The sequence below is a fragment of the Balaenoptera musculus genome, chromosome 16 (genome assembly GCF_009873245.2).
Source record: "Balaenoptera musculus isolate JJ_BM4_2016_0621 chromosome 16, mBalMus1.pri.v3, whole genome shotgun sequence".
Lineage (NCBI taxonomy): Eukaryota > Metazoa > Chordata > Mammalia > Artiodactyla > Balaenopteridae > Balaenoptera > Balaenoptera musculus.
Window position 1 is genome coordinate 25212648 of NC_045800.1, and position 144179 is coordinate 25356826.

The 144179-nt window shown below is 41.9% G+C and overlaps 2 protein-coding genes across 5 annotated transcripts; one reads left to right on the forward strand and one right to left on the reverse strand.

Moving 5' to 3' along the window:
- The first annotated feature begins 5719 nt into the window (after positions 1-5719).
- COL17A1 (collagen type XVII alpha 1 chain) lies at positions 5720-52580 on the forward strand. Its single transcript, XM_036829076.1, is given in 58 exon segments — positions 5720-5741; positions 9373-9435; positions 11335-11379; positions 12404-12508; positions 13474-13608; positions 15568-15615; positions 16535-16570; positions 17640-17687; positions 19064-19207; positions 20437-20595; positions 21205-21276; positions 22612-22683; positions 23513-23581; positions 24665-24826; positions 25201-25281; positions 26424-26468; positions 27499-27705; positions 28289-28510; positions 28866-28895; positions 29274-29300; positions 30655-30681; positions 30784-30846; positions 31588-31692; positions 32123-32185; positions 32846-32881; positions 33519-33572; positions 33942-33977; positions 34508-34543; positions 35192-35254; positions 36456-36491; positions 36761-36771; positions 36773-36830; positions 37634-37660; positions 38626-38661; positions 40481-40516; positions 40752-40832; positions 41960-41995; positions 42727-42804; positions 43720-43773; positions 43893-43934; positions 44097-44150; positions 44606-44665; positions 44998-45024; positions 45360-45392; positions 45471-45545; positions 45857-45907; positions 46380-46505; positions 47042-47179; positions 47518-47586; positions 47895-48035; positions 48554-48643; positions 48745-48855; positions 49342-49488; positions 49772-50086; positions 50574-50711; positions 50955-51017; positions 51171-51251; positions 51608-52580. Coding segments are annotated over 57 exon segments (4509 nt in total). The 5' UTR covers positions 5720-5741; positions 9373-9383; the 3' UTR covers positions 51661-52580.
- Positions 52078-108982, reverse strand: SLK (STE20 like kinase). 4 transcript variants are annotated; one of them, XR_005016851.1, is made up of 20 exons: positions 108178-108982; positions 91911-92075; positions 89882-89930; positions 89401-89550; positions 82845-82917; positions 82488-82682; positions 81877-81958; positions 79773-79901; positions 78038-79408; positions 75912-76042; positions 75562-75685; positions 73878-74057; positions 71351-71443; positions 64051-64180; positions 63302-63426; positions 62223-62411; positions 61541-61666; positions 60457-60570; positions 54847-57258; positions 52078-52599 (listed from the first exon to the last, which is right to left on the reverse strand). XR_005016851.1 is itself a non-coding variant. In XM_036829078.1 (20 exons), exons 1-19 carry the CDS (start codon positions 108325-108327, stop codon positions 57112-57114), a joined length of 3723 nt encoding a protein of 1240 aa, XP_036684973.1. In that variant the 5' UTR covers positions 108328-108982; the 3' UTR covers positions 53579-55033; positions 57074-57111. The 4 variants fall into 4 exon arrangements, 3 of the variants coding, with proteins under 3 accessions (XP_036684973.1, XP_036684972.1, XP_036684974.1); XM_036829078.1 differs by lacking the exon at positions 52078-52599 and having other exon boundaries at positions 53579-55033; positions 57074-57258; XM_036829077.1 differs by lacking the exon at positions 52078-52599 and having other exon boundaries at positions 53579-57258.
- Between the last annotated feature and the right edge of the window lie 35197 nt (positions 108983-144179).

Genomic DNA, 144179 nt, shown 5'->3' on the forward strand with positions numbered 1-144179 from the left:
GCAAGGATGTTAATAGCAAAAGACAAGAAAGAATTGTTTCAGGCCAGGTCATCATTTTGTGGGGGAAGGGAACAGCAGGGGTCTTATTATGCAGATCACCTCACTAAGTGCTGATCAGGAAATTTCGGATTGTCTACTTAAAGGTTCCATTCCTGGGAGAGGTTGGAATTGCAATTAAGTCTTGCTTTGCTCTTGTGGGGGCAAATGACTCCATTTGGACTTGTTATTTCTGGCTTTTAACAAAACCAGTAGTATTTTGTTACAGCAGCCCTAGCAGACTAATACATTTAAGGCCTATCTTCCTCCACTAGACTCTGAACTCCATAAGGACTGAGAATATGTCTATATTTCACCACCAAATTCTCAGTTCAATGTCTGGCTCCAAGCAGGAGGCAATAAGCCAATATATCTTTGTTTAATTCATGAGTTAATGAATAAGTGAATAAATGAGGCAGGGTTATGTTCATTTCAGGCTGAAAGCTCTCCCTCTTCCAGATTCTTCAATGCTCTGTGAGATTAACAGCAGACATGTTGAGTAAATATTTATTTAGGGAAGGCAGGAACATCCCAGAAAACAAGAACCCCATAAGTGTCACATTCTAGACCATTGAAAGAGTCTGAAATGAGTGACTTCAATGCAGAAATATTGGGAGCTTAGGAGTGAGAATCCCACAAGGGGTGCTTAGTGGTCTGCTACCCTCCCATGCAGTGTGAGTACCCACAATGGCACAGTGTAGACATGCATGGGCACTATGCTACAGGAATCCCTCAGCTCCCCTCCAGGATCTTGGAATAATGCCTCAGAACAGGGAATCCAAACCTGGCATTGGGTCCCAAGAAGATGCTATGGTTCCAAAGAACCACCTGCGTGCGTTCTAGGGTCAGACTTCCCATATTCCCAACACCAGGAGTCTCAAATTAGTCTTTTTTTGGGGGGAGCTGTGGAGGGATGTGGACCATATTTAAAGTCTTTATTGAATTTGTTACAATATTGTTTCTGTTTTATGTTTTGTTCTTTTGGCCCAGAGGCATGTGGAATCTTAGCTCCCCAACCAGGGATCGAACCTGCACCCCCTGCATTGGAAGGTGAAGTCTTAACCACTGGACTGCCAGGGAAGTCCCTCAAGTTAGTGTTCAGGGGTCCCAGAAAGCCAGATGCTATCCAGGTGCTCATGAGAACTTTCTAGATTGGTGCAAATTGGCCCTCTTAGAAAAGTCTAATGGCCCCATGAAATGTACCTGGAGTTACAGGGCCTCTGGGAGTCCACACATGTCTTTGCCTGCGTAGAGACTATGTGGGTGCTGAATTGAGGGGCGAGAACTTCCTTAACCCTCCCCAACGGTATCTCTCTCCATTACTAGGTGGCTAAATGCCTAAAATCCTGTCACTCACATCACTCCTTAGACGCAGCATTACTATACCTGGTTACTTTAAAAAAATGAACCCTATGCCACCAATTGCTCTATATTTTCAATCATTAACGTCTTACTCTGAATTAGTTCACCCACTGTTTCCTCCAGGTGAAATTGACCTGGGTTGGGTCAGAATGGGGGAAAGAGGGAAAAGGTATATATATATAGGGGAAACAGGTCTTGAATATAAATCCTGTCAACTTCACAGTTTTTCTAGGGCTCAGGCTCAGACCTTGACCACAGGCCCCTACATGCCTGGCTACACCATGAGTCATGCACATGGTGATTTTGACTATTCCCATGGCAGCGAGCGAGGGGAATACCAGGTTGTGGCAGCTCTCTGGCTGTAGAAGGTAAGGAGGAGCAATAAAATGTCGATGTCGTTTCCTTTATTCTGAACAGTTGCTCCCTTTTCCCCATGGCCCATAAATGATTGATCCACCTAAACTGGAGAAGGTTTCTGCCTCCTGTAAAGTTTGATCCTGGAGGAGGATATTTTTTAATCCGGCAAGTGTCAGATAATTGGAAGGGTGGAGTCACACTGTAAACCCTGACACACCTTTGTCAGGACTTGTTTGGAAGCAAAGAACTGAAAGAAACAAGGGCAAGAGAAGTGAACATTTTTGAAAGATCACTCAGCTCTAACACACCTTGGCTGGGTCTGGATAAAAAAAAGTGGGAACAGCAAACGTCTAGAAGAAAACGTCAGGGGAAGAAGGAGAGAGGGGGCATTTACTCAAAGTTGTTTCTGATTCCTTCAACACCTCAAACTAGGTAAGTAATAGGAATTTGACTGTTTTCTCTTCTTGTGAGATTTTACTTTGAGGTTTGCCACTGAGAACTTCAATGTTTGTCAGAGAATCTGAGATGACATTATTTAGTTTCCAGTGTTATGGTTGAAGTGATTAATTGATCATAAATGATTACTTTGGCTTATGTGTTCTATTTTTAGGGTAGGTCTTTTAAAGGAACAACAAGAAAGTTTTGTCAGTGAAGAAAAAGGCCAGTTAAGATAAAGTGAGCTCCAGCGGCCAGGTTTCTTTGGTATTGTTTTCAGCATTGTAAAAAGACTTGTGTTAAATTGTTTTATTTAGAATATGATGAGTTTATAACTCCTTCTCTCTCAATCAGTTTCTCTCTCCCCACCCTCCTCTACTTCCCCTCTCTCCCCTTGACAGCAGAGAGCAGCTCAGAGGTGAAGTTAAAGTGTAGGTGAGTTGGGGCTTCTAGAAGCAGCCCCTGAGAACTAAGAACCAAAGTGCTGCCCGGGTGTCTGTGCTGGCAGGTTCTGATAAAGCTCAAGGGGCTGGGTGGACACTGCTGTATATCACGCTTGACAATTACTGCCCCGAATCTAAAGTAAAGTGGATTATCTGAAATGATATAATTAATCCAGGAACTTCCTGGAGGCAAACTTGGAACAAGAAAAAAAAAAAAAATCTGTCTTACTTTTACTGGCCAATTTGGGCCAAAAGAAATTCATTTTGGGGTGAGAATTACCAGTTTAGGTATCTCACTGGACCACATTAACTGGTAACTGACAAATTACCACTTTACTTTTTGAAGTGTAGGCAAAGCCTCTGGCACCTCACTTCTTTTGAGAAGCAGTCAATTAGTAGCCTTAAGAGTTGGATTTGTTCTGTTCATAAAATGTAGTGCGTGAGATTTTTTAAAGAAATGTATTTGGAAAGGAGAATTGTTTCTTCTTACACCCACATGCTTTCTCTTAGAGCTAAGGCACAGATCAAAGTCGGAACTAAACTAAAGCACATGTCCAGCCCCCCATGGAGCCCTTCCGAGAATCAGAGGGGGCTTGCTTTACTCTCAGCCCCTTCAAAACGCTCACACAAATCTGATCAGAGTTTACATGGGGGCAGTTAAAGCAAGGAGTCCTGCTTCAAGCTTGGATAGAAACCCAGATTGGTGAAACCCATTTGACCTAAGGACTAACCACATTCTTAAATTATGCCTGACCAAAAGAAGTTTGCATCTGTCTGGTTTGGCTTATTTGCCATTGTTAGCGGAGGCAGGATTTAACCAAACATGGCTCGAAACAAGCAGCATGATCACAAAGCCAGGGCCCAAGCCCGCTCACCCCTGGGTTATGAAAACGGAGGATGCCAAATGCAGCAAGCTGGAGACCCGTTGCTGGGGAGGCATGGGGGTGGGGTGGCGTGGAGACAGAAGCCTCTGAAACAGTTAACTCTAGGGCATGGGTATTCATACCCCCTGCAAACTGCTTGCCCCTCCTCTGTTAACAGAGCAATAGCTAGTGGGTGGTTTTCCCACACTTTGGTTATTTCGTTGTTGTTTTGCTTTACAATGTAAAGTATGCAGAGATTGGAAAGTAGAAAAACACTTAGCTTCTCTATTCCCTTCTTTGTGTCAAAGACCAAGTGTTTCATGAGTTGTTATAATAAGAAGGTCAGTGAGATGGTTTTCTGTTGTTATCAGCGGTTTGTGCCTAGGTTACACCCCATCCTCAATGGAATAGTTTTAGGTGGATGTGACATCATTTAAATGAAGGGGAAAGGAAAAAACCTCATAAAAGTAGAAAAATGATTTTGAATTGTGTTTTCTTACATAAGAAAATGACACAGGATCATTTTTACATCTTCAAAAGAACATTAAGTATGAAATAGCCACAAAGCAGCCCCTTAGAACTACGGATGGAAATTAACATAATTTTGGAATTAAGAACTTGAATGACCTGCTTATCCTCGGTTCTAGTTAAGTGGCTCAAACATCCAAGAAGTTTAAAATTATGCTACTTGACTGTGCTTCCATTAAGTAGTGCTTTTGGAGGAAGGTGTACGGATGAGCACCGCTGGAAGAGGCAGGCTCAGACACGTGCCTGGGCATGTAACTTTCCTTTCCCTTAAGTTACACTTTTTAAAACTATCGGCACTTAAAATATTTGAAAAGGAAGTCCTGTGGGAAAACTATAGGCCCCATGGGATGATCCCTGTCCAGATTTGTGCCTCAACCCATCATTTTCCTTTGATAACTCACAGAAAGCTTCCTCCTACCTTTGGTTTAAAGGAATCCACCTCCCAAAACATCTCTGCCATTTCAGACTATCAATCTGGGAAAGAGCTTTGGCCAAGTCAGCAGAGCTCCGTCCTGTGTATTTCAGGCCCAAGAAATCATTGTGTTAAGGCCATGGGATGCAGCCATTTAGGGGCTGCAGGCTGAGAGAGAGGCAAGAACCAATCTACCTGCACCCACCTAGGGGGCCTTCTATCCCAGAGCACCAGTCAGTGAAGAGCCCCCAGGCCCTGGAGGGGGGCATCTGATTTCTTAGCAGGCTGTCTCCTCACGCCTTCTGGAAGTTAGGGAACTCTTGGCTTTTTGCTGCAGATCTTAAGGCTTCATCATTGGGACCTAAGAAAAAGATGGGGGATACCTAGAAATGTCTGTTATATCTCTGGGTACAGAAAGAGCAAGAAAACACTTGCCAGTTTTGCTGCCTAGACGCTGAGACTCTTAAATGGAGTGGAGCTGTCTGCCTTGATGGCTACAAGTGGAAACAACCCAGCCAAACCCAAATTTATAGTTGCCGGCAGCAACTTTCATTAAAGGATCATAGTAAGCAATAACTTGTGGGAAGTTAAAGTTTCCACGGATTGTTATAAACAGTTCCTTTCAGGATAAGATTGCATATCAATTCAGGTGCCATCCTAGGTGGCTCCCCACCAGCAGCCAGGGGCATTTGAACGTTTGATCTCCAAAATACCTCCTGCTTCACAGCTAATGACCAATGGGGGGGGGGGGAAGGAGAGGGATTTCAGAGGTACCAAAGGCAATTAATGCTTAAACAAAGGATTTCAGAGAGCATGTCAGGTTGTAGGTAGGTTGGTGTGACATAAGTCATACAGGTAATAGCTGGAATGCAGACAGTCACAGGCTAGGTTTGGCCCTCTAATGAGGCTGGACTCCATTGTTAAATTGCTTATGGAGCCCCTGCTCTTTGGCTCTGGGAAACATACCTGCAAAGAACTGTGTCTTCTCAGATGCAGCCAGGAGTTTTTCCACGATGCCTCATTCCTTGCTGCATTTAAAAAACTCTGATGAGCAAAAAGTTGGCACATTCAATCAGGCCCTGATGCTAAGTGAGTGGATCTTGGTGAATTTCCCTGGGTAGTTGACCAGTTGGTCTTGTGCGGTCTTGATTTTCAGTGGGAAAGTCACCCAGGGCTGCAGTAGGACTTCTGTCGGCCCTAGATAATTTTGCCTTTGTGGATGTCCTGCCTCCAGGAAAAAAACAAGCAATGACAACAACAACAAAAAAAAAACAGAAAAACCTGCATTGAAAGAATATAATCCAGGTTGGATTGTGTTCATTTTTCCTTTCAATTATAAAAAGAAGTTCAAACATTTTTATGGGTCCCTGAAAGTGTGACGGGGCTAGGCATTGTGCCCATTGCACCTAACGGATAAGTAGACCCTAAGGTCACCAGGCAGGAGAAAAAGACTAAAAGCGTTCAAGAAAGGGTTGTCCTGGGCAGAAGTAGCTTGCTCCAGAATTCTAGAATCCAATTTGAACTGCATCCAAAAAATAAACTAGGAGGAAGGGAAGGTTGGGGGGCTGGGAGGAAACCACAGGGAAAGCCAGATTTCAAGTCCCTGCAGAGCCTGAGACTGGGAACTACAGCCAAACGCACCCAGTTGGTCAGGGATCCTTGCCATGGTCTCCTGTGTGTTCAAGCCTGAATCACGCTCCTCCCCCACCCCCCAGCCCGGCCCCACCCCTTAAGTCAGCCTTGCCTCATCTCATCCAGGCTTCAGGACACAGCAGACAAGATCTCAATGATTTTTCTACCCAGAACACAGAGTAAGAGTGAAGGGAGAACATAGATGACATGTACAAATATTTTCCTATGTATTTCAATAGATTTTACACTGATTTTCTTCATGTTTTCACTACTTGCATCTGTAAATAAGCATAGTAGGGCTGGTGTGTTACAAAGAGAAAGTTTCATGTTGTAAGAAGTGTAAAGTTCCACACAAGTATGACCATTATGATTTTTATCCTGATTTGAATCCATCAAACATCATTCTCACATCTGCACTCTAAGTAATGAAGCATGAATGTCTTGTATTCATAAAGCTCCATATAGAACACTGAACATTATGGGATACATCAAAATGAATTAGTTGAAAGCACCATGTGCTTTGACAGATTTCCTTCAGCTATGTGTTACTTGGGCAAAAAGCGGAAGTTTTATAGTCAGGGCACCAGATCTTCTATGTAAGACCTTTAACATTCAGCAGGGGGCAGCCTGCTCAATTAGACCTTAAAAAAAAACAGATCCCAATACAAAGGAATAGAATCCAAGGTGGAACTATTAAATTACTCTCTCACTGATACAAGAAATGGGAATTACTCGTTAAAAAATATACACACGAAAGAATTATGCTTCGAATTCTAGGAATCAAGTTTTGAATTCAAGTTTGAATTCTAGGAATCAAATCACTATTATTCAACATAGTTTTGGAAGTCCTAGCCACGGCAATCAGAGAAGAAAAAGAAATAAAAGGAATCCAAATCGGAAAAGAAGAAGTAAAGCTGTCACTGTTTGCAGATGACATGATACTATACATAGAGAATCCTAAAGATGCCACCAGAAAACTACTAGAGCTAACCAATGAATTTGGTAAAGTTGCAGGGTACAAAATTAATGCACAGAAATCTCTTACATTCCTATACACTAATGATGAAAAATCTGAAAGAAATTAAGGAAACACTCCCATTTACCACTGCAACAACAACAAAAAAATACCTAGGAATAAACCTACCTAGGGAGACAAAAGACCTGTATGCAGAAAACTATAAGACACTGATGAAAGAAATTAAAGATGATACAAACAGATGGAGAGATATACCATGTTCTTGGATTGGAAGAATCAATATTGTGAAAATGACTATACTACCCAAAGCAATCTACAGATTCAGTGCAATCCTTATCAAATTACCAATGGCATTTTTTACGGAACTAGAACAAAAAAATCTTAAAATTTGTATGGAGACACAAAAGACCCTGAATAGCCAAAGCAGTCTTGAGGGGAGAAAACGGAGTTGGAGGAATCAGACTCCCTGACTTCAGACTATACTACAAAGCTACAATAATCAAGACAATATGGTACTGGCACAAAAACAGAAAAATAGATCAATGGAACAAGATAGAAAGCCCAGAGAAAAACCCACGCACCTATGGTCAACTAATCTATGATAAAGGAGGCAAGGATATACAATGGAGAAAAGACAGTCTCTTCAATAAGTGGTGCTGGGAAAACTGGACAGCTACATGTAAAAGAATGAAATTAGAACACTCCCTAACACCATACACAAAAATAAACTCAAAATGGATTAGAGACCTACATGTAAGACTGGGCACTATAGAACTCTTAGAGGAAAACATAGGAAGAACACTCTTTGACATAAATCACAGCAAGATATTTTTTGATCCATCTCCTACAGTAATGGAAATAAAAACAAAAATAAACAAATGGGACCTAATGAAACTTAAAAGCTTTTGCACAGCAAAGGAAACTACAAAGAAGATGAAAAGACAGCCCTCAGAATGGGAGAAAATATTTGCAAACGAATCAACGGACAAAGGATTAATCTCCAAAATATATAAACAGCTCATGCAGCTCAATATTAAAAAAACAAACAGCCCAATCCAAAAATGGGCAGAAGACCTAAATAGACATTTCTCCAAAGAAGATATACAGATGGCCAAGAAGCACATGAAAAGCTGCTCAACATCACTAATTATTAGAGAAATGCAAATCAAAACTACAATGAGGTATCACCTCACACCAGTTAGAATGGGCATCATCAGAAAATCTACAAACAACAAATGCTGGAGAGGGTGTGGAGAAAAGGGAACTCTCTTGCACTGTTGGTGGGAATGTAAATTGAGACAGCTACTATGGAGAACAGTATGGATGTTCCTTAAAAAACTAAAAATAGAATTACCATATGACCCAGCAATCCCACTACTGGGCATATACCCAGAGAAAACCATAATTCAAAAAGACATATGCACCCCAATGTTCATTGCAGCAGTATTTACAATAGCCAGGTCATGGAAGGAACCTAAATGCCCATCGACAGGTGAATGGATAAAGAAGATGTGGTACATATATACAATGGAATATTACTCAGCCAAAAGTAATAAAAAGGAATGAAATTGGGTCATTTGTAGAGAGGTGGATGGATCTAGAGACTGTCATACAGAGTGAAGTAAGACAAAAAGAGAAAAACAAATATCGTATATTAATGCGTATATGTGGAACCTAGAAAGTGGTACAGATGAACCAGTTTGCAGAGCGGAAATTGAGACATAGAAGTAGAGAAAAAATGTATGGACACCAAGGGGGGAAAGTGGCAGGGGTGGGGGGTGGTGGTGGGATGAATTGGGCGATTGGGATTGACATGTATACACTGATGTGTATAAAATGGATGACTAATAAGAACCTGCTGTATAAATAAATTATTGAACCTGCTGTATAAATAAATTATTTAAATTAAAAAAAAGAGGTTATGAATTTTTTATTGTTGTGGCTGGATTATGGGAACAGGGATATTCATTGTCTTATTCTCCCTGTTTGTATATATTTTCCATTATAAAAAGTTAAATAAAGTGGAAAGCAACTTAAATCGTTATCAGTGGGGAATGAGATAAATTATGGTGTCTCCATTCAATTAAAAAAAAAAAAAAAAAAAGATCCCAGTACAAAGGAGTAGAATCCAAGGTGGAACTATTAAATTACTCTCTCACTGATACAGGAAGTGGGAATGACTCTTGTTAAAAAATATACACACGAAAGAATTATGCTTTGAATTCTAGGAATCAAGTTTTGGTTCTCAGCTTGAATAGTAGGGACCTATACTTATGAAAAGTGATGGTCATAGACATTGTTATTCATGGTTTCTGGCTTTTTCCGTAGGTGGCGATGGTATGGATGTAACCAAGAAGAACAAACGAGATGGCACTGGAGTCACTGAAAGAAGTAAGAGCATGATACGTGTCATTATAAAAGTAAAAAAATTTTTGGAAAGAGTAAATAATTTATTCCTAATTCTACCACAACTACTGTATCTTTTTTTCTATTTCTTATGTTTTTGTTTTTAGTTTTTTTCTTAGCTTTTTCTTTTTGCTTTTTTTCCCCACTGTATCATTTTAAATGTTTTCCTAAATAGACTATTTCTTCCTATAAGAAGTCTTTTGTTGATTTTTTTAACACACTTGTAATCAAAATGTGTTCTGCTTTTTCTTCAAAGATGAAAACCACCATTTCTATGTTACCGTTTTTATGACCAGCATTTTTAATGGTTTCATAATATCCTGTTGAATGAATTTGCAACAGCTTATTTAACCGTGTTCTTTTTTAGGGATACAGGGCAACAGAAATCCAAAAGAATAATATCCCCATTATTGCAGGGACAAAGTTGGAATCACACTGGTGTCACAGTTGCAGTCTACACTGAAAACTGAAAACAGACACATTTCTTTTGTGAAACTGCCCAACTAATAAACTCAGAGACATTTAAAATATCCCCTTAGCAGCTCTAACTCTTTCATTTATCCTGTGACTTTCATATATTGCCAATAAAAAATTCTGGCTCCACAGACTTGGAACTTTAGCTTAAGAAAGAATTTATTTTTATGTGTGATAGAATCCCAAAGGTCCACACAATGAGAGGTTTAGTGAAAGCTCAAGGACTATTATTCAAATCAAGCTGCCATTTTAGTCTGAAAAACCATTTCCTTTTATGCATGGAATGCTGCTTCCGCTCCATTCATAACCCCATGTTGCTGCTAAGACAACCAAACTAATAGGAACACGCAGGGTGAAGAAGGAAAGGGTGAGGGGTGGGCTCAGTAAGACCGGTGTGGGATGCAGCAGTTGCCAGCAGCACAAAGTGATGCCCCACCATCTTCTTCATCCTTTTCTCCTTTCACCAACCATTCGTGCATACACAACACGCGTATGAATATGCTTGGGCGTGTGCACAAGAAGGGTGCTTTTAGAAACCAGCGACCTTAGCTAGATAGGTGCTCCTTGATGTCCAACCCAGAGGGAGGTAGTGGTTGGTGATGGTCACAGTTAGAGCACAGAATTGGCCCAGTTATGGTTTCGGGAATCTACTCACCTCCCCATGCTGCTGTAGAGGAGAGAGTGATTCAGGAAGGCAAGAGGTCTTTCTTCTAATTGGTGTTTTTAAAAAACACCAGAAGCTTTTGTGACCTCTGTAGACTCACCATCACTTGGAGTCTTCTCAATTTCGGGAGGCAAAGGGACTGGTTCTTCAGGTCTGTCTTGGATGTTCATTTGTCCAAGCACCAAATGTGACTTACCGACCCCCTTCCTTCCTATACCTCCTCACACTCAGGGGTGGCCCTGAAGATTTTAGAATGAATTATGATGTCCTAGAGACACCCACAAATTCATAAAGAGGTTCAAGGTAATTATTCGCATCACAGTGTTATCAGCCAGGATGACATGCTGGCCTCAGCTGGACTGGGTGACCGTTTAGAAGGGACAGTGCAGAGAAAGAGAGTGACTTGAGGGCCTGACCCTCCTTCAAAGGCAAATCCAGGCCTGGACTAGATATAATTGTTATATGAGAGACATTAATGCAAGACAACTCATTGTTCAAATCAGTGGGTAACTACTTTTGGTACCAAAGGGATATAAACCTATTTTCCAGGTACATTAAGCCCTATTGTTATTGCACCTATTTGCTTTTACAGTGGATCAGATCAAATACCTTAAAGCACAAGTGTATAAAAGTCTATATTGAACCTAATTTAATGTGCCGAACCTATGAATGATGTGAGACCTTGCCAAAGTACAGAGATTTCAGTACATTACTTAAGATCTCATCTTTTCTTTGTCTTTTTCTAGTTATCACGGAAATGATAACTACAAGACTTACGTCCTTACCACCAAGTAAGTGACCATCTTGAGAGCTTTCTTTTCAGTAAGGCCTGTGTGAAGGGCTCCACATGTAACCTTTTCCATGGGTACTCACTCTCCCGTTGAGCAAGTCCAAAATATCTGAAATCTTTGTTTTTAAACAGCTGTATTGAAATTACCTTATATCCCACAAAATCCACCAGTTCAAAGTGTATAATTCAATGGTTGTTAGTATATGTACAGAGTCATGCAGCCCCTTTGCAACAGTCTAATTTTAGAACATTTCCATCACTCAGAAAAAACCTCCACGGCCATTAGCAGTCACTCCCATTCCCATTCCCTTCTCCCCAGCCCCTGAAAACCACAAATCTACTTTCTGTCTCTATACGTTTGCCTGATCTAGACACTAAAATTTCAGAAATCTTATCCAGCCTGGACCTGGGGTGGGAGGAGGGAACCACAGCCAGGCTTCTGTCTGAATCCACTTTTTTCTCGGAAGGTTGTTAGGGTTAGTGGATTCTATAATGGAGATCTGAGCCCTCAAACTAGCCTTGTACCTCTCGGGAAGCCTGGCTCAGTGTGGGGAGTGGGGAGGTCCTTCCATCCACACACGAGGTTGGAGCATGATGGGCTGCCAGGTGAAACACCAGCAACCCAGAGCTCTCACTCATCCCTCCAACACTTCCAGTGGCTGCCATGTCCAGGGTACCGACCAGGCATTCCAAAAAAGCAAGCCCAACCCAGGCCTTGGCCTCAAGGAGTCTTCATCACTTGCTGACTTTTCAAATATTTAAATTTTCCTAATCAGCAACCTGCTATGCTCCACCCAGGGAACTTTCTTTGTAAATTGGGTAGAATATTTGCTCTTGACATTTGTATCAAAAACAAACAAACCGAGAGCATGGCAGCATGTATCGTGCAGTGCAGGTGGGAAAGGGGCCCCAAACCAAGAGCCTCGTGGGTGAGAAGCCAGGGAAGGCTTCCGAGGGGCAGGGAACGAGGAAACCCTCTGTCCTGACTCCACTTGTAAATTGTCACCTGCTCCTCCTTTCCGCAGAAGGAGGCACCAGCAACGGCTATGCTAAAACAGGCTCTCTTGGTGGAGGGAGCCGGCAGGAGAAACAGAGCCTGATGCATGGCAGCAGCGGCTACATAAACTCAAGTAAGTGCCTGCTGGTGTGAGGGCTGGGGGAAGGGCAGATGGACAGGGAGAGAGGGAGTCCTGCATGGAGGGAGACCATTACCACTGTTTGTCACCCATTCCAAATACCCCAAAGAGCTGTGTAAAGGACACACATCCCCCCAAAGGTGAGACTTTCGAATTACCACATTTGAAGCCTGCTTAAAATGAAATCAGTTATCATTCTGTCCCCCAGTATAAATAACAATAATTAATTAAGAAGTCTTCCTGGGGAGTTGACTCCTTTCCCACTGAATTACTCTCTTTAAGCCATCTCTTTTAGAAAAGGGTGTGCATGTCTGAGGGTTTACAATTTGAATTAACAACAACAAAAGAAACTTAATGATTGAGTTACTGTGCTAAGGAAATCTGGTGACGTATGAACCCATACTTTGTGCGTTTCCACTGGGCAAGCATCCAACACAGGCCCAGTTGTTCCCAAAGAAACATTCTTTCATGGTAGCTTTCAAACTGAAACAAAACAAAGCAGGGAAAACACACACACACACGCTACCTCTGAAGCCATTTTTAAAATCTTGGAATGACACTAAAGAAAAGACCCAAGACAGGCAAACAGCTGGGCTGACCAAGTGCAGCACCTGCCCTTACCTCTCGAGGAATACTTCCACGTGGGGTTGTATTCTGGTCTACCCAGCAGTGCGCTACGATTGCAGGCCAGGTCCCCAAGAAACATCCCGCTTCTCCATTTCCGTGCACTTTGGCCACAGACATAAAGGACCTCCCTACCTTCCAGTAGCGATAATTCCATCTCCCATTTCTGAGCAGCCGCGGGAATGCTGAGGTGGATCCTTTCGACGTGCTCTCCTGAAGTCCTCTAGCCCCTCCATAGGGCCCTCCTTTATTAGGAGCAGTCTGCGTGCACTTAGTGTAACCGTATGTCAATCTGTGTAGTGCTCTGAGGGTCTGTGCTTTTTCCCCTCTTGTAGGTGGGAGCACACGAGGCAATGCCTCTACCTCCAGTTACAGGAGGGCCCCTGGTGAGTTGGCCTCCACTCTGCCCAACTCACCAGGCTCGACCTTTGAGAGAAAAACTCACGTCACCCGCCATGGAACATACGAAGGTACCGGTCCCACAGACTTTGAGAGAGAACTACTCTCTTCCCTCAGTAACTTCTCTCATCCTTTGAAGACTGAAGCCTCGGCCACCTGTCTTCACCTGGGCCTTCCCACCTTTCTTTCCACTCTTGTTTCGGTTCTTTTATGGACTCAGGTTAGCTGGGGATTTTGTTGATTTATCCACCCCTCATTTATTCATTTATCCATTTCACTTTTTCAACTGGTATTTTATCAGTTATCTACCAGGCGTTTAATGCCGTGCAGAATGCCTTGATGGATGCTTAAATGAATCAGACCTGGATCTTGTCTTCAAAGGGCCTAGAATCTAGTAGACAAGTTAAGATGACAGATAAAAAAAGCTATAATGTAAAGTAGAAGGGGATTATCATTTCCAGATGGGTCTTCAGGGGAGATGCTATGTGGGAGGTGGCATGTGAGCTGGGCCTTCATGATGTGTAAGACTTTTACCCGATGGAGAGCTTTTACCCGAGCAGCAGCACGGCGAAGACAGGAGCCCAGGGCTCAGGTAGCAAGCAGCAGTGGTACTTGTGTGAAGAGAGAGGGAAAGACTCCGATTCGGTGCTAGGCCAAGATGTTTGGGCTTTATTCTGCACACAATGAGGAGCCACAGAGATTTCTGAGCAAAAGCGTCCATCATATCTGTGGTCCCGGACTGGAACTCTGGTTGCCATGCTCAGGACGAATAGGGCGGGAAGAGGCTGAACACGGTGACAAGTTAGGAGGTGATCAGTAATCTGGGGAGGGGAACCTTGGCCGGGACTGCGGTGGTAGCAATGGGAGCGGACAGGAGGACCTGGAGTGAAAGGTGTTGCAGAGCTGGAATTGACAGGTTTGTCAATTATTCAATTTTGGAGGGAAGGGAGAAAAAGGAGTCAGTGATTCCACTGAGATTTCAGACACAGGTGGTTGGGTTCATTGTGGTGCCAACGACTGAAGCAGGGAAGACAGGTGGAGGCCTCCCAGTGGATGAGTTCAGTTATATTGTCCTAAAGTAGAGCTGCTGGCACAGCTTTCTGGTGGGGGTACCAAGCAGGCAGTGGGACACATAGGACTTGAACTAAGGGAAGAAGTCAAGGCAAGACACCCGGTTTGGGGTTATTCACAAAGAGTTGTTAGTAGAGGTTGGAAAACTGAAGGAGTTGGCCAAGGAAAGAGTTTAAAAGCAGAAGGGAGCATAGAAAGATAAAGTTGGGGGAAGATGGAGAAAGAAGAGCCCGATCACAGAAAGGAGGAGGAGTCAATGGCGATGCCATTGAAGTCACAGAGAGAGAGAGAGAGAGGAAGCTCATGATCAAGAAGGAGAAGGCGAGAGGAAGACATCTGGGTCCTGCTCCTAAGGTTACTGGAGTTCCTGGTGATCTGCAGAAGCAGTTTTAGTGGAAAATAGACAAGCCAGGCGGCAAATGGGTCTAAGAGTGAATGGATATGGGTACCAATGATGGAGAAGCAAGATTAAGGATGGGTAACCCAGTAAATGATTTTGACCCACGGCTGCCAGGGGTAGGGAGAGCCCCAAATCTAGGCCAGGTGGATGGGGTCACCACAGTGCTTCCTGCTGCTCTGCCGGCACGTGGGCTTGTCTCTTCATTTAACAAGGCCCACATCTGGAACGAGCTGCACGGAGTCAGAGAACCCCTGGTGCTGACAGCACGTTCATTTGATCAGAGCCGGGTCGCTGGCGTCAGCACTGCATAGGGCAAATGCAGTCGAGGACGTGAAAACAAAAAGGAAACGAAAACTTCCTGCTCTCCTTTGCTCAAACCTTGCCCCACCAAAGTAGATCAGTGACCAGAAGGAAGTGCCACAAGCACATCCACGGGGCGAATCATGTTTAAATCTGGCGCTGAACATCCAGGCTGCAGAGGTTCAGAAAGGACCCACTCTCTCGGAAGCTGTTTGGGCTTAAGGGGCCATTTGTACTAAGTGTTTCGTCCTCTCTCCAGGGAGCTCCAGCGGCAACTCTTCCCCTGAGTACCCGCGGAAGGAATTCGGTATGTCCTACCCTTCTTTTCTGAAGAAATGGTCAAACATGCCTGGCAGGGATGGAGGGGGAACATCATGAGTTAACATGATGAGTTAAGTGGATTCTTCTAGAGGAGTTTGACCTCTGCTGACCTCTTTTCCCTGCTCTTTATCCTGAAGCATCTCAAGGGGACTGTCAGCCACACTAGTTTGCTGTCATAAGTCTTTGCTCGTGAAATGGCAAGTTATTCATACAAGGCTCAGGCTTGGACAGATAAGCCCTCAGGCCAGGCAACAGTCATAGGATTTTTCCTTCCACAGGACCCACTGAGACCTCCCTGCACAGGGGAAGCAGGGCTTAGAATGCGCAAATGTCAAAATCCCAGCACCTCCTCCGAAGCAGTCTCAAAGGGACACATTTTAACCAAATGAAACCCTAGGCTGTATCTTCACATGACCTTAAATCTTTAGTCCACATTCTTGGGTTCTCACTGTGCATATGAATTTATGATATGATCATTGATTTTACAGTGATTATAATTTCATTTATTTATTTGCATACAGTGGGAAAACGAAGGCAGCCTCTAACAAAAGACCTGGAAAGGGAAAGACCTGGCAGTCTTTTGATACATTTGATCAGTGTGGTCATCCAGTCCAAATGGATCATGCTCCCAAACAATTTCCTTAGTTAACACTAAGTGTGAGCCAACTTCACATTCATTTGCCAACTGAACACCCTAAATGCACTGAGGCTTACAAAACTTTCTCTGCCCTTTTGCTATGTGGGCGTCGTTTATTAAGCATCCACCATACATTAAGGCTTCTATCTGGATATAAATGCGCTATGAAAACTTCCTCCTCCCACCCAGATAGGTCTTCCTCCACGTCACAGATATTCAGCATGCCACCTCTTATATATGCCTAATATTACTTTCTTTTGTTTCTCAGCGTCTTCTTCAACCAGAGGACGGAGCCAAACACGAGGTGAGCTCTGTTGCTGGATTCAGTTCAGTTCATTCAACCAGTATTTTCTGAGCTGCTAACGTGTGTCCAGCTGTGAGCCAGGAAATGTGAGGTGTAAAGAATGAATAAGCCATGGCTTCTACCCTCAAGGAGCCTGCAGCATCTGGGCACCTTCCGCTGGCTCCAAGAGGGTGGGAAGGGTAGATTTTGACAGCGACCTAGCAAGTACATGGAGTGGTTTGCGTTGCTGTGGATTATCTGAAGGTGCTGGCGTCACATCTGGTTTCGCACCTAGTCTCCTGGGTGACTTTAACAAGATGTGCTGTAATTGCCTTTATGCAGCAAAAAATGAGCACAAGCCCTTCTTTCTCATTGTTCCAGGGGACAAAGGGCTCCCTGAGAGTTTTGCACTCTCCACAACTGCCTGTAGATAAGGCCCTAGGAGGGAATGTGTCCTGGAGAAAGCTGCCCTTGATATATCCGGTGAGGGTGGCAAGGAGCGTGTGAGGGCTGTATTGAAGGCAGAATTCTTCACAGGCCCTGGGAGTTCTCAGTGACCAGTCTAAACTTCCCAGGGGCCTGGTTGTATTGGTAACTGGAAAGTTAGGCACATACCGACCACCTACAACTTTAGGCTGATAGTCCGATAGATGCCCATACTCCACCTGAAGCTAATAATGTTAAATCACCCACTTTCTGCCCTAAAGAGGCCAGAATGGCTAAGGAAACACTACAGGCTTTAGAATTGTCTTGCTATTGCTTGAGAAACCCTGGAGGCAGGAGAGCGGCTTGGTTCTGGCAATGCGGAGTGGGCCCTGTGAAAGGGGCTGGTCATTGCCGATTGTGATGGAGTCTCGGGGCTCAGCCTGGCGTTTCTGCTCCAGGCGCCTGGGAGGTTAGCTGTGGGCAGGCTGGGGGGTGGGGAGAAGACACCTCTTTCTAAGCACTCTTTCTGGACACACCTAGCTTTTCTGTTCCCAGGACACAGATTGCAGAGCAGCCCAAAGATAATCTGCCGCTCAGAGCTCAGTGTCAGGCACTGTGAGCCAAGCTCCTTCATTCACAGCTTCTCCATCTCTCCCCTGTACAGAGAGCGAGATCCGAGTTCGACTGCAGAGTGCATCCCCATCTACCCGATGTAAGTGCTCAGGTCTTGGGAAGGATCCCAGGAATCCAGAGCTACTGCTGTGTGTGTGCGCACGTGCGCGTGTGTGTGTGCAGTCACTCCATCATAAGTGACAGGTCTAAGGCCTTCTGTGACGGGGACTCCAGGCTGGGTGCAGGGGGTGAGGAGCTGAGTCAGTCATGGTCCCTGATGCTTCACAGTTCACAGCCTAACGGGAGACAGTAAACCTACCAACCGTGACAGCTCAGGGAGCTGAGGGAGTGGGGGCCAGAGGAGTCTTCCCGGGTTAGTCAGTCACTCGAAGGGAGACTGAAGGGTGGGTCAGGTAGACTCAGCGAGATGGAAGGGCAGAGACATGGAGGAAGGTTCGGTGCGACTGAAGGAAAAGGAGCAGGAGGGGACGCAGTGGGGCTGGTGAAGCTTAGAGAAGGCTCAGAAGTAGAGTGTGAGAGTTTGAACTTGATCTCGAATGTCAAGGATTTCCCAGTCTCTGTCTGTTGACTGTGTTGGACTCCTGTTGTTTGCCATTTTGAAATGAGCCCAAATGGGCAAGAGCCAAGTACGAAGACTAGGAGGAGAAAGATCTGGGTCGAGTGGCTCAGCAATCAGAGACTGGGACTTGCCCAAAGAGCTCAGGGCCTGGGCTTGACTCCAGGCCTGACGCTGTCTCACCTGAGTCCTTCCAGGCTCGGGGTGCTGAGCACAAAGGATGGAGCTCTCGGGAGAGGGGCTGCCTGGGCAGTCCTCCAGCCATGTTGTCTGAAGATGTCCTGTGCGTTGCCCTGGCACGACGCCTCCCTCCTCTCTGTTTGTCACCTCAGGAGGCACGGGGTGCTCACTCCGCTGAATCACCTCGCTACAGATTATATCAGCCAGAGGGTCTTGAAATTAACCCACAGGAAAGCAGTGTAATATTTAAGAGTTATGGGCCACAAATTCCTTTTGACACGACAGAGCATACAAGGTCGGGGCCCAACACCTGAGGCATCCTGTACCTGGGATGAGACCGCTGTTGAAGCATTTGTTTCAAGGGGTCTGGTGCTCCAGCTGTCCTGGGCGTAAATGTTCCAGGATGACAGTGTCTTCCAGCCACGGAATCTTCCCTGTGGTGTCTGATGAGGTCTAATTAGGAAATATGTACTGAGAACTTTGACCTCCTTGTAGAGGCACTGTATTTATGCGGCCACTAATATTACAAAATGCCAGGTTAATCAGTGCTATGAATTGACAAAAGGCAAAAATTATAAGGCTAACCAAAAATGTCCCGGCGGGTGAAGTGGATGCTTCGTCCTCCCTAGTATTCAGAGTGCCGCGAATGTTCCTCCCACTGCAGTTGGACTCAGGAAGGAATCCTGGGCCTGATGAAAAAGTGGAGGATTCCTTTACAGGGACGGAATTGGATGACGTCAAGCGTTTGCTCAAGGGAAGCCGATCAGCAAGCGTGAGCCCCACCCGGAATTCCTCTAACACGCTCCCCATCCCCAAGAAAGGCACCGTGGAGACCAAAGTGGTGACAGCAAGCTCCCAGTCAGGTAAGCCCCACAGCCCCGAGCTGCTGTGGAAGGAAGGAAACAAGGTGGCAGATGTGTCCAGGCAGGCCTTTCAGACTGTGGCAGAGACTTCACAAAACCCTGAGCATTGCTCTTCCTGCAGCGTGAAAATGTGGGCTGCACCCTTCTCACCCCCGTCTGGTCAACCATTCTATGTGCTGGCTGTAGTCCGGCTCTAGATCCTAGAGACTCTCTCCCAGGAGATTCTTGACATGTCCTGGGAATATGTTGGCCAGGTTCCCTGAATGAAGACTATTGGGGAAAGTTGTAGTGTTTTCTATCATTCACTCATTCATCCAATGAACATTTATTATATGCCAAGCACCGGGCACTGAGGAAAGACAATGAGTAAGATAGACACGGCCATTGCCCTCATGTATGTGAGGGCCTCTGGGGGAAGTCAAGCAGGATGAGTGTAGTTCAGCATTCATATATCACGTGCCTACCAAGGGCAAGGTCTCTGGGGGGAGATGAGGAAAGAAGCCAGTTCTGCTATGAGGTGAAGCTTTCCTCTCATTCACTACTGAAGAAAAACCATCTTGAGATAGTGATCTTGTGTTTTTCAATATAAAACCAAAACCTCAGGGTACTTTGTGACCTGAGTGGCTAACTCCCTCTCAGATAAGAAATAGGCAGAATTGACTTCAGACTTGAAGAAGCACCCATAGCCCCTCTTGGGGGCAGAGTGCCCCTTGGGTCTGGTTGGCACATGGGAATGTTTAAGGAGAGTTCAACCGGAGAAGGCTGCCACCCGTGCAGCGTGGCCTTGGGACCGAGGGCTTCCCTACCTGTGCTGCTGTCTGCCTGGAATTCTACTGTAAGGGAGTCACGGGTCCATGGCATCTTTGAAGGTGGAGTCAGCAACAGAGGGAGAGAGAGACCGTTGGTGGGGACAATGCACCAGGAGGTGGCGAAGGGGGCTTAGCAGGAGAAATGGGTGGACCGCAGAGCAAAATTTACCTACCTCAGATTTCACCAAGAGCCAACAAGAATTTCCAACCCAAGAGATCAGGTTTTCACCAGCTCTGAGATTTCAAACAGAAGTGAGATGACCAACTGCCCCAGTTCACCCCAGACTGAGGGGGTTGCCAGGGCATGGGATCTTCAGGGCTAAAACCAGGAAAGTCCTGGCAAACCAAGCCCACTGGTTCCCCCCAGTACAGAGGGGGTCTGTCTCTCATTGGGGTGTGGTCGGGCATGTCTGTTTCCAGTGTCCGGCACCTATGACACAACCATCCTGGACGCCAACCTTCCCTCCCACATGTGGTCCTCCACACTGCCGGCAGGGTCCTCCATGGGCACCTATCACAACAACGTCACAGCCCAGAGCTCATCCCTCCTCAACACCAACGCCTATTCTGCAGGATCAGGTACGTGGCTTGCAGTGCTCATGCCCTCCCAGTCCTAAACCCTCCACACCTTACGATGGAGCTGAATGACCCCTCCAGCATTTGCCATCCCCAAGGCTTCTTAGAGGGGCTTTCTGTGGCCAAGCATCCCAAGATTTTTCCACTGGAACTTCAATTCAATTCAACTTCTGTGGCATTTCCTCCGGTGGGTCCCCTCTGGAAAGGACTACATGGTACAGTGTATCCAAAAAAAAAAAAAATGTAATGGGAAAGAACATGAAAACAAATGTTAGGAACCTAGTTTCACTCCATGTGGATTAACTGTGTGACCTTAAGAGGTCATTTAACTTCTCTGGGCTTAAAGTGTCTTCTCTGTAAAATGGTCACTAACAAGAGGGTCTTGGCTGGAATTGATGTCCACTCAAACCCCACCAACCTGTGACCGCCCATTGGCTGTTATGACCCAAGGCACACCACAGGCTAATGGTTGGTTCCGTGCTGCAAAGCAAGAGCCCAGGTTTTTCCTAAAAACAGAAATGTAACACAGTGCAATGCTGGCATTTCTTCCGGTGCTTCTTCGCCCCTGTTCTGTGTGGACGTCCTCTCACCAGCCTTCCTCTTCCCCCGCAGTCTTTGGAGTTCCAAATAACATGGCCTCCTGCTCCCCAACTCTGCAGCCTGGAACCAGCACCAGCTCCTCAGGTCAGTGCTTGCCAGCTTGAAAAAAATAGGGATGCTCTTGCCTAGTGAGGAAAATGGAGTGGTTTGTAGGGAGGATGTTCTTCCTGACCAAGAGCTCGAGGAATTCCTCCACGCCCATGGCAACGTGGAATCAGCAGCCAAGGAGCTGCGTCAGAAGGCACAGAGCCTGCCCTCCATAGGAGACACGGCTCAGTCCCCGAGAGGGAGAGGGCTAAGGGGGAGGGCGCCGGAGACCACACTTACATGCTTATTCTGCTCTGGTCCCCTTACTTAATGGGAGAGGTGGAGAGATGGAAATAAAGGGGCCAAGTGAGGCAGAGCTCAGGACATTTTCAGGTGGAAAGCATTGTTAATTCAGAAAGAGCTTAACTTCACATCTTTTTATAAATATCGCAGTTCCTTGGGGGCTCAATAATGTTACTGCTTAACGTCCAAGGCAAACATATGATCATTTTAAGGAAGTATGTATTCACTCTAGTTCCACATACATCGTGATAGCCTATATGTAAGTAAGTTATCCGCCCACATCTTTTGTTAAAGCAATCTGCCTCCTCTCTGTGATATCATGACTAATGAATACGGTGATGTGGGCCTTCCTTATTTCCTTGGCTGGTATTCTTGGCTTCTGATTTTAACACCGCCAATTGACTAGAGTCCCACAAGCCCAGAAGACACCAGGTTCATGCTTTGTTCCTCCTGCCTTTGCTATTCAATCAATACTTTGCAAAGTCCTGACTGAGGAGGGCAGGCTGATGTTGGATCCATGATCTTGTGCCCCAAACTCTAGACAGGATGGAATAAGAGAAGCTGTTACCTGGGGAGGAATGAGCTTCTGCACATTGTTAAAAACAAATAACCAGCCTTTGAAATCATAATGGGGATGAGGGGAGTTTTGTGTGTTTGAGCCAAGAAAAGAAAGGAGGAAAACTAGGGTCCTGCTTAGTCAGTGCTTCTTAGCCTCCATTGTTTCTGTATCCACAGTTCCCACACTGTGCACCAAGGCACCCAAGGGTCCTGCAGGGAAGGGAACCCCTGGGATATTTTAAAATTTTGAGGCATACAACAACAGACCCTATGCGAACTACCGCTATTAAGTTTTGTGGCCCTAACTACTCAATAAATGGAGCTTAGTAACTTTTGCCTGGGGTAGGGAGGTGGGGTATTAAAAAATTGCCATGTCAGTGAGAGTGTGGGAACTGAGAATGTCTGGGATCTCTGTCATATGCAAAGGCATTACTTGTGAAAGTGGTTTGGGGGGCTCCTGGGGCTGGCTGCCTTAACCTGGGGGGCCTCATCTATGTACCTGCACTCACCTGTCCTCAATTCCTCTCACAGTGTTTGGCATGCAGAACAATCTGGCCCCCAGTTCACCCGCCCTGTCCCATGGCATGGCCACCACCTCCACAGGTCCGTAACTGGGGTTTGGAGCCTAGGGACTGGGAAATAACGCCTCTTTGCAGCTATAACTCACAATAGCCCTTTTCAACAACAGAATTAGAGGGGCCAAAATGTCCCTAAAAATCAACCGACCTTTCCCACCAAAGAAACAACCCTCCACACCTCGACCCAGAGATGCCAACCTCAATCATGTGCTGGCTGAGACATGAGTGGGAGCCTGTGCTGGGGCTGTCTCCTATATATCCCCATGTCTCACTGCTGTCCTTGACAGCCCACTGTCACTGCAAATCAATCATCTGGCTGACTTTATAGTGCACCCGGGCCGGGGTGGGGGGACAGAAAAGGTGCGAGTCTCAGCCTTTGAACTCAACTTGCTTACTGTTAAGTTGGAGTAGAAAGTCTAATACACATGAAACATCTGGGGGATCCTGTTAGAGAGCATGAATCAAGCTGTCCAGAGCAGGTGTTAGCTGAAGGAATTCAGAAGGGAAGGAGATGTGGGAGGGTCTGGGAGGACTTCACGGGGGAGGTGGCCTTTGGAATGGTCCTCCAAGGATGGGGATTATATCATAGAAGTTTTCATCTAAACTCACTGCTGCCCCCAAGGCGGGAGAGAGTTGATTCCATTATTCATTATTATTCTGTTCATTATTATCGGGTTGGCCAAAAGTTTGCCCGGGATGTTACCGAAAACCTGAACGAACTTTTTGGCCAACCCAATGTCTTACTCTCACCCGGGGAGGCTACCTGTCTGCCAGGGTGGGTCAGGCTGCTTCCACCTAGCGTGGAGCTGCCCTTCTATGCTGGCTCTGCTCATTCATAGGTTCTTCTCTTGCAGGGTATGGTGTGAAGAAAAACATGCCCCAGAGCCCTGCCGTTGTGAGCACTGGGGTGTCCACCTCCACGGGTGAGTGCTGTCCCCAGCTGCTGGGGGCAGGCTGGCACACAGGAAGAGTTGTTCCTGAGTGACACATGGCAGGAGGGGACATAACCCATTGGTGGTCTGAGGTCTGTAAATGGGACTCATCCCAAGGGCCTCTTGGTTGTTTCCAGGAGTGGGCAGGTGGGTATGCCCCTTACCTTACCTCGGCCTTCCTGTCCCAGGGGGCCAGGAAGCTCCACACCTGCCCAGGGTCAGGCACTCACACCCCAGCCCCCACCCTTGTTGGAAGCCCCTGGCCTGGTTACTGGTTACCCATCACAAGGGCCAGGGTGCCCCCCAGAAGCTGCTGCACCCTCCCTAGTTCCCGTGGAATCTATCAACTTAGGCTGCCACGAGTCATGTGTCCATCTCTTCCGTTGCTCTGATCCTGGTGCGTTTCCCTCCATTCAACAATTCATTCATTCAAAAACTGTTTACTGAGCACCTGCTTTGTGTGAGACTGTGTTCTGAGTTCCCGGATTACACACATAGAGAAGGAGGCTAGATTCCTGCCCTCACCAGGCTGACAGTTCCAGTGGAGGAGGCAGATAACAAGCAAGTGGAAAAAATATACAAGATAATTACAGGAAATGACACATAACTGAAGGGCCGACATAATGAGGTGGTAGAGACAGGCATGTGTGTATGCTGGACGGAGTGGTCAGGAAAAGTGCCCCCAGGCTGCAAACACTTGAGACCTGCAGTTAGAAATGAACCCACCCAGTTAATTAAAGAAAGGCCTGCCTGACACAGCACCTTTTGACCATTCACTGAAGACCCTGTAATGTTCAGGTGGGGGGCAGCCCCTCAGGCCAGCCCCCAGCACTTCTGACATTGACCCGACCTCCTGATGGCCAGGCCCAGCTGGGCAGGGGAGGGTGTCTCTGGTCCCCAAGACGCTTCTTAGTAACCACGGCGAGCAAGAGCAGGAGACCCTCCGACACACCCACTAACCCTTTCTTTTCCTCCACCCTCCTTCTCTTCCTCTTCTCCTTCTTCTGGTCATTTCTTCCCTCTTCCTCTCCCTCCACATTTTCCATCCCCCTCACCCACTTCTTTCCTCTCCAGCCAGCACCACAAGTGTCCAGAACGATGACCTCTTGCACAAGGACTGTAAATTCCTGATCCTGGAGAAAGACAACACACCTGCCAAGAAGGAGATGGAGCTGCTGATCATGACCAAGGACAGCGGGAAGGTCTTCACCGCCTCCCCCGCCAGTGTCACTGCAAGTACGTGGGAGCCCACGAGACTTGGGTTTTGGAAGAAAGACAAACAGCGTAGACAAATGTCCTAGCAAGATGGTTTGAGACATTTGGATGATGAAACCACAGTCATCCCATTCAAATGGAAAATGTCTGCCAAATAGGGTGTTCCAGGGTCTGCCTTGAATGCAGACAAGTCAGGGAAGTTCCAGCAAAGAGCTCCCAGAGGGTCTTTGGGCAATAATAAGTCTCCTAACCACAGGCCCAGACTGGGGGGATTAACCCCGGGAAAGCAGGCCCTCTTCCTATCAGGCTAACTTCTACCTCCACAAGCGGGAAAGGATGTGGGGTGGCAGGAGCGGGGAGAGAATATCCGGGATCATCATGCGTTGTGTGCACAGCTTCTTTTTCAGAGGACACACTAAAAAAGGAAAAGCAAGCTGCATACACCACTGACACCTACCTAATGTCAGAAGCTAATGGTAAGAGCAAATCTGATTGCTGTCCACGTTGACTTCGGCCAGTCCATCTGCCATTGATTTGTCTTCCAAGACCTCAGTACTCTGAGTGTGGTCCTGGACCAGCAGCATCTGTGAGACCTGGGAGCGCATTAGAAATGCAGAGTCCTGGGCCCTAGCCCAGACCTGCTGTGTCGGAGGCTGCATTTTAACAAGCTCCCCTGTTGATTCACGTGTGCTGATTATAGAAGCAAAGTCTTCCCATGGTACATCTAAAGTCCACAGTGGTATTGTTTTGTCACCTTACTTGTCCTCCATAATTTTCAGAACTAATAGAAAAAGCCTTTTCAAAGCACTTGCTGGCTTTATTTTTTTTCTTCCCAAATACCTGGATTCTGTCTTGGATACCCACATTTCTTCACTGTTCTGGTTCCTATGAATCTCTCCAAATCACTGATTTTAAGGAGGTCAGTAAAGGAAGAGAAAAGTTAAGTCACAGAACATTTTTTAAAAAATGCAAATGACATCAGTTACAATCCTCTCAAGGTCGGAAACCACGTCTTCTAAGTTAGCAGTTCCTTACATTTTAGGGGTAGAGGTGGGGTTTGGAGCCAAAAGATCCTTTTCAGAATCTGGTGAAAGCTATAAACAGTTTTCCCAGAAAATTCCACACATGCCCACAAACTCAATGGTCCAATAGCATCCAGGACTCATGATCAGCCCTCCTCCAAGCCCATCTTTGCCTTTCTGTTCCCTCCACCCCAGGTTAGGAACCTGTGTGCAGTCTTGTAACCAAGAAATCAAGAGTCATTTCTCACAGGCACATTTATTATTTGAATGCCATGGTCATTCCTAACACGGTCCTCCAAAATATGTCTCGGGCTTTAGAGGTTGAAGGTCACAAGAAGGTTATGACGCTGTGCTTTTTCCCACTGTGACTTGTTTGCCAAGCCATGTCTTTAACAAGGTGATTATTGCAAATATGAGATCTGTGAGGACTTAGGTAATGGATGTTCCTGCACCTGCCTGTGGCTGTTCCACAAGGTCCCTGGGGGCACATCTACGTCAAGCCCTGTCCCAAGTCCACGCACAGGCTGGACTGGACTGTGGGCTCCTGCAGTTGAAAGGCTCAGTCAAAACATGTGTTCTCGGTGTTTGTATTTCAGGAGACGTGAAGACCGTGTCCGCAAAGGGCAAGGCCGCCTCTGCAGGTGAGTAAGACCTGGGTCCTGCAGTGACTGGAGCGGAAAGGGCTGTTTATGGTGAATGGAATAGATAACGGCCCCCTAGCCTGGAGCCAGGGCATGCATGAGCCACCCAACTCTACAGATCTTCCCCAAAAGCCTTCAATGGGAGCGGGGTGGAGGGCGGGAGAGGGGCTGGCTGGGGGCTGGAGCAGGGTTGCAGAAGGAGCTTAGCTCAGGAGATGTGCTCATGGGCCACACTGCCCCTGCAGGGTGCCCATGGTCTGCCCTTAGCTGCAGAGTCTGCCAACATGGCAGGAGCAGCACAGCAGGGCTACTGTTGTGTCTTACAAACCACTCCCCTCCCCCTGCCCACACGGGCTGCAAGGTGACCCTAAGACCACACACTTCTGCAGTCCTTTACACTTTCCTCACTTGCTCCCATAATCTTGTGAGAGAAGCCGATCAAGGGGTATCAGCCCATTTTAGATACTAAAAACTAAAAACACTGTCACTGAAAATAAAAATTAATAAATAAAAATAAAAAGCTTCCTGACCACCCCTTACGAGCCGAGTGTAGTTCTAGGCACTGTGGGGATTACAAAGAAAGAGCCGCATGAACTGAGACATGAAGATGGGAATTATTCAGCTTTGTGCATAATAAAATGCAGGAGGTTGTAGCAGATCCACATTCATAACCAAGAATTTTAAGCCTGGTCGTATCTGCTACATCCTCTGCTAATTACTCTATGTGCCTTATCTCATTTCATTCAACATCCATCTCATGAAGAAAGGTCAGCTTTGAACTCTATTTTATAAAAAGTGAAACAGAGAGGTTAAGTGACTTTCTCTGGGTCACACAGCTCAAGGCCAGGATCGTCAGACCTCCGCTCTTCGCCAGCCACAGCCCTGTGTTTTTTCCAGGAACCACACAGGAACCTGAAAGCCCCACTCACATTCACTCAGGCCCACAGGAAGGCACCAAGAGTTTGAGAATTTGGAGGGAAGAGGGCAAGAGCTGCCTGCATTCACCTTACCCTTGCCCTCTCTTCCACAGACTTCTACGGCTACAACCGCCACCGTGGGGGCGGCAGCGGCAGGGGCGCTGGCAGCGGGGTCTCCGGTGGAGGCGGCAAGGGCTCGTGGGGGGTGGCGCCAGCCTGGTGCCCCTGCGGCTCCTGCTGCAGCTGGTGGAAGTGGCTGCTGGGGCTGCTCCTCACCTGGCTGCTGCTCCTCGGGCTGCTCTTTGGCCTCATCGCTCTGGGTATGTGGTGACGGCAGCCCCGCTGCCTCTTCCGAAGGGCAAGAATCGGCGAGTGTCCCGAGTGTCAGGGGCCAAGGGTCCCGAGATCATGGGTGCAGACCCCATGTTACTGCAGATGAGAAAACTGGGCCTCCAGGAGGCATCTGGCCAAGGTCCCAGGGCTGCTCCGTGGCTGAGCTGGGACTCTAAGGCAGCTCCTCGGTCCTGGCCCCAGGCCCCAACCCCGTGGCATCCTGCTCTAAGCATCTGGCTGCCCTTACTAATCAGGCCAGACCTTTCATAGCCTCTTTACTTTCCACGTTCTGTTGGCTCTCACACCGGCTCCCTGGGAGAGAGAGGGCCAGCTCTGTGACCGTCTCAGATGATGGCCAGGCGTCTTCAAGGCTCGGTTCCGAATTTGAGTAGCTCATCCTGCTGGTAGCCACGACAGACTGTCTCCCCCAAAATATTCCAGCAAAATGTCCCCGTGGCATGAAGAAGCTGCCACGGACTCCAGAGCCCCCTTTTCAGGCTCCCCTGGAAGCTTGGAAGGCACTGGCTCGGGGGCCCCTGTGCTGACACTGCCTCCACGTGTCCATTTCAGCCGAGGAGGTGAGGAACCTGAAAGCACGTGTGGATGAGCTGGAGAAGGTCAGGAGCAGCGTGCTGCTTTACAACGAGAAGATGGAGAGGAGCAGCCAGGACTCTGTGCCGGGTGTTGCATCGAGGCTGGGGGAAGGTGTCGGGAAATCTGGGCTTGATGGCTACAGTCAAGAAGACCTCTGGCAATTCATGAGGGGCAAGCTGATGGCAGAACAGGAAAACGGTGAGCACATCGCAAGGCAAAGGGCCAGTGGCTCCCAGTCCCGGCTCCTGTGTGTGGAGTGGTACCCATTTAGGGCACTCTCAAGCTCCCCTCATTCAGCCCTCTTGACAGCCCTGGGAGCGGGGGAGGACCCGTATTGCTATCCTGTTTTACAGCTAGTAAAACTCAGACCTGGGGAGAATTGCCCATGATCAAGATCACACAACCTGCATGCTTTAGAATCAGATTGCTAGTCCTAGCCTCTGTTTCTTCCTGCTGTACCACGGTGATCCCCTTCAAATGTGTGTGCGCGTGTGTGTATGTGTGTGTGACTCAGAAGATGTGCAGCTAACTCAGGCTTTGCTGTCTCTTGTAGGAAATCTCCGAGGAAGCCCTGGCCCTAAAGGTATCACAGTGGATGGGGCCCTTTCCCTGCTCTCATTTCCTGCACTTGGAGCTGGGTTTTCTGGGAGGACTGGAAAACTTCTCTTTTTTCCAAATTGAAGGATGAGCAGTGGAAAGATCTTACAGAATCTGTTGGGAGGGTTAAGAATCGGCTCTACAGTCAGAATATCTTAGAATGAGAAGGGAACTAAGGCATCATCTAAGAGAGGCCAAGTGAAGTGCCCAAGAGACACAGACGGAGACCGCGAGGAAGCTACACCACACGCCAGCTCACCTTGAAATGCCATTTACATGCTGTCAGCGGGCCTTAAGATACTAGGAGAGAATGGCCCTTGGGTTCTCACCCCATCTCACAGTTTTCATGTCTTTCTGATTTTAGGTGACATGGGAAGTCAAGGCGCTAAAGGTAAACAAAACCTGGAAAACTTTACCTTAAATATTAGTGAGGGTTGACAGTTTGAAGCAATCAGCAAGTGTCAGAAAATGCACCTCCCACTCCCCTGGCCATCTCCCCTTGTGGTAGGACCGTGAATTGCAGAGCAGCCTTCACACCCTCGGGCTTTTGGGACCCGGGGGCTTGATGACAGAGCAAGGCCACATCTCTGGGGCAGCACTGTCGCTGGCCCCTTCTCAGGGATTCCCACGCCAGGGACCCTGAGGAGACCTGCATTCAGGGCCTGCATCTCCCCCAGCTGCAAAGGGCAGCCTGAGGGCCTGCTACTGTGCAACCCCCGGGGAGATTTCGAGAAATACAGATTCCTGGGCCCTGCCAGGAATCAGATGCTCTGGGGAGGGACCCCCTCCCCCCAGGTTAATTTTGATGAACCAGGTCAGGAATCACCGATCCAGGTGAGCAGCCGGCTCTCAGGGGTTTTAGCCCAGGGAGGCTGGGGATAAAAGCCACCAGTCAGGAATGGAGTTCCTGGGGGGGGAATTCAGTAGGAGCACCACCACTTGCCTTCAGGGGAAGAGGGGCGTCTGGCAGGGAGACAGGACATAGTCACAGGAAAAGGTACCCCTCAGTGTTGGTTAGCTGGGGGACAGTCACCTGCTAACTTGGGTGGCACAGTGTCGCTGTAGGAAACTGATATATGTCCTCAGAAAAGTGGTCTGACAATCACTGGGACAGGCCTAGGGGTGGGAGGAAGAGCTTTCCAATCCCAGTGACCACAGAAGTGCCCCTCGATCTAGCTGAGTGGGATTCTCAAGATTCGGGGTATGTGGGAATTGCTGGAAGATTCTGGGCCCTACTGCCAGGGCCTCTGGTGAGCAGGTGTGAGTGGGGCCGTGAGCCTGTGGCCTGGATCAGCCTGGGTGGTTCTGAGGCCAGGGGTGCACAGACCATTCTGAGAATCACTATTGGGGATGACAGGGTCGCCCCTCTCTCCTTCCCAGGAGATCCCGGTGCAGGAATTGGGGTTCCTCCACTTGGTGGCCCTCAACTTCAGGATTCCCTGCCCTGACACGCACACCCTGGGTCACCACCTCAGCCCCCCTTCCTCAAGGCTCCAGCTTGCAGGTCCCACACCCCTCCTGACCGTAATATAGGATGCCCAGTCAAATGTGAATTACATATAAACACTAAATCTCTTGTCACTGTAACTAAAAGTTTATTCAATGTTTATCTGCAATTCAAACTTAACTGAGAGTACCATATTTTTACTTGCTAAATTTGGCGATCCTACCTGAATTCCACTGGTGGCTCCTTTAGGTGATGGGCCTGAGTTCTCTGGCTGACTTTTTTCTCTCTGTTCCCACAGGAGATCGAGGGTTCCCTGGGACTCCAGGTGCGTAGCCTCTGATGATTCTGCTGGGGTTGCAGGCTGCCGGGTCCTTGCTCCTGGGGTTTGGGAGGAAGGCAGGGCTGAGCTATTCTTGTGTGTCCACAGGTATCCCTGGGCCCTTGGGCCACCAAGGTCCAGAGGGACCAAAGGGACAAAAAGGCAGCGTGGGTAAGAACCGCTTTTCTGTTCACTTATTCCCTCATTCCCTCATTCATTCATTCATTCAGTGAATGTTCGTTAAGTGCCTGCTGTGTGCCAGACCCTGTTTTAGGTGCTGGGGAGATGTGGTGAACAAAACAAAACCCCTGCCTACTTTTGGGTGGAGATAAACAACAGACATGATAAATAAGTGAAGTACATAGAGGGAGGAAGTGGCTCGTGAAATGGGAACACAGAGCCCAGTGGAGCCTTGGGAGGGCTGAGGGGTAATTGAAAATAGGGCCGGCAGGGAAGGCCTTGCTGAAAAGGTGCCATTTGAGCAAAGATGTGAAGGCGGGGAGAGAGCCAGGCCTGAGGAGATCTGGGGGAACCTTCTAGGCAGAGGGAGCAGCTACACGCCCCGGGGCAAGCGTGTGCCCATGGGTCCAGGAGCTTGCGGAGGAGCAGGAGGAATGGGGGCGGGTGCTGGAGCCCACTAAGAGGCAGAGAGTCGAGAGGGAGGGGCCCTGGAGGCCTTGTGAGGGTTCAGCTTTTACTCCCAGTGAGTAGAGAAGCCACTTGCAGGTTGGGGCAGAAATGGGACATGATCCACTTGCATTTTCAAACTCTCTGGCTTCTGCTTTGAGTCTGGGCTACAGGGGAGAGAGAGAGGTAGGCAGTTGGGTGTGGACACTCCAGGCAGGTGTCCCGCCAGCGAGGTGCTGCCTGTGGCGTCCTTCGCGGCCCTGAGATGGACATTCCTGTCTTTAGGAGAGCCTGGCATGGAGGGACCCATGGGCCAGAGAGGGCGAGAAGGCCCCATGGGACCTCGCGGTGAACCAGGGCCTCCTGGGTTTGGAGAGAAAGGAGACAGAGGTAAGAGGTGACTCCTTCACCAGGAGGGTTAGCTGCGTCCACACTTCCTTCTTACATCGTTCTCCCTCCCTCTGTCTTTTACTAGCATTAGCTGAGCACCTGCCTTGAGCCAGGGGCTGTGCTGGGCCCTGCGGAGACTGTGGTCTAATGAGGGGGCGTGGGCTGGGCTGTGCGTTCAAGCCTGGGGCTAAGGCCCCTGCAGTCTGAGTCCACAGAACGTGGTCACAGGGAGAAATGATCTTCCCGAGAGGGGGTGGGGACGAGTCAGGGCTGAGGTGGAGAGCTCAGGGCAGGGCCTGACGGAAGGGCCCAGTGGATCAGAGACCACCGGCAGGGTGGGAAGTGTTCCCTCCACCCTGCAAATGACACCACTGGGCTGGGTGGGCAACCAAACTGGGGGTACCCTCTCAAAGTGCTTATTTCTCCCCAGGGGATGCTGGTCAACCAGGCATTCAAGGCCCACCTGGTGTCCCAGGTTCTGTGGGTCCCAAAGGTAAGTCAGGTACCCAGACGGTACCCAAGTTTGCCACATCCAGGATGGATCTCAGAGGTCCAGACGCTGGGATCCCAGATGGTCCTAACCCACGGTCCCAGGCTTGTGCGGGGTCGACGGGCCCACAGAGGGTCCCCCCCACAAAGAAGTCCCTGGGTATCAGGATTGGGGCTGTATTTTTGGCTCTGTGGTGGATTTGGGAGTCACGTTTCCATCTCTCTTTGATGGCCCTGTTGTGTGGCCCCTAAGTGGGGGGATGGATCTGGAAATCAGAAGTCAGACAATTTCTTTGCTGGCTAGGGCCCAGATGCAAACATTTGAGAGCAATATGTCTGGACAAGCCAGGCGAATGGGGCCTTCTCACAGTGCGATGCCCATCTGGTCCACTCTCCTCCCTGCTCCTGCCCCTACTCCAGCTCAAATGTTTGACTGGGAAGGAGCAAAGGGTCTCTTGATCCCAGCAGCTACAGCTTCCTCCCTAAGGAGGACTTTGCACTGGGATCACTCCTGAACCCACTGGCTCTGGGGCCCTGGTGCGCACACGCAGCCCTCACCTGGGGGTGCGTGCCCCACCCCTTCCACCTGCCACTCACCATGGGGTCAGTGTCCCTGGCCTGTACCCGACCCATCTGATCATCGTTGTCGTGTTGTCCTCCTCAGGTTCTAGCGGTTTTCCTGGCCCACAGGGTCCCCCAGGTCAGTAGCCTTCTTCTCATAAATAGACGCTATTTCTGGGGCAAAGAGAGGGATGTTAAATGGAGAAACAAACATTTTTAAAGCAAAAGAAGCAATTATAAAGAGAGCCTCTAAGAGACAAAAAACTCATATCTGCACGTGTGTCCCCTGCGGCTGAGGCTGGTACCGATGGGTCCCATGAGATCTGTTCTGACCTGACTTGGGGCACGAGGCCCTCCAGCAGCTTCAGCAGCAGGCAGCTCCCAGCCTGCCTTGATCTGAGCAAAGCGCCCGCCTCACCTGATCCCCTGTGGGCCAGAGCTTGTCCTGCTGTCCTGGGAGTCTTGAGCTGCAGCCCACTCTGTGATGCAGGCCAGCGTCTCTGCCAGGGTCCCGTGAGGGGTCCTCATCCCCGGGCCTGGTAATCGCAGGGACAAGGAACCTGGACCAGGACGATGTAGCAGGGACATGGGGAGGAGTCTGTGAACAGCGGCCCTTGACTTTTACTCCAGGGAGTGTGTGTGCCTATGTGTGTGTGTACATTTGTGTGCCAAGTAGGTGTGTGTACGTGTTGTGTGTGTGTGTGTGTGCCGTGTGCATGTCCCTCCCTCCAAAGTTGGGGACCCTCATCCACCCACGTGGTTTCCTCTGTGTGCAGGCTCTGTAGGTCGCCAAGGGCTCCGAGGTGAAGTGGGACTCCCTGGCGTCAAAGGTAAGCTGGGGGAAGGGGTTAGAGGGAGGGGGCATCACCTTGTAGATGCCACTCACTTAAGAAGGAGGTCTGGGGGACTTCCCTGGTGGTCCAGTGGTTAAGACTCCATGCTTCCAACGCAGGGGGCACGGGTCAAACCCTGGTCAGGGAACTAAGATCCCACATGCTGCGTGGTATGGCCAAAAAAAAGGAGGAGGTCTGGGGGGACAGGGTCTGGTGGACATGCCAACAGCCTGTGCAGGCCGACAGGGGCATGAGGGGAAGGGACAGTCAGGACCGCGGGGGAGCCTGTCTTCAGACGCAGACTCTGCCCCTTGTTGGTCATCCCTACCGAGGCTCTTTACGCTAAGGTGTCCATTTCCTTTTCAGGTGACAAAGGACCTATGGGACCACCAGGACCCAAAGGTATGCTTCTCCCGCTGCTGCTCGGACAACACCACAGCCTGCCGACTCCTGGGAACCCAGATGTGACCCCTGCCCCAGTGTCCAAAAACCCATATGACTTGGCTCCTGGACCCTGGGGCTGGGAGGGATCTGAGATTCCTCGAACCTCTCAGGGAAACTGAGGCACAAAGAGGAGAAACAGCACCAGTGTCACAATGCTGTGGTTGGGTGGTCCTCGGGGTGGCATGGATGCAGCACTGAGGCTTCTTCTCTATAGTCTGGTGCCCCTCTTGCCCACAGCACCCACTGGTGTGACAGCAGGGCCTGGGTCAGTTTGTGGGTGGGCCCTGACCCTGAAAAGATCTATCTAGTGTGCCTTTTGGGCTTTGTTAATGCTGAGTTCTTGCCAACATTCAGCTGACAGAAGCTTACAGGTACAGTGGGAACCGTTCTGCAGCCCAGGGTCCCTCTTACTGGGTGAGATTCTTTTCCTTGCTCCTGACTGATGCTTGCTTCCTCCACCCCCAACCCCTGCCCCATTTTTATTTTAGGTGACCAGGGTGAGAAAGGACCCCGAGGCCTCACAGGTCAGTCCCACACAGGAATCTACTGTGATCCACTAAAGACTTTTTGTAAATCCATTGGGTACTGGAGATGGGGGGAAAAAATACAGAAGTAGGAGACAGAATCTCTGTCTAAAACCTTCAGGGGACTTGCAATCTAGAAAAAAGCAGGACAACATAAAATAAAGCACTGAATGGAGTATAAGCCAGCATCAACTTGTATGGTCCAGACAGTAAGTGTTTGGGGCAGAAAAGGGAGTTTATGATTATCTCTGATTCTTTTGAAGAATTGAGTTGGGAAAATTAAGCTCTTCCCTAAGCGGCAGAAAGTTTGCACTACTTGTATCCACTTACCTCCTGCCAACTTGCATGATTAAAAAGGAAATTAACAGTACTAGTGCTTTGGCTACAAGGGGCAGCTTTTTGTTGCCAAGGAAATAAGACTCATACACAGGCCCCTTCAGACCAGGCATGGCCTCTGGGCCAGTCCGTGCCTGCTGCCGGGGGTGGGAGGCCTGACTTTAGAATCAAAGCTGACGCTGTGTCCCCAACCTCTGGTTGGCACACCAAGCTCCTCTGGTTGGGGAGGTGGCAGCCTTGGAGGTGGCCGGGAGGGTAGAGTGTTCTACCACTGTCAAGCTCCTCCAAACACCTACTCCATTTCCTTTGCAGGCGAGCCTGGCTTGAAAGGTTTACCTGGTGCTGTGGGTGAGCCCGGGCCTAAAGGAGCAATGGGTGAGTGTCTCACAGCAGCAAACACCATGGGTCTGCCCTGCCGCAGTCATCATCATGGCCCTAGAGTTGAGATCCTCCTAGAGCTGCATCTCCCATTCTCTAATCTACCCACCCCTGGTAGAGGCTCCATTTACAGGCTGTTCCTGGATCTGGGCATCCCTCTTGGGGCTCAGAGAGCTGCCGCTGTCTCTAACAGTTTCTTACTGCTCTGGAGGGGCTTGGCAGGACATGGTCCATCTGCCCCGGTTCCTGCCTCTAAGATCCTCAGGCCCCTGGGGAGGACAAACAAGGGCTGAGGTTCTTTGGAACCCGCAGAATTCCAGGCATAACCCTGATACTCCAGGGTTCAGCCCTTTGGCTGACCCTTACTGAGGGACCTGTCAGCCAGGACAAGGAAGCTGGCTAAAGACCCCCCACGGGGCCAGGCATTTGACACCACATCCCAGAAGGGTCTAAGCCCCACCAATGGAGATGTGGTGCATTCATGATCTCATTCATTAACAAAGTGTTAGGAAGTGCTGATGGTGTGCAGGATGCTGTGCTGGGTGAGTAAGATGCTTTACCTCCCTCGAGGGGAGATAAAGCTTGTGTGAGATGACAAGGGCCATGAAAGGTACAGGGTGCTATGCGGAAACAGTAGAGAGAGAAGTTTCTTCCAACCAGAAGGATGAAGGAGGTGGCTTTTCAGATGGTTCTAAAAAGTAAAGATTTTAATCACATCAATTTAGAAAATGCCACGCAGAGACATGAGTGAGGAAAGACAAAGAGGTGGGAAAAAGCAGGTGGGAAGAGCTGATCCCAGAAGGACATCACTTTGGACGGAGGTTAGGATAATGCTTACAGCAGAGGAGACAAGATCTTGGAGAATCTTGACCTCCAGGACCTGGACCAAATGAGGCCGACGTGTATTGAGCATCTGGTGTGTGCGAGTCCTGTGCCCTCAATGCGGGAGATGCAGTGGGGGCCATGGAACAGTTCTCAGCAGGAGAAGAGGCATTACTGGCTTAGGAGGAGAGGGCAGGGGGAAAGCTGTACCCTGCAGGTGTGACAACGACAGGGCTTCTTCCACGTCTGATGGCTGCAGGAGGGGATGCACGGGCGCCCCACCTAGGAGACAGCTTGTGAGGCTGTAAGGCAGTGGAGGGAGAGAGTCCCAGAGTAGCTCCCAGAGTCACTGATGAGCTTGCATCTGCTTTCCTAGGACAAGCTGGCCCCGATGGACACCAAGGCCCAAGAGGTTGGTCACTGAGCTGCTCTCCTCACTCCCCTGGCCCGCCACTCCCCCCCACCCCGCCTACGTCCCAGCGCGCAGCCCCCAGCCCCCCGATCACAAGGCCAGAGGGCGTACATCACAGGGAGATGTGCAAGGTCCCGGTCTCATCCCCCTCTTCCCTTCCACCTGCCAGCAAGTTACTCAGTAAAACCCCAAGAGACCATTGGCTCCGATACGTTGGCTGGTCAGCTTGCCTAAAGGAAAACGTTTCCACGTGGTCATGCTTTCTCTAGGGGAACAAGGTCCTTCCAGGGATGCCGGAACCCGGGCTTACCAGGACTTCTGGAGACCCCGGAAAGCCAGGTAACAGAGTAGGAAGCGGGAGCTGGCCATGCTGTATGTGTGTATGTATTACCATTCCTTAATCCAGTTTCCTCTAGCAGCTCATTAGGAAAATGCCACAACTGCTGGCTTGAGCCGGCACAGCGGCTGGAGTCCTGACACCTGAGTCACCAAGTCTGGCAACTTGGAAAAGAGAGATCAACACTGAAAGCAAGGGGTTCTAGAAAGGGGCAAGGAGTCTCTTAAAAATGGCAGTTTATCACCACCTCAGTGTCTGGGTCCTCTGAGCCCTTCCCCTGTGGACCCCCTTGGGCCGTACCTGGACCCTCGCCAATAGCCACCAGGTCTGGGGAGATAAGCCATTGTTAGGGTCTCCACCAAAGGCCAGCAGGAGCAAGATCCTCAGGCTGCAGGAGAACAAATCAAAACAAGCCAAGAAAGCCGGGAGGACAAGGTGGCAATCCTCAGGGGCCGATGAGGAACAGGGGGCCTCCGGGCTCCTTTGGAGGGTGCACAGATGGGGAGAGCACCCAGGAGGGAGCCTGGGGGCAGCCTTAGGGGTCAGTGAGTGTATGAACTTTCTGGGTTTGTAGCTCTCAGACCCCAAAGGGTCTGTGACCCCAAATGGGCTAAGAACCATCCCCTGATGGAGCAGTGAGTCAGAAAACTGCTCTCATCCAGGGCTGCGAGGACCCTGGAGTCCGGCTGCCCCAGACACGGGGTTCGTCCTCCTGCGCCCACCAACCCCTTCCGCCCTCTCCTGCTGCTGAGGGGTCGGCTCCTCCGCCCTTCAACTCTCCTCTCATGTCTTCTACTCTCCATAGGTCTCACAGGACCCCAAGGACCTCAGGGTGAGTCATCGGGTCACTGCCACTTCAAATGCCACCGCCAAGCCTCCCACTCCCAGCATTCGGCAGATGCTGCTCCAGTCACCTTAGTGTCTCCTCTCCTTCCCTCACTCCCCCAGCAAAAATGGGTTCAGGTCATTTTAATGTGAGTCTTGAGAAACACCTTAGGAAGGAAAAATATGCACAGAACAATCTAGAAAGCCATTCTAGGAGAGATGAGGTTAGATCACGTGTGAATTCTGTCTGCCTGAGCCTGGTCCCCTTTGGTGCAGGGACCCCCAAGAGGAGGCTCCAGGCCCAGGAGTCCCATTAGCCCCACAGAGGCCCACATCTCCTGTGGCACGGTAGGGAGTGGGCGCTCATCTCATGCAGAAGGGCCCAGCCTCCCTGGGACAGCCCCAGTGTCAAAGCCTGTCCGATAGTTGGACAGTGTGCACCCACTTGGATTTGAGAAGCTGTCACCACACCAGCCCCAAGTCCTAAAGGAAATTAGGCAAAGATGTAAAATAAAATCAAACAGCATCTCCCCCGCCTAGCAGTTGAGCGCACAGGGATATCTTTCAAATGCTCCCTGGTGGAGTTGTGGACAAAAGCAAGAGGGGGTGTTGCATCAGATACAGGAAGCCCAGCCCCTACTCCCCCAGGCTGCAGGGCCGGTGGGTTACAATGGCCGCCTTGCAGGCTGCAGGGGGGCTCATCACCCAGAGGGACTGGGATCCCCCAAAGCTGGGCCTGTGAGCCTCTGCCTGCAGCCCAGCTGTTGTTCCATTTCCTAGAGAGGGAGAGGGCTCAGAGCAAGAGGCTCCCTCAAGGGGGCTGGGCTAAGGCAGAAGGCTGAGCCAGGTGGGTCTGCAGGTTTCAGTCAGCAATTGTGGCCTTGCCAGTGACAGAGCGCTAGGTACTACCACAGGGGGTCTGGAATTGCTGGCCCTTAATCATCCTGACTGACTTGTTTTCAATCACACCAGGACTTCCTGGTACCCCCGGCCGACCAGGGGCTAAAGGTAAGTGATTTTCCAAATTAGACAGTCACTGGTCATTTTTGCAGGAGGGGAGGCATTGGCAGGAGGGAGGTCCCTCTGTGGCCAGAGCCTGGATCATTAGTGGCATCTAGTGGCTTCAGTGGAAGGCTGTGAGGCTGGGGAGCCAGGGATTCTTCTGATCAATTAAGCCCTGAATCCTCAAGCCCCACCCTTCCCCCCACAATCCAGAGCCTCGCTTTGGTGCCTGGATGTCTCCAAGCCCTTGATGGAGGAGGATCTGCAAGGGTGCTGTCCCCACCGCTGACTCTGTAATGCCCCCCCCCGAGTGCTCCGTCCCCTCACCTAGGCGTGGTCCCCCCATGATGTGCCTTTTCCCTGGGACAGGTTTTATGGTCCACACAGGCCTCAGTGTAACGGGGACACTGCCACCCCCTTTCTGAGAGGGGGCTTTGACGCCGGCAGTGAGGAGCCTCTCAGATGTTACTAAGAGGGCAGTGTCAGAGTTCTCAGAGGGGCATCCTCAGGACTTTGACCCTTACATGTAGGGCGACACTCGCATCCGGTCTGGGCCATCAGACCCCAACCCTGAGCCAGTCCAGGAAAGGGGCTGCTCAGGGACGGTCTTTCTCCTTCTGCCCCTGTGACCCCACGTTCCTGAACCCTGACGTTCGGTGGAGTTTCCCTCTGTCACCTTGGGAGGGACCTGCTTTCCAGAAACTATGGCTAACCACGGGTTGGGCCAAGGCGTTCTTTCAAGTACAGCCCAAGCAGACACGTCTCTGGGTCCACAGATCTGCTCATGGATTGATGGCATCTTTAGTAAGAGATCAGAGGCTTGGGGATTCTCAAGGAGAGACACCCTGCCCTTCTCCAGGGCCTGTGACTTTCTGTCTAGTGTGCACAAGAGGTAGACATTTTACCTGATACTGGATTGTGTTCCAACAAAAATAAACTCAAGTGCTTTCTCTTGGCCTTGACCCCAAGGGGCTGGCAGATTGCAAGCAGAGCCCATCCCTCTACTTCCCCAAAGGGGGAAATCGATATCACCCCTCAGTGTGTGGATGACTGAATTGCCCACAGGCCTTGGGAAATGACAAAAAAGTCCCAGAAGAATCTCCAGTCAAGGGTTTTTCCATCCTCTACTTCACTCACTTGCTTCTTCAGAATGTGGATTTCCAATCAGTGGAGATTCCTCATCGCGACAGCCTTGGGAAAGTGTGAATCTGACATTCCCTTCTTGGAAGTACTCCATGCACATTTGCATTTTCAACCCTCTAGAACACAAGGCACAGAAGAGATCTGTTAACCTTTACGTAACTCGGAGTTTCCCAGACCACAGAACCCCCTGTGGACTCTGTGCAGACCCTACTACTGTCCCAGGGAATTAGCCCCTGAGGAGCCCTGGGAACCGGGCTCTGCCCCGCAGGATCACCGCCTCTGCTCTTTGACCTCTCAGTGCTTTTCCCACCTAAAGCGATTCCTAGTAAGAGCCTGCAATGCCCAGTGTGGGAGGGGGAATGACTCCCGAGTCGGCTCATTCTGGCCTCACCAAAAGGCAAACTCTCCAACATCCGCAAATGAAGCCCCTTTGCAGAGTCCCAGCTTCTTCCAAAAGCTAATGTGGGCCAAGAAGATTGATGCTCGAGCCTCCAGGGTCTCCAGTGCAGAGATTGGTGCTTAATGCATCCTGTATGCTCCCCTTCAGTTCATTAAAATGCCTTTAGCCTGAGGGTTAGAAGCCCAGGAGTGGGTCTCAAATGCAATCAGAAGCCTTGAAAATGATTTATTGAGCCACTAATTGATCCTGGGAATAACCACTCTCCTTTTCCTCCCCTCCCAGGTGAACCGGGAGCTCCAGGAAGGATCGTGACTTCAGGTAGGCAGGACCTGCACTGTGTACTGGGCATCTGCCCTGGCTCTGCCTCCACACCCTCCAGGTCCACGGGCACGGTGCTTTGGGCAAGGTGCAGTGCTGAGCTCTCCCAGTCAGAAGTGAGGAGGGTGGGGGGATTTCAGACGTAATACTGGCCCGACCTGGCCCACAGCCTGGCCTGGGTCCCCTCTGAGCGAGGAGAGTGGGGCTCAGCGTTCAACGTGACTTCTGTTTTCAGAGGGATCATCGACTCTCACTGTCCCAGGTCCCCCGGGACCTCCTGGAGCCATGGGACCTCCAGGACCTCCAGGTGCCTCAGGTCAGTCTGTTTTCTTGCTTTGCCCCAGATCAGCATCAGGCCTTGGTTGCATTTGACTGTAGCAGTATTCGCTCAAATCCTGAAACCCGGGCCAGAAGCCGGGGAAGAGTAGGAAGGGGCTGAGAAAGCCCCTCCCTGACAGCCTGGTGAGCCCTGATCACTCCCCAGCAAGTATCCCAAGCCCTGCACGGCATTGCTTCACTAGGTCCCCGCAGCACCATTGGAGGCTCCAGCAGGTAAATGACACGCCTGAGGTCACACGGATAAGAAATAGCAGAGTCAGGGTTTGGCCCAGGTCCTTCTGCCTCCAGAACCAGTATTTGATTTGTCAGAGTCAGTCCTCAAATTGTTTCCTCTTGGAAAACAACTTGATAATATGCATCAAGAGCAACAAAAGTGCTAGGAATCTATTTGAAGCAAATATCCCCAAATTGTCCAACAATAACAAGATGGCTACAAAAATATGAAGACTTAAAGTTGTTAGCAGATAACTGTGTTATTTAAAAGGGCAGATAACACAACGTTGTAAATCAGCTATACTCCAATAAAAAATTTTTTAAAAATAAAAGAGCAGAATACTCGATAATGTGTGCTCTGTAGTTGCAACTATATTTTTATCAGATAAAAAAATGCTGAAAGGAAATACAACAAAATGCCTGTAAGTTAAAGAATTGTGGGTGATACTTTTTTCTATTTATCTAAAATGCCTGTTTTTTTATATCTATTTTTCAATTATTTAAAATGTTTGTGTGTAAATGAAATACATTATTTAACATGACCGATGCAAGTACGGATCGGCCTTCCCTCCTGATAAACTCCAGTGAGAGTGGGGACACTGGGGGTGTTTAGAAGTCCCTAACCATCGGAGGACAGTGTCAGAGAGGGCAGTCCTGTCCATCCCAGGGGCCCCAGTGCCTGGCAGAGGAATTCTCACTGGAATGGACCACAGGGCTGGTCTCAAACTGCTTATTGCTTTCAAATAAGCAAGGTGACCTCTTTGGGCCACTGTTCCATGCCTTGTGAGGAAGCTACTTATGTACGCAGGCACCTGTCTTTTCTTCAGTTCTTTCTAGAACTTTGCCCCTAGAGGTGTGATAAAACCTTTTCTTCCCCAACCCCATTTCCAGGCCCTGTTGGCCCAGCTGGTCTCCCAGGACAGCAAGGTATGTCGCACCCTGAAAGAACGCATGACTGTAGGCTGTGGAGAGCTTCCTTCCTGGGGTGGCCCTGCGTCCCATCTTTAAGTGAGAGATGTGCATGTTGGGAAGGGAGGTGAGGGGCCACCGGGCTCTTCTCCAAGGCCCCGGCAAGGCCTCAGCAGCCAGAGGAGACACCTCCTCCCACCTTCTTCCATGTTTCTGAGAAGGTAGGGGTCCTCCCGAAAGGGAGATTGAGGCTCTTGGGTCAGGATCAAGCTCAGCTATTTTCACAGGCCTCAGGCCTCTGGTGACCAGATCCTGAGAATCGTGTCACTGTCCAGCAACTTATCCAAATACCAAAAAACGGCTCCAGTTCCTCCTGGGGTGTGTCTCGCTCCCAGCCAACACTCTGGCCCCGCCCACAGTCAGCTCAGCCTGCCCACAGTCAGCTCAGCCCCCCAACAGTCAGCTCAGCCCCCCATCAGTCAGCTCAGCCCCACCCACAGTCAGCTCAGCCCCGCCCACAGTCAGCTCAGCCCCGCCCACAGTCAGCTCAGCCCCACCCACAGTCAGCTCAGCCTGCCCACAGTCAGCTCAGCCCCCCCACAGTCAGCTCAGCCCCACCCACAGTCAGCTCAGCCCCGCCCACAGTCAGCTTCGCTTGGCCCTGCCCCACCCCGAGCACTTGGGCAGCTCCAGAGGGAAAGCACTGACAGCTGCAGGCGGTGTCCCCCAACTCTGTGTCCTCCCCACAGGCCCGCGAGGGGAGCCAGGACTTCCTGGTGAATCGTTTATGGGCAGCAGCAGCTCCATCTCTGAGGTCCTCTCTGCCCGTGAGTGCCACCATGTTCTCCGGGACAGGTGACACAGGGGTGGGAGTGGGAGAGGTGGCCATGCTCTGGGGCCTGTGGCAGCTGCACCAGCGAGTCATCGTGAGCCCCAGTGTAAGGATGGCCAGTTCCTCTGAAACGCAGTGCTCGCTGAGAACAGCAGGGGTTTTATCGGCTGTGGAGGATGAGTCACAGGGGATGGCACAGCTGTCGGAGAGGCTCTCCGGATTCCAGGAGGACCAGGGTCACATGGGGCCTCTGAACCCAGCCCTGTGAGTGTGACTGGAGGAGTCCTGAATCCCCCACACCATGAATAACGACAAGGGTCCCTGGGTTCTCAGCCACAGGCCCGGCCTAGGAGCGCTGACTCCTGGGTCCTCCGGTTCCCAGAGTCCTTTAAAGAGCCCAGGCAGAGAAGCCGCTGGGCCTCCCACCTGGGCACCTGGACACCTGAACACCTGAACAGCAAAGACAACGCCAGCCCTGGTCTAACAGTCATCATGTGCCAGGCGCTGTGCCTTGACGTCCCACTGAGTCTGCACAAGGCCCTTGTGATGTAGATCTTGGGCCTCTGGTTTACAGCGGAGGAAGCTGAGGCTGAAAGGTCAAGAACTTGCCCACGAGTTGGCAGTGATGAGGCAGGATTTGAACTCAGGCCGTCTGACACCAAAGCCATGCTCTTAATCATCACTGCACACCCCCATCAGCCACCAGGGAGCTCGACTCAGCCCCGCCCTGCCTCTGAGCAAAAGGCACCTCTAGCAGAGGGGGTCTTGGAGGGTCCTGTGCCACGACCCATGACACATGGCCTGGTGTGTGGGCGTGAGCACAGGCACCGAGGATCCTGGTGAGGGGTGAGGCTGGTGGAGAGCAGCCTCATGACAGCTTTTGCTCATTTCTGGTTTCTTCTTTCCACAGAGGGTCTTGATTTACGAGGTCCCCCAGGCCCACCTGGACCACCCGGGCCACCAGGTGAGCACCTCAGGGATCTTTGGAAGGTGGGGAATCTTGGGGGCAGGGAGCTCAAGGCACTTAGTGAGGAAGCCAAGATCCTGGGTTCAGCATTGCCTCTTCCTCACCCTCTTCTACAGGACCATCCATTCCAGGACCCCCAGGACCCCGAGGCCCAGCAGGTGAGAGCTGAGCAGTGGGAGGTGAGAGACAATGGGACCCAGAGCCCAGGCTTCTTCCGGGCCGGCTCTTAGGAAAGAGCTTCTCTGTCACTTCTGCTCCTGGGCAGAGTGTTCCTGGCTCACCTCTTGGCATTAATAGGTCTTGGGTGCTCTCTTATCTAGGGGAAGGCTTGCCAGGCCCACCAGGCCCACCAGGATCTCTCCTGACCAGCTCAGGTAATGCTGGGGAGTCAAGTCGCTCCTGTTCTCTACCCCAGCCCCAGCACATGCCATGGTCATGGGCACGCAGCCTTTCTGACCTACTCACCATGCTTCCTTCTTCTGACTTTCCACCGTGAGTGTGTTTGCATAAACTCCGTGCTACCTGCTGCGTGGAGAGAAGGTACTGATGCCAACCAGCCCCCCTGAGATCCCTGTTGCCTAGCCTGGGGGAGATCTGCCTTTGGGGAGCTTCTGGGCCAACTGGGGAGACCTAGTTCCTGTCCTCAGGGAGCCCAGGTCTGATGAAGTAGGTAGGACACATGCTCATGAAATGAGATAAATGCTGACAGTATAACATAGAAACATATGGAAATAACTTTAGAACGTACTTTAGCCCAGAACTTGTCCCTAGTGGAAAATTCATCCCTCCATCCATCGTCCACACTCAAAACTATTTCTTTCCTCTACAGAGACCTTCTTCTCCGGCCCTCCAGGCCCACCTGGCCCCCCAGGCCCCAAGGGAGAGCAAGGTGAGCACGGTGTCTTAGGGAGCGCAGGACCCTGTATGTACCCCTGCTTACCCAGCTGGTGGCCGGGAGAGTTCGGATGAGGCTGGATGAGCGGGTCTTCATCCTCCTGCCCTATCCCATTAGGAGCTCAGCAGCCTGCAGCAGGGGGTGGGGGGTGGTCAGAAGCTCTGCAAAGAATATCCACCTCTGCCTTGTCCTGATGGGAGGAGAGGCACGAGGAGCCCTAAGCCCCGAGTCTGCCCTGGCCCTGAAGCCCCGACCCCTTCCCCATGGGCCCCTTGAAGTCACAGCATCTGGGTGGGACATGTCTCATGACTGTCTGTCTTCTCCAGGTGCCCCAGGCCCCCGAGGACACCAAGGTACAGTAGAACTGGCATCAAACAAACCTGGGGTAGGGGTGGGAGTGGCAAAGGCTGACCTTCCAAGATCCCTGAGCTTCTTGAGTTTGGTCCAGATGAGTGAGGGTAGATCAGAGTGTGTCTCTGATGGTTGAGAACTTACGTGCGTGCGTGCGTGAGTGCGTGCGTGCGTGTGTGTGCATGTGTCTGTGCGGCAGCTCTAGATACTACCCGAGGGCCGGTGCTGCCCAGCCATCTTGGGGATGCCTCGGGAAGGGAGGTGGTGTCTTGGGCTGGGGCACGGGGAGAGGGAGGCCGGCAACAGCTGACTGTCCCCTCTCTACTGTGTCCCTCAGGAGAGCGAGGCCTCCCAGGGTTCTCAGCCTCAGGTAAGTGCTGAGCCCCCTGCTGCCGGCTCTGCCAGAGCCTCCCCACCTGGCTGACTGCACTGTGTTGTTGGCCTCCAGGCTCCAGTTCTCTCGGACTCAACCTACAAGGACCGCCAGGCCCACCTGGCCCTCAGGGACCCAAGGGTGACAGAGGTCAGTGAAGGCGGGGAGGAGTGGAAGCAAGGCTGGCTCCCAGAGCCCGAATAGAGGGCTGCGAGTACTTGCTGATGCTACAGCCTTGGGAGGAAGAAGAGGCTGAAGAGAGGAGAGCCTGGAGGGAGAAAAGGACCGGGGTGTGGGGAGACAGTCTCTGCCCAAGGAAGCTGTGACACCATTGCAGAAATGAGGCTGAGAAACATGGGACAGTTTTTGAGCCACAGCTGACAGTGTGGTTGAACTTGAGGAACCAGGGGAGGCTTCCTGGAGGAGGTGATGCAAACAGAGCTGCTTGTTTTGGATTCCAGGTGATCCCGGAGTCCCAGGGGCTCCCGGCATTCCCAGTGGGCCCTCTCGAGGTAAGAACCAAAGGTGCCCAAAGTTCTTCTCTCCTTCTTCAAGCGAGGCTGATCATGCCAATGAGGATGTTAATTAACTAATTCATTCACTTATCCATGATTCAGTGTTGATGAGATACTTTCTCCACGTGCTGGGATCTCTGAACTGCCTTTAAGGAGGTTACAAGTTAGCGGGGGTGGGAGGGAAGGTTGCCTGCACGATAAAGATGACTAGCAACACCGATGATGAATGATGGCGAGAACAGAGCCTGGGAGCTAGGGGTTCAGGGGCGAGGGAGGCCACGTGGGCGGTGAGCAGGTTGCCAAAGGAAAGGGAGGGCTCGGCCTGGGAGAGCTCCTAGGAGCTCTTTGCCACTGTCTTAGTTCTCCTACTGAGAAAGACTCTCCCTCCTCAGACTGTAAAAGCATTGCCTGGGCTCCCTTGTTGGACCCCAGGGTGGAGAGACCAACTCAGAGGCTTTCTCTCCTGCAGGGGGATCATCATCGAGCACCATGTTCATGCAGGGCCCGCCAGGCCCACCAGGGCCCCCCGGGCCTCCAGGCTCCATCAGCAGCTCCGGCCTGGAGATTCAGCAGTATGTCTCTGACTACATGCAGAGTGAGTGCCCGGCGTCTGAGTGGGGCAGCGTGTGTGCGTGTGTGTGTGTGCGTGAGCGCACACCAGCACTGCAGGTCTGTGAGCTCCCGGACACCCGCCTTCTCACAGCTGCCCACGTATTGATACATAGACTAGTCCTCACCCCAGCAGAGGCTTGTACACCCACATGCTCATCCACATGCACGTGCACACACACACACTTTCACACTGGTGTGCACTCCCCCGACCTCATCCGTGTGCTCTCTGTGGAGGTGAGGGTGTGATTTCCACACACGTGGGCACCAGAGCTTCGTCAAATGGGTGGCTGACTGGAGTCTTGGTCCACAGCCATGGAGAGCCACCTGGCCCGGCACAGAGTCTGCCTCAGTTTCTCCATCTATAGCAAGGGGAGTCTAGGCTCCCTGCTGGCCCTGCCTTGGCCCCTGTGCGGGATGGGATGGGTGGGTGCATTTCATCAAGTACTTCAGGTCACCTTTGTGGGGAGGACACGCCCTCTTGGGGACAAGCCTGACTTTGCTTTATTTCTTTGTTGGCAGGTGACAGTATCAGGTCTTATCTATCTGGAGTTCAGGGTCCCCCAGGCCCACCCGGTCCCCCCGGGCCTGTCACCACCATCACGGGTGAGACTTTCAACTACTCAGAGCTGGCCAGCCTCGTCGTGAGCTACTTACAGAGTAAGCCTCTCCCCACCCCTGTAATGACACCTTCCTCCCAGGGTCCACGGTTATTCCTGGAGCCTCGTCTCTTAATTTGCTGTTTGCTTTGCCCTTTTTCTGAATGTGATGTTCAGTGCTGAATTCACGGTAATCAGGCCGCCGAATCTAGCTTCAAAAAAGGTTTGTTCAGATTAAGAAATATAGAAATAAGAAATTATAAATAGCCTGCTAACACCCCCATGCATTCATTTCCCCCAAACGGAAACAGCTGGTTGACCGGGGTCTTTGTGATTCTGGAGTAATGAGTGCGTTGCTTCAGTACCAGCTAAGCGGGTAACCGGTTTCCTTCCCCACAGCTTCGGGGTACAGCATCAGCACATCTTCCACCTCCATCTCTTCTGAAGACATCCTGGCTGTGCTCCAGCGTGAGTCAGCTGTGGTGGGCTAGGGGGTGGGGTGCCTTCCCTCTCTCCTGCCCGCACTTGTCAGGCACACTTGGCGGTCCCTTGGGACAAGGAGCCACTCCCTCCTCGCTCCCAGCAGCCAGCTGGAAAGGGGGCATCAGCTCTCCCCTCTAAGGCCAGGCAACCGGGCAGGAGCCCCTTCAGCTACCGGAAGCTTGTTGATGTCCCGCTGGGGGTCTGAGAACCCCCAGCTCACACGTCACTCGGGCCAGTCTGTGGGGAGGTTAGGCTGGACGTGTGGTCCATACTGGCGCCGCCTCTCCTTTCAGGGGATGACGTGCGTCAGTATCTCCGGCAGTACCTGATGGGCCCTCGGGGTCCCCCAGGGCCACCAGGAGCCAGTGGAGGTTGGTCCCTCCAGTCTTTGGACTACGCAGAGCTGAGCAGCCGCATCCTCAGCTACATGTCCAGTGAGTGTCCGCCTCTGTGGCAGGGCGGGCGGGAGGGCAGGTGCTGGACATCCTGGAAGTGGCCCCCTGGCCCTCTCCCGCCAGGCTGCACCCAACCCAGAGGGAGGGGGGGCACTTCAGAGCTGTTGAAACCTGTGGCTCCAGAGCAGGTCACGGAGCTTGGCGAGGGAAGCCAGAATGAGTGTCCCGGGCACCGTCCTACACACGACTCACACGCACACTTCTCTATACACACATGCACACACGCACACTCCCACACACCCAGCAGGAGGAGGGCGGTGGGCACTTCTGACCTGCACTCTTCCCCGGCCCTGGGGCCTCTCCTCCGTGGTGCCATTACTCAGGGTCTCGTGTCTGCGTTACTCTCTGCCGGTCTATTCCCGCTGCCCCTCTCTCCCCTATCCCAGCCTCCACTTCTGTTCAGGTTGCTTCTGTCTGGCTTCCTCTCTGACACGGTGTCTCCATCTGCCCTTCCCTGTCTGATCTGCATCCATCGCAACTTGGGATTTGTTCCTCAGGCTCCGGAGTCCGCATTGGGCTTCCTGGCCCCCCAGGGCCCCCAGGCTTGCCGGGACCATCCTATGAGGAGCTCCTCTCCTTGCTCCAAGGTAGGGCCGAGCAGGGCCATCTGATCGAGTGCTTCGGGGGTGGAGGGCAGAGCTCCTTAGCCCAGGCTGTGACCGATCCTTGCTCTTCCTTGGTGTCTCAGGGTCTGAATTCAGAGGCATTGTTGGGCCCCCAGGTCCCCCTGGGCCACCAGGGCTCCCAGGCAGCACGTGGTCCAGCATCAGCATGGAGGACCTCTCGTCCTACCTGCAGAGTAAGGAGTGGGGCCGGCGAGGGCTGCAGCCTGACCTCCAGGGCTCCCGCGGGTCTGAGCCAGGGCAGCCATGGAGGGCTCAGCCCAGGCCCCAGTCCTCCTAGAGCGGGTACAGGGCCGGGCTCTGGGATCCTGGAGGGGGACACACTTGACGTTGAGGTGCTTTCAGCCCTGGCAGGGGGAGAAGTGGGGGGGACACCATGCGTCCAAGTCACGAGAGAACTCAGGGGCCAGCGGGTGACCAGGTGCCCAGCCGGGAGCTCCAACTCCCAGCGGCAGAAGGGCTGAGGGGAAGGGATATGATTTGGGTTGAATGAGGCCCGGGACTCGGGGTGGAGGGCAGCGGGGAGCAGTCACTCCAGGGGAGGACGGGACACGCGTGTGGAGGCCTCCCTCACCGCCTCCTTCCAGACGGGCCCAGGCTGGGAATTCCGCGGTCCTGGCAGGGGATCCCTGATCTTTCTCTTTCTCTTGCCCCCTGCTCAGCTGCTGGCTTGTCATCCATCCCAGGCCCTCCTGGTCCCCCTGGGCCCCCAGGCCCTCGAGGGCCCCCGGGTGTCTCAGGAGCTCTGGCGACATACGCAGCTGAAAACAGCGACAACTTCCGGAGTGAGCTGATCAGCTACCTCACAAGTGGGTGTCCCTGACGTCACTCTCCCTCCTCCATCCCCTCCCAGACCACGCTTCTCCCTGTGAGAGGGGCAGCCAGCCGGGGCTTGAAGGGAACTGGAGGCGGAACACATAAGCCGCCCCGGTCGGTCGAGGAAGCCCGGCTTCCTCCCAGCCCACATGCTCCCGCTCGGTGCGAGTTCACATCCTGCTCAGGGGTGTTGAGGCCCTGGGAGAGACACCCCCAAGTCCCACTTCTCTCTCTCCCCCAGACCTGGCTCCCACTAATGCCGCTTCTTCCCCACAGGTCCTGACGTGCGCAGCTTCAATCGTCGGCCCACCGGGTCCTCCGGGCCCCAGGGTCCCCCCGGGGACAGCCGCCTGGTGTCCACGGACAGCTCCTACAGCCGGGGCGGCAGCTCCTCTTCTCTCAGTCGGGCCTCTTCCTACAGCTCCTCCACGGGCGAAGGGGGAGCCTTTGGCCTGGACATGGGCCTGGGCCGAGGCTACGGGGCAGCGGCAGAAGGCGGCATGTATGGCGGTGACGGTGGATTCGGGGCCAGCTTTGCTGGAGGTCCGGATTACAACGAGCTGGCCGTTCGGGTGTCTGAGAGCTTGCAGCGTAAGTGGGGACACGTAGGCTTCAGCGCTGCGGGGTTACGGGAGCATGTGAGCATCTCCACACCCAGGAGGACAGCAGTTCTGGAATCAGACGGGCAGGGACTGAAGACAAGCTTAGTTCAAGGGGCCCAGTCAGGACTGGAACCTATGCTGCAGGGAACAGAGATGCTGGGGTCTTTGTCCTTTGTTTTCCCAGAAGAGTCTATGACTATGAAGGTTTTCTGGTGGGGCTGAGGAAAGGTTGCTAAGAAGCCCTTTCCCGGGCGGCTCACCAGCACAGCTATGCAGTAAAAGGCCTGTGAAACAAGCCCACGGAGGCGGAGACGTGCCTGTCAACAGGGGAGACTGAGGAGGCTCTTCCCTTGCTGCCGCATAGAAGAGTTCGGCTGGGATGGGAGTCAGACAGTCAGAGGGCACCGTGCTCCCGCCGTGAAGAGGGTGCCGGGTGACCCCTGCTCCCTGTGCCCACCACACTCTGGTATTTACAGGTCAGGGCCTGCTCCAAGGGATGGCCTACACTGTGCAGGGCCCACCAGGCCGGCCTGGGCCCCAGGGGCCCCCTGGCATCAGCAAGGTCTTCTCTGCCTACAGCAACGTGACCGAGGACCTCATGGACTTTTTCAGAAGTAAGGGCATCCCCCGATTACTTTCCCAACACTTCACTTGCCGTGTAGTCTGCTCCACAGAAACTAGTCTCCCCAAAAACCTTGTTAACACTTGAGATGCTGCAAATCAGATAAATTCTAAACTGTTCTCTTCTTACAAGTCCAAACTCTACCACTACCTGCCTGTGTTAGTCTGAACAAATCACTTTACTTCCCAAGCTCCAGGATGAGCTCTAGTCTAAGGCCAGTTTTTCCCCCTTGCAGCTTATGGAGCCATCCCAGGACCCCCTGGGCAGAAGGGAGAGATGGGCATCCCTGGACCCAAAGGTAAGTGGTGGCAGGAAACAGCCACCAGGATCCCGTGTTAACGACTGCCTTGTGGGAAGCAGCTCCCTTGCCAGCGCTGTGCTGGGAACGTGTGCGGCTCCTTCAGGCCCTGCACTGTGCCTCGCTTAGCCGTGCCCCCTTCTGTCCTCCTAGGTGAGAGGGGCCCTGCTGGGCCACCAGGTCAGCCTGGGCCACCCAGCCCTCGAGGACACAAGGGAGAAAAAGGAGACAAAGGTAAGCCTCACTTGCCACAGTTTCTGGAGTGCTGGGAAGCAGGCCACATGTTCCACAGCAAGCCTGAAAATTTTAGGCAGATGCCAGTTACGAAAGGCAGGTACTGGCAACAGCATACTTTGTGTAACGATCAAATGAACAGCCAGGGAGAAAGGAAGAAAAGTGTCAATGCAGGGAGGAAAAGGAGAACCAAGCTGGTAATGAAATAGGGTAATCAATTTAAATCGACAGTCTTACAAAAGAGTTCATCTTTCAAGCCGGTTTTGTAGTAGTCACAGTTACTGTAATTACCCAAGCGAAAGTCCCCACAGACCACAGGATATTTTCTAACTTACCATTCATCTTCCAACTTCTAGGTGACCAAGTCTATGCTGGCCGGAGAAGGAGAAGCATCGCCGTCAAGCCATGAGCGACCCTTGTCGAAACAGCCGCCTGGACCAGTTCTTGCAGTGGTTTATGGCGCTTATGTCAAGACCTCTCCAGAGGGTAAAAGCTGGAATCTCACTGTCCTACTGAGGCAGCACAGCAAATAGTCAACTAGAACCCTTATCTTAGTCTGGAGCAAAATATATGTACGTAGAATTCAGTCCAAGGTACACAGTCTGAAACAGCTTCACGGGGTAGACTCAACAGTGGCCGCATGCAGTGTGGTAGGATGAAGCTGGCCTCCCTGCTGTCCAGGGCTGAGCTCCTCGGCTTCTTTAGCACTGAGTTCAAGCCCCAGCCTAGGAAAGTCAGGTACATAAAAGTTGTTTCAGGAGCCCTTGAGCTTCATCTTAAAAATGAGCCCAGAAAATGAAAGATGGGATGGGGGTGCCTTCCTGGGAGCCACTCGATGGGACTGTTCTGGTCAACGCTGCAAGGCTGTGCCCTCAGCTCCTTTCTCCCCTCTTCACTCTGCATTCTTCTAGTCATAGAAAAAAACTCTCGCAACTGAAAAAATTAAGAAATCCACTTCCCCTGAAGGTGGTGACAGGGTTTCTACTAGTTATTTCTCACTATGTATCACATTCCCACTTAGGAAGTTTGATTGCAGCTGTGATCTGTCTCCATAGGTCCACGCTAGAGTTGATAGTATGTTACACTGAACTAGGTTGCAGCCGATAGGAAGAGAAAGGCAGGGGGCAAGGAGGAAAGAAGGGGAGGGGAGGGAGAGCAGACTGCCTGACACCGGAAGCTGGCACCCCTGCTCTGCACTTAGGAAACGCATGGGGGACTGGGCGCAGTTGGTTTTATTGCACTTTTCAATGTCTACAAACATTCATGTGGTCTATCAGATGAGTCATTTCAATTGCAAAATTTCCAATTAAAGGGTTTTTTCTTTTTTAATATGTTTAATGTGATCCATCTAACCAAAAAAAAAAAAACAAGAAGGGAGGGAAGGAGGGAAGAAGGAAGGAAGAAAGGAAAGGAGGAAAAGAAAGAGGGAAAGAAAGAAAATATTTTCGGTTAATTAAGTTTGACATTTTACTGTCTAATGAAAACTTACTATGTATAATGAATGACTGCATCGTGCCTTTTTCATATTTTAGTTTTACCTAAAGGCTGACTCAATTTGTTTTTGTAATAGTAGCTTTAGAAGCTCAAGTATTATATCCCCTTTAATGATTCTTATCTTGATTAACCAGACTTTTGAGTTTTGTCCTAGTTATGAGATTTGCCTATCCAAGCTATCCAAGTCTTCATAGAATCCTATGCCCAAGAGAAATAGGGTAAAAGCCCAAACTTGCTAGCTTCTCTGGACAGAACCCAGATATGAGATATGTCCTCAGCTGGATGGCAGTGGATCTTAGCCTCTTTTGTTTCATTAAAAAAAAAAGTCAAGCATGAGCTCCACAGTATGCAATGCTCCTGGATTAGAAAATAACATGCTGTGCCTCCCTCCGTCCAAGCTGACCACTTGCCAAATGGTCAGCCTAGTATGTCTGCTGAATCCTGCATGAACGTATGAATGATGAAAAGAGGTTATTTTTAGCAGAAGTGACGTCAGTTTGTGAAATGTTTGGTGAGAAAAATAATCCATTCCAAGGGGAAAAAAGGACATAAAAAAAGGTATATATACATATGTCGATGGAAATATTTTAAGCATCACCCAAAGGCGGGGTTTGGGCGATGAAAGACACTCCCAAGTTACCAGTAAAAAGGACCCTCTTGTGTGTGATGACTACAGATGGTCTGGAATACTAGTAAGTAAGTCTGAAGGGTCAGAAGATCTGGAGGACTGCGAGTTTTAAAATATAATTAGGATTTTTTTAAATGCTACAAAATGTTCTCATGCAGGACAATCTAGTTTCAAATATTCTCAATAAAAGACTGCTTCCCAAAGCAGATTAAGAAATAACTTTATTTTTCATTTGCCAACCCCATGATTGAAAAGACATGTTGCTCCCAAATAGACAAGAGGCATTTTCTGAAACAAAATTCTTTCTGAAAATTTAGCTTGTGAAGTTATTACACTGCAAATCAGAGAAGGATTACAAAAAGCTACAGCCAACATTGAAAACTGGTATCACATTCTACCCCAAGCTTAGTAACAGAAGTTTTAAAGCTGTATCAAAACCATGTCAGCCACAGGATAGCAACAATAGTGGCATTAATTGTTGTGCCTTCAACTTAAGAAAAGCATTTAAAATATCCCATTTCCTATAAAAGATCATTTCCCAGAAAGGAACTGATTTATTCAATCAGAAGCCTATTAGAACTGGAACTAAAGAGCTCGCCTCCTCCACCTCACAGTTCTACATTTTCCTGTAATCAACAATATCTCTAGCTAATCATTTGACAGAATTTGGCTTCTCAGAAGAGTCTTTGTCATTTAAGCACAGTGTGGAATGGGGAAAAAAGTGTGTAGTTACAAGGGAACTAGGAGACTACAAAAGACAATCGCTTCTGAAACTCACAGATGCTCAAGAAATCAGAGACCCTCCATTACAGTGGGTCTCATATGCCTGAGAGCTTTGTGCTTGAGGAAACACTACTTAGAGGTAGCTCTGGTTCTGGTTTATATTTAATTACAATTTGCTGTATCCTGTCACAGGAAAGTTTCAACATTTTCAGCAAGGTACAAGCACTCCAAATTTCCTCCTTACCCACCCTATAGCTTCCCCATAGAAAACGGTAAGAAAAAGCTTAACTGTGAGTCCATATAGTATAGCGGCTAATTCAGCAATTCACACCCAACCATGGATTGACAGGACTAGGAAAGGCAACCTGGTGCAACGAGCTCCATGAGCTAGACCTGCAGAAGCGTGGTGGCCTGGTGTGTCCACAGCACGCAGGGAGAGGAGGGGAGGCTGAGTAATTAGGGGGCACACATGGAGAATTTCTTCTATGCATTTCATAGCACATTCTGCCACAGCAACAAAACCACCAACTCAGGAATGCATTTGACTGTACTCTTTGATTTCAAAGATGTCTGTGTCCCTCCCCAACCCCCCACCTACACATCATGCAAGAGAGAAGGATCACTCTTCTGTACGTGAATACAGGGCCTAGCAAGAAGTGGGCAGGGGTGGGTACAAACAGCATGGTCTATACAACAAAATACCTTTTGAAAAGATTTATGTAACTTTAAGTATTAAAATGAAGGCTTTACCTCTACATACATATTCTGTAGTCCTGCTCCTACATGCATATGGTCTGGTCATTTTTGAAAGAGAACTCGAGCGTGAACAAGGAATCCAAAGGGCAGTTTTACGGGAGATGCAAGAGGTGCTAACAAACTTACCAGCGTTGTCAATCGTTCTACTCTGAGCCTCTTTATTCAATACTCTGAATGTCAACTTGAAAGGAAGAAAAAGAACCAAATATTCAGACCAAATTAATTATGTGCCATAAACTATTCAGCACACAGGATACCCTTTAAACGATACTGAAAAAATGTCCACTGCCTGAAGTATTAATTTTTAAAAAGCCAATAAACTGAAAATTTCAAAGGAGAAAGTGGTATGAGAACCTTCTTCCTCTCTCCCTCTTCAAATAAATCATTAAATACACTGGGTAACATTATACTGTCATTTCTATCATAACAATATAAACAATTTCCATCATCATCCTGAACATTACTTTATAAAGATATATATTTTAAAAGGCTCTCAAAACATTTTTCAACCCAGCATTTGAGAATAAAGCATTAAAAGAGTTTTGTATACAGTAACACATTCATGTGATAAGTGTATGAATTTACAACCATACATAATATATATATATATGTATATATATTTATATAAAAAACAAACTTGGCCAGAAGTTAAGGCTACCTACAAAGTTGTCCAATTATGCTTGTCAAAACAATTACAAAATTAAAATCACATGCATTTTTAAATCATCTAAACCACTGACAAAATAAGGTTCAGCATTCAGTTTTCAAATTAACTGCAAGAAAGTGCTACAGATATTTACATTTTCTTAACATGAATCAGTGTTCCCACAAAGTTTCATTTGCATTTTTCACGAGCCTCAAATGTAATATAACTAAAAACTGAAATTTCTACAATTGGTACCTGGCACTCATGACAGAACAGGCGCACATGGCAGGCAGCAAGCTTCGTCTACAAATGTACTGTCTCACACCCCGAAATATGGTTTATAATACTGTTTCGACCTGACACGTGCTTGAAATTCTAACCCTCAAAAGGGACTAGAGTGAACATTTCATTAATAATTACACGTATCAGCAACCTCATGATAAAGGTTTCAGGCTTTTCCCACTCAAATCAAAGTAAATAATTTAAACATGGAACAAAACAAGACCAAAATATAAATGACTCGATCTCAAAACAATGAAAAGTCATTTCTGATATTTGCCTAAATATTTTAAATTCTTTCTTAACTACTCTGAACAAATGCCTCTTTTAAGATTAATTTCATAAAAAATATATTCATAAATATAACTCAGAGCCTGCCAGCCTCCAACAGTTTTAAACAGAATTTGTTAAGATGGGAGAAGTCATTTAACCAGCTCATGTATTATTTTAGGACGTAAGCTGAGATAGCTAAATCTGTATTTTTTTTAATTTGGTGAGTTTTACATTTCCAATTTGGACATCTAAAAGCTACCGTTTATTTTTTTCATCTTTCCAACTTTGTACAACATATACTTTAGGATGAAAATTTCTATCAATTGGTAATAGGAGCAAGATTTAAAAAACAATAATGCTTAATGCTAAGGGTGTTTTGTCCCTGTTGAATCAAAAAAGGAAATGCTATTTTAGACTCAATTGAAATTTAGTGTTTTAGGCACTATTTTAATAAAACTAGCACCCTTAATTATTAGCTCATGTCTAAACAGGTAATTATTTTAGACAAATTATTGAAATAATTTTTCTCTTTTAAAAGAGTTTGATGCTAACATTTAAAGATAATAGATTTATTTATGAATCAATATCATATTTTGAGCAACTCATAGTTTTTTCATGAGAGCTGATTCACCAAAAAATTATTCCAACTCTCTACAGCAGTTTCAACTATAGATTTTAGGCATCATTGAGAAGTTAAGTCAGGAAAAAAGATATTTAGTAATACTTAAGTGACATAACAGGGTTTTTTTAAATAACTTTAAACATTATATGTCTACCAGTTTTTCAGGTAACAGTATCTAAACAACACAATTTTTAAGATTATATACAAAAATCACCTTAGGGAATTACTGCAAGATGCTACTTTGCCAGCATGGCCCAGCATCTGTCTTAGTGCCTTTCCCTTTATCTTTGCTAAACAAATAAAACAAACAAATAAACACCCAGAAGGTGAGGCAGGTGATTGTCTTCGTGAGCTCTCTGATACAGACTATGGCAGAAGATGAAGAGAACAGAATGACATACTTAAAAAGACAAACCCAACCACAGACTGCTTCCCATTGTTACGATCCAGTGGAATGCAAGCTAGGAATAGGATAGAATTTGGAAATCCGGCTCTGTGTTGATGGGTTAAGGCATTCAGACTCCCCGGTCATTTTAAAGAACACTTCCTGTTCCTGTAGTTTCCTAGCAAACTCCTCTTCCAGTGTCTTAAAAAGAAAGGGAAAAAGAAATTATGCACTGGTATTAAAAACAGAATTTACTCTGACAGCCCAGATAAAATTATTTGCCCCGAAGACTTTGTCTGTTATCCTAAGGAAGAAGAGACTGCTCAACAGCTAGGACCATAGGCTGTGCAGCCCTGGGTTCAAGTCCTGGCTCAGCCACATGAATGGATAACTTGGGGGCAATTACTTAACTTCTCTATATTACAGAATCATTTCATTCTTCTGCTATGAAACAGCGATAATACCATCTACTTCACTGGGTTGCTATGAGAGGATTAAATGTGATAATAATGTACTTAACACACACTAGGTACTCAACAGATGGCACCTATTATTAACTACTGATATTAACTGTCTCTTCCACATGGAACTAACCATTTCCTATTTTTTTATTTTGATTACTGATGTGCATGTCTTTTCTTTCACATTGAACTATAAACTGTTTGAAGGTAAGACCTAAACCAGATTCATCTTTACAACCCCACAATATGGAGCAAATATAATAAGTGCTTGATAAATATCTGACGTATCAATTACTTTGTGGACAAGTGACTCAGGAGAAGTACTGCTGTAAAAATACAAAGTACAGGAAAAGATGGAAGGATAGGAAGGTTTCTCAGAAGAGGAAAACCATGAGCTTAGTTTCAAAGGAAAGATAAGAATTTGACAGACAGGATGGGGAAGACACGCCAGACAAAGTGAGCTGAAACAATACACAGAGGCAGGAAACTGTGGAGTTGCTGTGAGTAACGGTGATTATACCCAGTACTGGAACATGAGCTGGGAACAAAGTGGCTAGTGGGAGACGAAGCTAAAAGGGCTGATATGGGCAAAGTATGGCACTATGAAGGCTTCAAAGTCAAAGTGAGGCGTTTATATTCAACTCTGTTGGAACTGAAGATTTATCAACACCACTATGACAGTAACAGAGATGCTCTTGAGGATAAACACTCTGGTGACGGCAGGCAAGCAGGAGGAAAGGAAAGTGAACAAGAGACCAGAAGGACCATTAGGACATTACTGAACAATTTTAAGCAAATAGTAGGAAGACAGTAAAGGGAAAGAGAAATATTATGAAATAAGAGTCAAAATTATTTGTCATCTGATTGAATGTGGGGTGTGATGGAAATGAAAGGTAATTCAGGTTTCTAGCCTAGATGTCAGTTAAGAGAACAGGAATGTTAGGAAGAACACCTGATGGTGGGTAGGACTGAAGAGAGGGGGGAAGATGAGATGGAGATGAAGGAAAAAAGATGTTGAGTTTAGTTTTATCTCCACTGAGTTTACAATCTTTAGTCAACGTTCAACAACATTCAAGAGGTATGTACTGATCATTTACAATGTGCAGGAATTGTTCCAGAATCTGGGTATCTATCAGTGAACAATGAGATAATGTCCCCGCTTTCAAGGAGCTTACATTCTGGTGGGAGAAGACACACAACAAAGAAATGTGTCTGGTGGTGATGAATATTATGAAGAAAAACAAAGAAAGGTTGAGGGGATAGAGAGGGTTCGAGGTAGGCATTGAAGCTATATTTTATATACAGTCATCAAAAAAAGAAACCTTTGATGAGATGATAATGGGACAGAATGAATGAAATGAGGAGGAATGGAACATCCATATGGAAAATGAGAGCTGAGAGCATGAACCAATAATAAAAACAATAAAATAATAACAATAACAACCATTCATTGGATCCTGACCACATCTCAAGTACTGTACACACATCACTTCCGTTAACTGTCTTAACAACCCCAATTAGGGAGGTAGTAACATTCTCATTTTACAAATGAGGAAAACTGGGCTCAGAACTGTTAAGAGACAAAATTAATCAGTGTCAGCACTGAGATTTGAACCCAGACCTGTATGACTTTGTAATTCATGTTCTATACAAGTTTTGGAATTGTCCTTAAATATGCAACAGCTGAAGCCATGACAATCTACAAGATCATCAAGATAAAGAGCAGAGGTAAGAGTGTAAAACTGGAAAATGTCTACATTTCCGGTGACTAGATAACAAAGAAAGGTGATAAAGAGCACAGAGAAAGAAGAGAGTATGTCACAAAAGTCAGGTGAGAAGAAAATTTTAAGAAGATTTTTAAGAAGAACAGGTAGATAATGCCACTGGTGACCACTGTCAACCAATTCAACTGGGGAGGAATTTGAGGCGAAAGCTAGACTACAAAGGCTGAAAGGAGGAACTAGAGAAGGGACTTCTCACTTTCACCCCTCTGTGTATGTACCCTTTGAATTCAGAAACACATGAATGAACTACCTATTCAAAAATGTAACAAAAAACAAAATTCAAGTTAAAAAGCCACACTATTAGCACATGGTAGGTGCTAAATACATATTTCCTTGATTAACTCATTGGATGAATGGAAGAAAGGAATGGTTGAAATGTATAGCAGGCAGGAAGCCCAAGAGAAAATAAAGGTTTAAGTTTGACAGTTGGCAAAGAGAGAGAATCATATAGTAATAGCAAAGACAGAGTTGAAACGGTTGACCAGTTGGACCAGGCTAGCAGGGAGTCAAGCGCAAACAAAGAAGATAGCTGGCTGGCTGGCGCGGGGTAGGAAGCCATCCCTATTTTACTAAATTGTCAATTAACACAGCACATAAGGGCCATGTAATCTGGCTCCAGTTGACCCATCCAGACAAAGCTGTCATCCCTTCCCTCTCTCCCTCCCTAATGCCTACACACAGGCACACACTCCCTCTAATGCTACAATGATAGGGAGCTACTTATGATTCCTGTACACATTATTTTCACTCATTCTCTTTTCTGTACTTAAATTGCCCCATTCCACTCCAATCTGTCTGTCCTCCTAGCAAGCTCTTACTCATCTATCAAGCCGCACTTGGCTTACAAGGCATCTCCTCTCTAACCCTTCCTGACTTCCCTGAGCAGACTTAAGCACTCCTCCTCCTTTGCTGGTACACTGTGCTCCTCTGCTCTGTATCTTGTGCTTACCTCCTTCAGACAAATGCTGCTACTGATCTGCAACGGCTTGTCAACTAGATTCTGAACCTTTCGGGGACAGGGACTTTGACTCTTCATCTCTGTGTCTCCCGTCCCTGACACTGTTCCTGACACATATTAGGTAAAGAGCCAATAGCTGGGAGGATGGAGGGATGGATGAATGCAAGCATATTTTAATTAAAGCTTTTAAAATTACCTTTTTCCTAGGTCTCAATTTCTCTCTCCATTCCTTTAATTCTTGGCTGTGTTCCTCATCTAACTCCTTTAGTTTCTGAGTCTCATGCTCAACCAAGAGGTGGCATTTTTCATTCTGAAAATAAAGTTTGGATTTAAAAAATTTCAGATCAAGTTAGCAATTTTTCACAAATACAATTATCTTCCAAAAATAAAGTATTCATTAAACATAAAGCCATTACTGAGGTTGAAATTCTCCTCTAACAACCAAAGGCCAAGAATTATGAAAAGAGTCATAACTTCATTTTTGCAAGTGTAGAGGCTAGATCTGTTATCCATATGAAAAGAACTTGAATAGAAAGAACTAGTTTGATCCTGATTTTCCTTCTAAGAAGGTTTACTTACAAAACTGACACTTCAGAGGGCAACTTGCAAGCATTTTATCCAATGGTACCAGAACATGGGGTTAGAAACTATTCCACTCTAGTAAATTAAGCAAATATGTAGCATATCCACAATGTATACACTACTCTGAAATTGTAAACATTTTAGAAATTATATTACATTACATTATATTATATTATATTATATTATATTATATTATATTATATATATTAGAGAGCTGCATACCCCAGGTAAGGTTCAAAAACAGTCCTCTCTAAAGTAATGTTTAAATTCCTTAGGAAAAGAATTCTCATATTTATCACCTTTTTCAAAAACCTTGAAGAAAATGAACTATTTCTCCCTAAATAAAAAGAAATTTTAAATTCAGAATGATAACAAAAATGCCTACATCATTTTTAAAACTTTGTTCATCTTCTCTGCAAAATACACTAAAAATTCTCAATAGTACTTTTGAAAGATGCAACTTCTTATATCATAAATTAGCTTCATGTTTATACTAATCACAGCTGTGTAAGTTCTAAACAAGTGCCTGCGATACTAAAGTGATCTTCCTTTGGGTCTACAGAGGACAGAAAACCTTTAAATCCCAGCATCTTCACAAGCAATGTGCAGCTTACTCTGAGTAGCTATTATTTCCTCAAAACCAGCCACCTGTACTGTGCATCTACTACCAGCTTTGCGTTCATGCTTCTGGAGCTAACCTGCAGTTGATGCAGTTCTCGGACATTGGCTTCACACTGCAACTGAAGATCCCGCATTTGATTTTCATGTTTTTGATGCTGAGCCATTCTCTCATTTTTCTGCCTCTTTTCTTCTTGAGAAGCAAACTATAAATAAGAAAAACAAAAGATAAATATGGTTAACAAGTAATGTAATTTCTGCATCTTCCAAAGGTGTAATTAAGGAATGTAACAAAGCTTAAAGTACAATAAACTAAAGCTGCAAGTAATAATATGCTGGGACTCAAAGCTGGAGTCTACATCATGGCTTTGGTGGGGTGTAGGGAGGTGGAGAGAGACTTCTGATTAAAACCTTGTTCCTCCTATCTGCTTAGTGACCTCAGTTAATTTGTGTGTGGGATCTGTGACTGTGGAAGTATAGTGAGGCCACACGTTTGACTGAAAAGCTGGCCAAGTCATCTTATTCCCAGGGCTGGTCTTAGGACCAGCCTAGCCCTGGATCTCGTGTGGGGCATAGAAGAGAGCAGAGCTCTCCATGGCCAGCACCTGAGGGAGACTGAGTTGGTACATGCCATATGTGTACAGAGCCATGGTGAACATCAATGAACCCAAGGTGGCTCCAAATGTTTACAACACAATTATGTGGTACTTCTAAAGGCCATTCAAAAATTTTAATCTTAAAGAGAATAATTTGCTTATTTACTTGTTTAATTTTGTCACGATCCTGATCTGGTGTTGCTGTTGGGTTAATTCTCAAACTCTTCTTAAACATGGCCATGCGAGTCTTGGCTTCGCTGCGCTGAATCTTAGGCAGTCTTGCCCTTTCTTGAGTCTGTCTGTTTTTCAACTCCTCAATAAGTCGTTGATTGTAACGCTGCATTTGTTCTGTTTCCTAAGAAAGTTTCAGAGTCCAGTGATGTAGATATAATTTAATACTCAGTACCCACATGTATGCTCAAACATGTCATTTTGCTGTTGCTTCCCCAAATTACTCTCTCCCTTGTTGCATACCAACCAGCAAAATATTAGGCAAAAAATAATTTATAAGAAAAATAAGCTATTAGTAATAAGAGATTTATATTGACTCTCGTATACTAAGTATATGGAGTTCACATTTTTAAGATACCTGAACCATAAATGGAGCCAAAATAGCTACCTCTGAGAGACAAGATGAAGATTATAATGTATAAGAGGTCTTTAAGCATTGTAATTAGTTACCTTCCTTGGAATTTGTAGAAAAGAGTTTGCAATCATGACCAACATACAATTAATTACTCCAAATTTCAAAGAAATTTTAGGATAAAAGAAAGGAAACCTAAACTTTATTCTGTAAAAAATATAAGTTTCAAAAATAAATAGCTCTGGGCTTCCCTGGTGGTGCAGTGGTTAAGAATCTGCCGCTAATGCAGGGGACGTGGGTTCAATCCCTGGTCCAGGGAGATCCCACATGCCATGGAGCAACTAAGCCTGTGTGCCACAACTACTGAGCCTGCGCTCTAGAGCCCACGAGCCACAACTACTGAGCCCACGTGCTGCATCTACTGAAGCCTGTGTGCTCTAGAGCCCGTGCTCCACAACAAGAGAAGCCATCGCAATGAGAAGCCTGCGCACCGCAACGCAGAGTAGTCCCCCCACCGCCACAACTAGAGAAAGCCCACGCGCAGCAACAAAGACCCAACACAGCCAAAAATAATAAATTAAAATAAATAAATTTAAAATAAATAAATAGCTCTGCAAACTTTAAAATGAACAAAAAAGTGAACAAATTTTCCTTTCATTAACCTTCTCATGGCGCTTAAGCAGCTGATGTCTTTGCATAAAATACTGATCTTTAAGTTGCTGTTTGAGCAGCTGGTGTTTTTCTTGTAAGTGTCGTTCTTCAAGCTCCCAAATCGCAGCTTCTCTAGCTAGAAGAAGAAAGCAATTTCAAAATGTAACTTTGCTCTTTTTACTAATGTACTTTGGTCTTCATTTTAATATTTACATACAAGTGTTCTAATACACTAATTAATACACACGGACATTCTGAGCTATAAATGAAATATTACCAACATAAAGATAATATCCATTTACCACTTTCCATTCTGTTCTGATGTCCTGTAAACAGAGAACGCCCTACCCACAACACCAAAATTCCATTTAATCATCTTAATGAGAAAGAAAAAAAATATAAGGTATTTGTTAGGGGGAAGAAGTGCTTAAAATTCCATTCTATCACGTAGCCAATTTAAGTATACCAACATTGTAAGGCATAATGAGTACATAAAATTATTCAGGTACATTTCTACCATCATCTGGACAAAAAAGATGTTTTAAGGATTATATGTTTATGTTCACTTCTATTGCCTTAAAGGAGTTCTGTATCTTGCATTATTTCTTAATTTTATCAAGTATTTTCCTCTTATTTACTTTAAGTTGCTTCATCTTTCCCTCTACCGCTCTAGCAAAACAAAACATTCAAATAATTCCCAAGGTATATCTCTGCAATGTTTTGAGATATATATATACATATGCTGCATAATTTCATATACCTCTCATGAGCTGTTGTTTGTTATTCAGGCACTCTCTTTCAATATTGGCTAACTCTGCCTTCTGCTGTTGGATGATCTTTTTCAGAGAGCCATCTAATTCTTGTTGTTGCTTCTGAACAAACTCTTGTTCCTATTAGACATAGTTAACCATCAGTTAATAAGTATCTACTGAGCAAAACATCCATTTATCTATACCTCTGTATATATTAGTGATTAACAAGAATTCTGAACCAAGTTTCTAAAGTTAACTAGATTTAAAAATCACCAAAATTATATAGTATAGATACAACATAAATGTATTAGTCACCCAATTCAAGCCCAGAAAGAAAGTACTAGAATACATAATATTCTAAACTCACTATTAAGAATAACACATACAAGAGAAGTCCATAACCCACTCATAATTAAAATGCCCTACATCTTCGGGAAAAAAATAAATTTACAGTTTCTAAAACTGACTGTTCATTTCACTAGAGTGTGGACAAAACAAGAATAAACAAGAAATGTCTTTCAGGAAGAGAGGCAATAAAGAGCAAACAAGTAAAACAGATACCGGGATTTTAAACTCTCTATTTTTCTATTAATAAAGAGTAAGGAAGCCATACCATGGCTACACTAACAGAGAAAGACAGTTTCTATATCTCTAGCCTGTGCCTAAAAAGAACAATACTTTAAGGATTTAATGAGAAATAATGCATTGCTAGAGAAATGTGAACTAGAAATAGGAAAATGAGTTACATTTTATGACCCTACAAACAAAATTCCTTATAATCAGAGAATTCTACCAACATGTATGGGATTCACTCATTCATTCAACAGTATTTACTGAGTACATACTATTTTTGCCCAAATGCCAAATTTATACTTTCAAAAAAAAATCCTTCAATTACTGTGTAAGGAAAGGAAAGGTTAAAGTGACTTATGGTCATTATGCTAGATTATACATTTGCAGAAGGAAAGGAACAATACTCAAACTGAAGAAATGCAAATTTTGCCAGTAAACGTTTGGCTCTCCATCCCTCTCTTGGCTGTTACAGCAGTTTGTGGTTAGCTCAAGGGTATTCTGATCAATTTGAGTATAGATTTAGAAATTTAGGGTTGAGCAGCACTTCACCTATAATCCCTCCTCCTGCACATCTAAGAGATGTAAAACCTCAAGATCCATTTTGGAACTATTTTGTAGGCCTTGGACAGAGTCTGACAGGATCTGGATCACTGCCAGCCTGGTCTTCAGTGCACAAAGAGTGAGTCAGCAGTGTTCCTCAAGATGCTTGTCCTACTACTGTTTCTCTGGAGGTGAGAATCAGGTCTTACCATCCAGGACATCCTGTTACTTTGTTGTCACAAATGCTGCTGCCTCATCTACATCATGATTTGTATTTTAGCATAAATACAAATATACAGTAGCAGAAAGACTAATAAACTGTCTCTATAAAATACAATTGCCAGTTGCAAGTGGAATAACATGTACTTTTGTATTTATTGAGCTATGGTCTTATGTACTGGGGACAGGAAATGTACTTATGTGTTGTTAAAAAAAAATATCACGCACATTGTCAGTTCCGTAGATATAATAAATGCTGAGCAAATTTATACAAAAAAAAATTACAATTGCCAACTTGACTACAGTCACCTACATCACTTTATCACAGCAAAGAAAAATATAAAAGAAAAAGTCAATGAATATTTAAATTCAACTGTCTAGAATAAGGCTTTTGAGTTTTATTTAAAGAGATGCAAAAATCTCCATCCTTATAAGCAGTTATAACAAAATAAGTTGTCAAGCTTCTCTTTTCCTACAGTAAATATCATTTGTAATAAAAATTAAATTGATTCTCTAATTTCATTGTAAAATGTCTATATGCAAACTTGTTTAATAAACAATATAACCTGCAGATATATCAAAAGTTTTCTTTTGTTCAACATTTTTACCACTAGTTTGCATAAAGAACTTTAAAAAAATATCTGTGTGGACAGAAATAATGGGTCCAAATTATCATAAATATAAATATTACATTTACATTTATCAAAAAAATCAAGTGTTAAAGATGGGGCAAATAAATATTTATATGAAACTAAAAAAGGTAAATACAGTGGACCCTTGAACAACACAGGTTTGAACTGTGTGGGTCCACTTAAACGTGGAGTTTTCACTAAGTATGTACTGCAGTACTACACATTCTATGGTTGGCTGAATGTCCAGATGTGGAACCACGGATGCGGAGGGCCAACTGTAAAGTTATATGTGAAGTTTCAATTGCGCGGAAGGTCAGCACCCCAATACCTGAGTTGTTCAAGGGTCAACTGTATAAGCCAGTGCCACTAAAAAAGTGAACGTGATTTCTCGTCAATGCAGTTTTTGGTCGTATTATTATATTTATGTCTAAATTAAGCAAGATAAGAGTTCAGGTCAAAGAAAACCTTTTGTAAGCACTTAGTAAATGCTGGGGACTGTACTACTTACAGGGTTACTAAAATTAACAAAAGACAGTACTGCCTTCAAGGAGTTTCCACTCTATTGGTCCCAAATTGGTTTTATCTGTCAGCCCATATAAAGAGTAGTGGGTCCCTTCCCTTAGTAACATACTTTGAAAAGTTCAAAAGTAAACCACAGAGAACTCAAAGCAAGGAATAAGGGTCCAGAAATCAAGACTCAAAATGAATGACACGGAACTACAAAAGCATGCCCTGAAGTGGCCAGTATACGAGAGGAAAAAGGAGCTAAGACTGTTATATAGAAGCGGGCAGAACTAGCACTGTGCTCCTCCAGAAGATAAAGAAAGATCAACAGGTCAAGGCAGGCAACGTATGGAAGTGTTTCCTAACCATCAGAGTTTGCAAAGACACCAGCTGCCTTATGCACTTGAATAATCAAGCAGAGTGTGGATGATTACATAGTCAAGAATACTGCACATTTGATTTGTTTTTATATTAAAGCCAAAAACTACCGAAAAGGTCCCTTACACATTAATTAACATATTTTATTACCACAAAAGAAATGAAAATTTAATATCACTGAGCTTTCATTAAATTTCCTAACTTCAAAAGCCAAGTATAATACATTCACAGTGGAATCTGTAATTAGAAATTACTCTTAGGATCTAAAAGAAAAGTGATTTTACATTCCAAAAAGACTGCACAAATTACACTCATTTAAAAAAATAATAACAGATCAATTTGATCACTAGGAGTAACAATTTCAAAATGGACACAGAAATTGTAAAATGAGTGCCCTTTAAATGTACAAGTTTTAATTCTGATAAGGAATTTTATCCTATTAGTCAGATAACTGTGAACGTTAAAAATACAGCTTTGGGTTCTAGAAAACTGTAAGAAAGGGTTATGATATGTGGCGCTATTCGTACAGCATTTGGTCATTTTAACTTAAAAGCTAAAAATGGTAATGATCAGAAAAGTGTTCATAATTCATCATTTCTCCCTCTCGTCAAAAAATAATTAACATTTTGACTACTCTTTTAGAAAACTATATAGCCCAATGGCTGACAATAATATAAATAAATAAATAAATAATTTCAGGAGGGGGGAAGGAGGGGTTGAAATCAAGCTGTATTCTATCTACTCCAGTTGTGTATATCAAACATCACAAACAAAAATTACAGTGTTAAATAAGCTAGTCATTTCCCTATAGAAACTGTGAGAAAGAATACAGCCTGGAATTCCAGACTTAATTTAAAACTGCAACATGAAGAATAGCAACCCACCATTCATTATGGACAATTTGAACAGTGAAAACTAAATGGATCTAAAATCACCACTTTTAACATGGCTTTTCTGACCATATCCATAATTAAAACATCTACATAAACATATAAGCAATCAAAATGTCACTTCACACGAAGATAAAAATCTAACCACAGCATTCAATTTCTCACATGTGCAAAGTTCGTAAAATACTCTTGAGAAGATATTTCTTGAAAAAGATGAAAATCTCAGATTAAAATTTGTGGTGGTGTAGACAGAAAAAAGAACACTGTAGTAGAAGTGTTCTAGTTCCAGCTCTACCACTAATCTCTTTTGTGACTTTAGGCAAATCACTTAGTCTTCTGTGCCTCGATTTCCTCATCTGTAAAACAGACACACTCCATCCCTATATTAGGGGTTGGCAACGAGAATCAAATGTGAAAACTCTTCAAAGAATACTGTACTATAAAGTTCATGTCAGGTTACTACTACCGTCATCACTGACATTATCATCTATCAATCTTCTAGATTTACAACAAATGAAGCTAACAATGAAAAGGCACATGTGAGCCAAAGAAAAAGCAGGTAAAACAGAAGAAGGCACCCTCCTACAAGGCACGCGGGACTTACGTCCTGCATTTGGGCGTTGAAGACTGCACAAGATGACAACTGAAAAGACTGAATCATGACCTGAGCCACGCCCTGTGGATCAGAATACAACGCACTTCCCAGGTAAGAATAGAGCTGAATGACTTTTTGTAAATGGAAAGAATAATTATACAAACGCAGAGTTTCCTGAGGCCTGGAACAAGTCACTTAACAAAGGGGTCTCTTTCTCATCTGTAAAATGAAGGATTTGAACTAGATCAGTGGTTTCCAAACTCTAGTTTGCTGCCATTGTTTTTTAAACCAGTTGAACTCTCTTTTTAAAAAACTCACCAAAACAATCTCAGTGTATACAACAGATGAAAAGTGGTCCTGCTCTGGAAGCAGGGGCCCAGAGCCCTACTGTCCTCACTTTTTGAAGGATTCTTGAGATGCTTCTTCCAAACTCAAGAGCTCCTGAGAGTACAGTTTGAAAACCACTGGACTAGATGATCAAATACATTCTAGTCCCATGACCATATGGCTATTATTCATAAAGTCTTTAAAAAGTTTAAAATATTAGACTCAAGTTATTATGTGTTAACACCTTCATCAAAAGTGGTAGCTAAATAGAAATACTTTTGAAATTTGTTAGATTACTAAATTCTTCATTAAATTTACAGATAGTAATTTACTATTTCTTTCAGCTTTAGTTGGAAAATACAGGCTAGCCCCTCAAATTATATGAAAAATCACCAACAGAGTTTTATTAAAGCATTGGATCACTTACCATTCAACACTAAATTCTCGATTTCAACTCTAGAGTCTGACATTTTACCTTTTGGAATTAAAAATTTTACATTCCTTTACAAGGCAAAAACCAAATTGTTATCTTCTGGTTTGAAATCCAAATTACCCCAAAATCGATGTGTGGCCAGCAAGGACTTCCTCTTCACCTATTAATAAGACATGGCCAACACCCACTGGGCCAAGCCAATAAGAGTTTAGATTAGGCACAGAAAGGGGAGCTTGAATACAAGAAGCAGCATGATGCAGTGGTTCAGTGTATGAAACATGGAGCCAAACTTGCCTAGATGAGAATTCTGGCTCTACCACTAACCAAATGTGTGAACGTGGGAGAGTCATTCAACCTCCTGTGCTTTAGTTCCCTCACCTGTAGAATGGGGGTAATATGAGTAACTACCTCCTGTGTTGTGAGGTTAAATGAGTTCATATAGGTAAAGCATTTAGAACAGTATGTGCCATATAGTAAATGCTGTGTTTGCTATTATCACCTTAACTACAGGTATACCTTGGAGATACTGTAGGTTCGGCTCTAGACCACCGCAATAAAGCAAGTCACACGAATTTTTTGGTTTCCCAAATATATAAGCTATGTTTATGCTATAGTCTGTTAAAGTGTGCAATAGCATTATGTCTAAAAAAACAACATACATACCTTAATTAAAAAGTAGTTTATTGCTAAAAAATGCTAACCATCACCTGAGCCTTCAGCAAGTCATAGTAGTAACATCAAAGATCACAGATCATCATAACAAATATAATAATGAAAAAGTTTGAAATATTGTGAGTATTACCAAAATGTGACACAGAGGCACGAAGTGAGCAAAGCTGCTGGAAAAATGGTGCTGACAGATTTGCCCAATGCAGGGCTGCATGAACCTTCAATTTGTAAAAAACACAGTACTGCAAAAGCGCAATAAAGTGAAGAGCAATAAAACGAGGTGTGCTTGTAGTAATTCCCATACCAGGCCAAGACAAAATTTTTCATTGGCTCACAGGAAGAAAAAAAAACAACTAAATTTATTCAAATAAGCTAGTTTTATTAAAATTTTAAATTCTGAGATAGTTTCCTTATTTTTCATGGTGTTAAAATAATCTCTCTTTTGAAATGATGGTGACAAATAAATGGCAGTTTCAAATAACCTTCCTTGACAAAAACAAAAAAATTTTTAATGGCAACCCATTTGTCATGCCCCCCAAAGGTTTTTGTTGCTTCTATGTTTCTTTTCATGAATCTATAAAATTCAAAAGTCTGGGAACCACTTTTTAAATTACATAAAACCCACATTAAAAAGATAATTTAAAGCAACAAATAAATAATCCATGTCTCTTCTTCCTTTCATTAACATCTGTAACTACAAACTGAGCTCCCTTCTCTCTTTGCCTCCCAGCTGAGTGCAAGCTTAATTAAAAGAAAGGTGATCCCAAGTATAAAAGACCTCATACTCATGTGATACTTCTAGAAAAACCTGTTGAAAATACCAATTTATCTATTTTGTAGAGAATTCACCCATCAATTGGCTCAGCCTTATCATAACCTAGAATCAGGTTTATATAGGTAAAAATTGTCTATTTTTGTAACTGCTGGATTCTGAATCAAAAAGAAAAACAACATACTTAATATTTAAAATCTGGTTTTAAGTTGCTTATATTGTTGAGTTTAACAGTAATAAGTGTTTGATCTACCATTTAACATTACCATTTACAGGCTTGAGGATCTCAGTCCTCCTGACCAGGGAAGGAACCCAAGCCACAGCAGTGAAAGCCCGGAATCCTAACCACCAGGCCATAAGGGGACTCCCGAATTAATGGCCTTTTAAATATGCATTCCTTTTGTATGCACAAAGCTTATATACTCACCCTCTATATTTTTCTGCCCTAAAAATCTTCTATCAACCATTGACATTACCACTTAAATGTAAGTTTCCATCATGATTAAATAAGAATAGAGTGGATTATACATTAAACATAATGTTTTATTTCATCTGGAGTCAGCTTTCCAAACATTTCACTTAATGTCATGTTAGCAACTTAAATGTCACCATTAGTGTGAATTTAGTACTACATAAAGAATGCCCTGGGTACCTTTGTATGAGGAGACGTCAACATCATATAATAAGTACAGAATTTACCCTTTCAACCATGGTTTACTGAGCTGTGAGAATATTGCCACTTTCTGTTTTTAGTAGCATTAAGCTGCTGCTGTTACCTGAGCATGCTGGCTTTGTGCAAGCTCCTCTTTCCTGCGTTTCATGAGCTCTTTTCTCAGCTCTTTGGGTGCTTTCTCCACTTCATTTATAACCTACAGTGTATAAGCATGCAGGAGGTGGGGAAAAACACTTTCTCCACAGCAAGCATTTACGTGAGCAGACAAGCTACAAGTCAAATAAAGCTGTTAAAGAGCTCCTTTCAACATGCATTAGCATAGTTGTTAGTTTGGTGAAAAAGAATGAAAGGATAGAACATGCTTAATCTCAGTGCAGAAAGGGACATTACACCATATAAGGAAAATTAGTTGCTTAATTATCCCTACATGTCATTCTCTCTTTAGATCCAAAGACAATCAGAAAGAATTACTTGCAACGCTAACGCTGAACTAAAGGTGATAAACTCAACTGACCTTGAAAGATCATAAAATTATAAACATATCTACTGACATTGTTTGAAATATTGGATATAAGGAAAACAAATGCCACTCATTTATAAAACTGCAAAATTTCATAATTGGCTTGATAAAACCAATGAAATAATTCTAAATGAAATCCACTTAATGAGATCAAAAGAAAACAAAAGGGAAGTAAGCATTAGAATACACAAGGAGAGACAATGGACACTAAATTTTCTTTTTTCATAATAAACTATTTTATATATGGTGCAATAAAAATGAACACAATCTGATATTTGGGATTCGATTAGAAAAACATTCTCCTTTGCTGATAATTTAAGCCAAAATCAATTGTCAGCTTTAAAATCAGTAATATAACCCTCATAAAATAAGTTTTATGCTATGATTTATTATACCAAATAAAGTATATTATAAAAGAAGTGTATTTTAGAGCTCCTTCTTTCAATCATTTCAAAACCCTAGATAGGTATTCCACCTAACAATAGATCTGTAATCCAACTATGAAAAACGATCACGTGTTTATAAGTAGAAGCACCAAAAGCAACCAGATTCCAAATCACCACACGCCATTGATGGTCTGTGAAAGAGACTGATTTTGATTTAACATAGTGTATTTAAAATTTCCCATCAGTAATCTCTCATGAAACCAAATCACCATGAAAAAGAAGAGACTCCCCAAATGCAAGAAGTTTAGCGATAAGGAAAAAAATATAGAATAGAATTATTTAAAATATGCATATCACTATCTCAAACATGTTCTCTGGCTAAACCTCTCCTAGTCCAAAACAGTAACAATAACTAGAAACTTTTAGATATCTATAATTAAATCATATACTTACCTACAAAATTTTTAAAATTTAACCTGATATTAAAAAATAACTTCTTAAAACTACTCACGGTTTCAAGAAAATTAACATTTAGTTAATACAGTAAAGTCATACATCATGGTATATAGAGCAATTCTATATAAAATATAATAAACAGTAATAAAACAGTAATTTTTAGAAATGGTAGCCACATCAAAAGGCTATATACCATTTCATTCATCTTTACCTAAAGAAATCATAGAATGCACTGTATTTATTAACATTTGAGTCTATCCTTTTTAAAGCAGATCCTCAAGTTCAGCAAAATGATGTTCCATTATCTGCATAATTTCATTGTTAAAATCAATGAATCTGAGTACCTGGGACATGCAACAAAAGTGAAAATGTATTCACTAGTTTGGTTGATATTAGTGTGTTCCAAAACTAATAAAACTGATCATAATATTGTCCCGGGGTCTTTCATATCATGAAAAGATAAATTCTCCTCTTATACTAAAGGAACAGAATAAATTATAAAATTATCTCTCAAAACTGATAATATGTAAAAGCTCTCTTAGTGTTATTTTAATTGGGGAAGAAAAACACACACTAATACAATATGTTAATCCTCTTTCTGAAACAATGACAATTTTTCATAGTAGATAATACCACAAATAGATTCTATGACAGTATGGAACAATTTCAGGAAAAATGAAAAAATTCATTATAATCAAATGACTTTACAGATATTTTCCACCTGTGACTGTTCAAAGTATCTCACAATTTGATAAACTTAAAGATATTATTTCAAATTTCAGGTTACTCAGCTTTTGTTTTGACACAAAGTCCAAGAAAGGTAATCAAGCTAATCAAGAGAAAAAAAAATTTTTAAGCATGAATTAAATATTGCAAATAAATATTAAGATGAATTATTATTGCCACCTGCAAACAGAACATAGTATGTTTTCTTGAAAAAGAACATTACTATGTCAGGCCTTAAATGTTGCATTAAAAAAGGAGGAGTGATAGGTTGAAAGGAAAATGCATTAGACTCAATTTGAAGACTTGGTTCAAGGGTTAGCTGGACATTTAATAATAGTTTGTGAACTTGAACAGGCCATTAAAACCTCTTCTACTCCAGTTTTCTTGGCAGTAAAATGAGATAACATCTGACCTTACTACTACCCTACCTAACTGCTGGGAAGACCGAAAAAAAAAATGAATGAGTGCCATTTAACTACCAAGTATTATCTTAATTCCTTAGATAGTCTTAAGTGTACATTAAAAACAGTAGTTACACTTACCTCCTTCTTTCGGTTCTTTAACATATTCTGAAATTTGGACAACTCTTTCTCTTGTTCACCTTTAATGCGTTTGGCTTCATCTCGTAAGCGATTTGTGTGTTCTTGTTCTAGACGTTCAATAGTCTGTTTCTGCTGTTTTTCTAGATTCTCAATCTCTTGGTCATATTGTCGTTTCTTGCTCTGTAAAATGATGTAGCTCAAGATCATTTAACTTTAACATTAACGCTCACATTAATTCATTATACTGAAGATGTTTACTAAGAGCACATAACTGGCATTTAAATTGAGTGACATAATACGTACCCTTCGCAATACTGAACAAGATCAAATGCACTAAAATATGTTTTAAAAATTTTTCAAAAAGATGTGCATTTCGTTTTTTTCTAATATGGAAAACACTTTTTTCTATTGTACAAGTGTAGAATGTTCAAAAATTTTAGACAATCTAGAAGAATATCCAGTTGCTACAAAATACTAAAGTAAGAAAATTTTCAGTATTTATCCTATAAAATTTTTGATAAATCAAAGGTCTCATTTGAAGTCTATTTTAAAAACGTACCATTACTTGTCATTTACAAATTTACTCTTCCTCATTAAGATTCTTAAACATCATATTTCACTGAAACAAACCTTTTAGAATTATAAATCTACTCTCTCAACAAAAGATTTCTGCTTATATAATACTTGAGTAACATTGCAATTTTAGACACAGGTAGAGTTAAGTATTTGTAAAGGGTGTTTTCTTTTAAAAAAAATTAAAAAGCAAAATATTTTGGAAAATATGGGGGGGAGAAACAGTTTTTATAAGGTCTTGAAAAAACAGAATATAAGTACTGTAAAAATACTCAAAGAGAACAAAAGTTCATTATTTTCTTAGGAATTCTCAGTTATGATACAACATATGTAATCAGCGATGCCAAGCACAAAACAATCCTTACTACTTAAAATTATAAAAACGTAAGTACTATAATCAACCATGAATCCTATAACATTTCAAACGATCTTTTTTCTAACCTACATTAAGCTACATGTTCAGCATAAGTTACTGAAATTTTATATCACATTAATAATTCCTTTTCCAACTATGGACACAAAGTAAAAATTTAAAGACTCAGTGACAATTACCCTTTACAAGTCAGCACTAACTTCTCTAGCAGCTGTGAAAAGGGATGTGGAAGCTTAACTGTAGTAGCCAGAGAAGTAAGTGTATTTTGAAAAATTCCCCAGGAAGTTCTAATACTCAGCCAAGTTTGAAGACAACTGCTCTAGACTGGTTTAAATCTTGGATTCTAATTCTGAGAGGTCAAATTGTAACAATAAAAAGTTATACAGCAATAGGCACACCTAAGAACTTTGCAAACCATCTACTAGCTTCATGATTCCAGGTTTTCATGACAGATTTAATCAGAGAAAAATGAAAACACTCACCACACTGTAAGTCAGGCAAAAGGAGAAGAGAAGAGAAGAGAAGAGAAGAGAAGAGAAGAGAAGAGAAGAGAAAAGAGAAGAGGAGAAGAAAAAAGAAAGCATCTAAAACACCAAAGAGATAAAGGTGAGAAATATATCACAAAGCCAGAGAAATCTAGTAATCAGAGAACAAGTTCTAAAACCTGCCAGTGGTGGGGTTTTTTCTAAGCCTTAAATTTCTTTATTAACAAAAGGGTATAAAATTCCAAGACTTTACCATCATCTCCTGCTCAAAACGCCGGAAAATTTGCTCTCGCTGTTGTTGCAGTTTGCCATTGAGCTGTTGTTGGGCTCTTTGCTCTTCTTTTTGAAGAAATCTTAATTCCCGAAGTTCCTGCCGTCTGATAAAATTTAATGGCAATGATAGAGGAAGACAGCAAAAGTTACACCTTTGAAGTAATGCTTTAAAAGAAAAAAACTTTAAAAGTAACATTTATTTTCAAATGGAAAAGTAATACAAGAATCCAAAATTAGCCAAGACTTTACTCTTGTTTCTCTATTCTTCAGACTCTGCAGAGACTTGAGAAGTCACAAAACCAGTTTAAATCATGTTGTTTCTCTACTCACCTAAGAAACCTCAATTCTTCAGTTTTGGAATCACTATCTGTAACTATCTTTGATGTTGTTACACTCACTTCCACACCATCAACAACAAATTTGCGTGTTTTCTTCAATGTTTTCTTTTGTCTTCTTGTTTCCTGAGTGAGATTTTATTTTAGTTAGGCTTTATATGGGGAATACTAGAGAGAGAAAACATTTTCTTCTTAAAAAAACAAAAACAAGAAACTGAACAGCTATGAAGACTATGAAGACTACACACATAAAGTATGAATAGAAAGCAGTAAGACTCAACTTTGAAACCAATTATATCATCTCACACCTCATCTGACTTTCACATGATTTTACAGATAAAATCAAATTTTTTTCAAGTGAAATTATGCATTTTGATGATGTGCATGTAGAATTTTTATGATACCACATCATAATTAGGCACCAGTGGTAACAAGCAATTCACAAAAAAGAGTAATTAGTACAACTTTCACATGTTAACCATTCTTTCCTCTTTTTATCTTGTAGGTTCTCAGATACCTCTGCTTTTCTGTTTTAGAAGCACTTACAAAGCAATTAAAAATGAATTCCTGGGGCTCATCCCTTAGAGAATCTAAATCAACAGGTCTGAGGGTGGCTGAGAATTTCATTTTGAAAGGCTCCCAGATAACTTTTAAACACTGCCAGGACTGGGATTCAAAATCCATTTCATCAACAACAATAGTATCACCAGCCCTCTTCCATCTCAGGGCCAGAGATGGATAAGTGATTTTAGAGTTACTAGAAAGACAGCACCTCTACTGCACTCCCAAAATACCAGATCTCCCTGTTAGCTATTGCCCAAAATTCTTTATCAAGACCAAACTCTTCATTCCTCAGTTGGTTATCCAAATGCTTTTTAAAAGCAAAGAGAAATAACAGAAGTATAACACTGCTACAAATACATCTTGGTAAACATGTAAGTATTCAGAAGAGATAATTACTTAATTAGGTGGAAAAGGTTAGAAAGCAGAGGGAGCAAAAGGGGAATGTGAAAATACTACATTCAAAATGCATTAGAATTTTTAAGTTGATCTTTGGTACTTTCCAATCACCTTTCTTCAGCCTCTTACTGTTGTACTCTCTAGGCTTCCAGTATTCTCACACTGCTCTCCGTAAGCCCTGGACTACGGCCACCCTAACCAGACTTCCTCTAAAACCTAAAGTGGGCATGCTCCAAAAATAAATCTACCCCCCTGTAACCTCCAAATTTTCCATTTCTTCAGTTCCTACCAAAGTATCCACAACTAATATCACCTTAATTCTCACAGAAGTATCTGCATTTTTTGGAAAGGCTAACTATTAAGTCAGTGAATGGACTTCAGATTAATGGAATTTCAGCAGGGAAACAACCTGAAAACTGAAGACCATCTAGGCAATACATGTAATAGTTTGGGGCAGATACGCAGGCTGATCAGTCATGCCCTGGCGTCCTATCCCTAAGGTCAATTTTCTTCAGTTCTTTCTGCTTTTCTGCCACCTGTCAATCCAGAGTCTCACCTGTATCAGAAATCCATGGGATCTTTTGCTATAAATACTGATTCTCTGGCCCCACTCCATACTTCTACACAGCTTCCCCTAGTAACTCAGATTGGAGAATTATGCTTAACAGCTCCAAGTGTTCAAGGTTTAGTGTTTGGCTTTGTTCCCACAATGATTCTCACAGCAGTAGTGATTGCTATGACTGAGGAGGTAAGAGTGGTCACCGCACGTGCCAGTGGTAACAAGGGCTGTTTATACCCTAAACATTCTTAAAAAGAGATCATTCTTTCAAGTCCTCAATTCTTTCATATACTGCTGATTCTTGCTACAATTATACCTAGGTATGTACAAAAGGAAAACCCAAATTCCAGTAAGCAACTGTATTATACTATTGATATCAAGTTGGCAAAAATAGGTAGGTACTACCAAAAAATTTAAAGATTACATCCAGAATCTCTTTAGTGTTTTTTTTTAATTGATTGCCCTCACAGGCCTTAAGAATTTTATAGGGTTAATACTACACTGATTTAGTGTTGTTCTGTTTTCAAGACATCAGTTTCACACAAACTCTCAACTGCCAAAATAACAAAGAAAAACCCAAACAAGGACCCGTGTACACTTACTTGTAAAGATATTGATCCATTGTCTTTAGTTTTGCTTAGGAAGCTAGAGATGGATAAATTCAAGTCAATGCTGCTATTATCAGCAGTGGAACCAGTGCCTGAATCAGTATCATTTTCCTTTTGATTCTCAGATTCTGGTAACATGGTTTCAGTTTTTGATAAAGCACCTATTTCTCCTTTATTTTCTGCATCTTCGGGGTTGATATTAATACTGGGTATTAGAACAGGCTGAGGTTCACCAGGCTGTGAAGTGGCAGGAACTTGAGGTTCTGTTTTAATTGGCACTTTGCATGGAATATCTTTCTGTTCTGTGTCCATCTGAGCAGTGGCTTCATGAGCATCCCGAGTTTCACTTTCTAAAGCCTTTTGGTCACTATCAGTCACCGCACTTCTGACCTCCATTCCTTCAGTGCTGCTTGATTCAGTAATCTCAACTTCATTTGTCCCGAGCGCCTCATTGGCCTCCACTATGTTCTCTGAACTGCTGATTAATTGTTCCTCACCTTTACCTTCTACAGATTTTTGATCTATCTCATTAGTTTCAACTATTTCTTTAATAGAAGCTTCCTCAGCACCACCAGCCTCAGGACCCTCTGTGGACTTGATCACTAATTTCTGGCCTACTTCACCCACTTCTTTCCCATCATCACTCTGAGCATCCTCAGCACTGTTTTCAGTTGCCTTCTGAGCAACGTCTTCTGCCTCATTTGTTCCTATCACTTTGCTTGTATCACTGATCATATCTTTTTCAGTTTTGTCATCTCTTCCCAATTTCTCGAGGGTGTCTTCCTTTGTAAACTCAACTTCACTTTCAATTGCCTGAATATCTGACTCTTTTTCTCCAGTCTCTTGAGAAACTAAATCCATTGTCTGAATAGTAGTGTCTTCAATTTCTTCAGATTTTATAAACTTATTTTCAAATATCTGTTGCTTTTCTCGATCCCCTTCTTCCTCAGGTTTCAGATTCTGTTCAATATTTGTTTCTGAAGTTATCATTATGTCATTTTCTTTTCCTTCATTGACTGAATTAATGTCCACTGTTTCATGGTCTTCTGTGTCAGGTAGATTTTCAAGCTTGGGTCTCTTCTCCTCTCTCCCATTTTCCTCGATTATTGTTGCTCTATTATGAAGTTCAGCCATAGCTTCTAAATGAGTATCATTAACATGTTCATTAATGCCTACCACAGTATTTTCAGGTTCATCAGTGGCGGGTTTTTCAGTAAGTATTTTACCATTAAATTTATCTTCAGAAGTATTACGTTCTGTTTTTTCTGAGACAGATTCCAAAATACAAGCATTTTGTGAAAGCTTATCTTCTTCAGAGCTGGCAATACTAAGGTCAGAGGAGGCACGCTTACTTGCAGGTATTGGCTAAAAAGATTTTATACAGTTTTAGTATTAAAACATAATTTCAAGATGGTAACCAAAACAACGTTTCATATATAAAAATGATTTAATTCATATATATAATGATTTAATATCTTTATTCAGTAAAATTTGATGAAATTATAAAAATAACTTAAAGAATTGACAAATCTTCACATAATAAATATGACAAAAATGGGTAGCAAGGAGCAAACTTGAAAACAAGGAGCAAACTTAATAAATCTTCACCTCTAAAATTAAAGGTTTTTGTAATGCTACCCGTCAATTAATTCTTAGACACAGCTGCAATCATACCTCAAAACTCAACTCTAAAAATTACCTAAATGAAATTTCCTTTCTAAATACTGACCAGAGAATTTTCTGTTTCTTCATCATCATCCTCCTCTTTGCCATCTTCAACTTCTTCTGTTACTTCAGCCTTTGCCTCTGCAATCAATTCTCGAATTGGTTTGTTGGAATCAACAGTCACAAAGGGATGCTGTTTGATCATTAAAAAGAGCATACTCAGTAACAACTGAAATGCTTGTGAAGTAAATTTCAAATATATAAAACACATTGTTATGTGGCAAAAATATAAACATATAAGTAGGAAAAATACAAACAACTTCAGATGATATTACATCTGGGAAAAGAAGGAGGGGGAGGGAATTGAGCAGGAGTAGGGGCTGCCTGCAACTGTATCTGTACCTTTTTTTAAGAATCTGAAAGAAATACGTCAAAAATGATAACATATTACATCTGGGTAGTAGGTATATGTACTTTTCTGCATGTCTGAAAATTTCATAACCTAAAATCTAAATTAAAATTTAAAGCAAGTTTCAAGTACATTACTAGTTTTAGAAAGTAACAATATGTTTACAATATGTTTAATTGTTAGAAACTAACAATATGTATAAAGCCTCAATAAAAGAATTACAAAAAGCTTTAAAGTTCTGTTAAAAGTATCTACCTCCTACACTGTTGGTGGGACTGTAAATTGGTACAGCCACTAGGGAGAACAGTATGCAGGTTCCTTAAAAAACTAAAAATAGAGCTACCATATGACCCAGCAATCCCACTCCTAGGCACGTATCTGGAGAAAAACGTAATTTGAAAGGGTGCATTCTCCCCGATGTTCACTGCAGCACTATTTACAATAGCCAGCACATGGAAGCAACCTAAGTGTCCATTGACAGAGGAATGGATAAAGAAGATGTGGTACATATATACAATGGAATATTACTCAGCCATAAAAAGGAATGAAATAGTGCCATCTGCAGAGACACGGATGGACCTAGAGATTGTCATACAGAGTGAAGTAAGTCAGAAAAACAAATATCGTATAATATCACTTATATGTGGAATCTAGAAAAATGGTACAGATGAACAAAGTCACAGATGTGGAGAACAAACTTATGGTTACCGACGGGGGGGAAGGGGGGGTAAGACGAACTGGGAGACTGGGATTGACATATATACACTACTATGCATAAAATAGATAACTAATGAGAACCTACTGTTTAGCACGGGAACTCTACTCAATGATCTGTGGTGACCTAAATGGGAAGGAAATCTAAAAAAGAGGGGATATGTGTATATGTATACCTGATTCACTTGTTGTACAGCAGAAACTAATACAACATTGTAAAGAACTATACTCCAATAAAAATTAATAAAAAGCGTCTATAAACATCTGTTTTTTGACATAGTTCTAACATTCTTAAGAGTAAGAAGATATTTTATTCACCTCTGTACACTCAGCACTTGGTGTTTGTCACAGATTAAGGCCTTCAAATGGGGGGGGGTAGTGAAATAATAAGAGAAAGTGTGTTCCAAGGATATACTTGTTGTACAGAGAAAGGCAATTTTTCCCGCTTCTCCCCCCAGATAAATAGATCAATCTAAAAAACTATAATGGAGGAGTTGTACTCAACCTAACAGTAACTGCCTCAAGACTTGTCATTCTATTTCTCTACCTATACTATTATTTGACAAAATTTTATTTCAAATATTACAAACAAGTCCTGCTATAAAACAAAATTATCCAATCACTTTAACACCATTTTTTAAAAGTTAGCAATATTTACTGAACATTTACCCTCACTGTAAGGGACATTAAAAAAAAATTAATTAGCTCATGGCCCCTGCCACCAAGGTGCTTGTTTTCTACTAACTGGAGAGACAAAAATGTAAGTAACTGACAAAGTGGAAATAACTAAACAAAATGAAAAAAACACAATTAAACTGAATCAAAAAAGCATATGAGAAATTTAAAAGCTAAATAAATGCCCTTTAGTAAAAGCAGCAAATGTTTGTTAAGCAAATGTTAACTACTACAATGAATCTTGAGTGAGTTTGCACAGGGAAACTCAAGTGGAAAGAGGGCACACTGAAGGAATCTGAAACTGTATTCCTCTTAAAGAGATGTTACAACAATTATATGGTTTGCCATTGTCATACTACTCTTATCTTACCTGCAGTAGCTGAGATGTAGTCCACCTGGAATCCACATTCTTTTCCAAGCATTTCTTTAGAAAGTCCTTAAAATTTGAAGACCTTCAAAATAAAATTTTAATAATGACATTCTATTTTTCTTATTAAAATCAAAACTGAGAAATTTTATGTATGTAATAGTATTAATTCAACATAAGAAAACTAGTTATGAGAATATTAATATTTCATAAGTCATTTATCTACAAATACAAGTTACATATATGTAAATAGGTTCATAGTTTAAGTCATTGAGATACAGCCATATATCCATAAGTATGCTAAAAAATCACAAAAATTCTTCCATTATATTAAACTCCACAAATACAGATCAATCACATATATGCCTCACTTTCTCAAAGTACAGAAAATATCTCTTTCATGTAGAACTCAAATCACTGGTATTTTTTAATTTATGGGGAAAGTTAGTTACAGGAGTTTATATGGTCCTTAAGTCTTGAAAATACACCAAAAATCAGTTTTCTACTTCATACAATCTTTGCACCATGTACCTAAATTTAAATACCCTTGGAAAGTTGGAAGAATAAAGCATCAAGTTTTGCTTCTTAAAAAATATTGTTTAGGAATACTTTACCATTTTGATGGCTGTGCTAATGTAGGGGGCTCAGATTTTGCTATTTTTAGCAGCACTCGCATTGGATTTAATTCATGATGAGGTGGTTCTATCTCAGCCATTTCTATTAAAGTGATACCCAGGGACCAAACATCAGCTTTGTAGTCATAGGGTCTGTCCTTAGATGTTTCACACATGACTACCTCAGGAGCCATCCTATGAAGACAGAGAACTGAAAATTAAGATGTTTAACTTAAGAGCAGTGATCACAAACCACATGAAAGATAGACAGTATAATTGATTATGTGGACAAAATTAATGAGTAATAATAACTGTTGACATAACTAATGCTGCAAATCCATAAAACTGAATACATACCAATATGGTGTGCCGATAAAGGAATCTCTCCTTTGAATTGTCCTTGTATTTTTAGCTGATACTCCAAAATCCGCTTGAAATAATCATACAAAAGTATTAATGATAGTTTTTAAGCAAAGAACGCTATATTATTCAACATAAGGGAAAAGCATATCAAGTCTTTAATAAGGCCACTGTGATTAAAGGGTAAGCAAAATAGAAAGAGAAATAACTCTCTATCATCCTAATTTTGACCACCCTCTTTCTACCATACCCCCACCCCCCAAAAAGAAACTGCCAAAGAAAAGATTCCATCATTAATACACTTGATACCACCATCCTTACACATCTTCAGATCACAAATTCTCCAGAATTGAAAAAAAAAAATAGTAACTTTAAAATAGATCAGTCTATCCACTTCACCAAAATAAATGCCAACTAGTGCTATATGTTACAATTAAATTAAGGGACAGTTTTTCTATAGTGTGAAAAACAGAAATTATACCAAAGCAGCCTTTATGACAGCATATGTCTTGCTAACTTCCTCATAAAATTATATCACAAAGAAAAAAATTAGGAACGATGCTTTCTAATTTAAATTATAGGGCACAGCAACATTATAGCTTTATCAGTTGTTAACTCCTTTTCAGCTTAGAGCTCAATCATTAATAGCAACATAAAATTGCTATTGCTGCATAAATTACCTCATGCCATATACATTTAACTTTTAAAGTTTCATTTGACATGCCACAATTCTCAAAACTGAATAAATACCAAAAATCCCATATTTAGTATTCATGCCCCAAGGCCTGGCACAGAATATACACACAATAAATGTCAGCTACTGTTATTAATCATATGTGTAATTTTAACCGTCGTGATACTCTGGCAGTAGAACTCTTAAAACTCATGAAATCCTGCCCTATATTCTAATTTATGTCTATTATATAGTTCTTTCTTTTCTTTTTTTGACCATGTAGTTCTCCTGCTTAAAACATCTTGGCAGCTACCTACTGCCTGTAGAATGATGTTTAAGCTTCTTAATATGGTGTATGAAGTCTTTTGTTATACTAGATATGTCATTAATGTTTTATAATTAAATTAATAAATGAATTTGCCAATAGAACATACTATACTTGGAAGATATATCTGCAGAAAATACAACATAAATAGATGTATTCAGGACTCTCCATCCCTATTACCCCCCTACTTCCTCAACTTATAACTTGCCATGTTTCCGCAGGACGGGATTGAGATCACAATATGAAATTCCTGCCAGAAGAGGTTTTCTACTCAGGTAGAGTCAGCTCAGTACGTATTCCAGTGTGTTCCCAGAACCTACTAATGGTCTATTCTTTTTAACTTTTTTCCCCTCAGAACATGACTGGGAAAGGAGGTCGAGAAACAGGCCTAAACCACAAAGGTCCACTGTCAACATTCATACCTCTCGAAGCACTCTTATGAGCAGGAGGTAAACGAAGGAGGGACAAGAAGCCATCTTCATTTTTGTGCAAAGGGGAAAACTAAGGTCATTATGTGCTTTACAGTTCTACTTATAATGATATGGCATATATATGTTGGTCTGTTAAAATAGCACTTTACATACTTATTTCCATTTGTAACAATGTGATCTGACAAGATCATAAAAATTTGATTATTGTAATGTATATATGGTTCTTGAGGATCGTATGGTTCTGTATGCATCTGTGTACACTTAATACGATGTCACAGAATTGGAAGGTTCTCTGTATTTATGAATTAATGAAACAAAGTGCAACTATTTTAAATGTCAACCAACTCAAAACTATTTTGGCATTCCTAAATCTTTAAAAATATACTTATTTTCAATGGCATGCATTATTTTACACAAAAGTATATTCCTGTATTCACATAAGATTTTAGTACACTTACAGAAAAACATGCACTAAAAAAGATCAAAATTATATTTCAAAACGAGCTACAAGACTAAAAAATGATGACATAAAAGAGTAACAGAAGTCAGAATTTTAAAACTCATAAATGAGGTGACAGAACTCAAGGGAAAATTAGAAATAAAAAACAATTTTAGAAACAAAGGCTAAAGTAGGAGGAATGCAAGAGCAAATAAACACAACAAATTCACACCCATTACCACTTCACACCCATTAGGATAGTTATCATCAAAAATACAGAAAATAACAAATGCTGGCAAGGAGGTGGAGAAATTGGAACTCTTGTGCGTTGCTGTGGAAAACGTAAATTGGTGCAACCACTGTGGAAAATGGTATGGTGGTTCCTCAAAAAATTAAACAGAGAATTACCATATGATCCAGCAATTCCACTTCTGGGTATATACCCAAAAGAACTGAAAGCAGGGACTCAAATAGATATTGTATACTCACGTTCATAGCAGCATTATTCACAAGAGCCAAAAGGTGGAAGCAACCAAATCATCCATCAATGGATGAATGGATAAATAAAATGTGGTGTATACATGTAACAGAATATTATTCAGCCTTAAAAAGGAAGAAAATTAACACATGCTACACCATGGATGAACCTTAAAGACATTATGCTAAGTAAAATAAGCCAGTCACAAAAGGACAAGTATTGCAGGATTCCACTTATATGGGGTACGCAGAGTAGTCAAATTCACAGAGACAGAAAGTAGAATGGTTACCAGGGGCTGGGGGAAGGAGGAAATGGGGACTTAAGCGTTTTAATGTGTACAGTTTCAGTTGAGGAAGATGAAAAGGTTCTGGAGAGGGGTGGTGGTGTTGGTTGCACGACAGTGTGAATGCACTGTATGTTATGGAACTGTACACTTAAAAATGGTTAGGACAGTAAATTTTAAGTATATTTCACCACAATGAAAAAAAATGAAGAAAGATAAAAAGAACCTGAGAGAAAGTTATAAATACTGATGATTGTCAAGCCCAACAAAAAGATAATAAAAGTCTCTAAAGGAGAAAGTCAGTGCAAGGGAACAGAATAAATACTCATATCTATAATTACAGAAAACCTTCCTGGGGGGCGGGGGGTGAGCGGGAAACAAAAAAACAACACTTAGAAAAGTTTAGTCAAAGTTTAGTCCTTAAAAAACAGTCTTTGGCATCTAGGCAAAAAGAGCACATGACTTATACGAGAAAGAAAATGAGATTTTCATCAGACTTTTCAATAACACTTTATGACAGAAGAAAACAGAGGAACATATTTTAGATATTCAAGGAAAGAAATGTGAACCAAGGATTTTCTATCCAGCAAAACTGACCTTCAAAGTATAAAGGGTAGAAGTGTTACCATTATATAAGAACTCAGAGAGCCCTTTCAGAGAAATCCACCAGAGAATGAACTTCAGATAACCAACATAACCAAAGAGACATGAACAAGAGCGGTGGTGAGCGCTGAATATAGAAATGAAGGTTAAAATGAGTAATTACAGAATACTCCAAATCTATCATCAATGTTCTTGAGAAGCAAGATTTCTCAGGACAGAAGAAAAGCGATACAGATGTAATACAGAAGGGGCTAAGAAAAAAAAAAAGGCTTTATCCTGAATTTGAATAGGACATATGTAGGAACTCATGAGAGCCTAGCTCTGTCCCTTGGAAAGGCCTAGAATGAAGGTGAATCCAGAAACTATAAGCATGTCTAACACTCAGATGGTGGTCTTGAAATACCATGTCCTACTAAAACTTCTTCTTCAGGGCTTCCTGAAGAAATGGCTAATTACAGGTCTGAGGCAGGAAATGTAACAGATGAGCCTGAAACATCTCAACCTAACAGACAGCAAGAAATCTACCAAAGATTAGTAGAGTCATGTCAAAAAGATTAACAAGCCAGCTTGAAGAAGCTCCCACTGACCAAGATGGTACAACGTGAGCTTTAATAAGGATAAAAATTGTAATAGATTTGAAACCTATAAAATAAAATCCATGAATTAATAATGCCATTTAAAAAAATACTGGCCACCAACTAAGGAGAGAGAACCAATTCATTGTCTTTAAAGCTAAATAAATAAAAGGAAAGAATCAAGCATTTTTCCTGTCCTGTCTATATGAACTATACTCCTGAATAACCAAACAGTTGAAGGTAAGTGTCTTTTTATATAAGTATTCCTAATTTTATAATGATGATAAATGAAAATAATCAAATAACTGATGAATAATTACACCAAAATTGTTATCAAAAATAATAAGCGAAAACAAAATGATGGAATTCATTTTGCCACTCCAAAGAACGGATCCAGGCATTAAACATCAACAGCTGCTAACATCAAAAAAAAGATCAAAAAGCTGGTATTACATGCCTCCCAATGAAAGAACACAAAACCACCTACAGTCTTGCCAAAAAAGTCAAACTTGAGACTGATGAGGCTTTTGGATTCATCTGCAAATTGAGGGAAATACAGAGAGGAACTTACTACAGTCATCAGGAGTACACAGTCAGCAAAATGCAAGATGAGAGAAACTCTACAGGTCCAACAGCCTAGGTCCTATACATCAATGTTTCTCAACCTTTTCTTCATCTCTCTCCTAAGGAGCCTTTTTAGACATTTTTTCTGAATCCTCCCTCCCCGCCATGAAATTTTAATGCCACAGATATACTGTATCTGTTTGTGTATATCTATGGGCCTTTGGAGGGTCACAACCATGGTAACACTAAAATTTTTTTGTCCCCAAAGAACCAACTTTCTTTGAGAAAGCATGCCATGAGAATGCATGCCATAGATAAAATGTAAAGAGACAAAAGGAATGGCAGGGTGGTGGGGGGCAACCTATAAATTAAAAGAGACTTAAAAGAAAAGGCAGGTTTTAAATATGGGTAAGTCTAAACTCTGAAGTCTAGACATGAACACTGGGTGATAGAGCCATAAAGAAACACAAGGCAGTGATTACTACAAAAGTCAGGATATAGATTACCTGTGGAGAAGGGAGGGACAGTGTGATTGAGAGAGGGCACATGAAACAGCTGCTAGGGTGCCTGACATAGTTCTAGTTCTTTTTTTTTTCCTTGAGGCATGCGGGATCTTTCGCTGCAGCACGCGGCCTCTTTGTTGAGGCTCGCAGGCTTCTCTCTAGTTGTGGCGTGCGGGTTTTTCTCTCTAGTTGTGGCTCTCAGGCTCCAGAGAGTGTGGACTCCGTAGTTTGCGGCACTTGGGCTTAGCTGTCCCGCGGCATGTGGGATCTTAGTTCCCCGACCAGGGGGGACTGAACCCTCGTACCCTGCATTGGAAGGCGGATTCTTTACCACTGGACCACCAGGGAAGTCCCATTCTATTTCTTTATCTAGGTGGTGGTTACAAAGCTATTGTGTACAAAGCTACAAGTCAATAAGCTACACAACTGTTAGTGTGGTTTTCTGTATCTGTATCCATTTCTTAATAAAAAGGTTAAAATTTAGTAGTATATCAAATTATACCTGTTTAGATGTCATGACAAAGTGAAGTGAAATGACTATGATCACTGGTATCAGCATGGCCTTTGAATATATTTTGTTTTTAATATCCTTCCAAAATACCCAAATTTAGACTTCATCACCAGATTTTTTTTAATACATATCTTGAGGTTACTTACTTCTATTTGTATGCGTATATATGAAATTCATTAATTTCCCATCTAAAATCTACATCTATTTCTCCTTATGAAATTATCATTTATTCCCTCAGTGTAAAAAACAAAATTAAAAATTCTAGTCCTTACACTTATTTTAGGCATCTTTTTCAGGCTTAAGGTTAGTTACTTTGTTAGTTTAGCCAAGATACCATATCTACAAAATAGAATATAAAACTAAACATGGAAAAAGAAAACCACTAGATATGAGTTTTGGAAATGAAGATAAAACTAAGTTAGTGGTTTTACATACTATAGCATTTTCTAAATGTATTATATTTACAAGTATTAAGTCTACATACAAAAATTTAAGGGAAAAATAATTAGCCAGTCTTTTAAAAGTGTGCCATTTTAAAAATAAAAATCCATCCTTTCTTACTTTTTAAAGAGTCTTTATATGAGGTGCCTATACTTAGAAATTCTGGGAGTTAATGAATAATTATGTATCCAAGGAAGTTTTGTTTTGTTGTTTTGTCCGCACTGCATGGTGTATGGGATCTTAGTTCCCTGACCAGGGATTGAACCCAGGCCCTCAGCAGTGAAAGCGCCTAGTCCTCACCACTGGACCGCCAGGGAATTCCCTCCAAGGAAGTATCTTAAAAATTAACACCGAGGAGATACGGGGATATATGTCTATGTATAGCTGATTCACTTTGTTATAAAGCAGAAACTAACACACCATTGTAAAGCAATTATACTCCAATAAAGATGTTAAAAATAAATAAATAAATAAATAAAAGCATACAGGAATTGAAAGACCTGTACTCTGAAAACTATACAACACTGTTGAAAGATATTAAAGAAGACCTAAATAAATGGGGGAAAAAAAAAATTAACCCCGAGTAATTCTCCATGTTTCACATATTTGAATATAATTCTCCATGTTTCACATATTTGACACGTAACAAAACAATATTAAGTTACAGACATACGGGGGAAATCTCAAAGCACAAATTCAAATGTTTTATATAAAGGAATAAACTTACCCAACTTAATATCTCCATCTAAGGTAAAAAGAATGTTTCCAGCCTTTAGATCTCTGTGGATGATTTTATTATCATGTAAGTAGTTCAATGCCTCTAAAGTCTGCTTACAAACTACTTGTATTTGGGACTCAGTTAATGGTCTCTCAAGCTCTACAAGGAAAAAAGTAAACAAATCTGCATTTTTGTACAGTGAAAGCATATTAGCAGGCTATATAACTTTACCATCACTGTCAAAGATCATACACAATGAATTGATTTTTTAAAAACTATACACAAAACTTTCTTCACATATTATACTCAATGTTTAATTTTAGAATTTTATTACAATTATCCAAGAATATAAAAATAATTAGGCTGATTTCTTAACTTACTGAATGTCTCTAAACAATAAGATAAATATATATGCATAAATGTTTGAAATCACTTGACTTTTTTAAAGTATAATTGAAGATATAAACATGAAGAACAAAAAACCATTTACCAAGCATCACAGCATCCACTGCTCCACCTGCACAAAATTCAATGAGGATCTGCAGGCAAATAAAAAAGCATGTGTCTAACACGACATTGAGTTTGAGTATTTTTTCTTCAATTTAGCATAAAAGATAAAGAAATAGCTATAAAATAACCTAGGTTACAGAAACAATAGTATGCTAACAACCATAAAGATTTTCTTTGTAAAAAGAGTTACAAGTCTTAATGATATACAACTAAGAAAGCACAAAGAGAACACATTGTGGAAATATGTGCATTTTTGTTAATCATCATTTTTAGTGTCCCTGCTTCTGTAAAATTACCAGGTATAGAATTTTTATTCAGGACAGTATTATATATCCATTTCATCACCACTGAAAGATTTTATACTCTCCTTTTTAAGGTAACTATTGTGAAGTAAGTGATCAAGTATACTTTTTGACTTTATTTCTAGGAATAAACCCTGAAAAGAGAAACTTTTAGTTTTTCTAAAAAATAGGAAAAAAAACATATACAAAAGCTTCAGATCCTAGCTCAATTATCACTTCTTGATGGATGCCTTCCCAGACCTCCCTGCTACATACCACCATGCACCTTTCTTTCTTAACCTTTATCACAGTTTTAATTTTATATTTATTATGATTCTTTGATTAATTAATGTCTATCTCTCCCACTAAACTGTCCCTCACAGTTGTCTAGCTTTTTATTTTGTAATAGTCTCAAGTAAAGATCTCATCTATTTATTAAGTTGTCTAGGAATTCATTTTCATTACTATCTCTGGAAACATTCTGCTAGAACTCTGAACAGCTATATTAGAAGGCACCACACTAATAATAACTATAGATTTTTTTTTAATTACATACCTTAACAAATTGTGTAGCTTCACACTTTTTTCTCCTCTGTATAACAACACTTTATTTTTTACAGGAGCTTGCCAATAAATTGTTTTGAAATTCATTATATCATATGAAAAATAATTTGAGACACAGATCATTACTCATCCTAGAGATGAGTAAACAAGTCATAAAGGTTAATTGACTTATTCAAGCTCCTGCCTAGCATCACCAAAATCAAAAAATAAAGGCCTTTTGATTCCCAATCAGGTACAGCTTGTACAATCTACTCTTCTTTCATAACACTTTGTTTCTTCCTTCAAGGAGAAAAAACTGAAACTCCATTTCAAAAAGTCCTCTTGATTAAATTAGTATCGGTGCAGAGCAAGTGACTGACTGGTTATTATACTAAATATTAACATTTTACTTATATATTTATTTATGCCTAATATTTCCTAAAAATGAATAAAATTTTTACATACAGACTTGGCCACTACATCATGCACTAAAGTTGGGCTTGATAATATATAAGATAAATGTTGGATTGGCCAAAACGTTTCTGTAAGGAAAAACCTGAATGAACTTTTTGGCAAACCCAATATTTAACATTTCTAGTAAGCATTTTATAATTTATTACACGATTTATCAAAAGTTTAGTATAAGAAATTATAAACAAGTGCAAAGAAAACGAAAGAAACTTTAAAACATTTTAAGTAAATGCTTAAATTTAAATCAAGACACTTAAATTTAAACAAGACACTTCAAACAAACACAACTTTGTAAATCAACTATATACTTCAATTAAAAAAGAAAAAATAAAATTTTAAAAGTGCTGAAAAAAAAAAAGACTTTAAAGAAAGAAAGAAGTTCCAACTGGGAAAAAAAATTAATTAAAAACAAGAAAGGCATCTAATTTCATTATTTAGGAAATTTAATATTCTTAACCAAGTTTCTACATTTGAGTCCAATGTCAAACAATCATGAAATACAGTACAATCTGAAATACACATCAAAACATCTGTTGAAGCTATGGATAATTATGTTGTTAATGACCCTCTCATCAGCAGGTCAATTCTCATTCAAGTAGCATAAGTGACTAAAAAGAAGAGGTAGTACATAAAATAGGCCTACACAACTTATAAACCTCTTTAGGACAATTAAGTCATTTTGGTTATTCCTATAGATTAACAGAAAATACTTACCCAAAGATTGTTCTCATAATAGAAGGCATCTAGAAGCTTGACTATATTAGGGTGATCACAAGATGCTAATATATCAATTTCAACCATGTAATCTTCAAGTTCTTCTTCAGATTTGGTGTCAATCACCTTTGCAGCAGCTAAAACATTGGTCTCTTTATTCTGGGCCTAAAAACAAAAGTAACAGAAGTTCACACTTATAATGCATACTTGTTTTTTAAATATTATTTTTTTTAATAAACATTATTTTTTAGAGTAGTTTTAGGCTCACAGCAAATCTGAGCAGAAAGTACACAGAGTTCCCATGTACTCTCCTCCCTACAAGTGCACAGCCGCCCCTCCCCCACTATCAACATTCTGCACCACAGTGGTACATTTATTACAACTGATGAACCTATATTGACACATCATTATTACCAAAAGTCCACGGTTTACATTAGGATTAACTCCTGGTATGTGCTCTACGGGTCTGGACAAATGTATGATACGTATCCACCATTATAATATCATACAGAATAGTTTCACTGCCCTAAAAATCTCTATGCGCTGCCTATTCATCCTGCCCTTCTTCCTAACCCCTCCACTGATCTTTTTACTGTCTCCATAGTTTTGTTTTTCATACAGTATGTAGCCTTTTCAGATTGGCTTCTTTCACTTAGTAACAAGCATTTAAGATTCCTCCATGTCTTCTCATGGTTTGATACCTAATTTTGTTTTAGCGCTGAATAATAGTCAAATATATAGATGTGCCAGTTTGTTTATCCATTCACCTACTGAAGACATCTTGGTTGTTTCCAAGTTTTATCAATCATGAATAAGGCTGCTATAAACATCTGTGTGCAGGTTTTTGTGTGGACATTAAGTTTTCAACCCCTCTGAGTAAGTACCAAGGAGCAGAATTACTGGATCATATGGTAAGAGCATGTGTAGTTTTGCAAGATACTGCCAAACTGTCTTCTAAAGTGGCTATACTATTTTGCATTCCCAACAGCAATGAATGAGAGTTCCTGTTGCTCCACACCCCTGCCAACATTTGGTGTTGTTGGTATAGATTTTTGTCATTCTAACAATTGTGTAGTGGTATCTCGTTTTAATTTGCAACTCCCTAATGACATATGATATTGAGCTTCTTTTCATATGCTTATTGGCCATCTGAATATCTTCTTCAGTGAGGTGTCCAAATCTTTTGGCCATTTTTTAATCAGACTGTAGGTTTTCTAATTGTTGAGTTTTAAGAATTCTTAATATATTTTGAATAACGGTCTTTTATCGGATATATCTTTTGCCAACATTTTCTCCAAGTGGCTTGTCTTCTCATTCTCTTGACATACTTATTTTGTAAAGACAGCCTAAACATACATATTAACTGATGCATGCTATTCACTGTGCTAAGTGCTTTATATACACATACGATTGAATTTCAAATTGCAGGCTCTACTGGGTCAGACTGGTAGGGTTCAAATTCTGATTCTGCCACTTGTTAACTATGTTGCTTGGGCAACTTACAAACTCCCTTTTTTAGTTTTAGCTTCCTCATCAATAAAACATACTTATATCTCACGAGTTTGTGAGAATTAAGATTATAAATATTTGCCAAGTGAAAAAAATACATATAAACATTTAATACAATGCCTGCCATACACAGTAAAAAGATTCAAACATGTTATCTGGAATTATTACTATTATTATTTAATCCTCAAAATGACCCCATGATATATTAGTATCCCTACTTTTAAGGAGGATGAATAAATTTAGAGATGTTAAAAGGCTTCCCCGAGGTCATGTAGAGCTAGTAAGAGGCTGAATCAGGATTCAAATCCAGGTTGTTTCCAAAGCCCTTTCTTTATTTTAATCATTACCCTTTCCAGTTTCCCTATACTTCCATCAGTTTAATTATTTTTCATTGTTTTAGTACTTTAACTTTTCCATTTTCTATCTTTAATTGAATTAACTTCTCACCTCCATTTATTAGAAATGAAAGGTTTCCAAATATGCAGTAGAAGTCAAGATCATTTTTTTAAAGTTAGGAATCAAATCTTAAAATACTAATGAGGTTTTTAGGGGCTTCCCTGGTGGCGCAGCGGTTGAGAATCTGCCTGCCAATGCAGGGGACACGGGTTCGAGCCCTGGTCTGGGAAAGATCCCACATGCCGCGGAGCAGCTAGGCCCGTGAGCCACAATTACTGAGCCTGCGCGTCTGGAGCCTGTGCTCCGCAACAAGAGAGGCCGCGATAGTGAGAGGCCCGCGCACCGCAATGAAGAGTGGCCCCCGCTTGCCACAAATAGAGAAAGCCCTCACACAGAAACGAAGACCCAACACAGCAAAAATAAATAAATAAATAAAATTAAGAAGTGTTGTAAGAAAGGTTTAATTAAAAAAAAAAAAATACTAATGAGGTTTTTAAAAGACATTTCAATATTATATATGTTACCATCACTTCAGTAAATCTATCACCTTAAAAGAAAATATAGCAAACTTTCAAAAGCTAGTAATAAGTGTTTTAATAAACAAATGTCCAAATCCCATTTTTAATAATTTATAAGGAGATAATTTTACAAAAAAAAAAAATGCATGCACAAAATATTCATCAAAGCACTATTTACAATAAAGAAAACTTAATCAGCCTAAATGTCCATTAACAGGAACCTACTTAAATCATTCAGTATGCTTCTACAATGGAAAATTATGCAACCATTAAAATTATTTGACTAATCAATTAATATTTCTTAAGATGGGACAAAAGCCACAACATATCACTGAATGGAAAAAAAGTAACTTACTAAACACAAAAGGTATGCAGTTTTACAAAAACTACACATCCATTTTCACACAGGGATAGCTACATAAGAAATATCTGGAAAGGCATCTTCAGTGGGGATGGCAGAGTTTCACGTGCTTTTGACTTTTTCTATATTTTTCATATTGTTTACGTTTTTAAATGGACATGTATTATTTTTACAGAGGCAATAAGATACAAAAAAATCAGTCTATGGGATATTTCTTAGGGATCTATTATCTAACCTTTGAGTTGATGATGAAAGAATAAACAAACCAGGTATCAGCCTATATATGGGAATTCTCCTAAGTAGATTTTGCTACATTTTATTTCCTTAGGTAGAAAGAATAAACAAACCAGGTATCAGCCTATATATGGGAATTCTCCTAAGTAGATTTTGCTACATTTTACTTCCTTAGGTAGAGGTAAAAATTAATACTAATTACTAACAAAGTAACCTTAATGTTTAAGGTTCAGAGAATATGTATGGATAAAAAGATAACTTTATCAGTCATAACTACCACTCTAGAATAATATGCTAATCTACCATATTTTATCAAATCTACGAAGCCTTTTAAAGATGTGCCATTATCTTATGTTCCACTAAGGAAGAAAAACTGCCAGGCACTTTATCATTTAGAATTTTCACATTATTCTTTTTTAAGAGCTCTTCTGGATAAATATAGACAAAAACTGTTAGCATATATTATCCTTGTGCATACATGAAAAATTAAACACTTCTTCACATTTAACTCCTGAGTCACTTTTTCACTCAGAATTATCTACTGTCTGTGTTTTTCCACACAATATCATTCTCTAGCCATGAAAAGCTTTGGTGATGCAGCATTTCTTTAAAAAGTGCTCCTCTACTACTGTCTCCAAAATTTTCTTTGAAGCCACTGTCTCCCATTTTGCAATTACAATGCTGATACTTTCTTGATCTTACCACAGGTGCTAAATGAAGCTTTTAGATGACAACCAGGACTCACATTCTTTCTTCAAAACGTTCTTAAATGGTTTATTGATCGAAACATCAAGTGGTTGCAACTGTATGACACCAGAGATACAACTACATTCACACAGCATAGGCAACGACAAATACATCACAACTGCCATCTGGCGAACAACAATACTAAGGCGTCAATCAATAAATTGGAACATATCCCAATTTGAGAGATGTTTAAAAGCTAAAAGTCTATCATAACTGGTGAAATATGGCATTAAGTTTATCTCTCTAAGAAAGACACTACAGTTGAAAAAATAATAAACAGAACTTGCCCTCCCCCAAGTCAGGAAATAAGCCAGTGAGAAATAAGCCCTTCTCTCACCATTTTAACGTAACACTTTGGGAAGAAAGAGCACAGAGGAACTGTCCTTAAAGAGGAACACTATAAAATATGAGCCCTGGTAAGAGACCAAGGATATTGTGAGTAGAGTTAAAAGTCATCCTGCTTCTGCATGCCTCTACCAATGTCCTGGAAGATTTTAAAGATGTGTATTTTACTTGCGAATAGAATGGCATGAAAGGGGAAAAATAATCAATACTAGATAATCTCTAAAGTTCTTTGTAGTAACAAATTTCATTATTCCATTGCCCTGGGTATACTGATTAAACCAACAATAGTACCATTTGGTTTAATATAAATAATAAATAAAATTTACATTAGAAAATATAGTGCTTCTTACATTATTGTTTGAAAATAACTTGATTACTCATCAGGATTTGATTCCAGAGAACTCTATAAATCAAAACTGAAATAAACATTGTTAAGTGTGTAAAACTATCAACAAACATAATGCAAATAAAGTGTTAAAAAGAAACAGTCTCGGGACTTCCCTGGTGGTGCAGTGGTTAAGAATCCGCCTGCCAGTGCAGGGGACACAGGTTCGGGCCCTGGTCCGGGAAGATCCCACATGCCACGGAGCAACTAAGCCCGTGCACCACAACTACCGAGCCTGCGCTCTAGAGCCCACGAGCCACAACTACTGAGCCCATGAGCCACAACTACTGAAGACCAGCGCCTAGAGCCCGTGTTCCGCAACAAGAGAAGCCACAGCAATGAGAAGCCCACGCACCGCAACGAAGAGTAGCCCCCACTCGCTGCAACTAGAGAGAGCCTGCACGCAACAACAAAGACCCAACGCAGCCAAAAATAAAATAATAAAATAAATAAAATTTTTAAAAAGATCTATGCATTTAAAAATAAAGAAATAAAATAGATAACCAACAAGGACCTACTGTATAGCACAGAGAACTCTGCTCAAGGTTATGTGGCAGCCTGGATGGGAGGGGAGTTTGGGGGAGAATAGATGCATGTATATGTATAGCTGAGTCCCTTTGCTGTGCACCTGAAACTATCACCACATTGTTAATCAGCTATACTCCAACATAAAATAAAAAGTTAAAAAAATTAAAAATAAATATTTGGTTAATAAACATTCAAAGTTCCAAAGAGCAGTTAAGTGAAGAAAAAAAAAAAAAAAAGAATAGCACTAAAGAAAGCAGATAGTTTTAGATTGTTTAGCTATTGTTGTTACCTGTTTTACATTATATGTTAATTCTGGTGATCTTCTCAGAGCCCTGATAAGATTTTGCTAGGAATGAGCGTGAATATCAAATAAGAATAAAATTACTCAACATCACTTGGCAAAGATATACAGTTGCTTTCCGTTATTTGTGCTAGTTATGTTCTATATAGGTCACTACAAACCCTGAATTAGTGAATACTGAACCACTGCTCCTAAAAGAAATACACACACACACCCCTCCTCACATAGATTATAATCTTCAATCTCAAAAACAACTCATCCTGGTAGATTCTATTTTCTTTGTTTTACAAAAGAGAAAATGAGTTCAGAAATGTTAAGTGGCTTATTTAAGGCTGCCCCAATAACAGGTGCCAGAGCTGGGATTCAAACCCCATCCAACTGGTCCCAAAGCAGAAGCTTCTTGCACTTCACTACATTGCTCTCTACTGTCTCCATCCTTTGGAAACCTCTGTATGAGAGCTGAGACAAGAAGACATAGCATCACCTAGTTCGATCTCAGCATGTAATGTGTGGGTCTAGGGACTCACATTTTACATAGCTTTGCACATGTACACAAATGACTGTAAAAGCAATGCATGTATAGATTTGGGGACTACAAATAGATTTTAGCAAGTAGACAAATTCACAAATACAGAATCCGCAAATAATGAGGATCAACTATACATACTCTTCCCATAACCTCTGGAAAATATTACAGAAATCCTTTTTAAAAAAGCATTTTTTGGGTAATTTCCTGGCAGGCCAGTGGTTAGGACTCTGCGCTTCCACTGCAGGGGCCATGGGTTCATCCCTGGCCGGGGAGCTAAGATCCCACATGCCGCTTGGCATGGCCAAATAAATAAATAAATAAATAATTTTTTTTTTAAATAAAGAATTTTCATGTCATTTCCTGAATTCTGCAAAAGAGAAAGGAATATACTTTATATTCTCTTTATATTCCCAAACACTATTTTATTTATATTGTTCTGGTTACTTATTGAAAACTGAGTTACTGTCGGTCAAGATACCAACAGCAAAATGTCAGCAATAAGTTAATGTTGGCTAAATCTGCAGTTTCCAAAATGTTTTACCAATTCTCAGATCACACAGTTTTCCTACTTATTTCAAGGACCTGCTGACTCGGAGCAGCCTGAATAAACTGAAACATTATTGACAATTGCGTGATAGATAAGCTGTGGAAATTTGCATAGGCTGCATAGTTGAAAAGATGAAAAAGTGAGAACACGAAAAGACAATTTCAAAAAAATATTTAAAAATATGACAAAGATGTACTACTTCTGGACATTAATTCAAGAAAAATAAAGTCTTTTAAATGGTAAGGAAGGTCATTGCCACACAAACATTCTCAACGTTAAATTATAAAAGGGCCAAAACATGTTGCTGTCAAGGTAAGGAATTCAACACAAATACTAAGATTTTTACAAAGAAGGAAAAAAGAAAAGCCAGCACGTTAAAGCTATTTTTGCAATCCAAAGTTTCAGTTACCTCTTTTAAAACATAAATGTATACATGCTAGGAATTTGGACTTCATGTGGTATTGAGTACAAAACATAATGCGGTATTTAATAAACGCCAAATAACTTTAGTAATAGTATAGAAGTAGTTGCCTATCTGAAAGGAGACTTTCTTTCTCCTTTCATAGAATAAGAGAAAGAGAAAAATGATGACTATATAGAGGGAGGAAAAAAATGTGAAAAGGAGAACTGTTAAGTGAAATAAAGCAATGTGCAGAAGAGTATTTTAAAATATGACCCCTTACTTTTTTATTTTGAAAAACTCAAACCTACAGAGAAGTTGAGTGAACAGTGAACACCCATACACCCCTCACCCAGAGTCACCAATTAACCTTTTGTTATATTTGCTTTTCTCACTCTCACACACACACAAGATCCACACACATATATTTTACATATATATGTAAAAGATATGTAGGTATGTGTAGAGATATGTATATACCAACACACACATATATGCATTTCTTTTTTACTATGCCACTTGCAAAGTAAGCTGCACTTCACACATAACCACAATATAATTAACATACCCAAAGAATTTAACATTGATACAATATCTAATATATACTCCATATTCAAATTTCTCAAATATCTAAAAAAAAAAAAAAAAATTCCTTTATTGCTTACATTTTTAAAAGTTCAAACTGTGGATTTGTCTGATTGTTTCCTCATTATCAGATTCAGGTTAAATATCTTTAACAAAAATACTACATTAGGTGATTATACAGTTCCCACTGAATTACATCAGAAAATACAGTTCCTCCTGCTACTGTTGATTAACCCCAGGTTTGATCACTTGATTAAGATGGTATCCATCAGCTCTCTCTACCATAAAGGTACATTTACGGGGTGATACTTACGGGGTGAAACCATGTTCCTCCACAGCCTTCCACACAATGATTTTTTTAGCATCCATCAATAATTTTTGCCTGAATTATTATAGTGCCATTGCAAAATAGTGGTTTTTCTAATTTTATCAATCTTTATATATTAAGTAACTAGCATTCCTCTATTAGGCTACTATTTTGTTGATATTTTTGTTGCTCAAAACTAACCGGTATTCTTTGGGCATGTCCCCATTAATTTTTGAGCATATCTTTGCTTTCTGGTCCAAGATATCCAGGCTCCTTTGGGAAAACACGAGTAATGGGGAGACTTTTACTTTTCAATTTTATCACTTCTGTACTTCGCTAGCCCAGACCTGGATCAGACTTTTCAACGAGCCCTGGTTCCTTTTAGTGGGGAATGGTATTTAGAAACCAAGAGCTAGGAGTACTAGTTACCATTATTTCTAGGCCTTCTCAGTGGAAAACAGGAATATGTATATATGTATTGGTGTGTGTGTGTGTGTGTGTGTGTGTGTGTGTGTGTGTGTGTGTGTTGGAGGCATGAGTGCATGTGTTATCACGAGTTCAAACTAAAACCTCCAGTTCAAAAATCAACGTCACAGGGTTCTTCCTTACATTTCAAGCTTATAACCCCTTTCTCCGAGTTACAACCCTAGTTCCTAAAACAGCACTATACTAACTAATTTGCTCTATCCTATAGTACATATAAAGTATTTTCAGAATTATAACATTAGTATCACTACTAGTAACAAACCTATTTAATAAAGTTCAAGCATTCTTTGCTGTTCTTTTTATCCTTTAAATATATCCCACTAGTCACAGCACTCTATTCAAAAATCATTTGGGACTTCCCTGGTGGCGCAGTGGTTAAGAATCCGCCTGCCAATGCAGGGGACACAGGTTCGAGCCCTGGTCTGGGAAGATCCCACATGCCACAGAGCAACTAAGCCCATGCGCCACAACTACTGAGCCTGTGCTCTAGAGCCCACGAGCCACAACTATTGAGCCTGTGTGCCACAACTACTGAAGCCCGTGCACCTAGAGCCCGTGCTCCGCAACAAGATAAGCCACCACAATGAGAAGCCCACGTACTGCAACGAAGACCCAACGCAGCCAAAAATTAATGAATTAAAAACATCATTTGAAGCACTTTTCCAGTATGATTATGCTATCAATTTGATAGGCAGTTAAGTTCACCTGTATATACTAACATGCACGTGTCAACATATTTTCAGTTTTACAAACAAGCATTTGTATATATGCTCATACAGGCATAAAATTTTACCTGGAAAGATACACAGATATTATTATAGTGGTTAAATTCAGGAAAAAAGACTGGCGGGGAAAGCTTTCATTTTTCAATTTTATCATTTTTTGTACTGTTCAAGTTTCTAACCACATGAGTATACCCTTGAGTTTTTTTAAATTAACAGGTTATCTAAAAGGTAGAATTATTTTTATATATTCTTCTTTATACTTTGCTATATTTTCAAAATAATAGTATTTAAATTTCTAGAAATAGATAAAATATATTTTGGGGTTTTTTTACAGTGGAATAGAGCGTCATGTCAATCCACAGAAAAAAAATTATATTCCAGATGAATTAAAATTAAAATTCTTCATAACTGAACTATTAAAAAGTTTAGAAGAAAATATAGATAAATATTTATCTAATTTCTGGGTAGGGAAGGCTTTTCTAAGCATGAAAGTGAAGGAATAAAAAGAAAAGTAACACATTGACAGATTTTGTAGAATAAAGAATATTATATGTCTTTATATCAAAAAAGCAGCATAAACTAAAGTAACTAAAATAACTGTACCATTATTATAAAGTGCTCATTTTCATAGTACATAAAAAGTACTTTCAAATCAACAAGAAAACAACTCTATTAGAATATGAATAATTCAATTAATTTTTAAATGGCAATCTCTTTAAAAATGAGAGAAATGGAAAATGAAATAAACAGATACTCTTTTTGTCTACTGAAAAAGCAAATACTTTTTTAAAAGGATAAAAACTAACATTGAAAAAGGTCAAGGAACAAAGGCACAGAAATAGACCATTGTTGGGTTGTTTAAACAGGTATAACCCATGTATATATACGTAAGTACACAGAAAAATATCTAGAAACATATACATGAAACTGATGATGGGGAGTTCCCTGGTGGTCCAGTGGACAGGATTCAGCGTTTTCACTGCCGTGGCCTGGGTTCAATTCCTGGTCAGAGAACTGAGATCCCGCAAGCCATGCAGCGTGGCCAAAAAAAAAACCCAAAAAACAAAACAAACAGAAAAAGAAACCGATGATAATAGTTACATTTATGGAGAGAAGAGAAGGAACGATAATTAGAGTAATGGTCAAAGAAACTAACTTTAATCTCTAATAAGTTAATTTTCCCAATAAATAGAACTTCTTTAATTATTTGTATTGGATTGGCCAAAAAGTTCGTTCAGGTTTTTCCATAACATCTTACAATATAATTAAAAATTAATTTTAAAATAAATTTATAAACTTTTCTAGAGTAATTTCACAGTAAGCATTAATAAATGATCATGTATTTTGCCCTAACAATTCTACTATTAGGAATTTATCCTAAAGAAATAGGAAATTCATAGAAATATACCATGTGTATACGGACATTTGACATATGATGGAGGCATTGCAAAGCAATACGGAAAGGGTGGTCTTTTCACAGTAAATGGTGTTGAGACAACTGGGTATCTACATAGAAAAAATGAAACTGGACCCCTACTTCACACTATAGACAAAAACCAACATCAGTTTAATTATAGACCTAATGTACAGGCAGAAGGCAACACCATAAAACTTTAAGAACATAACATAGAAGGACATCTTCATCACCCTGGGTAAGGAAATTTTAAGACAAAAAGCACTAAGTATAAAAAGTTAATAAATTGAACTACATTAAAATTTGAAATGTCTATACAAAAGAAGGATATCATAAAGAGAAAGCAAAGACAAACTACAAAGCAAGAGAAAATAATGTGCATCATATATAACTTGAGAGGATTAGTTTCCGGAATATATAGACTCCCATAAATCAATGAGAAAAAGAAAAAGAACCCAAAAGACTTTAACAAGCACTTCAGAGAAGAAGAAATCCAAATGGCCAGTAAGTATATAAAAAGGAACTCAATCCCATTAGTAATCAGACAAAGAAAACCCCAGCAGGAACAGGAATTGACTGTAAATGGGCACAAGGGAACTTCAGGTGGTCAAAAGAGGATTCTAATGCTAGATTGTAGTGATGGTTGCACAACTGTACAAAGTTATTAAAACTCATCAAGTTGTAAACATAAAATAGGTGAAATCTGAGTTATATAAATTAAACCTCAATACAGCTATTTTTTTAAATGGGCAAACAAACACGAAATTTCACAAAAAAGAAAACACCCAAATATTCGATAGGCACATGATCGGCAGATGACTCAATTTTTTTAGTCATCAGGAAAATGTAAATAAAACCACTTCACACTCACCAGAATGGCTAACATAAAATATTAATAACAGTATTAATAACAATAGCAAGTGTTGGTGAGGACAAAGGGCAACTGAGAAAATCCCCATCCCTCACTTATGGGGGTATAAATTCATACAACCACTTTGGAAGACTGGCCGTAAGCAAGGGATGGGGATTTTCTGAATTGTTCTTTGTCCTCACCAACGCTAGTTCAAAAATGTATTTTTGAACTAGAATTCTACGACCAAACTATACATCAAGTATGACATAATAATATAGACATATTCAGACAGGCCTGGTCTTAAAAACCGAACCTTCCATTCATCCTTTCTCAGAAGACTACTGAAGGTTGTACATAACCAAAACAAGGGAGAAATTCCAATAGGAAAAACAAAGCATTTAAGACACTCTTGAAGTAGTTTGAGCTCCTAAGACTTCTGGGGAGGAAAATTATAACCCATTATTGAGAGATGTTAAAAAAAAAGACCTAGAGATAAAACATATGCATAGGTAGGAAGACTCAGTATCATGGAGACGTTAATTTTTCCAAAGTTGATCTAAATATAAATTCAATAAAACCCCTTCAAAAAGGCACAACAGGTTTTTTTGTGGAACTCAATTAAGGTAATTCTAAAATGTACATGAAAGCACTAAAGGCCAAGAATATACTAGACATTGCTGAAGAAGAACAAGGGGAAGTCTTTCTCTAGCAGAGATTTGTTTTAATGCTTTCCTAATTAAGATGGGGGATACTGACAAAGGAATAGACTAATAGATCAATAAAGAGACTAGAGATGCAGAAACAGACACATGTTGCAGACAGCACTGCAGAGCAGTGGAAGAATAGTTTCCCCCAGTGATGAGTCTTGGGACAATTGTGTATCCATTGGAGAAAAAAATGAAATTGGACCCCTATATCATACCATTTGCAAAAATCTCTTCTAACATTTAGGGTTGTAGACCTAAATGTTAAAGGCAAAATCATAAAGCTCTTAGAAGATAAAATAGGGGATTATCTCCATGATCTCAGGTTAGGAAAGCCTTTCTTCCCTTTTTTTTTTCAAAGATCTAATTAGCTTTACTAGGTGATTCATCAATCGGGCAGCATCCCATCCAACAACTGGAAGGACACTCCAAGAAAGAATTTCTCAAATACAATACAGAAAGCATTAACTGAAAAAGAAAAAACAAAGTTGGAGTATATTAAAGTCAAGAACTTCCTGTTCATAAAAAGACACCATAAAGAAAATGAAAAGACAGTCACAGAATGAAAATGTATTTGCAATAACCATAACCAGCAAATGGTTAAAATCCAGAATACACTACAAATAAACAAGAAGACATCCAAGAGGAACATGAACAAGAAACTTGAACACAAAAGAAGAAATTCAAATTACTAATAAACCTATGAAAAGAATCACTTATCAGCAGTCAGGGAAAGATGTATTAAAACCACAAGGAAAACTATAACATCAGATTGTCAAAACTTAAAAATTCTGACAATATCAAATGTTGGAGAGAAAGCAGAGCAAGGAAATTATCATACGCTGCTGGTGGGAGTGTAAACTGGTATAGTACGGCATCATCTAGTAAAATTAAAGATACACTACCCTATAACCCAGCAATTCTACTCCTGAGTTAAGTCTTAGTGAAAGTCATACATATATGCACCAGTACTGTGTATAAAAGCCAAAAACTGGAAACACCTGATATATCCATTAACAGTACAATGGTAAATAATTGGTGATGTAACCATATATTGTAATTCTATGCAACAATTAACTACATACCGCTCTAGTGATAACAAAGACAAACCTCACAAACAATGCTGATTTCCAAAGAGGCAAGACACAAAATACACTCAATACATACAAAACTAAAGTTATCATGTTTAGTTACACACTCCTAGACAGTAAACTATGAAGAAAGGAAAGAAATGAATAACTTACAGATAGAATAGTGGTTTCCTTTAGGGGGAGAGAGGAAGCAATTCAGAAAGGAGGTGGGAAGGATTCTGGGGTACAGGCAGAATTCTTTTACTCTGATGGTTGTTAATATGAGTTCACTTTACTATTGTTTGCTAAACGTACATATATGTTTTGTACTTTTCAATACAAAGATTATATATTTCACTACTTTTTTTAAAAAAGGTGCATGCCCATCAGGGACATAAAAAGAATCACTTTCATCCAGCACACAGTCAATAGTTCAGCTTCAATTCAATAGATCATTTCATGTCATTTTTTTTTTTTTTCTGTTAAAAGCAACAGAAATACAAACATAAAAAATTGTGAGGGATACTACATATCTTCATTTATGTGTCAAATAATACTATTAAAAAGAGAAAATAAATTTAAAATTGGGAAGATCTTTCAGGCAAGAAAGTAACTGTTACAGAGTTGTATAGTGCAGGACTGAGTGGAAAGCATACAACAATATGATGGAAAAATGATTGCCTATTTCGAATTTAACCTTTGTAAGTTACTAATTTCCATAAGCAAATGACAGTTGGAATCAACTTTAGAAATAGTTTTCTATTGCATACTAATACATACAATTGTAAGGTTTGATAGCTTTTTTCTCTGACACAGAAGTTTATAAATTTAAAATTTCTAGACAATCTTGTACAGTAAAAAAGGTTACAAAAAAGGCAGAACAGGTCAGATAAGTTTAAATTTTAAATTTTCTTTTTAAAAAACCTCAGAGCTTACTCCTTGAAAGCATAAAATAGAAAGATGAAAAGAAAAGATGCAAAGAACTCACACTCTTCAAATATCACACTAAAATAGATATCAAGCCCACAAAAAATTATCCTTGACACAATCTCACAGTGTTCAACTACATGGAGTAAGTCTCTTGTTTTTCAAAAAATTTTCAATTGGTGTCCCACTATAGGAAGATACATTCACTTTGCAGAGTCATTAAAGAATTAAATCACACAGCATTAGCATGTCCACACAATCTGCCTGTGCCAGAAAATGGTTTACTATCTTCGTAGGTCCCTTTTCCTGTCCCATCCCATGTTTTGTTTCCGAGCTGTAAATGTAACAACAGTAATTTTCTGCCATTTTCTGAGCCCTTTTTTGTGTCTTACATTTTTTATCTCCTTTAATTCTCACACACTGAGGAGTAGGTCTTACTGATGAGAAAAATGAGACACGGAACGATTAAGTAACTTGTCCAAGGTCACAGGCTGCTATTGAGGGAGCCAAGATATAGTCCAACTCTGGAGCCAGTGTCTTAATCTTACACTGTTTCTGTTCAATAAAACATTTAAACCATGAAAACTGCCCATAATCACCTACTGTCTTCTAACTACTAGATCCCAGATGCCTTGAGGATTTATTTTTGCCTTTCCTAGATAACTCACAGAACATTAATGGGTAAAAGAATCTAAACATTTAGGGAAATCTATGATTTTCCACCTCAGAAAAAAGGAGGTCCAAAGACATTAAACGTCCTGTCCAAGATCTCGAAGCTGGTTTGTGACAACCAGCAATAAAACACAATTCTTAACTCCCAGGAGTGATCTTCCCACTGCACTAAAAGCCCTGTCTTTCATACATTCTATACTGTAAGCTCTTGTTGAAATCCATAGTCTACCCTCCACATTAGGCACTGAAGTTTACTTTGTCAACTTTCACAGCATACAGTAGCTTCAATAGCACTCACAAGCAGGTAACACACATTCTTTCATTTCCACAAATATAAAGAGAAATGCACTATGTGCTAAGGCAATAGAATTAACCCAAATGTATATCATAATTTTGGCACCTAGTCTTATCATAAAAACATAAATACATTAACATATGACAAGTGCCATAGTAAGCAAGGTGAACAATGTGTTTTGAATGCACACAGAAAAGAGTAGATATTTCAGACTAAGAATGAGGGGCTTTGAGATGCATTAGAGGCAGGGCAAAGGCAGACAGTGTGATGATGCTTAGAAAGAAGGAAAAATGCTATCACTTCTACCAATAGACATTAAAGTAAAAAAAAAAAAAGTAACAGTAAATATGGGGTCAGAAGACTTGAGATCAAATCTAGGCTGTTACTAGTGTGAATGTGAACAATTTCTGAGTCTCAGTGTCCTCATCTATGAAATGTAGATACTACTGACCTGCATATCTTGCAGAACTCTCATGGGGGCCAAATTATGTGAAAGTACTTTAAAAACTGCAGAGTCCTGTATAAACTTAAGTTATTTATATTTTCACTTCTAGGCAACCCTGTGGGTCCTTCCCCTTAAACTGTTTCATAAAATCCTCACCCTTCAGGATGAAAATATTCCGATGACATCATTCATATACTCCTTACAAGACAGTAAACAGTTAACACATGCCTTCCTATTGAAACGGCTAACCTCTTTCTACTGAAATGAATATCTGTATATAAAAATATGTGTGTGTATATATGTGGGTGCATGTTTTTTTTAAATTTCTTAAGCCCTGAAATTGACTTCTAGTCAATGCTTATTATAATTATATTTAGAAACTAATACCAGATGCAGGTTTCCTTCCGAAAATTTTCTATCAGAAATTCCACTCCATTTTACAGTATGCTGTCAAGCAACCAACTCAAGAATAGTCTGCAAGTAGCGATCACTTTGCTCTCATCCCCAAGAGACCGGTTATGTATGAGCAATAGATACAACCAAATATATACTCTGGACCCCAAAAGGGAACTGCTTTAGTTTAAGTATACATACGAATGCAAACAGCTAGTACACAAATAGAAATCCATTGAAAAGTATAATGAGTTTCTGATTTGAAAATGCTTGAGGGCCACAACCAGACCCTTCCTTTAAATTAAAGAACACCCTCATTTCCTTTAACGTTTAACAGAGCAGACGGTAAACCTTGCCTCCGTTTGGCAACCACTCTTTAATCTACATCCAGGCCCCATTTTGTTCAACCTTAAACCCTACCTCTTAGCTACTCCTTGGATGATAACCTAAATAAAGTTCCAAAGTACGTTTACGAAGTCAGAAGAAGGTCCAAGAGACAGGAACAGGACGCGGGAGCGAGAAATCCTCGTGCCACTCCGGGCCACGGGCTGTTTGATCTCACAAGTGCAACTTCCCGTTTCTCCCTCTTACCTTGTACACTTTCCCAAAGGCTCCGTCGCCCAATTCGCCTATAATTTCCCAAAACTCCTCGGGATTTAGGTCCCTCTTCACATGTTCGTACTGCTTCTTCTTCTTCTCGCTCCCCAACTTGAAGATCTTACGGAAATTGAAGAAGGACATTTTTCCTCCCAACAGAGTTCTTTACACTTAAGGAGTAAAAACAACAATAAGAGGCAAAGTTTCTCCTCCCTCCTCTCCCGCGCGAGCCCGGCGGGCGACGGCGGGCGCTGGCTGTCCGGGCTCCCGCCGGAGGCTCCGGGCCGGCCGTCTCCGGGGAAGGCGGGGCGCGACTCCCGCTCCGGCCCACGGGGTGGGGACGCTGCGCGGGCGGCCCCTCCGCCGAGCCCGGCCCGCGGGCCGCGCGGCTAAGCGCCTGGCCCCCGGCCGGCCCTCGGGGGGCGGCACCTGCCCGGACGCTCGTCCCCCCACCGGCCCGGCCCGACGGGCCCGAGTGGTCCGGACGCCCGCGGCCACCGCGGTTAGGCCCGTGTCACGGCGAGTCTCCAGGGGCGTCGGCCACTCCGGGATAGGGACGCGGCCGGCGGCCTCTGAGGCGGGCAGTTGTCTGGCCGAGCTCTCCCGCCCCGGGCCGGGAGCCCGGGGTCTCCTCCGCAGCCGTCTGCACCCGCGGCGCGAGGTCCGCGCGTCCCCCTGGGCTCTGGGGCGCAGCCGCCGCCGCTGCCGCAGCCGCTACCGCCGCTGCCGCCGCCGCCGCCGCCGCCGCCTAGCTCCCTCCCCAGCCCACGCAGCCTCGGCCTAGAGCGCGCGCCAACGCCGACGCCGCAGCGCGCCCGCGCGCTCCCCCGGCCGCGCGCCAGGCTCTCCGCGCACTCGCGCGGGGGTGGCCCCTCTGGCCCCGCGCACGCGCGTTGAGCCCCGCAAGCTGGCGGCCCTAGGAGGCTCGCTGGCGTCCGGCGGCGGGGTGCGCTGTGGGTGCTTGATCAGGTAGCTGGTTGACGGTTGCTCCGGGTTTGCCCTCCAAGCCCCAAATTCTTGTCAGCCAACGGCTTTGATGGAGTTGCCCCTTTGCGCACGACCCTGCTGGTTGTGCTAGCGGATGTTTCCTCCATTCTGGATCTGGGAAAATGCGTAGCGAGTGAAAGCTGAGCTGTCCCGATCTGGACCTTTTCGTTCTCAAATGGGCCCCAGAGTGAGAGGGAAATATCTGTGGTGGCTGTTTGCTTTGGATCCAGAGCTTACGAGCTCTGTGACCTTGGGCGACTAACCTCTCCGAGCCTCAGTTTCTTCATTGTGAAATGAAGATCCTTAAAGTCCCGACCTGGGGGTTGTGGCGAGGAGTAAATGAGGCAATGGATGTAAGCCCTTTGCAAGGTGCCTGCACCGGCAAACGCTCAATTTCAGTTCCTGCTGTTGTTACAAGTGTGCACGTAAGACAGCCATAAACATATAAAAATTGTTTAAGCCTGCTTCTTGAGTGATGACCACGACACTCCCTTGAGGGTAATCTACCTTCTTCTGGCCACTTCCATAGCCGTAATCCTGGTGTCACCCTTCGTGACTCCATCTGAACCACTTACTAAGGCCTTCACTTCCTGATCTGCCTCCAGCCCCCTTGGACAGCACTAGTGGAAGACGACCTAATGTGGGTGTTGGCTGCAATCTGTCAGATGGTGCCGCGCCCTCCCCTCCACTAGGAGGGAGCACTTTCAGGGCAGTGGCTGGTTACGCATCATGATATCCAGGTACCTACCAACACTCCTGGCATGTGATAGGAAGGCAGATCCCATGAATGAATGAATGCACGCATGCATCCACGCTATCTGGAGCAGAGGCCATTTTGCTGTCTAGGTACCCCTACCAAATCATTTTGTCCTCCAGCCCCAAAATGGCATAACAAAACCCCCCTTGTAAGAGGGATATGATGATCTTGTTTCTCAAGACTCTCTATTTTTTAATAGTTTTATTGAGGTATAACTGATATACAATAAAATGTACATATTTAAAATATATACTTTTAGGTAACTATACTCAGTATCTTGTAATAACCTATAACGGAAAAGAATCTAAAAAAGAATATATATATATATATATATATGGTCTGAATCACTTTCCTGTACACCTGAAACTAACACAACATTGTAAATCAACTACATTTCAATAAAAATTAAAATTTTTTAAATGAGAAAATAAGTTATCGTAAAAATAAATAAAATAAAATACTTTTATGTTTTGACAAATGGAAACACCTGTGAAAACAATACCATAATTAATCTATTTTTAATTAGTATCATTTATGTAGTTGGCTTTAGATGTAAAGATAATACATACTCAATGTGGAAAATGAAGAAATGCACAAAAAAATTAAAAGTGCTATAATTCCACCATCCAGAGATAACCATTGGCAAGATTTCATTATATTTCCAAACAGGACTTTCTGGCTGTGCATTAACTTTTTTTACATGGATAAATTATAAAGATTGCATATAAATGTTTGCATCCTGTACCTTTGATATTTCAGTGTGATTAGTAATTGTTTTCTTCCATCATGAGATATTTAGATTGCTTAACAACTTTTCTCTGTTTCAGATAAAACATTGATAAATATCTTTGTTCACAGATCCTTTTCCACATATTTGATTATTTCCTTAGGATAAATTACCAGAAGTAGATTTGGGTCAAAGGGTATAAGTCTGTTTCCTTTTTTTGTTCTTCTCAAAATAGAAAAACCTTTACTGTTTTCTCAATTAAAAGATAGTATATCCTTGTCGTAAAGTAATTCAAATGAGACGGAAATGATAAACTAGGAAGCTGTCTATAACTCTCCCCTCCTGCCTTCACCCTCCCAGACTTCACCCCCAACCTAACCACTGTTAAGAGTTAAGCCTTAATGAGCAGGCGGGAACTTTGGATGGTAACAAAATAGTTCTAAAACTGGATTGTGGTAATGCTTGCAAAACTGTATGCATTTACCAAAAGTCATTGGATTGTAGACTTACAATGGGTGAATTGTATGATATGTAAATTATACCACAATAAAGCTGCTTTTAAAAAGTTATAGGTGACCAAATTTTTTTCTATGCATATACCTTTTCAATATAAAAATGGTATCTGATATGGATCATGGACATCTTTCATGTTAACACAAATAGATCTTATCTTTTTAATAGCTGCATACATAAAGTCCCAGTGTATAGCTCTACCATCATTTATTTAAGCATTTCTCTACTGGCAGGCATTTAGGTGGTTTCCAATTTTTTGTCATCATAAACAACACTGCAGTGAGCATGCATATACAAGCATTTTTGTGTATTTGTCTGATTATATTCCTTTAAGATAAAATTCAAGAAGTGGAACTGCTAAATCAAAGAACATATTTTAAAATGTTTTTACTTGTATTGCCAAATTGGCCTCTAGAAAGGTTGTACTAATCTCTGCTCCTACTAACAATGTATGTATGAGAATGCCAGTGTCACCTGCCCCTCAATAGCACCCTATCCATCTTTTTAAACTTTGCCAAGATAGTCCAAAATAATCTCTCATTTACAATTCTCTGATTGTTGGTGATGTAACACCTTTTCAGATGTATACTGGCCACCTTTATTTCTTATTTTATAAATTGCCTCATCATATCAATGAATAATAACAAATGACATTGTCAGTAGTGTATAAATGAGGTGATCAAGTCCAACATACTTTGGTGAAATGATTGTGGAGTTAATAATAGCTTATATAGTTTTTCCATGAAGTTACAGCCGCAGAAATTATTTAATAATACCAGGTGAGATGATATTTAGTCAGATTCAGATTTTCCCAATAATGACCATGATATCTAGATGTTTGTGTTATCTGTAAATAATAGTTTGCCTTCCTTGAATTTTTAATCTTTTAAAAACTAAGTTTAAACAGTGGCCACGTAAAGTATTCATTTAATACACAATGTTTTGTCTCCACTCACTAACAGATTGGTGAGGGGATAACTGTCTTCACAATTTACCAGATCACTAACCTTCACTGATAATAATAAGGATATCATTAAAAATTAAAAACTGAATATGTATGGAGTGCTTACTACATGCCAGGCACTGTGCTAAGTGGTTTACATGTATCATCTCATTTAAACATCATATAAACCCTTTGAGGTAGGTTCTGTGATAGCTCCCAAGTAAAAGTGAGGAAAACTGAGACAGCATTAAATATAAATAACATAGTCATGACCTCAGATATAGTAATGGAGGATCTGAACTTGAATCTAGATCTTGGTAAACCAGTTCCTTAGCATTTGACAACTCCACTATGACTATCTCCTTAGCCGTACTGAACTTCTGTAATAGCTGTCTCACAGGATTGTTGCCACTGTTATTTCTTTCTCCCTCCCTTTGTAACTTGAAAACATACTCTACTCATGGTCTCCACTTTGTGAGCTCCCAAATGTATGTGTGTGTGTATGTGTAAACATGTTTATACGTGAATGTGTGTGAGTGTGTGAAAGTGTAGGGGTGTTGGGTGTGTTTGTGTATGAGCAATGAATATGTATGTGAATATATGTGTATGGGGGTATATGTGGGTCTGTTTGTGTGTGTGAGCATGTGTATATCTGAGTATGTGTCTGACAGTATGTGTATGTTTCTCCCTCTAGACTTTGAGGGCAGGGACTGTGTCTTGCTCATCCTTACACCCCCTGCATCTAGCCCAATGTCTTTGTCGTAGTGAATACATTTTTGTTGGATAATGAATGAAAATAAAAGAATTTTATACCTAGTGAAATCAAATTACATGTCAATTCCTTTTCCCTTCCATATTCTAATTTAGGCAGTAAATTTGCTAATAAGTTCTTTAAATGCTACTGTGGAGGTTACATGGAAGGAGCAAATTCCTTTGGTGTACGAGCACCCTGTGATGTAAATATATTTTTCTATCCTTGTGAAGTTACATTTTTTAGGAAGGAATTTTTTCAGGTATTTTAAGAAAGTAACCTGCAATTATGACAATTATTCTCCTGAAATAGGATTTGTGTGTCATTCAGGAAACTACAGATCTTTGGTCATTTTTTCCTGTTTTAAAAGTAAACAAATTACTTGATTTAAGCTATTTTTGATTCAAAAAGAGAATCCAAAAATATCCTCCCTTCTACTTCATCTCCCTTTCTGCGTCATACAGAACTGTTACACTCACACTCCCACCCTCTCCTCATCCCTAGCTGCTTCTGTTCAAATGAATCATAAGCATTTCACAGTGTAATGACAAGTCTTAACATACTCAGATCTTAGGAAATTAAAAAAAACAAAACTGTACAGACATACTTCTTTTATAAGTTGTATTCAAATTCCAGTTTAAAAATCTAGACGCCATAACATCTTTTGAACTTTAAGGATTTGAATGATCCAGATCAAATTTATTTCATTCAGACATTAACTAGCCACAGCATTCAGGCAACCAAGCCTGTGAGGTTGATAGAAACCTTTGTGCTAATATGGCTCCATAGTTGTATGTATTATATTTCTTCTGTCTTTGTTACATAAGACATATGTTGGATGTGATCGTTTTGAGCACTGGCTCAAAATTACTTGTCCTGTGATTAACCAGCTCTGTGGGCAAGTCACTACTCTACACCCTGAGGATTACACATGAATTTCACTTTTAACAGAGGTGTCTTCAAGGAGATGAAACAATTCAGAATGACCCAGAAAACAGGATAACTGCTAAGGTAAAATTTTTGTAGTAGTTTGCCCTTTCAGAATGATCATATGATCTCTAAGAGCCCTGGCAACGATAGAATTCTGTTTTCATGGTGCCCCTAACTTTAGTTGCCTTATCTACTAGTAACTGTGTCCATTTTTCTGACACAGTTTTGACTGAAGAGTAATAAATGCAGTTAGGAATTTCAAAAAGAAGGGCATGTCTGCTGAAATTCATTGATAATCCCGTTTCCACTGAAAACTATTCTTGGAATAACCCTTACAAAATTTACCTAGTGAGATGTCACACTGTCACATGTGCTGGGGGGAGGGAGGGATATTTTCAGAGTAAAGTCAGTGGCTATCTTCCAAAAGAAATTTTTAGATTTCTTTTCCAAGCCCTTGTTACCATCTTGTACTTCTTCCTCCTCCCCTTCTAATCTTTTAGAACCTAGTGCCTCACCCAGGTTTTTAACGAAAACTTTGTTACTGCAAATTCCTGTTTCACGAAGCTGTCACAGCAATTACAAACCACAGTTTGTGGCTTATTACAGTAAATCATTAACACTATCATGGGATACTTCCTATTTGTCTGGGTGATCACAGTTTTTTTTCTATTTCCGTGACTTGTATTTTACGTTGCTGCAGGAAGAAATTAACCAATATATATTTCTATTTACACGCATATATATTCTCGAGTTTTTAAATCCATGTGAACTTCATAAAATGGCATTTCTCACAAAAATGAACAAATTATTTGTGATTGAGGTTTCAGCTGTGTAAATATATAGAGAGTTGAGTCTTTAAATACCTATTTAGAATTGCTACCTTTCATTTACTCCTTTATTCAATAGATAGTCTCAATTTGCTACTATATGCCAGTCATATATTCTAGGAACTTATATTCTAGATGGTTAAGTGGGATTTAGACAAACAATAAAGGAGAGATATTATCTTCTAACCCAGTGATTCTCAGCTGGGGGTGATCTTGCTTGCCTCCCTCCCAGATATTTGGCAATTTTTGCAGACATTTTTGGTTGTCACAACTAGGGGAGAGGGTGCTTCTGGCATCTGGTGGGTAGAGGCCAGAGCTTCTGCTAAACATCCTGCAATGCACAGGGCAGTTCCCCCACCTAACCCCCAACAAGGAATTATCCAGCTGAGGTTGAGAAACCCTGTACTAACCTTTAGTATTATAGTCCTGGATCTTGGTTACCCTTGAGGGAGTAGTGACTGGAAGAGGACAATGGGGTGGGAGCAGAGCGGGGGTGGAGGGAGGTTTCTGGATGCTGATTACATGGGTGCATTTATTATGCAAAATTTCTCTAAACTCTGCTCTTATGGTTTGTGCATTTTTCTATGTGTATAATTTTAACATATATCCACTACATTTTTTGAAACTCCTTCCACCAAGAGAAGTATCTATGTTCCCTCCCCATGAATCTTAGATCTGTGACTGCTTAACCAATATAATACAGCAGAAGTGACACTGTGCCAGTTTCCAGACCCAGACTTTAAGAAATTGGCAATTTCCACTTCCTGTCATTTGGAACGCTCACTCTTGGAACCCAGCCACCATGCTCTAAGGGAGCCCAAAATAACCCACGGAGAGGCCCATGTGGAGGAAACTGTGTGGAAGGAAACAGAGGCCCCAGGCCCTCAGTCCTGGTTGAGCTCCCACCTGACAGCCAGCATCAACCTGCCAGCCAGGCGAGTGAACCATCTTGAAGTAGATCCCCCTGCGTCTATTCAAACTACCCCAGCTGACATCCAGTGGAGAAGAGCCAAACCTTCCCTGCTGAGCCCTGCCCAAATTGCAGATTCATGAACTAAATAAACAACTGCTGTTAATTTAAGTGACTACATTTTAGAAAAGTTTGTTAAGCAGCAATCTATAACTGGAACAAGGTTAAGTAAATCAAAACGTTACTTTAAAAAGGAGTACTACAGCCATATAACTTTGGGAAACTCTTGGTTAAATAAAGTTTTAAAATTTCTCTTACTGCAGAACTTTTAATGGGCTAATGGGTTTTGCATTTCCGCACAAGATTATCCAGTGTTTCTCAAACATTTTTAACCATAGAATCTGTATTTTAAAGTGCCATCTTGCAAGAAAGGTGCTCAATAGAGCAGACTTTAAGAAAACCAGACTAACCTTTCAGTAATTCAGTAATTGAAATTCTAACCCTTAAAACTGAAGAGTTAATATCAAGATAGTTTTAACTAGAAAATTCATATGTAATCCAGTTAATTCTGGTAATAAAGTGAAATACCTTAAATTTGCCTAACAAAATTTTAAATTATTTTAATGGCAGTTAAAAAGTGTAGATGGCATCTCAGTAGCTATTTCAAAGTCCCTGGGGTCATAATCAAAGGCTACATAAGTTAAAAAAAAAAATAACTCTACATTCTGTTTCTGCTTGGAAAGTAATAGTAGCAATGTGTACTTCAATTTATTATTTTTTTAATTGAAGTATAGTTGATTTACAATGTTGTGTTAGTTTCAGGTGTATCTATACTTCAATTTAGGTGTTGAATGTTATAGAATGCTTTCCAGGTTTCCTAAAATTCTCACCTGATCTTTTTTTTTTTTTTAATCAGTCATCAATTTTATACACATCAGTGTATACATGTCAATCCCAATCGCCCAATTCTCACCTGATCTTAAATTGAACTACACAACATACTTCTAATATACTGATACAAAGTTCTCTATTTATTTGTCCTTGAAGACAACATTGGGGACTTCCCTGGTGGCGCAGTGGTTGAGAATCTGCCTGCCAATGCAGGGGACACGGGTTCGAGCCCTGGTCAGGGAAGAACCCACATGCCACGGAGCAACTAAGCCCGCGTGCCACAACTACTGAAGCCCGCACGCCTAGAGCCCGTGCTCGGCAACAAGAGAAGCCACTGCAATGAGAAGCCCACGCACCGCAACAAAGAGTAGCCCCTGCTCGCCGCAACTAGAAAAGGCCCACGCGCAGCAACGAAGACCCAACACAGCCAAAAATAAATGAATGAATGAATGAATTTTTTTAAAAAAGAAAACATTGGACTGAAGTGGATAAATTTAGAAATTATATCTTGTCTCATGTCTAGTGGAACTCAAGTTTATTCATTATTGTCATCATCCAAAATCAAATGGAGGTTTTGTTTTGGTTTTCTTATCAAAGACCAATTCACAGTCCCCACACACATTCAGTTTCCCCATGTCTCAGCTCAGATGTGTCACTTCAGCATGAGGGAACTTTGGAATAAAAACTATAGCATCAAAGTATAGCATTGTGCCGAGTAGGATATTGACCAACTTCACAAACACCCCTGTCATCATTCTCCTTTAGCCTTTCAGATCCTCCACTAGAACCTGACCTCTGCAGATAGAGGTCTCCAATCAGTCCTTAGTCCCCTCTTATCCTGGATCCACAGCGCCTTGATTTCCACCCCCTGGCCTTATTATCAAGTCTTAGCCACCCTGATCTATACTTGATTGCTGGAAAAGTTATTTTGTTTGAACCTTCGTGTTCAAACTGTGCTGACTCTAATCAGCTCCTTCTCAAACCAACTGAGTTAGAAATTCTGGTTTCTAGATTCCTCTCTGGCTTGGGGAAAGACACTTGTTTGGCTTTTGTGCCAAAACACAAAAGCACACCGCCAAAGGGGTCTGGGAAGGCTGAAATCCAGCACACGTTTCATTAATCAGGCTGAGAGCCTGTGAGTCTGTCAGCCCAAAGGGACATCTTTTCTGGTTTTAACAAAGGCGATTCATAAAGTGGTGGTACCGCTGGCCTCTAACATAGACCTCAGTGTCATCATTTAAACCTCTGGGATATTCTCTTTCCATCTTTTCTATTGTCTTAGGCTCTGTGCTATTCCATGGCATTTCAGAAAGGTCTTTTAAATATGAGACATTCGACGGGGTGACCTCTAAAGAATTTTGTGCCCTCAAGTTCTATGACTCTATAGTCTGTTCTTCCTGTCTCCCCTCTTCTTATGGACTTAGTGCCCTGTCCCTCCACCTGAGAAGCTGTCATCTACCCACTGCTGCAGCAGAAGTTTCGGTTCTTCCAAACCCACCCCAAATTATCCCTTTTTCCAACAGCCTTACGTATAGATATGCAGACATCCGATTAAATTGTGAAGGTAAATCCTATTGACTTCTATTACAACTTTTAAAATAATTGAAAACTATGGTTACATTTAATGAGTTTTTTTTTTTTCAGAGAAAACCAAAAATAATTGTAACATGTTGTGTTCCTTACCGAGGGCAGGAGAATATGGATGTCCCTGCTCAGAGAGCAAATTCACCCTTGCTTTGCCTTTTAGTTCTGTTCAGGCCCTTTACAGATGGATGATCCCCACCTACACTGGTGAGAGTGGATCTTCTTAACCCAGTCTACCAATTCAAATGCTAATCTCTTCTGAAACACCCCTACAGACATATACCCAGAAATGATGTTTTACCAGCTTTCTGGGCATCCCTCAGCCCAGTCAAGTGGACACATAAAATCAACCATCACACCATACAATGGAACACTACTTAGCAACAAAAAGGAATAAACTATTAGATGTGCGCAATAACATGGATGAATCTCAAAAACCGTGTTGAGTGAAAGAAGCCAGACAAAAAGGAGTACATGGAAACTAAAAGGCAAACTAAACTATAGTGATAAAAATCATGCCAATGGTTGTTGGGAATGAAGAGGGAGAGGACTTAGTGGCACATGGAAACTTGGGGGGGAGTGATAAATGTGTTCATTATTTTGATTATGGTGATGGATTCATAGGTGAATATTTATGTCAAAACTTACCAAATTGTACACTTTATATTTTTTTTTAATTTTTAATTTATTTATTTATTTTTATTTTTGGCTGCGTTGGGTCTTCGTTGCGGTGCGCAGGCTTCTCATTGCGGCGTCTTCTCTTGTTGCGGAGCACGGGCTCTAGGCACGCAGGCTTCAGTAGTTGTGGCTCGCGGACTGTAGAGCACAGGCTCAGTAGTTGTGGCGCACGGGCTTAGTTGCTCCACGACATGTGGGATCTTCCCAGACCAGGGATCGAACCTGTGTCCCCTGCAGTGGCAGGCAGATTCTTATCCACTGTGCCACCAGGGAAGCCCAAATTGTACACTTTAAATACATGCTATTTACTGTGTTAATTACACCTCAGTGAAACTGAAAAATACATTTTAATGATGTTATCTAATCAATTAATAGTTATAATCAATTATTGTGACCTTGTATCTTATTCAAAGGCAATTCATAGGCTTCTCCTTAGTAATGGTAATAATAAATCCAGGTTTATATTACGGATATGCGGCTAACTTAAGTTTACAATCAGGGTCCCTAAGCAAAACATTAAGAAATGGTCCTTTGATAACTTTGTTTATTGAAAATTTATTTTCGTAGGAAAGAAAAATGGTAGTATTGCAGGGGTGACCTGAGTGGGCTTTAGCCCCCCCATCATCCCTGTTGGCAATGACCCCCTCCATTCTTTGAGATGGACCAATATTATAGACATAGTTTTTCTCAATGTTATGTAAATGGTTAGAGGTAAATCCAAACCAATAAGCTTCCAGACATACAAGTCTGGGCCACCACTGGGAGAGATCTCCCCTTTAAGTGACTCTTCCTACAATGTGGAAGCCACTTTTGTGGTTTTTATGCCTGTGATTAGCACCAATAATTATACTGAGATTTGTAGAACATTTTGTCTCTAATTGGTATTCACTGAATTTCTCAAAATGTAGGCTTCCAGTGGAAACCTGCACGTTCTTTGCTCCCCTTTAACCTTTCTGCCTCATTCAGGAAACCATCTTAATTCCATTCTACAGCTTTGCCTTTCAAACGTTTGCTGGTTCACATAACAACAAGGATTAGGGAATTATTAAAGGATAAAGACTGCTTTGAAGCCAGTATTATTGCCATCCAACCCCAGAACCGATCTTGCTAAACCCACAAACTCAGAAGCACAAGCTCTCTTCCAGAGCTTTCCTTTGTCTTCCTCTCAAGCCACATGATTTACTTTCCCAAAGGGAGGTTATGTTCCATTATGTTTTGATAGCATCCAGATTCTCCAGATAAACTCATTTACAAGGTGGTACACTCCTGTAAACCAGGCCAACTTAATTATTTTCAAATTACTCACCCCTTTATTAAACTGGCAAAACAAGCTAGCTTGATTATTAATATAAAAGCACTGTAAGTGCACTGATGTGCTTCTTCAGCTTCAATAAAACATCATTTTTATTAAAGAATGAGGGTTTCTGTGTAGTCAAAGTATTACTTATATATGTACTACACAGAAGGAAAAATTCAGTGTTCCCTTAATTCCCGAGAGCAGGTAGCAAATTCACCAGAGGATTTAAAAGCACTGCAATAAGAGTCAAACAATGAGTGGGTGGAAGTAGGGTTTAAAAAAAGAAAAAGTGATGTTTCTGATATAGAAGACATTTCATCCTTTACAATTTGCTTAATATGAGAAGTTAAGAGCTCAAGACCAGCAATTAAATGGTGTTGGTCGATATTTTAATATGAGGAGGCAATGTTTGAGGATCAATAGCCAAAAGCCAATGCTGTTCTTAGCTGTATCAGCTGTTTTTTTTTTTTTTGGCTGTGTTGGGTGTTCGTTGCTGTGCGCGGGCTTTCTTTAGTTGTAGCGAGCGCGGGGCTACTCTTCGTTGTGGTGCGCGGGCTTCTCATTGCAGTGGCTTCTCTTTTTGCGGAGCACAGGCTCTATGTGCGCAGGCTTCAGTAGTTGTGGCTCACGGGCTATAGAGCACAGGCTCTGTAGTTGTGGCGCATGGGCTTAGTTGCTCCGCGGCGTGTGGAATCTTCCTGGACCAGGGCTCAAACCCGGGACCCTGCATTGGCAGGTGGATTCTTAACCACTGTGCCACCAGGGAAGCCCTCAGCTGTCTTTTAAAGGGCTAACCATGTGGGGTTCTCCTGACAAATTTAAAATGTTATTGAGCCTGCGGGAAAATGGGCTTTGCAACAGAAGTGGTGTTAAATAGGCCACCCAGTTCCCTCTTCAGAACTGAAGGACTTATTCCTTTTGGGCGATGGGAGACCAGAACTGACTAGCTCAATAGTCTCCTCCCCCAAGGTCACATCTTCCTGTGACAGCCTCACCCATTGACTGGTTGATGCCAGGGTACATCAAGGCCTGGCCCTCTCACCCCGATGCAGGACAGCTCTGAAGAGCCATCCCAGCTCCAGAGATCTCAATAGGCTTCACTGAGGCCATTGTTGAGACTACTTCACAGCCCACCTTCTTCCTGCCCAATCCTGCTTCCTTCCCTTCCCTTCCACAGGTGTTGAACCCAAGCATGCGCAAGTAATAAACTTGCAGCACAGTTATCTCTGTCTCAGAGCTGGGTTCCCTCAAATCCCCTGTTATTCCCAGCTGTAGTGAGATATAATTGACATACGGGGTAAATTTGAGGTGTACAACGTATTGATTCGTTACATTTATATATTGCAAAATGATTACCATCATAGCATTAGCTAACACTTCCATCATGCAACATAATTACCATTTCTTTGTTTGTGGTGAGAACATTTAAGATCTATTCTCTTAGCAAGTTTCAAGTACATAATATAGTATTATTAACTATAATCACAATGCTGTACGTTAGGTCCTCAGAACTTATTCATCCTATAGCTGAAAGTGTGCACACTGACCAATATCTCCCATTTCCCCACACACCCCAACCCCTGGTAACAATCATTCTAGTCTCTTTTTCTGTGAGTTCAGCTTTTCTAGATTCCATTTGTAAGTGATATCATACAGTATTTGTCTTTCTCTGACTTGTTTCACTTAGCCTAATACCTTCAAGGTCTATCCACAAACGGCAGAATGTCTTTTCTCATAGCTGAATAACATTCCATTGTGTGTATGTAAGTATGTGTATATGTATCTCATCTCCTTTATCCATTCATCCAATTATGGACACCTAGATTGTTTCCATATCTTGACTGTTGTAAATAATGCTACGATGAACGTGGGATCCAAAACCCCTCCTGTTTGTTTTCATCTTATTTTTTTTAAAAATAGTTAAACAACAAAACAGGATATAAAATGGAAGATTAAAATCATACCCCTACTCTCCTAGCTTCCCAGAAGGAACCACTGGTAACTATTGCTTGTATACACTTCCAGAGATGTCCTATAAATCCATAACCCCATACACATGTATGTCCCTTTTTTCGCACAAATGAGAGCATAATATCTAAAATGTTGTGCAATCTGATTGGTTTCATTTAGATATATTCTGTATATCTTTTCATATAAGTACATAGATTTCCTCCTAGTGGCTCCATATTATACCATTATATAGGTACACCATAATTTTTTAATCAGACTTTCCTACACAAATATGTAGGTAGTTTTTTGGTTTTTCTTTTCACAAATAATATTGCAAGGAGCATCCTGTAATGTTACCTTTGCCTATTTGTGTAGTATATCTAAAGCATAGATTCATAGAAGTAGAATTCTTAGATCAAATGCTGTGAGAATTTAAAAAAAAAAAAATTTAAGGTATTGCTAAATTGTTTCCCTAAAAGGCAGTCCCAAGTTAAATTCCAAAAATTCCCAAAATCAATGCAAGAGAATGCCTCTTTCCCTTGTACTCTCACGAGTTGTGAGCTTAACAAAAAGGTTTTCACCTTTGCCAATAATAATAGGTGGGAAATATTACTTCACACCCCTGCGAACCTATAGAATGCCTTAGTTTAAATTTTTTAAAGTTGTCCCCTCTGGGTGAATGAATTTTAAAAGTTCCCTCCCCACCCCCAACTTTCTAGATGGACACAGACCATGCCAGAATGTGGAATTTTCCATTCAGAACTCCATTTCCACACTACTCTTCCCTTGGCCAGTCACCTTTGCACGTTGCCCAAGCTGAACAACTCCACATGGCAGCCCTGGAACCTCACTGTTTGAAATTGCATTTCTTTAACTATGCATTACGTCCATACAACCCTTGGTACTTTTCTTGGTCTTTTTTTTTTTTTTTTTTCATTTTTCTTTAAGGAGAAAGCTGTTCTAAGTAGTTCAAAACCCATCAAGGTGATATTTTCATGAATCTGTATAATACCCCAGCAGAACAGATGAATTGTAAATAATGATATCATTTGGTACCTTATTTACTGTATTGAAACCAGTTGACTTTATTTTCATTTTATTTATTTATTTTTAAAGTTTTGGCCTCACCACATGGCATGAGGGATCTTAGTTCCCCAACCAAGGATTGAACCTGTGCCCCCTTCCATCGGAGCACAGAGTCTTAACCACTGGACCACCAGGGAAGTCCCAAATTGTCTTTAAATTTAGTGATTCTGGGCCATTAGCTCATCTGCCTCAACTAAAATTATATATCCAAATGTATGAAGCAATTCCTAGACCCTTGTCCTCTTTTAAGAGCACTAGAGCAGCTCTATGTACAATAGCCAGGACATGGAAGCAACCTAAGTGTCCAGCATCGGATGAATGGATAAAGAAGATGTGGCACATATATACAATGGAATACTACTCAGCCATAAAAAGAAATGAAATGGAGTTATTTGTAGTGAGGTGGATGGAGTTAGAGTCTGTCATACAGAGTGAAGTAAGTCTGAAAGAGAAAAACAAATACAGTATGCTAACACATATATATGGAATCTAAGGGAAAAAAAAAAAAGGTCATGAGGAACTTAGTGGCAAGATGGGAATAAAGACACAGACCTACTAGAGAATGGACTTGAAGATATGGGGAGGGGGAAGGGTAAGATGTGACAAAGAGAGAGAGTGGCATGGACATATATACACTACTAAACGTAAAATAGATAGCTAGTGGGAAGCAACCGCATAGCACAGGGAGATCAGCTCGGTGCTTTGTGACCACCTAGAGGGGTGGGATAGGGAGGGTGGGAGGGAGGGAGATGCAAGAGGGAAGAGATATGGGAACATATGTATATGTATAACTGATTCACTTTGTTATAAAGCAGAAACTAACACACCATTGTAAAGCAATTATACTCCAATAAAGATGTTAAAAAAAAAAAAAGAGCACTAGAAATAATGATAATACTAATAGATACCATTAATCAAGTGTCTGGTATGAGCTGAGCAGATTAGAAGGCAGTATAGCTTAGAGGCTTCACACCCTCCCAGCTGTGCCTAACCTATGACACAGACTCTGAGGTCTCATTGACTCCACTCTGGCCACTGTACACCTTGGATAATTTACCTAATCTCTCTGAAAACACCCTTCCCCTCTAAAATGGGGATAATAATAATAATAATAGTACCATCCTGATGTTCGAAAACACTTAATATGATACTTGCTACCTAGTAATTGCTCAACAATTGTGATCTATTTTGACTGGACGTCTTACATACATTATGTGACTCTCCTGATTTTAACCAAAAAGCTTCAATAAGCCCCTATTGCCAGCACAATAATATTGTTTTTGAAACTGTGTTCTCTGGGACTGTAGAGGAACCCTGGGGCTGCCATAGGGAAAAGGACTGAGAAAGACTAGTTCCATTCTTATCTGTCTATTATACTGTTCCAAAGAAAGCTTAATATGAAAAAAAAAAAGTTTTTTTTTTTTTTTGTTAAAGTGGAAATTTCTCTGAACCATACAGGGGAAATCTTGGCTTTCAAGGTCTTCCAATAGTTTGGTCTCAACCTACTTTTCCAGACTTATCTTCCTTGATACTCAGCCACAAACTTATCATCCTATCCACTACAATGGTGTATTTGCTGCGGGCACACTAGATTACTCATTCCTTAGAAATGGGTCCTCTGTCATTTATCTCAATATTTTCGGAGACTAGCAGAGAGTCTGACACCCAGCAGGCATTCAGAAAATATTTGTTTCATTTATTTCAGTAAATGAACCCTCCACTTCAGTTAAATTTGTCTCCTGGACACCTCTCAAATGTGTCTTGTATCTCCTTCCTGCCCTTTGTTCATGAATATTCCCTTGTCCGGATGACCTTTCACCATCTCACCTCCACCAAATGCTTAATTCAATCTTTAAGGCTAAAATCAACTTTCGTGTTTCCTATAAACCCAATCCTGACCCTTCTAATTGGAAGGCCTTCTTCCCCTAAACTCATATGGTTTATGAGTTGTCCGTAATTCACTCAGTGACTTAGCATGGATTACTTTCTATTGACGTTATCTGCATGTCTTATCTTCCTGTCTTGGAGAGCAGTGACCATGTCTTAAAGTCATCTGCTTTCTTTTATTGCTTAGCCCGGTCTCAATGTGCTCAATAAACATTTAAGAAGCAGATTAACGAATGAATGAATGTTTTGTCCCTTGATATCCCAGCCAGGGTAGCCCCAGAAAATGGGGGACACACAATAGGTAAATAAGAGTGAGACAATGCTTCTCAAAAGTTTCAAACAGGGACTCCTGGAAATGAGCACTCTTGCCCCTGGGGTAGGTGATTGAGCAAATCCTCAATTCCATATCCACCAAGGGACAACTGTATAGATTTACAACAGTGTAAGGTTAAGTTCAGGTAACAAAGCAAAGATAAAAAGAAGACTTTTTTTACTCTCTACAACTGTACAATAAATTAATATGTTTGGAGAGAAATCCCTTCTTTCTGCAGCATCTGCTGTGAAGTTGAAGCTGTTTGGACAGTCTAGGTATTTATGAAGTGCAGTGTTTCAGATATCCATTGCTGTGTAACAAACCAACCCAACACATGGTAATTTAAAATATCAATGTTATATTATGTCTCACAATCTTGTGTATTGAATCTCTAGGCATCTCCTTTTCAGGCTCAGCTGGGGTCACTTATGTGGCTGTAGTCATCTGACCACTTGCCTGGAGCTGGAGGGTCCAAGATGGTCTCACTCACATGTCTGGCAGCTGGAGCTGGCTGTCTTTTGGGACCCAAAAGCTATCCTTCAGGTATGCTAAACTGGGCTTCCACACAGCATGAAACATCTCAGGATTGCAAGAGCAGAAGCTGCAAGGTCTCTTTTTTTTTTTTTTTTTTAATTTATTTTTGGCTGCATTGAGTCTTTGTTGCTGCGCATGGGCTTTCTCTAGTTGTGGCGAGTGGGGGATACTCTTTGCTCAGTAATTGTGGCTCACGGTCTCTAGAGCGCAGGCTCAGTAGTTGTGGCGCACGGGCTTAGTTGCTCCATGGCATGTGGGATCTTCCTGAACCAGGGCTCAAACCCATGTCTCCTGCATTGGCAGGCGGATTCTTAACCACTGCGCTAACAGGGAAGTGCAGAAGCTGCAAGATCTCTTAAGGTCTAGGTCCTGAAATTCACATAGCATCACTTCTGTCACATTCTATTAGTCAAAGCAAGTCACAAAGCCAGCCCAGTTTCAAGTGGTGGAAAATTAGACTCTGTTTGTTGATGGGAGGAGTGGCAAAGTCACATTTCAAAGGGGCGTGGACACTGGGAGCTGGGATTTATTGGGGACCATTATCATGACCTAACACAGGCAGCTCCAGACATTCATTTATATGCCCCATGATTCTGGTGAGTGAGAATCACCTGACTACTTTTGGTCAAGGGACACTGACTTCTTACTGAAGAAAAAAGTAATATAGAGACTTCCCTGGTGGCGCAGTGGTTAAGAATCCACCTGCCAATGCAGCGGACACAGATTCGATCCCTGGTCCAGGAAGATCCCACATGCCACAGAGCAACTAAGCCTGTGTGCCACAGCTACTGAGCCTGCGTGCCACAACTACTGAAGCTCGTGCGCCTAGAGCCTGTGCTCCGCAACAAGAGAAACCAAGACAATGAAAAGACCACACACTGAAATGAAGAGTAGCCCCCGCTCACCGCAACTGGAGAAAGCCCACGCGCAGCAACAAAGACCCAAAGCAGCCAAAAATAAAAATAAATAAAATAAAATAAATTTATTTAAAAAAAAAGTAATACAGACTCATGGGAGAAAATTTAGAAATACTGTCAAAGCAAAGGAAAGAAAAAAGCAATCACCTATAATACCACCACCCCAAAATAACCATTGTTAAGATTTAGGTTTATATCCATCCAACCTTTGTTCTAAAATATGGATAATAATACATAGTCTACATAAGCTATATATTATTGTACACATTCTTACCAGGTGCTGTGCTATGTACTTTGCATAGATTATCTTATTCAACACTCACCATAATCCTATGAGATAGATACCATTATCTCCATTTTTCAGAAGAGGAAATTTGAGGACTTAGCTAACTTGCCTAATGTCATATATATACACATATTTATGTATATATATCAACCATACTACTGTGAACTCTCTTTTTTCCTATAATATTTTATCATGCAAATTTCCTTACTTGTTAGCTTTTGTATGGGCTACATCAAAATTGAAAAGCAACAATGACTTTACAATATCTGAAATCTGGTTCCTGGCCATGATTGCTTCTTGAGCCTGTCAGGTGGCTGCAGATTAGAACGAAATAATGATGTATGCCCTTCTCTACAAAGTACTAGCTTTGAAATTTTAATCTTTCATAAGAGCCTCAAGGCTTGATTTTGGCAAAGTTGATTAGTGGAGAAAATAGCATCTGAATTTTTTTGAATGTTATGACACATTTCTTAAAAGCTCAGCAGCAGGAGTGCAAAGTTGGAACATGTTCATTTCCCCAGGAAGCCAAGAAGTGAGAAATAACAGGCATCAGGCACCACAGGGAAATCACAGATCTTCCCAGGTGTAAGGTGTTTGTGGTTTGATACAAGATACTATGTTTCATTGATCACCTACCTCTCAGTAAATGAACGTGTCCTTCCAGTGCGCACACCTTACATTTCTATTTTTAATCACTAAATTTTGTATATTCTAGGGCAAAAATTGGCAGGGGTTTGTGATAAGTGGGAGGGAAGTGACAGGTGGAAATGTTTGGGAAGAGAAACACACAAGGTCCCTTTTTACATGAAACTGCAGATTAATAACATGAGAAGATGTGAAAATGGCAAATGTAATATGAGAAGCAATATAAACATACAAAATAAAATTATGTTCTTAACAATTACTTTGGAAATTTAATGCTTATTTGTTCTTGTATGTGAGAGGATGACTTATTATGATTCACCTCAATTTCTACCTATCAGAAATAGAAGATTCAGTAAGCTTTGCTGGAAAAAAATTTTTTTTAAATTAAGCCCTTTAACCAATTATTATAATCATGCTCACAATTCATTTCCAGCTAGCAATATAATAATAAAGATAAATTTATGAACGAAGCATTTTACTAATAAAAAGGACAATTTTGTATAGGCCTAATGTTGCTTTTAACTTAACAGATATCTTTTTGTTTTCAACTTTTGAAGAACTATATGAGAAAAATAAGCCAACTAAACAGAATGGAATTTCTATGTGCCGGTTGTTATGTAACCCTCCCATGGATATTTACCTTTGTAAATACTAAACCCTCAATTTCAAACAGTACCATATGCCCAATCAAGTAGAGATTAAATGCTATTGGTTTGGTTAAATTTTAAGGCACATTGGTTATCAAGTCCTTTTTCATATGCCAACTACAATAAGTTGCAAATGGCTGACTAGAACACTGAGTTGAAAAGGGTTCTGAGTTTGAGCGTTCAAGTTCAGAAGGGGTTCTGAGATAATTTAGTGGCTTCTGCCACTGGTAGGTGAATACAGGGAATGGCAGCATGCATGCCCATGTTGCCATCTCTGCTAAGATGTAAGGAAATATTACTTTACATGAAACATTTGTTTATTATTAGTACTCTTCCTTCACAGTCATTTGACACATATTTATTGAGCACCAACTTTGTCCCAGAAAATGTTCTAGGTACTGAGGATACAGCAGTGAACAAAAAAATACACACATGCACAAACTGACATTTGAATATAGTACTTTGCTATTTTCTGAGGTTTTTCTAGAAGATATCTCATTTAATCCTCACTATAGCCTAGCAAAATAGGTAAAACAGGTGGTGATATCTACATATTACAAACGAGGAGAATGAAGCATAAAATGTTTGAATATACTTCTTTAGCTTAAGTATATTCACCAGAAAAGCATAGAGAGAAAAAACAAGAGCAAACAAATACTTAATGGTGAATCTTTAAAGGCATTTTTATTAAAATAAAGAGTAAGATTAACCATTTCCTTTTAATACTGTACAGGAGCAATATAAGATTTGGAAAGGAAGAACCAAAGCTGTTCTTATTTACAGTCTATAGGTTATCTATAAGTTCCAAAAAGTCTACATACAATTAATATTAGGGCACAAGATTTCTGGGTACAAAATCAAAATATGAAAATCAATAGAATCTCTATGCATCATTAGTACTAACCAGAAAATGTAATAGTAAAAAATCTCAGCTTTAGCTATTTGTAGAGTTTGACAAGCTCAACCCAAAGTTTTCATTGAAATACAAAGGGTCAGAAGTACACGAGACAATAATGAAAATCAAGATAGAGGAATATTCATACTACCAGATATCAAGACCTATAAAATTATAACAATTAAGACAGCATAGCTTTGACCCAGGGACAGAAAAATAACCAATGAAACAGATTAAAGGACCTATAAACAGAACCCAGCATAAATGGAAATTTGATATATGGCAAAGTTGTATTACCATCAACTGAAAAGATAGACCAGTCAGTAAATGGTCTTGGGGGGAGTTCCCTGTTTGCCTAGTGGTTAGGATTCCAGGCTTTCAGTGCCGTGGCCCGGGTTCAATCCCTGGTCGGGGAACTAGTTCCCACAAGTCGTGTTTCTTGGCCAAAAAATAAATAAATAATAAATGGTCTTGGGACATTGGCTATTTTTATGGAAAAAAATAACATTCATACCGTACTACACACACACACACACACACACACACACACATGCACACACACACGCATACACACATGTATACACACATGCATACGGGCTCAGAAACTTTTACAGATGGATTAAAGACTTAAAATGAGAAGTTTTTAAAATTTTCAAAAAGAAATACAGAAAAATATCTTTACGACCATGAGATAGGAAACAATTCTTACACAAAGCAGAAGAAGAAGGAGAATAATAAATTAAACTTCTTTCTTTTTTAATTTTTATTTTATAATAAATTAAACTTCTATCTAACAAAGATACTTTAAACAAAGTAAAAAAGATAAGCTACAGATTTGGAGAAAGTATTTACAGTGAACGTAACTGACAAAAGATTAATTTCCAGAATAAAAAAGTATTCCTACAAAACACTAGGATAAGGAAACCCACCACCATCATGGGTGAAGGGACAGGCACTCACAGAACTCAGTGACAAACAAGCATTTGAAAAGATGCTCAGGATCACTCATAATCAGCAAAACACAAATTAAGGACTTCCTGGTGGCGCAGCGGTTAAGAATCCACCTGCCGATGCAGGGGACACGGGTTTGTGCCCTGGTCCGGGAAGATCCCACATACCACGGAGTAACTGAGCCCGTGAGTCACAACTACTGAGCCTGCGTGCTGCAACTACTGAAGCCCACGTGCCTAGAGCCGGTGCTCCACAACAAGAGAAGCCATGCAATGAGAAGCCCGCGCACGTCAAGGAAGAGTATCCCACGCTCGCCGCAACTAGAGAAAGCCCACGTGCAGCAACGAAGACCCAACACAGCCAAAAAATAAACAAATAAAATAAGGAAAGAAATAGAAAAATATTTTAAACACACACACACACACACAAATTAAAACACTGATTTCACACCTTCAAACTGGCAGAAAAGTTTTAAAAGCTAACAAAATTCAGTGTTGATGAAGATGTAGAGCAAGGGATATTCTCAAACACTGATCCATATAGTCATTCAGGGATACATCAGTCGTTCAGGCTGATGGAGGTTCCAGATCTTCCAATACTGCCATTTTAAAACATGCTTCCATGGTCTCTGCAGCAGGGAAGAGATCCCAGAGAATTCATTCTTCTATGCTTACTTTGGAACTTATACACAAACACCACATCTGCTTACAGCCCATTGACACAACTAGTCTCATGGTACCAACCTGCCTGCAAAGGAGGCTGGGGGATGCAATCATTTTGTGTGCCCAGGGAAGAGGAAAATGAAATAGGATTTGATGAACACATGGCATTCTCTCTGCCATAATTGATGAAATATTAAAATTTTATAAAACTGGGTGGTAGGTAGATGTTAATTTTATTATTCTTTATGTTTACATTTTTCATAATTATTTAAAAGGGAGGAAAATGAAGAAAGATTAAATGATCTGTCCAGAGTTACAGTGCTAATAAGTGGTGAATTGCACTAGAACTGTTCTCTCTCTAATAAAATTTTCCTCCAAGAGGCAAATCCAGGTACTGAATTCAGATTATTCATTTAAGACATATTTATTGAGTTCTGATTATATTCCTGTCCTTGAGAAGGCCACATTACAAAGGCAGAAGAAACAGACACATAAATTATTGCAATACATTACAATTATCACAATGGAACATGAAAAAAAAGTATGTGCAGAATACTTTCGGTCATTAAAACCTGGTAACATAATCACTGGAAACTTCTTCATGGTGGTCTTGATTCCCAGGAAATTTTTAAATGTGCACTAGCAGTGCATGAGGTCAATGTAATCTTCAATTATGAGAGCCGAACTTTTGTGGAGTTATTTCAGGAAATTCCTGAAGCAAAACTTTGCCATGAACTCCATCCAGTTCATACTCAGCCTGTACAGACTTGCTAGGGAGGTACTGCTAAAACAATATATACAGTCTTCTTTGACCTCACGTCTTCAAATAAGAAGCTCTTTGCTCTACACAAAAGTAGAGTGAAACAGTGAAAAGGAGAATTGTTCAATTTACTAGTATTGAAGTCTTATGCCTTGCTGAAGCATCTAGGAAGACAGCTCTCAAAGCATGGCACACTTGTGGAGGTCAGAGACTGAAAAAACCTAGTGTATTTTCTAGACCATCCTCCATGACCAAGTACATAGCTGCTGCTGATAATTTATCTCCTTATATTCTCCTCAATGCAGTTTTAAAATATTCCCCTTATGTATACAGCTATGTTTATCAAAAGAATTCCATAATCTAGTTCATTCATTTATTCAACACAAAGTTTGGAGTTGGGGATATAGTGCTTAGCAAAACAGACATGGTCTCTGACTTCTTGGAGCTTATCGTCCAGTTGGGGAAAGAGACATTAATCAAACAAGTACACCAATAAGTATTCTCATATATGGACAAGACTTATGAAGACAAATAAAGGGTTCTGTGAAAGAGAATAGAGACTACTAAGGATTCTAATTTAGAATGAAGGGATTCAGGACTGCCAGTCTGGGGTAGTGATTAGTGGTAGATTAGACTAGGGAAGTGGTAGAGGAAAGTTGAGATATTTGTGATATCTTTTAGTGGTTAAATTGCTAGGATTTGATGATTCATAGATATGTAGATGGAGGGAGAGAGAAGGTCCAGGATGACTCTCAGGACCAATCCTCAATATAAAAATTCCCCTCAGGGCTTCCCTGGTGGCGCAGTGGTTGAGAATCTGCCTGCCAATGCGGGCGACACGGGTTCGGGCCCTGGTCTGGGAGGATCCCACGTGCCGCGGAGCGGCTGGGCCCCTGAGCCACAATTGCTGAGCCTGCGCGTCTGGAGCCTGTGCTCCGCAACGGGAGGGGCCGCGATGGTGAGAGGCCCGCGCACCGCGATGAAGAGTGGCCCCCGCTTGCCGCAACTAGAGAAAGCCCTCGCAGAGAAACGAAGACCCAACACAGCCAAAAATAAATAAATAAACAAAGTAAACAATGCCTTAAAAAAAAAATTCTTAAAAAAAAAAAAATTCCCCTCATATTCTCAGAATGCTTTTTCTCATCCAGTTTTACGAAAACACTCATATTCATCTATGTACTATTGCATTCCTTGCATAAGCATTTTATCCTTAGATACAGATGTTTTCTTATCTGGCAGGGGAATCACTGCGATACTGGCCACATTTAAGCCTGCTGTACTCAATGCCATTCATCTTCTTTCTTTTTTCTGTCGCCAAGATGATGCTAAATCCAGAGCTAAAGGCTCCCACTCCCCTACTGCTCTCTGCAGTTATTTTATATTCTTCAAGGATTTTTAATTCACATTTAATTTATTATATCACATTTACATGTACATTAACATGGTACAAGTTTTACAAGGACAAAGGGTACACAATGAAAAGTAGGTCTCCTTCCACCCTGCAGCCCAGTTGTCTACCTTCTCTCCCTCAAATCAGCCACCATTACAAATTTCTTGAGTATCCTTCAAGAGATAAGCTTTGCATATGCAAGCAAATGTTTTGTAAATAAATGGAAGGATACTATGATGGTTAATTTTATGTGTCAACTTGACTGGGCTAAGGATGCCCCAAATAGATAATAAACATTATTTCTGGGTGTGTCTGTGAGGGTGTTTGTGGAAGAGATTAGCATTTGAATCAGTAGACTGAGTAAAGGAGATCCACCCTCACCAATTCAGATGGGCATCATCCAATCCTCTGAGGGCCTGAATAGAACAGAAAGGCTGGAAAAGGGTAAATCTTCAAAAAAAGGTAAAGCTGGGAGAGACATCCATCTTCTGCGCTCAGACTTTGGTGCTCTTGGTTCTCAGGCTTTCAGACTCAGACTGGGACTTACATCGTCAGCCCCAGATTCTAGGGCCTTTGGACTTGGACTTACATCATCAGCTCCTATGGTTCTCAGGCCTCTGTTCTCAGACTGAATCACACCACCGGCTTTCCTGGTTCTCCAGCTTACAGATGGCAGATTGTGGGACTTCATGCCCTCCATAAGCCCATGAGTCAATTCCTATAATCTTCTCCTATCTATCTATCTATCTATCTATCTATCTATCTATCTATCTATCTATCCATCCATCCATTAATCCCATTTGTTCTGTTTCTCTAAAAAGCCCTAATACAGATACTATACTCACTGCTCTGTACCTTGCATTGTTCACTTATTATATCTTTTCATATAGGCTTTTTAATGACAGTGTACAATTTAAATTGACTTGATTTAATTTGATTAATCTGTCCTTTATTGATGGACATTTATGTTGTTTCTAATTACAGGCCATTACAAACAATGCTGCAGTAAAGAATCTTTACATACCTCATTTCACACATATGTAAGCTCCTCTACAGAAAAAAATCCTGTAAGTAGAATGCAGAACCAAAAGGCATGTGCATTTGTAATTTTTACAGCTATTGCCATAATTTTAAAGGATACTCCAATTTACACTTCTATCTGAAATATATTGGAGTCCCTCCTATCTCACATTCTCATCCACATATTATGTCATCAAACTCTTTGATCTTTGACAAAATAAGTGTAAATATTACTGCATAATTCTAATTTGCGTTTCTCTTAGAGTGAAATTGAACATCTTTTCCTACAGCTCTAACAGTGGTAAGGTTTTACTGTGAAATTTGCACATCTGTTACTTCATGTGAAAGAAACTTTTCAAAGTTAAAATGAATAAAAAGCATTCTTTGATCAACTATGAGTAGATTGTCAAATCTGGTTATACTGTCCTTTAAATATGAAGATGCACAGATCAATTTTGATGAAGTCATTAACTAATTTGCAGACATTAAGTCTTGAAATGTTATTACTCATTATTGAGATTGAACTAAAATTGGCATATGTTCTTTCCATTTTTTCAAAAGGAACAAGCATTCATCCATGTAACAACATGGGTGAATCTTAAATGCATACTGCAAAGTGAAAGAAGGCAGAAAGATAGTCTACATTCTGGGAAAGGCAAAACTCATTAGAGATGGAGAACTGATCAGCCAGTCATTGCTAGGGATTTGGGGAGAGAGAAGGACTGACTAGGTTAAGCACAGGGCCATGAAACTATTCTGCATATTACTGTAGCAGTAGCTACACAACACTATCCATTTGTAGAAACCCATAGAACTTTACAGAACATGTGTGAAGCTTAATTATGCAAAATTTTTAAAAAATCAACTAGGAGGGTGGGGGAATCCTGGGATGGAATACAGCCTGTGACAAAAGAATCTAACTATATTATTAATGTGCAACATGACCTCACTAAGGGAAATAGGGAAAAGAGATGCTGACCTACCTAACTTTGGAAATGACTGGAAACTGTAAGACTAAAGACAAAAGAAAGAGTACATCAGACTATACTCTGGTTGGTAAAGGTGTTTCTCCAGGGGGACAAGTTAACAATTCTGAAACTGCTATATGTGTATGCCAGGAGTGAGCAAATAAGTAAATGGCTGGTGGATAGCCAGGTTTCCTACTATCAGTGAGAGAGGTTACAGATCAGCAAAAGGAGGAGGCTAGAATGAGCCTTGTGGTTCTGGATTAGAATGGAAGAATTAGTATGAACTCATGTTAATCTTAATGCAGATATTGATGGATATAGACATAATCTGCATCCTTACATAGATATAGATTACATAACCTATAAAAATCTATATCTAAATATCTATATATGTTCTTATACACAGGTTAGTATACATGCATATGTTTCTTAGCTCTATCTGCTGAGAGGGCTTGGAAACAACAATACTCTAGTAGCAACAAGCACCCCTTGTGCCCAGATCTTGGTTTCTGACACCATTGTCCAATAAAAGGAACCAGGGCTCCTTGGAGAAATGGCTGATTCTAGGACTGGGTCTGGGAATATACAAGATGAGCCTGGAGCATCTTGTAGTGCCAGAAAGTAAGGAAGTGCTCAAAAAATAAAACTATGAGGTATATCAAAGGGATACCAGAGCTAATTGGAAGAGCTCCCAAATGCCAAAGCCGGAAATATTGGGGCAAAAAAAAAAGACTGGATTTTAGTCCAAAGTATAAAATAAATACCCAAGGGTCTATTTTAATATAAATAAATGATTAAATAAATTAATGAATGAATGAGAAGAGACAAATCTCCCCATATAAAAGAACCCCAAATAATCCCCCCTCCACTACCTAAGGGTGGGTTACACTTAGTGATTTGCTTCCAAAGAGCACAGTATGAAAAGGAGAGGGAAAGGTAGCCTTTACAATGAAGAAACCTGGCAAACACTACCTTGGCGAGGTGACCAAGGTGAACATCCTCAGTAATAAATCATGTGGATAGCATGGACCTTTGATAATTATATGTTGAAAATGGCTTAATTTCTGTGGTCTTCTTCCCCAGAACCTGTAACACCAGGATAACCGTGAGAAAAACATCAAATGAAGGGACAATCTACAAAATACCTGACCAGTACTCCTCAAAACTGTCAAGGTCGTCAAAAACAAGGAAAGTCTGAGAAACTGTTATATCACAGAAGAGCCTAGGGAGACATGGCAACTAAATGTAATCTGATATCCTGGAGAAGATCCTGGAACAGAGAAAGGATATTATGAAAAAACTACAGAAATCTGAATAAAGTATGAGTTTAGTTTAAAAAGATGTATCAAAAAAAAAAAAAAGATGTATCAATATTATTTCATTAGTTGTAACAAATGTACCACACTAATGTAAGCTGTTAATAATAGCGAAAACTAGGTGCAGGGTATGTGGGAAAGCTCTGTACTTATCTTTGCAACTTTTCTATAAATCTAACACCATTTTAAAATAGTTTATTTAAATATGAAAGATAAGATTGACAGGTAGATAGAGGAATGGATAGGTGGGTAATTATCTGATAAGGCAACTATAGTAAAATATTACTGGTAAAATCTACGTGTTGGGCGTATGTTATCATTAAAACTTCTTCAACTTTGCTGTATGCTTGAAAAATTCATAATAAAATGGCAAAAATACATTCATGGAATTAAAAGCAATCTTATTAACTTCTTCCTTTTTGTACTACAAGCTTTCCTTCTGCTTTCCTTTCTTATTTATTTACAGGCCTGATTACCCATACAAAATTCAAAAAAAGAAAATTTTCACTGCTGCATTGCTCTTCTGGCCATTATCACTATTCATTTTTTTCATGATTATTACTGAAAATAATTTATCAGATGGAAGTGTGTTTAAACATTATCCCTGGGCTTCCCTGGTGGCGCAGTGGTTGAGAATTTGCCTGCCAATGCAGGGGACACGGGTTCGAGCCCTGGTCTGGGAAGATCCCACGTGCCGCGGAGCAACTAGGCCCGTGAGCCACAATTACTGAGCCTGCGCGTCTGGAGCCTGTGCTCCGCAACGGGAGAGGCCGCGACAGTGAGAGGCCCGCGCACCGCGATGAAGAGTGGCCCCCCCTCCCCGCAACTAGAGAAAGCCCTCGCACAGAAACGAAGACCCAACACAGCCAAAAATAATAAATAAATAAATTAAATTAATTTATAAAAATTATCCCTTCTGGGTATCAAATCACGAAATATGGCCCTGCTGAGTACAAGTGAGAGTGGGTTACCCATGGTATCCCCCCGCCCAGCTCTGGTTTTGGGGAAAGGCAGTGATGGAGGGAGGTCAAGGCCATGAAGGCAATTTGGCTGGATTGTCTGTGGGGCACTGAGAGCCCAAAGGGCAGCACCTGCAGTGGTCGTGTGGGGACTGGCAGCCTGGCAGGGGACAGCAAGGGCATCTGTAGGAGAAATCGGGCACTTTTGGCCCAGGCATTGGCTGCCTTGGCCACAGACAGAATCCCAGGGAGCTGGAACAGGGTCAGAGGAGGGATATGGTGATGCCACCTGGTATCTGGGGGAAGAGCCAGAGAAACATGATTTTATATCGGGATCCCAATTTTATCCCCTAGTCAGGAAACATGGGTTAAAGCTTCAGCAGCACCATTCTATTTTCTATGCAAATTGTTGGAGAACAATTGTGGAAAGCATTATTATTTTGCTGCCTTTTATAAGTCATTTGGCTCCTTTTTAACAGTTCCTCCCCACCTTCCTAATTTGTATAACGATGAATTAGATGTGCAACGCAGTTGTCAGCTGGGGTCTCTCTGCCAATCCATTTTTGGCTCAATTTCCCTGGTTTTCTGAAAATTTCCAGGGTACTTAGGTTCTCTGTTGCCTGGGGTTTTAACTTCCATATTAGAGTCTCTGTTTTGTAGCAAAAGAATCTGAACGTGGAAACTCCACTGCCTCTCACACCCACGGTGGGAGGTACCACTTCACTGAAGAGTTTAGGGGGTGATGGAGAGGGAGTTTACAAGGCAATGCAAACGACTTCAAATGCACTGGTCTGCTGGCTAGAAAGGCCCAACTGGCAGGGCTGCTGTCACCACATCCTGGACTTACTTCAAAATCCCATTCAAAGCTAGAAGTCTTCTTAGTTACCAGCAAAAGGACCAAAGCAGTATTCACGAGTGTGGAAAATGCTGACTGCAGAACCCTAAGGGCCTACCACACGTTGTGCTCCCTTCTTAGTAGTGGAAGGCATGAAATGCAAATTTGTCCTTTACTTTGGAGGGGCTGTCCCAGTACAGGCCAGCCTCTACACCCCTAAAAACTTCACTGATGTACAAGAGCCCTGGACTTCTGTAGGGTTTAGCTCCCGGAACCCTCTGATGCACAAGTATCTCACCAAAGCCTTCAACTTATTGGCACTTCCCGCTCACCTAATGTGATTAATATGATGTCATTGATACAGCAGACCGATTTGATATGATGTTTTCTCCAAGCTTCCAAGAGTCATCCTAGCAGTGTGACGGCAACATCTCCTGAGGTCCTTGCCAGGGTGAACTCCTATATCATAGGTGAATGCTCTCTTAGAAATGAGTTCTTCCTTATCCAGCTTTACGTTCTTCCCTGCCTTGACCACGTATACCCAAGATCTACATATACTCTTCCAGCTTCCGCCAATACAGCTTTTCTGAGACACAGTCTCTTTTTTTCCCCATTGCTTATGTTGTGACTTAAACCTAGTTGTTGGTTTTGGGGTTGGGGAGTGGAGGTGGCAGAGTACCTTAAGATCCTTTGAGGAAAGGAAGTATTTTTTTAAAATTTTATTTATTAAACTTTAGTTGATTTCAAGTATTGTGTTAGTTTCAGGTGTACAGCTTCAGATTCTTTTCCATTATAGGTTATTACAAGATACTGAATATAGTTCTATGTGCTATATAGTACATTTTTATTGTTTATCTATTTTATATAAAGTGGTATGTATCTATAGGAAGTGTTATCTTGTAAGGCAAAAATCTCTGTATAAACTTCAAAAGCGAAGAGTGCTAACTTCTAACCTGGAGAGTAGGTCCCTTCTATACCCCAAAGGATTCAGAGGAAATCTGGAGAGATTTACAAGGACATCGACCCACATGTCCTCATCCCATATCTCAGGATCTCGTTCTTTCTCAATTAAGGCCATGATTTTGACATAGTCGACTTGTTAGGATTGAGAATTCTGTCTTCACTGGAGCTCTGCTACCTTATGATTTAAGTTCTGGGCCTCAACCTCAGGAGGTTCAGCCTCTCAAATTGGTGATTAATCACTGTCAGCCTTTCTTGTCTCTCCCCAGTACATAGACAGTGGCCAGTAACACCCATTCCGTTGTCCTTAAATTACTACTCTCCCTGAACCTCTGGGGGCCCAGGATGCTGCACCCTCCAGTACATTCCCTTCTGCTGGCATCCCGCCCCAGTTTGCTGCTGGTGGATGTTTTACAATTGCACTGCTACTTTGTCAGGGCCTCCACCTACCACTAGTGAGGGGTTTTCATTACCAGCCAGTCAGCAGGTAACCCAGCTCCAAAATCTTATTCCAGAATCTCTTTCCTAGGACCACCCCAATTCTGTGCCAGCTATTGGAGGGCAGATTTCTCCAGACTCTCAAACTCTGAGATTTGCCTGTAGGGGTATATTAGGGAGTGCCCTCAGGAGCTGCCTCTGCGAGGGAGCGAGGGAAGCAGGATTGGGTAGTGGGAGAAGTTGAATTGCAAGGCAGTTGTAACAGAGGCCTCAGCTGTCCCCACGGGGAGCTCTATGGCTGGGATGGCCAATCAGAGACATCCTGAATCGAGGATTGGGGCTACATCAATGGCTTACAGCTCCTGGAGGCAGGGCATAACTTGGAGTGAGGCAGTTGCCTGAGTAGGGTCTCACCTGTGAGCTGACACTACCAGCAGCTGGTGAAAAGAGTGCCTTGGTCCTGAAGAGGGGATCTGGGTGGTTTACCGAGAACATCTACTACAGGTAGGGCGGCCGGGGCAACCAGGACTGAGGGACAGCACAAGACATATGAATATCAGTGTTGAAACTGGAACAGTCTCAAGCAAATCAGGATGTTTTGTTACCCTAAAATCCCTTAAAATACTAAAGGGAGCAGCAAATTTGCCAACTACTACTTCTCATAACAATGAATAAATATTAGTACAATATAAATTAGTAGTTAAGATGCTGGGCTATTGGATGAATATTCAAGGGGGAACTTTTACTACAAAAGGCAAATAGAATATTTGTGACAGTATATGACTTGTAAACTTTAGTGGGTGAGTCGTGGAACAAGAATATTCACATCTCTTCAGTGAAGTCTCTGACATAAAAACAGAGTAGAAGTTGCTTAAATAAGGCCACCATAAGGAAATAAAAGATCATATCAGAAAAACTAAAAACATAGACATCAGGTTGGCTGGCAACAGCATCAGAATCATCTGGGATCTTGTTGCAAGTGCAGAGTCCCACCAGCAGAAATACTGATTTGGCACCTCTGGGGCGGAGTAGGGGAGCATAGGAAGCTGCCTTTTTAAACAGGTAAGTGACACCAGATCACACTCTAAGAGAAAAGGCACTGTTTCTACCATCTACTTTCTCTGAGCCCATGGATTAATCACCAATTATGTTTTTAAGTTTCTAGCAAGTCAGGTTGCTAGATAAAATACAGGACACCCAGTTAAATTTGCATTTCAGATAAATAAGAAATAATGTTTTGGTAAAAATATGTCCCATAGGAACATAAAATAATAATACAAAAATATAATATTAATATAATGTTTTAATAAAATATATACATGAATATATTATTATAAATTATATGATTAAATTAAATGGTATGAAAAATTATGGGTGATATATCTAAATATAATACAAATTATTAATAATAAGAAATTATTCATTGTTTATCTGAAATTCAAATTTAACAGGGCATCCCCTGCATGATTATTTGCTAAATCTGCCAACCCTGCTATCAAGGGAATTTCCAAGCACACAAAAGTAGAAAGAATAGTAGCAGAAACCCACATGTAACCATTCCTCTGCTTGAACAATTATCAATATTTTGCCCCAATTATTTTTTATTTAAATTTTGTGCCTACCATTAGGTTCTATGCAGTGAGAGATACAGAAAAAATTATGTCCTTAGTAGCTTCTGGTCAAGTTGAGGGTACATGATAAACATTCAAGAAGTAAGTGCTAAAGCATATAATTCTGACTGTAAGTTCCACAGGAGTTCACGGAAAGGAGCATCAGTGTTGACCGAAGTGGTCTTGGATAAAGTGAGCCTGGAGTTGAGGCTGTGTTAAGCCTGGTAAAATCTGTATACATAAGGAAGAAGTGAGCAGGCTTTCTAGGCAGGGTAACCAGCATGACCAGGTTTATTCACTTGGCTCTATAAAAGTCTCTCTCCATTTGAAAGCACTCACCCCTCATGCTTCACACTTTAATCCTTGGGGCCCACAGCAGCTGTCACACATCAGGCGAATAGACATCAAGCACTACTGCAAATTACATCATCAGAACCGATTAGCTCTTGAACATGTCAGCACAATGGCTGTTCAATCTTCTCTGGGTGATTCGTTAGTTAACCTCTGCAATATGCTGTCTTTGACATCATTGGGGAGTTCAATTTTTCCTTGATTGAAAGTAGCCCTGGGGAGAATTATAAATTGGTAAGAGAAATAAAATTCTATTCCATTGGCCAGCTTTATGTTAATGCTTATGAAATGCTATGGCTACTTGAGCCTATAGGCACATGTCAAACAATTAAGAAAAATGAAGGATGATGCTGTATCTTATCTCTTGAATTACATTAACATTAAAATGGTCTATGCAAGTGACAATAACACAAAATGTGGGGTCTTATAATTTCATAAGTTTTCGATTTTTAATTCCTCTCAACTTTAAATGCAACGAATTCAAATACTAAGGATGAAAAAAATTTAAATATTTTATTGAAATAAAATATAGATACAGATGAAGAAACATTAAATGACCAGTATCCTCAGAAGCCCCCTTCACGCTCCCTTCTGGAAAGTCACCACCCCCAACAAAAAAGTAACCAGTATCCTGACTTCAAACACCATAGAATACTTTTGCCTGGTTTGCATTTTATGTAAACAGAGTCATACAGTATGTACTCTCTTCTGTGTATGGCTTGTTTCACTCAACATCACATTTGTGAAATTCAAGGGATGCTAATTTTAAAATGACTTTTGTTAATAAATAAGTAATATCTAGTCAACATTAAAAAATTGGAAAACACACCATCATTTTTAATTAGTTTAATGTCTGTACATAATTTTTTGATCAAGATTATAAGCTTTTACAAAGGTCCTGCATAAAAAGTTCTCATTTTTTTTTTTAATTCTAAAGAGAGCAAATATCCATTTCTTTTTTTTTTAATTGAAGTATAGTTGATTTACAGTGTTTTGTTAGTTTCAGGTATACAGCTAAGTAATTCAGTTATATATATAATAAATATATTCTTTTTCAGATACTTTTCCATTATAGATTATTACAAGATATACAATATATCATTAATTCCCTGTGCTATACAGTAGGTCCTTGTTGTTTATCTATTTTATATATAGTAGTGTGTATCTGTTAATCCCAATTCCTAATTTATCCCTCCCTCCCCCCTCCTTCCCCAGAAAAGTTCTCATTTCTTTTTGACCTTTTTATTAATCCTTTTATCCTGACCTATTATTATGACTATTAATCTCATTTCTCCAAAACTTAATCCTTAGTCAGCTCCTAGGGCTTTACAATCCTTGCAGCATGTTTATAATAAGAAGAGGAATATAAGAATAAGACACAGAAGTTTATTTTCCAGCTGGTGTGCTCACTGGTAGCTGGTAGCCACTAGGGAAGCAGTTGTGTTGCCAGCTCTGCCCCTGTAAGGACATCTGTCATCTGTCAGAGTAACACTCTAGGGCTTGCTCAGAAGAGTGGGTGTGCATCTAAGACCTAAAGTCAAGAATCAAGGTTTGATTGTGTCCACTCACCTCATTATAAGCATTACTCCAATTCAAAATTGTCCACCTATCTCATAAACTACCCAGTAAGCACAGGAACCTCCACCCTTGGCAAGACATTGTGTAGATTTGTGGCTTAATTGACCAGGCATAATGTAGTGCACAGGTGCCTGTCACATAAGTTAACTCACCATGAACCACAACCGTGCCCAGCATTGCCCTAAGATACAAGCTTTTTTTCCAATTTTTAAAATTGTGGTAACATACACATATAAAATTTACCATCTTAATCATTTTTAAGTGGTACTAAGTGGTATTAAGCGGTACTAAGTACATTCATGTTGTTGTGCAACCATCACCACCATCTATCCCCAGAACTCTTTTCATCTTGCAAAACTGAAACACTGTGCTCGCTGACTAATAACTCCCCATTCGCTCCTCACCCCAGCTCCTGGCAATCACCATCCTTCTTTCTTTGAGATACAGACTTTTAAAATATAAAATGCAAAATTCTTTCTCATGCACTCAAGCCAGGCTTCTGGGACACAAGTTTTCCTTATGGGAAGTTGCTCTCTGCCCTCCAGGATGAACCCCAGCTCATTACCTCCTGCTGTCTTCATCTTTACAGAGGTCATCATTCTAATGTCTGGATCCCCTTTGGTGAGATCAGACTGCTTAGGCAGGAAGGAGAAGTTACTTCATTTAAATGTAAGGACCTAGACAGTATCTCACCCTCAGCCATCTCTTAATGTCAATTCCAGTTCTTCCCATTCCAGAAAGTGCTCCAGTGGATTGCACTGGTTCACAGAGTGCCTTCTGCTGACTTAGGAATCTTCTCAAACTCCATGTGGCAGGATGGGCTGTGAGTAACTGCTTTCTCCAACTAGGTAATTTCTGACCTTGTTCTAAGATTCAGTCCTTTACTTCTTATTTCTTGGCTACCTTATCCTGCCTGACCCAATGGATCTGCTGTTAACTAAAAGCGCTGCCATCAGAGACTTCCAGCCATAGCTGGTTGAGAAGATCAGCAATGATCTCCCCAAAATGCAATCATAAAACTGGACAAAACTGACCAAAATGGAACTTCCCTGGCGGTCCAGTGGTTAAGACTCTGCGTTCCCATTGCAGGGGGCACAGGTTCAATCCCTGGTCAGGGAACTAAGATCCCGCATGCTGCAGGCCTTAAAAAAAAAAAAAGACCGAAATAACCATTTCAGCCCTCTGAGAATAGATCAAAGACACACAACAATCTGAAAAGTGCTCATGCTTGAACTTCAGGTAA

Excerpts from the sequence above, each read along its gene's own strand:
- SLK (XM_036829078.1), bottom strand. The coding sequence starts at position 108,327 with ATGTCCTTCTTCAATTTCCGTAAGATCTTCAAGTTGGGGAGCGAGAAG. Across the intron at positions 82,918-89,400 it reads AGATGGAGATATTAAGTTGG|CGGATTTTGGAGTATCAGCT; the intron begins GTAAGTTTATTC and ends GATTATTTCAAG. Across the intron at positions 64,181-71,350 it reads CACAAAGCCAGCATGCTCAG|GAACAAGAGTTTGTTCAGAA; the intron begins GTAACAGCAGCA and ends TATGTCTAATAG.